At 39.9% G+C, this 144,179-nt stretch overlaps 3 protein-coding genes across 15 annotated transcripts in view; all 3 read right to left on the bottom strand.

Moving 5' to 3' along the window:
- LMO4 (LIM domain only 4) overlaps positions 1 to 110 on the bottom strand; it is a 17,950-nt gene extending 17,840 nt beyond the window's left edge. Inside the window, exon 1 of the mRNA XM_027651442.1 lies at positions 1 to 110. This exon is cut by the window's left edge and continues 156 nt beyond it. The gene's annotated coding sequence lies outside the window, so the exon portion shown is untranslated.
- Positions 111 to 5,587: 5,477 nt separating this feature from the next.
- Positions 5,588 to 87,150, bottom strand: LOC113951063. Of its 11 annotated transcripts, XR_003529014.1 has the most exons (14): positions 86,979 to 87,150; positions 82,353 to 82,461; positions 70,795 to 72,929; positions 68,939 to 69,007; positions 60,011 to 60,127; positions 45,159 to 45,371; positions 32,215 to 32,331; positions 31,881 to 31,973; positions 30,189 to 30,334; positions 29,362 to 29,717; positions 27,672 to 27,801; positions 24,180 to 24,275; positions 13,013 to 13,151; positions 5,588 to 8,049 (listed from the first exon to the last, which is right to left on the bottom strand). XR_003529014.1 is itself a non-coding variant. In XM_027651596.1 (5 exons), exons 1-5 carry the CDS (start codon positions 87,110 to 87,112, stop codon positions 72,858 to 72,860), a joined length of 576 nt encoding a protein of 191 aa, XP_027507397.1. In that variant the 5' UTR covers positions 87,113 to 87,150; the 3' UTR covers positions 70,383 to 72,857. The 11 variants fall into 11 exon arrangements, 2 of the variants coding, with proteins under 2 accessions (XP_027507397.1, XP_027507398.1); XR_003529011.1 differs by lacking the exon at positions 29,362 to 29,717; XR_003529012.1 differs by lacking the exon at positions 29,362 to 29,717 and having other exon boundaries at positions 32,215 to 32,334.
- A 10,292-nt stretch (positions 87,151 to 97,442) lies between these two features.
- Positions 97,443 to 144,179, bottom strand: part of HS2ST1 (heparan sulfate 2-O-sulfotransferase 1) — a 108,615-nt gene continuing 61,878 nt past the window's right edge. For 2 of the 3 annotated variants that reach the window (XM_027651610.1, XM_027651609.1), the window contains exons 2-7: positions 117,202 to 117,440; positions 110,838 to 110,923; positions 107,126 to 107,264; positions 104,739 to 104,836; positions 103,521 to 103,678; positions 97,443 to 102,050 (exon numbers count right to left, since the gene is read on the bottom strand). In XM_027651610.1, the coding sequence (XP_027507411.1) occupies positions 101,824 to 102,050; positions 103,521 to 103,678; positions 104,739 to 104,836; positions 107,126 to 107,264; positions 110,838 to 110,923; positions 117,202 to 117,440 (947 nt within the window). In that variant the 3' untranslated portion in view covers positions 97,443 to 101,823. The remainder of the gene's footprint in view (positions 102,051 to 103,520; positions 103,679 to 104,738; positions 104,837 to 107,125; positions 107,265 to 110,837; positions 110,924 to 117,201; positions 117,441 to 144,179) is intronic. The other variant, XR_003529023.1, reaches the window with a different exon arrangement.

Here is a 144,179-nt window from a genome sequence, read left to right on the forward strand (position 1 = left end):
AAAATATAGATATTGCTATGAGAGGCGTCTGCCCGGGTCCTTCCTCCCGCTCCCGCTTCCCGGGAGGGGAGCTGCAGAGCTCGGTCCCCGCCGCTGAGCCGCACACGCAGGGCGCCGCCGCCGCTCGCTGCTGCAATCGCCGGGCAAGTTTGGCAATGTGGCTTCACTTTGTGCCTCTTCCCCCCCGCCCCCCCACCTCCGCCCCCTCTCTGGGCTGCGGCGGCTCCCGAGCCTCCCGCGGCGCGGAGCCGGCCGGCCGCGGCCCGCCGGGGCGCCTCAGCGGAGCGGGCGGGAGCCGGCGAGTTTGAGCGGGGCTGGGCGCGGAGCTGCTGCCGGGATCCGGCGGCGGCGGCGCTGGCGGAGGGCGAGGGGCGGCCCCTCTGCCCGTCTGAGCGTGAGGGTGCGGGTGCGAGTGTGCCCGTGTGAGTGCGTGTGTGCCCGCACGGTGCGCGTGAGCCCGCTGCCCTCACACATGTGTTACTGACAGAGCAGAATCCCAACTACACTCCGGCTCGGCGCCCCCGTCAGCCCGCCGCAGCCAATCCGCCCCCGGCTTGTTCAGGCGGAATAATAAAACCTGCCAATCCCCGGGAAGACAAAGGAATGAGTGAAAGGGGAGGAAAAAAAAAAAAAAAAAAAAAAAGAGGAGAGGAAGGGAGGGGGCGAGGAGGAGGAGGAGGGGAATGGAGAGGAAGGAGGGAGTCAGGTGGGCAGCTCTGGCCGCGCCGCCCGGGCGCTGAGCGAAGGCGCGTGGCCGCGAGGGCGCCTCCTGCCCCGCCCCGCTCCGTTCCCGGCCACCAGTTGAGAAACTTGGCGGCGAGGGGCCGTCCCGGCTGCCCCCGAGGGCAGGCCCGCTCCGCCCGGGCCGTGGCGGCCCTCGGAGCCCTTCCCGGGCGCTGGGCGCTTCCCCCGCCGGGCCGGGGGGAGGCGCCGAGGGGAGGCGCGGCCGTGGCAGCCGCTTCTCGCCGCCTTCGTGGCGCCCCCCCCTGCCCGCGGCCGGCCCCGGTGCCCGCACCCCGTCCTGGAGACAGGGGAGAGGGAGGCAGGGGCCGTGCACGGCTCGTCCCGCGGGCGGAGGGGCCGTGTCGAGCCGCCGGCTGTCACACGATCCCCGCTGGAGCCGAGGGAGCTGCGCTGCGGGACCCAGGCGGGCACGGCCCGCTGGGGCCACCCCTGTGGAGGTTTCGGAGGGTTAAGCAGCCGCAATTGGCAGCACGGCTCATCAGCAGGGAAGTCAACAGCCCGGGGAGAAGCCCGGGGCTGACGTCAAATCGGAACAAGTAATGTTCAGTGGGGACGCTTAAAACTGTGAAGAAAACATCACGCATTAAACGCACGTCTGTGAGGCCTAAGAGCAGCACACAGGATAAGCACAGCGCCGAATGGCTGGAGCAGACCCCCGGAATAACAAAGTGTTCCCGAGTGCGGGTGCTGTGCCCCCGCGGCCGGCGCTGCCCGCACAGGGAACACACGCGCCCCTGTCACCCCGCGCACGCGGCCGCGCTCCGCCCGGGGCGGCGGACCCCGATCGGTTGCACATTCCCGGGATCTGTGAAAGGACAGAAAAACTTCATAACAGGAGTTTCTCGATTCCAGAGCGCTGACGTCAGCAGCAGCCAATGCAGCGCTGGCCGAACGGCAGCAGCGCCCGGGCCGCGCTCGACGTGCGGCACAGCCCGCGCTGCCCCGCGGGGACGGCTGGGCTGGGCTGGGCTGGGCTGGGCTGGGCTGGGCTGGGCCGGGCCGGGCCGGGCGGCACCGCCCGCGGGCACGTTCGCTACCGTGTCAGGCAAATCCGTGGTGACAGCAGCGGGACTGAGCTACGAGCCCCGTCCGTCCACCCGATGTCCGAGACAACAAAGTGTTTTAAACCCGCTCCTGTCGGCGGCTGATGCAGACGCGGTGCCCCGCACAGGTACGCGGAACTCTTCCCGGGAGCACTTCCTAACGAGGAAGTGTCCCGGCACAGGAATGCAGCTCGCCCGCTGACAGCCCGGGTGCGCCCGGCCCGGGAGTCGCAGCCCAGGTGTGCCTTAACCACATCGCCACCTGTGGGCCTCCCGCATCCCTGCAGCCCCGGCCTGCCCGGGCACCGAGCCGTGAGCCCAGAAACCATCTGAAACGGAAAGGAAAACTGTCTACCTCGGAAAAATGTATTTGGGAAAACGTAGGATAGTGTAGATACGTTTTGCTTCTAAATAAATAGGAAATAAAATATTGAAATCTGAATGACACCACAGGAATGATTTAAACGCTGGAGAAAAGTCTATTTCTGTCTTTCTCTGTAGATTGGGGTATGTTCAGAGTCTGCATAAAGTGGACTGGGAGCTCATGGAAAGCTTCCAGAGGGAAAGCAGGGAGAGGACCGGTGTTGTGGTTAAAAATAATGGATTTTTTTAGCATAGGCCTATGAAATATATCATCTGGATGTAATCTCCATGTACATATTACATTTAAACATACTCAGCAGTTTTAGATTTTTTATGTAGGATCTGGTACAATTTAAAATATATAAAGTAACAAGGCATAGTACAGATAATCAACAATCACTGATATTTTAGCTCTCTGACAGCTAAGAGCACAAGAATAGAGCAAATGCCAAGCTAAAATAAAATCTAAGTTGTCTAATTATCTAAGCCTTTAATGGCTGGAAGCTACCAAATTCAGACTCTGGGAGAGCCATTAGGACCTCTGCTTATTGGAAAAGATACTCTACCAAGAAACTCTGCCATAGGCACTAAAATGTTTACTAGTCTTAAAACTGATAGTGATACAAAAAATGGGAATTACCTTCTCAAGCAGCAGAGTTTTAAATGGCTTAATGATGTCTTCCAAATAGCATTACAATGTTCATATCTTTTTATGAAATCTGATCATCACTAATTTTTGTGATTAATTTTAACAGAGGAAACCTTAACTGAGAGCATTTTGCAGAGCAATATTTTTCTAATTTTTCTTTTGTGCAGCATCTGCTGTTGCTGTGCTGTCATCTTCGTTATGTTTTTCATTGTCTATGTGCCATAATGTAATTAGTTAGTTCAACATCATCTGTGCTATTAGATGAGATGTTTCTATGGTAAGTTAACATAGTTCTGTGTAATTGGTAGATTTCAGCAGTAGGCATGAATGTATCCATCAACTTTAGGTCGATTTGAGTCCACAAGATTTAAATTCACTTGGCATACGTTACCCTAGAAGACTTAATTTTGGCTGAATGGGTAAAAAACACAATGCAGAAGAAAATCTGGCTGCTTATATCGCGGTACTGTTGGAGTCAGGGAAAGGAAAGCATAAAATTGCTGGCTTAGTAGTTGCAATCTGAATGTCTGGAAAATGTTACAGCCTGTGATCCAAATCATTCTTAAACCTAGACGTGCCCCTAAGATAGCCAGAATTCATCAGGGTTATCTCTCTGTTCATGAAAGGAGTCTTGGTTCTCTCCCTAAATACTGCATTCCTTTGGGACCTCTAGGTTCTCTCCCTGCATACTTCATACCTATGGGACTCTTTTCCTTTTTTCATTAGAGAGAAATTTTAAGGCTGCTGCTTTGAGATCTTCCATGTGGTGCTTTGCTAATCCACGTGTCTTGCAAGCTACCCCTTTTGAACAAACAAACTTTTAAAACAAACTCTCTGACCCCAATCTCTCCAGAAGCAGTGATGAAAAATCAACAGCCATTTCTAACTTTAAAGTAATGCATACTTCTACTCAACATAGAATCTTCTGGTTTAGGCCTCAAACAATTTAAAAATGTGACTGGATTAAGTATTTAAGTTGGATATCTAATGATACAGCAGAATCACATCCTCTCAGAAGCTGGGAAGGATCTTGGATGGCTTAGAGCATTCTCTTCTAAGCAGTAGACAGTACTGTTTGCCCAAAAGAGTAAGATAAGTCACTTTTAGAAATCTGTGTATAGATTTGACTTACTTATAAATACATGAGTAACTTTATGTACAGTAACACAGAACCATGGGAGGTAAGCACAGTTTGCTTAGGTAAGGACTTGCAAGACCCTTTTATCATCACTGTATCCATAACTGAGGACAGGAGCCAAATAATATAAATGTCAGTAATTATATATATTTATATTAACAATAAAGTCCACTTTTGGAAAAGCTAAGCCTATATTTGTAATGACCTCATAGGGCTAAAATTACATTCACTAATTTGTCCTGTTCACATTCCTGTCGGGAGAATAAATATATGACCACAAGACATCAGTAGGTAGCAGAAAGTCTTGCAAGTGAGTTCTGCAACTAAATCGAAGATATCACAGTTTGTAATTCTATGTCATTTTTGTTTCAAATTGAGAATCTCTAGAGGCCTCTAGGAATATGCATATGTGATAATAAGTTCACTACATAAAAAAAAATTAAAATTGGAAACGCTATATCAATTTTGAAAGAGGGTTTTACATTCCACAATCTAATAAAACAAGACATTTTTAAAGCAAATAAGTTAAAATTAATTTGATACTCTTAAACATGTACTGACAATTGATTTTTGTGATGACATATCTGTATAGTGATATTTTGTCACAAATATGAATATTTTTAGGATTCATATGTATTCATCTTTAACAAGGAAAAAACCCTTTGACTTACAAATATAAACTCATATAGAACTTACCCTTTAAGGTAAAAAAATGTTTATTCACAGATATTTTTATAGAACTGTCATTAATATGTTGCCTCTATTCACTAATCACTTTAACAAATGGTCAGATTAGAGAGTGGGACAGCACAATTTGGTTGTTTGAAGGCCCAAATTGTAGATAAAAGTAGCTATGGAGCTAGTTTAAATTTACCATACAAAAAAGATCAATTGGAAAGGAATTGAAAAAATAAAAATCTGCCTCAATCAACTGACCGAAATGTGCTTACCTAATGCAGAGGTACATATTTATAACACCATCATTTATGCAATATGTTACAATGAAAAATGAAAACTTAGCTCATGCCTGTATTATTTAATTAATTAGCCAAATAACCTTAAATATGCAGAAGAAATTAGTATTATGCCTGAGTGAATAAACAGCATGCTTAATATTTTTGATGATGTTGTCCACACAAAATACATTTATAATTGCATTGAAATTATTTTCAAAGATGTGTGTCCAGTAGCAATCCTGTGTCATTAGACTATCTGTATGAGTGTATCCAGGAAATGAGTTATTTACCTGTAACTCATCGCTATGGAGGAGTATATCTGATATCCTTGGGAAGCTCCCATAACCTCTGAATGATGTAATTCACAGAAAAGTCCACGAGCAATGTTTTCCACCTATTTTATACCTATGCACTGAGAAGACCCTTGCGATACTTGGCTTGGGCTACAGTAAACCAATGGAGGAACATTTGCTCAAGCTGTTTTCTCTGTAGGCCTTGAGGGGATGTTCACAACCTAGAATTTCGTGGGGTTTTGCTCTATGATACATCACCAATGGGAAGGCACAGTTTTAGCTACTACATCTAGATGTTTGTAGTGACTCTTTCTGATGGAAATTTGACATTGGCCATTGTTTCAAAAAGCTGAGAGAAAGCAAGGTATGGACTGAGAACTGAAACATGCACATAACAGAGATCCCCTTAAGTTGTCTTTTTAATTTGAGAGCTACCAGCACAGTATAAGAAAATGAAGGGCTACAAAAATAAAGAGGAAGAGCAGCCTGGTGACTTGCATCTGGCAGAAATGCCTCTATCATATTTGATTTGAAATTTACATAGATGCCAGTAGTTATGACACAACTGTCACTATAAGTTCACTTAACTGGACATGAAACAATAATGACAAACGATCAGAATGACAGTTCTCCTTCTATTCTGCAGTGAGGTTCTTCATATCTCAATTCTGCAACATTCCTTCTGCTCTCTCCGCCAGACAAATGTTATGATGATTTCTCTGTTTGAATAGATGCAGCCTTGCTGAAAGCAAGAAGGAGAGTTTCTAAGCTTTCTATTCAGTTTTTTAACTCTACCATTTATCAAAGAGTTTCTTAGTAACAGTTTTTAACATTAACTCTTTAATAGTTACTTGAGGATGTAATCCATTATTTGAAAACATTGTATTGCGTAAGAATATTACATTATTTTTCATACAAAAATATAACTCTCTACTCTTCTTGTTTTTCAAAACTGGAGCGACTCCTGTACTCCACGACCATAACTCTTTTTATCATTCTACTATGATTCAGTAGCTTTTGCTGTCTTATAAACAGTCTTACAATTAAGAGCTAATGTTAATGGAATAGATTGTTGTCATAGTATAATGGTTTCCTGCTGCTAGATAAATGCTGTGGCAATGCTAGGACATTTATTGAAAGTAATAGTGAAGACAAAGCTAAGAGATTTATTTTTAAAGCAGGTGCCACAGATCCAGTGACACCATTCTGTTACAATTGTTTTATTTCTGTTTCACTACAAGGCTGATGAAGATGGAAGTATTTTGCCTGATGTATGCAAGTGCAGCAAAGTGACAGTGGCTTATTTCACTGTAACTGAATAAGCTGCATTGCACTTGGCTCGGGAAGAGATTTATTGTGTGGCCCCTCCAATCAGAAAATAGTTTATCCATTAACTATGGCTTTAAAATACGTTGTATTTCTATGAACAAGATGGGGCTTGATGCTTTCTTTCACAGAAACAGTTAGGCAGAGTTCACAGAAAAGGAGGAAAGTGGGGCCCTACAGTGCTTGTACCACCAGTCTCTTCCAGAAGCCCCACTTCCCTCTGTGCCACAGGGACAGTAGGCTGGGGAGAGTGAACCTGTCCATGGCATGTTCCCCTCCTCCCAAATCAGTGGTTCCTTGTCTCCCTTCTGCATTGGAGGAGGGTGTTGCCTTAGCGTTAGCAGAGCAGAAATGCAGTGTTATTCTTACCAGCAGTGCTGTGCAGAGGGTGGAAAGTTTTTGTCTCGTTTAGTGTTTCCTCTGTCTTTACATTCACAGAATCTTGACGTTTTGAAAAGTATGCCTTCTTCCTTTTCTATGACTTTTAAAATTGCTCACCCCTAAATCCTCCAACAGAGAACTGTGAAAAGCAGAGCGTAGAACTTCATAGGCTCTCTTATCTGCTCTTGTAGAATTGTAGTAAAATACCTTGATTACCCCAAATATCCAGCTCCTACAAAATTGGAATCAATTGACAGGAAGTACATGGGATCCATTCCATTCAACAAGCTTTCTCTGGACAGATATGCCCTATTTGCCTGACTTAGGCTTCAAAAGATCCTTTGTCTTTTCTTTTGAACTGTGGAGCAGCTATTCCAAGTGGCAGTGCTGTAGCTATGACAGCTTGAGGATATTCCACAAATAATAAAAACATGATCCCTTCCCACAAACTCTAATCATTCCAAAGCATCTTTAAAGTTATGTTGTAAAACAGTGTAATGACTTTATATAACTATAAAGTCTCTGCTAGGATTTCCTTAAGAAACAAACTAATTTTATTATTAAGGCCCATGGACCTTGACATCATACCAGCAATTCACTGCTCCAAGGACTTATTCTCTGTAGCCACTCACACCACAGCTCTGAATTAACTTCTAAGACCAGGGCTTGAAGGCAGTAAACAACTTTAACCTTTTCTTGACCCCAGACACATCTCTCAAACAGGAGTTCAGTAAATGCATAAATTTCACTTCAACCCATGTGCAGACATTCTGAGAACTAATTCATTCTTCATTTTCTGAGTTTTAAGAAAATTTTTATACTAATAGATGGGCAAGTGTTACAGCACTTGTTCCAAAGAGCCATCAGATAAGGTTAGTCCTCTGCTGAGTGTAGCTCCTTATGAAAGGCGAGCCCCAGAGAGAAAGAACATCATAGAGAAAAGCAGAAATGGGAGAGACCCGTAATCCCAACAGAATGAATCCTGGCAGCCGTGAGGTCTGTTGGGTCATCTGAAGAACACTCTCCAGCAAATACATATTCTTCCAACTAAATCTCCACAGCAGTAGCTGTGTATCAGACCTCAGACCTCATCTTCAAATGGTTGTGCCTTCTGGTATCAATCTCCTATCTGAAGTTTAGGATTCACAGGAACAATCTAGGAGATGGAGAATTTTTGCATCTTTAAAACACTGGAGTCTCTTACCCAAGCGTCTTTAAGGATATGACTGTAAATATTGTAAAGTCCTGTGATTTTATCAAAATATTTGGTGTATCTGTTTAAAGTCCCAATTCTGGAAATGGTCTAAATACAAATCTGCTTTAAACCTTTTTAATAGAAATTTTGAGTCTTCCTGGTTACGTAAAAACATTAATTCTTAAAGATCAACCAGAGACAAATAAAGATAATTTGTTCCCATTTAGTATTTTATTTAAAAAATGATTCTTCATTTGATCTAATAAATAGTGAGGAATCATGACTTTTGAATTTTTGGGATTGCCAGTACAGTAACCAAATATCCTATCACCACATATTGAACCTGCCCAAGGAATCCTTCTCAGTTCAAGGAATTATTAAACCTATTTTTTCAGTAGGTTTCTCCACATCACACAGGACTGCACATAATCAATATTTCACTTCCATACCACAGATTGCCCCCTCCAGAGGGCCAGAATTCCCCATGGCAGTTATCCTATCTTAAAGCAAATCCCCAGCCTCTTGCAGCTCTCTTGACTAAGGCAGCTGTGTATACCCCGCCTGGATCTGGCCCAGATGCCTTATTTCTATTGCATGAGATGATTAATTATGTGGTTTTTCTTCTGTTTGTCTGATAGACGCTGAGGTAAGAGAGTGATGGTTGCTTAGTGCACTATTATTAAAAAGCTGCTTTTGATAGCCCTGAACAGGCTTGAGTTGTGTGCTACAGCTAATCATAAAGCTGCTTGCTTGGAAATGTAATGCTTGTTAATACTATACTGTACTTTTATAAGTAAACGAATTTTTGATTGGCTAGAGTTTAACTATAATCAGTAATTAAGGGTCAGCCATCCAGTAAACTCATTAGTTTACACCAATTACATTTGGTATAGTAACTAATGATTTCAGGGATCAAGCCATTTATTTCTAAGCTTTCAAAGTATAATTATTGTGTAAATCAGATAGAGTGTAAATCTTTTCCATACGTTTTGGTTGGTAATTGAGAAATAAAATGGTTTCCAAATGTATTCTCTGTCCAGTTTTTGTTCTGCAGTAGATCTCTCTGGGGACTCTTTAAAGTATATGGAAAAGGTGATGTCAACAGAAGTGTACGCTGGGCAAACTGAGACAGGATTAATTAATAGAGATGAAAGAGAAAAGCCAACCCCTTGCAAATCATGGTCCAGGCCTCAACTTGGACATCACACCTTAAATGACAGTTTACAATCTTAAGCATGAGTCACACAGATTGACAAGTATTCAAAATAGAAGAGAATTAAAAATCCTTTCTGTTTAATGTATAAAGGCCTTTCCAATATGCAGTCTTTAAGATGGTGTAATCTCTGGAGCCTTTTGCTTTGAAGTTTAATATGTAGCTCCTCACATCCACATAACATTTTCAACACATTAAACAAATTAGTCTCTGGTTACAGAAGTTTTTAGACATTTACAAGTTGCCGTTTAACTAAATTTAATATGTGCCAGCGAAGTTGCTCATACACTTGTTCATTTAGAAAAATGCACTTTTCGAATGATTAATAAATAAACCAGCCTTTCCTATGCCTTCAACTTTGGTGTTTATTTGAAAGCAATCTACTTTAAAAAGACATTAATATCCCTAGAATTATTATTAGAATAATTGCTTTTACTCTTCTTGGAACACACATTTTTTCTCATTTCCCTTCAGCACAGACAGCTTTTGACTCAGATATAAACTTCCTATTATTATTCCCCACTCCCCACCCCAAAAATGAAGAATAGGAATTATACACTTTTCACTAAGGAATAATTAATTTGTCTCAAGTATTAGAACAGAGAATTGTAGGATGACTTTGAATGGTAGTCTCTAAGGAATAGCATTGTTTGTTCTCTTCGGTCTTTAATGAGCTTTAGTAAATGGCCAGGAAAAATTACCTTCTTTCTGTAATATGAGAGAAGGGAAGAATGAAGGAAGCTATAGAATCCCTAGGAGAAAGATGAGCAGACATACATACACAGCCCCCTGTACCACATTGCTTCCAATGGTTAGTGTTCTCCTTTGGAACTGAGCACTAGAGCTCGAGTTTTCCATTACAGTAAAACATATAACGTCCCTAACATTTTTGTAGGAGAAAAAATTCCTGGATGTCTCCCACACACTGACAGTGTCTGGCTTATGTTGGGGGACAACTGCCTATAGCTGAGCTCTGGAAGTCATTCTGGCTTCCTCTGCTTTGGCATTGACTTTGTCTTTTAAGATTTCTTAGTCTATTTTTGTTGCATTTCCACCTTGAAAAGCAATTTCCGTTATAGTGCCCCAGCCCACTGCCCTGTCTTTTAAGACTTCTTTTCCCTCCACCACATATTTGCTGCCACTGCTTTCCAGAATGATAACTGAGGCAGCAGTGGCAGGTGCTTGTTTCAGCTATGACTACAAGCCCATTGCCACGGATAACAGAATACACTTCAGGAACACCTTTTCCATCCCTTCCCTCCCACCCAGTCTCCACACATGTCCTCACTACCTAGTCCCATATCAAGTCAGTGGTGTTGAGGCAGCTGGCATTGCTGCTCTGGGGTATTGAGCGAGCTGACCCACAGCAGTAAAGAGAGACCAGCACAGTTCTAAAAGGATCTTGTCAAGCAGGGTCTCTCTCCAGTCCATCCTGTTGAAGTTGTTCCAGTTTATATGGAATAAATACTAACAGGATTGCCCTGTGTGCTTGCTCTCAAAGCATTGCTGAAAGCAACAAGCCCGGGGTTTGTTACCCTCTTTCAGAGAACATTTCCATACTTTGTATAAGTATTGACTGGGGCAGGCCCTGGCAGACGTGGTTTCCCTGTTTCAGGTGAGTGCCTCCACTACGAGGCTGACAAGTCAAGCTCAAGCTTTCCCACTTGAAGAAAGGACTCAGGTCTCCTTACAGAAGACTAGATAATGTCTTGGGTAAGGTGCTAATTCAGGGTGCAAGAGATTCAAGTTCAAATTGCCTCAGGCAGAGGCTGAATACAAGTCTCCTGTATCTTGGCTAAATTGCACCAGCCAGGAGATTGAACGGCAAAAGCTTGGGAGAGAAAGAGAGGCAGAGGAGCAAGGAGGAGAGACATGCAGAAGGTGACAGCACTGTCATTATTTCATGAGAAAAACCTGGCACACGTGTCCAATTCCTAGAAAGCGGCAGAGCAAGCGTGGTAAGTAGGTAAAGCAACACACGGTGTTACAACACCTTAGTCTGATTGTGGCTTTGGATCATGGGAGGCACTCTCATGGCAGACATCAGATTGCTGACTAGAGTTCAGGGTCACGAGGGATGTGAAGAGAGATGATGAAAGTGGGGAGAGCTGCCTGGACCCATCCCAGACATTTAGGGAAAAGATAAAAGTAAAAAGCTGCTGCCAAAGTAAAAATAATTTCTCTCTATCGCAGGCTCTCTTCAGTGCAATTGTTAGAGAGGAATAACTGGAGAAAGATGTTTGAAAGATATATAGGAGACAGTGAGAACAGGACTAGTAAGTGAGGTAGAAATGTTGGAAAGAAGACAAAGAGGAAGAAATGTCAGAAAGCAAGAGGAAAATTAGACAAAGAAAAAGGAAAAACCATAACTTATCAAGATGCTTCACCTCTCATTGCCTCAATCTTCTGGCAATAAAATAATAACAGTAGGAGAATCACAGAGCATTTCAGTGACTTTGAAGCCCATAAATATTTAGGAGACAGTTAAGTGTCCTAGTGATCAGGACTGTGTTAAGAAGAAAGCAGGAAAATTTAGGAGAATGTTCTGACACGTCTAAAGCAGTACTATCAGGGAGAAGAAAAGGAACAGGACTTATGTGCTTAATTTTGTATGTGTAACTGAGTATTAAAATCCACACCCAAGCACACTGGTGCTTAGTAGAAAAAATTGGGCCTGTTTCAAACCAGTAAGAACACATGGTTTAAGGCATGCAGCCGCTCTTTCTTCACTAACAACCCACTGTGACTCCTATAATTTATTCCTCCCAAGATTCATTTGAACATCTGCAGTATCATTATTTGAGTTTGTTATACTATTAGCTTTAAAATTTTATAAGCCATACAGTAGGATAGGTGACAAGTTGAAAAGTTAAGGAGGGTTAATTTAGAAGTTTTAAAGCGAAGCTATTTTTGAGTTATACAAGCAAAAAAAAGCATCTGAATCCAAACCTCCATGGTTACATTTAAGTAACTCAGAAACTGCTGAAAGGATTTTCTTCGAACTTCACTCAAGACAAATCCCTCTGGGCTAAGACCAAGCATGAGAATTTAACTCAAAAGGTGATTGTTGTCTGAAGGGAGTTTTCTTTTTCCTTTTTTTTTCCCCTCCCCTCCTTTTGCTTGTTTTGTTTTCAATGTTCCAAAAAAAAAAAAAAGCACTAAAAAAAAAAAAGGATGTGGAGTGTAACTGTTTCATATCCATTTTACCATTATAATAAGAAAAATGCTGCTCACAAACTACCTTTTTATTAAAACCAGACCCCCTGCTTTGTCTTTAGCCATTACTAGCAGTCTTGGTACCCACCTCTACCAGGCATTGGATAATGCTGTAACTGGTGGCTCAACAGAGAAGTATCAAGCTGTGCTCTCAGCCCTATCTGCAGCTTCTCTGCATGCCTCAGGAGCTCTGTGCAGCTCTAATACTACCCTAAATGGACAACTGAGGATTCCTCTTAAGAGGAAGTCTTAGGAGAGCAGACAATCAGCAGCTCTACAGCACTCTTTCCTTTGCTTCCCATCCCCAGTTCATGGGAGGTGAAGCATATTCTATACCTGTAGAGTGACCCAAACCATATTTTGATTTCTCACTGGTCCAGGATTTGGAAGGCAGGAAAGATAGTCATGCTTTTCTCAGCTCACTGACTGTTAACTTGGTGCATCTGGCACCATCATTCATTCTTACCCTTCCCTTGCTGCGGCCAAGGGACTCACCTCCTAGTTGTGTAGCTGAAGGAACCCCTGTAAAGGAAGAACCTGAACAGTGAAGATGGAAATTTCTATCTTCTTTCTCAACATCCTTGAAGTCAGTCCTCTTTCATATCAGCATCATGGGTCCTGGTAGCCTGATTGTCTGGATTAAGAAAAAAGAGTGTGGATTTTTTTTTTCCATCCTCTTTATTTCAACTTTCTACCACACTTTGGTTTCTACAAATTGTCCCAGGGCAGACAAGAGCCTTTCCCTCCCCCTTCTACCAGGCTTGTTTTTGATTCTCTGGCAGCACGTCCCATAGTTATTCACTCATTTGTTTGTTTGTTTTTCCATTTGCAACTTTTGCCCCCTCAAAAGAGCTGGCTCGCCCAGGGAAATTACAGTAACTTATTTAATTTCAAATGCATTCAAAAAGGCATTTTAATTGTCCCTTTTCATTTAGAGCAGCATCCAGATTTGGAATTTATGAAAAACTGAAGGAGAAGGTTTGGAATATATTTGCTGAAATAATTCACCATATTTAACCTAGGCAACTCAGATATATGCGGAAACAGCTTCCCTTGCCTATCTTCCATATACATGACCTGGATTAAAAACTGCTTTGGGCAAGGGCCAACTCATTGTTTGTGGTCCTAACACAATGTGGCTTGCAAACTGTGGCAATACTGTAATACCTAGGGATTTGTTTCAGGAGATCCTGATTTTGGAACCAAAATACATGTTTCCTGATAACTGCTAACTGAACAGTGGGAAATATAGCTGAAATGGGCATAGAGAATAGCATCAGGAATTCAAAGTCTGAAATTCAGTTCTCCCTTATTTTAATTTTGGGGAAATCTACTGTGGCAAAAGAGAGAGGCCTTAGAGGGGGTATCAGGATGTGGTAGCCTACAGAGGGAGGCAAATTTTGGGAAACATCAGAAAAAAATCAAGAAAATTTTTAAAAATTCAAATCACAATATTTAAACAATCAGAAAGCTTTTTCATTCATAAATATCCCATCTACTCTGTATCACCAAACTTCTGGGGTATCATTTTTCAGTCAGCACTTGGCAGTCAGCACTTTAAGCTGTCTGCTGCTATCTCATTCATACAGCTTTTTCATTGCAGGTCAATATTATCTGACTAGGTTCAGATTAAATCTTAATATACCGTTCATCTGAAAAAACCCAACTCCAAGCACATTGAAAAATTGCAAACATAAACAGTACAGTTTCCATGGATGAGGACATATTAAAATGTATTTTAAAGGGAAGAGCAGCAGGGGAAAGAGGAATGTGAAGTTACGATCATAGAGGAGAATGCCCTTTTTCAGCTGGGATTTTATGTAAGAAGGAGAATGAATGAGGCAAAGAGAAAAAAGCTCTGTCTCCTCACTGCTGCTTCTCTAGTAAAGAAGATTTTCACATCAGCCACAGTAAAATCAGACAGAAGAATAGCAGATCTGAATATTGTATGGGAAGGTGGGAAATGAGGAAGAGTTCAGCGCAGTTCAAGGATGGCAAGGTATAGTGAAGGCAAATGGAAAGAGCTGAAACTGGAAGAGATGAGCTGATGGAACCTAATAGGAAGACACGAGTTTAATTAATAAAGACAAGCAGAGAAAGCTGAACAAAGAAGATTAATTTAAAATGTCAAAATATACCTTTAGTTGTGGCTGCTAAGGTAAAAATAAAGGCAACATATGTAGAAAACCCATGCAAGTTGAGGAGTGCAAGACTGAGTTCAAGGATGGGAGTGCTGAGAAGACCTGAGACTGCAGAGAAGCTCCTCTAAGAGATGACAGCACTGTCTCTAGTGTTTATTGCTGCCTTCCAAATACCCAACATAATGCTCCATGAGCAAAAGAGATCACAAATCACCTCCTAATCTGTTTAAATTAAGACAGCCAGATTCATTTTACCTGGTGATGAACATGGATATGAGCTAACCAGGCTGGCTTTACTTGTAGTGCATTAGGGAATGCTTGCTTGGCCTCTTCTGATGGCAGAGATATGGGGAGGGACCAGGGGCAAGCAGCAAGCTGTGGTGTGGTTTTCAGCTAGTAAATGGTGTCTAAAGGCAGTGGGTAGGATATTTATTTGGTCTAGGAGAACACATGAACATGTAAGACTGGAACCAATACAGATGTGTGGAAGGATGCAAATTTCTTAAGTTAAATAAAACTCAAGGAAAAAGTTATCATCAGCAAATCAGCAAGAAAAGTTTATCTCTCTACATCCCATTGATATGAGTAAGGAACACTTGCATCAAGTGAATTGGTACAGTTAGGAAGCACACCTAAACCTGAGCATACCCTTAATTTACCTCTACTATCCAGAGTGGTTCTGTTCTCCAAGATAGGTAGATCATAGGAAGTTTGTTTCGCTTCAGCTATTGTTGTAACAACTCAAAGACAGAGACCAAGAATTTTGGTTGTGAAAGTGTAGAGATTTTAGAAACATTAAAATAACGTGAAACTGAAACATGGACTCTGTAGTCCACCCTGGGTTGTTCCCTGTAATTATAGATGAGAATCACAAATCAACATTTTGTTGAGAAGCCACCCCTTCTGTATTTTTAGAGATACTGAAGCTCTAAAACCTTTGCCATTATTTTTATATCTATCTTCTGTGTTATCATTTATATTGAGGCTCTTAATATTTGACTCAATAGGCCTTATGTTGTTTAGTTCTCCACCATTTATTTCCTTATTTTGTGTGCCTATCATTCATGTTTCTGTAAAGTTCAGCTGAAACCAGTAGTTCATGTTACTGGCACTTTGCATTGCAAAAATTGAGAAGTAGAATTTGCAATCCAAGTCATTCACAGAACATTCTTATACAGCACATAATTTACCAACAGCTAAATTAATCTTGCTTCACAACGTGAGGCTGTATACATGTGGTTTTTGATACAAAAGGGTCCAGTGAAATCAATGGTATAGGCATCATATTAACTCAGAACCAGCTTTTTCATGTCCATGAAGCTTAGTCATGTGTTTGCTAATTTAGAACTCAAAGGTAAGCAAGAATCTCAGCTCTTCTTTTTAAACAGTGTGAATTTTCAATCCAATTTACGTTGCGTAGATGAAAACATAAATCAGTAGCTGGTCTCCACTGCACATACTAATTTAATGAACTGGGGCTTTGACCACATGTGTATTTACACTTTGGGAACCTGAAGACCTTTCCGTACATACTGCATTAGGCTTGGATGCATGCCAAAGAACTATCTATAATCTGAAGGGAGGGGGGAAAGGCACTCTGGCCCACCAGTTAGCACCAGGGTCTAGAACAAGGGTATGAGACAGGTCAGGGGTCAAGCACCATCCATAACCTCCAACCAATGATCAGTGGAAGTAATGCAAGTGCTGCTGCAGTAGCACCACGCCCCAGACAGAAGCCCCAAAGCATGACACAGGACAATGTCTGGGGTCACCATAGCTTAGCTGGAAAGGGTTGTATCCAGTACAACATGGACGATCTGAAAAAAAGCTCCAAGAAGAGGGTGACACAAAATTTTCCTCAGACCTACATTTTAGCTCATTGCCTGTTGTACTACAAAACAAAGCACACTTGGGGGGTTTGTCTAGTAGGTTTTCAAAAAAGGTGTGTAATGAAAAGTCTGTCAGAATGCAAAATGAAGTTTATAATAAACAGATAGAGAATAAATATTCATGCACAACCATCAAGCCTGCTTTGGCACCAGTCACATTGGGTGACTTCTGTTGACTTGACAAGACTGTGACCTGAAACACAGACTCCAAAACAGCAGTGTCTCCTCAGCTCCTGTCTGCTCTTTGCCTTGTCCCAACGACCATTGACTCAGAGGGATGAAGCCTCGCACTAATCATTCTCAGACTTCAATGTGAGTCCATTCATCAACAGTTCCCTTCTGCAGAACTAGTCTAAACCAATTCTCTTCACGCACTTGTCCAGGCAACAACACATCCACTCCCCAGTTGTTTCAGATGTGCAAAATAGTGAAAACAGACTTCTCTGAGCAGATGTTCCTGAGCAGATAATCTCAAAAATGTGACTACAAACATCAGGTGTCTTTGGCTTCACAGAGAAGGCTGAGGTAAAGCTGGGAAAAAGCAGAATAAAGGCAATGGGTAGGGGTAGAGTATAGAAAAACAAAATGTTGCTGGAACATCAATTCATCATAGATTGCAAGACACATTCAGGTAGGGCTTCTACTGGTCACCTCTGGTTATGGTTAGACTCCTCCCTCTACTCTAATACCAGAATTAAAGCTGTCAGATTTTGCTTAGGTGCCAAAGGAGAAAGGAAATTATATTAACCTTCTTTGTGAATCTGAACAACAGAATTAGTAATGATCTTTACACTTGAAATTTATTTTAAAAGTGTATTTAGCTTAGTTTATCAGATCACGCTTATTAAAAAATCAAAAATTAGAAGTTCTGTGATGTGAGAACAAGTTACACCACGAATGAAAAAGTCAGCACATCCCCAGCCTATGGGATGGGAGGACCATCTGCTATCAACATTTAGGAAACATACTTTGAGTGGAAAGTTCCCCTTCCAGCCTCAGGCTTTGTTAAGAGTAATTGAATTTAGCTCTTAAGATCTTGTTCTATCCATAACTCTAGTTCAGAGCACCTCAAATCTAAGCCTTGCCAAGGACTCCAGTGCACTACTGTCAAAAGGGGGTAGTCCTGTATGCTGGGGTCTCTTGGCGAAGTCATGCTGAAAGCAAAATAACTTTGCACAGGCACAGGAATTCCTGCTGTCAGGTTCCAGGTCATAGTATAAATAAAGCTTGTCCAGAAAACAGACACACAGGTTTTCTGCCTTGATGAAAAGCCGGCAGAAACAATTTGATTATATTTCTTTCTCTCTTAGCTACACAGGTGTCATTATTTTTGCATATTTTCATTATGCAAAGTCACATTGGACCCAACAGTGTAAGTATCCCCTTCATTCTGCTGGTGTTTGGTTTCTTATTAGAAATGTTATCAGAAGGTAAACACAATGCACAGGAAGGTTTGCTGCAGAGTAACGAGGTTTTAATACCATACCACACCATGTCGACAACTCAGAAATGATTCAACAGGGTAAAACTATTTTTGGTAATTACAAAGAAGCTGAAAGGAAAAGCATCCCCTCAAGCTGACAACATACATTTTATACAGAAACAGACAAGATATGAGACCATGAAAATTGCACAGACAAAAATATTTGAGATGTAACTGAGAGGCACAAAAAATATATTAAAATGATCATTGATTGAGCAACATGGAAAGAATTCTCTCAGCAGGAAAAACCAGATTTTTGCAGGTCTCTGAGAAAGCACAACAGATATAGTTTTTGTGACAATACATAACACTTCCACCTGAAATTTTACAGCCACTTTTAGATATTGATGCCTGTCTCTTTTGATATAGCTATTATTGCTTTTTTTTTTACACATAGAGAAACCAGGTTTCCAGAATGACTAAGAGACTTTCTTAAGGTCAAACAGTAAGTCAGGGACAAAGACTAGTTCCCCCCAATCTTATCCTTAATCTACCCCATTAACAAATTGTACAGCCATGAAAAACAATCTCTTCCCTGTGAAAAGGCAGGTTTTGTGAGGAGGATAACAAGTTCCACCTGTCTCTCCAGCTGATATTAGCAATAGTGAAAATTTCATTTTGCAGAAAAACTGCCAATGCAGCACTTGTAAAAAAACTCCAAATTCATGTGCAGATCAGAAAGTGCCGGCGCGCTTTCAACAGCTGCAGCTACCACACACTTGGAGAGAGTCATTTGAACTCATCAGATCTGACTCTGGGACAGACAGCAAAGCCCAGATGGCTCGGCTGTACACAAAGCCCTCCCGCTCGCGTGGGGTGTGGCATCGCGTGGGTGGGGCCCCACAGATTTGCGTGGGCCCAGGTTAAGATGGGAGAGAGCAGTGCTGCTGCCCCACCGGCCCTCCCGCTGACAGGACACATGCACGTGCAACTGTTTAAATAGTTGTTGTTGGGAACTACAGGAAAGCCTACAATAGACATTTTGCCTTGGGATGTTTTCTCTACTCGGTTGCAAAAAAAAGCAATAAGAATACATGCTACCCTGAAGGCCTTTCCTCTGCTTAACCAGCCCCTTTATTATTACCCAGCTTCTCTCAAAACGTACCCTTTCTCCTGACAAGCCTGTACTGCTCCAAAGGGCAAACCTCATGTCTCAGGCAGGGGTTCTTGATGCACACTTTTTCACCTGCCTGACTTCTCTTCACTACAGGTCAGACCCAGATGGATTTGAGGGTGTTTGTCCGCAGGCCATATAAAGCTGGCCCCTACAGCTGGGCCAGGTAACAAACCCATACACCAGCCCCACTGCCCAACCCACATGCAAATGGTGCTGGGAGCACCCATTGCATAAGGGTTTTCAGGAGTGCTGGCTATCCACATCCCTGGCAGAAACCAGCTGGAGGAAGCTTGGAAAGCCTGGCCTTTTTATTCTCCAGGATTAAGACTTTGATTAGCTGCTGGCGCAAGACCAAAACTCCATCTGAAATGCTTTAGACAACCCATCTGCACTGGGTTTGGGAGCCTGAGGAGCACATGCTGTGGCCCGCTCCTCACCCATGCCAGGCAAAAACAATGGGGAAATCAGGGGGTGAGGATCTGAGTGGGAAGGAGCACCCTGGCTCCAGGCTCTCTGTCGGGGCGCTGGGAGCACTCTCACCTCCGCACACACACTCCTCACGCAGACCCTCCAGGCTGCCCCAGGCCTGCATGTCTGCAGCCCATGGGCCTGGCCCAGGGGTCCCTGCCCACCGTGGAGGTTGTAGGCTGTGCCCTGGCATCCCTGTGCCTGGGGGAGCCGGGGCTCTGCTCCTCCTGCACCCGCCGGGGCAGAGCCCACACCCAGCCATGGCTGGGGGCCCTTCACTCCCCTCTCCCTCCCAGACCCTTGTGGTCCTTCATGAGCACCTCATGATAAATTCCATAATTATTCAGCCCTTACTACCAACACTGAAATACATCACTCAGAGCAAGTTAGCTGAGATTCATTAGAATAAAACATCTAGTAGGCACATGTACTTTATTAGCCTCTTACACCAATAGTTTTAATTAGGTACATATTTCACAGCTCTGGAGCTGCTCGAGTGAAGGGCTGCTTTTATCTCTTTTATTTACAGTAACAAGCTATCAAACAAATACCCCCATAATTAAACTCAGATGCAAAAAAAAAAAAAAAAAAAAAGAAAAAAAAAAAAAACAAAAACCCACAAACAAAGAAAAATTTAATTTTTACCAGTGGTGACCTGCTCAAGTCTGGGTTTGGTAAGCTTTGGATTTTTAATTGATGAAGGAAATATTCTGCAGCAGGGCAGGGCGCTGGGGCGGGTGTCCCTAGCCCGGCCCTGCCTCCCTGTCACCTTCAGGTGAGGAGGAGAGCACTGCCTCGGATAGAGACCGCCGGGATGAGAAAAGTGATTAAAATCCAGAACGCTGCTAAATTATTAATGAGGAATTTAAATGATGTTATAAAAGAGGGAAATACAGGCGAAAAATGTTACACATTCATGGAATTTTTACTCATGCATAATAATAAGCTGAAAACACTTTAGTTATAATGCTTCCGAAATTAAAGGGCGGGGGGTGGGGGGCTGGCACGATGCGTTTCTCGGGCCCGCCCGCCCTCCCGCCACTCGGCGATCAAGGGCGCCACCTGGCGGGCGCTGCGGCGAACGGCGCCTGGCGCGGGGCCGCTGCCGGCGGGGCCGGGCGGGAGCCGCCACGGGCCAGGAGGGCCCGCGGGGCTCGGGGGGCTCTGCCTGGGCCCCGGGGCCTTGGGCCGCCGCCACGGGGGCAGCGGACGTGGCTGCGCCAGCCCCACTGACGGGCGTCACTCCCGCGGCCGCACCCTGCGTTATTTGCTTTCTCACCTGCAGCGCAGACAGGTTTTGGCAGATGTTGGCAGAGCCCGCTTGCTTGGCGAGAGCAGCTTAACTGCATGCGTTCAACCGCCTAGTCTGCCTCTAGGGATAGTGCTGCCTATGCTGTAAATAAAATCTATACATATAATGTTGCAGGGGACAGCCATGTGAGAAGAGTCTCTTTCTGCCACCTGCACACATGGAGCCCAGCCTGCTCCTGAGCAGTGGAGCGGCTGCCTGGGGGTCTGTGTGCTCCTGTCCAAAACCCCACCAAGCTGCCTCCTTGGGAGTAACAGCAGCACTTGGGACCCGGAGAATAAACGGTTTCCCCAGGTCAAAGCTGCAAGTGGCATGTACCCCACAGAGCCACATTTTTGTCTAAATGACTACGCAGTCTTTTCTGTAAAAACTTCCCACACTGTCTCTCCAGACTCTATACAGAAGTTCTGTTTGTCTCCTCTAAAGAGTCACACAATACTTGAGGGTCTCATCTTTAAAGACCTATTTAAGGTGTTACACAATCAGGCAGGCATCTGTATTATCTACCACAAGTTCCGCTTATCATTTTCCTCTTCCATGGCAGGGGAAGAAACCTGCAAGCCCATACAACTGGAATACAGCCTTAGCCACGAAATCTCTCAGACTTGCATATCCCTCTGGCTGAATTCCTTGGGGACATCCTGTACTTCCAGGTGCCTTTCAGTCCGACCAAGCTGGTTTTGGTAGCTCTGCAAAGCAGAGAGCCATCAGCTGATTATAGTGGCAGCAAATAAGGCAAGAACAATCCCAGGCCATTCTGGGCTGTAAAGTCTATACAAATGCTGGAAGTCCTGCTGAATGCTAACTGGCAGCTAGCACCAATTACTGAGTAATGGGCTCTCCACATGCCCCTTTACTTAATAAGTAGACACGGTCTGCACTCACTTTTGGAGCTCAGTTGTCTCTGGTTGTAACACCAACTGAATGCTTTGCAGAGGGCCAGTCTCACAGTGACTAAAGCTCAGATCGTTATAGCAAAGTCTCAACGAAAAGAAACTGCCACGCTCTTCCCAATTGGACCGGATGAAATAAAGGCTCTTGGACACAGTTCCTACCTAGGAGCCTGCCAGAGCCTAATAATTGCAACATGCTGTGATTCTAAAACAAATGTGTCATGGAGAGATACCCAGACTAATTCCAAAGGAGGTAAATTTGCCTGGGCGAAACTCTTAGCACAGTGTTATTTCTTCCACGGTTCCAACCGCTTCTGGTCCCTTTCTCTGTGTCACTGCCCAGAGTACATTCACTATTGTGAGCCATGGATGGCAGCCGTGGTCCCTCTGGGCAAAGCAGTGACATTCAGATCAGAAACAAAAATTTGTCCTTTCTTTTCTCCTTTGCTTCCTGTGAAATCTTCACTGACCATATTATCATTATTCCTTTGCCTGGACAACACTACCTAAAATTTTTGCTGAATTTTGGGCACTATGGTTCCTCCACATTTTGTGTGGCAGGAGAACTGATTCTCTGTCTTTAGCTAGATGGAGATGCAAACCAGATTTTGCTGAATGCTCAAGTGCCACATTTTCTCCCTAGATCTTCAAAGGAATATGCCGAAGAGAAGATAACAGAGAAATCCCTGTGAAATCATGGTGTAAAAAGAAGTTAACTGCTAAATAATCCCAAAGCATCTGAGATGGTATCCACAAAGTAAGCAGCATGGACTCCTAGAACACAGTTCCTATACATCCTTACTAAGAATGTCACACCATTACTTTCACAGCTAATGCCACGAAAGTCTGCTGAAATGTTCAAAGGATCTTTAGTAGGTTTATTTTTCTCTTTGGAAAATGAAAGTTATCAATAAAGGCCACATAAAAAGTAAGAAACTTTGACAACCTTGATTCTTTGCAGGCAGCAATTACATGCAAAATGTTGCCCCCAGTTTATATCCTTTATCTGTTTTACATTTTTGACACTGGGAGGAGGGCATTTGTAGTCAAGTAGTTAGCATCAGATTATTGTTTAATGAAACCAGCTGCATGAGTGCAATGCCATCACTGAGGCTTTTTTATGTGTAAGCAAGTTCGTGAATGCACAACCATGGTTTCTGCAGCAGCCATGATTTGCACCCCATGTGTTATGGACTATCTGACAGTATTATAGACAGGGAACCATCTCTCTGTGTGCCAGAAGAGAGAAACCAGTCACTGTACTGAAGGCCAACTGAAGTTTTAGGTGCCTCAAAAGACACATTAGATTCCAACTTTGTGGATTTATTACCACACATTAAACTGATGTGGCCATTTTTATCTGAAATTAGTTTCTTCTTAATTTTTTATATACTTGTACAACAAAGGGAAGTAATGATGACTGTTTCATACACCTTCCCCATCACATATTTTAGTTCTATGCTATGACTTCCTGTTAAATGTAGTTACCAGGATGGAATTTTCTTCAGTTTTAGTTCTAAAGTGCATGTGGGAGGTGGAAAGAGAACCCACTGAGTGCACTAGCTCATTGTGCGAACCAGGCAGTAAATACAGATGTGGAACTCCATATTCATGCCTCAGCATGGGTATCTCTTCAGTGTTGCACCTGCAGGTATTTATATGATCACACTGAAATAAATGCAGCGTGCGTGGGTGTGTAGAGCTGCACCTGTACATATGAGACATTCAAAGAAATACACTAAGTTTTGTTGCAATCCCACTTGACAATGTTCTTGTCCAGTTTGTCCTGCATGTTCTGTAGCCTTATTCCTGCTTCTGAATCTTTCTCTGGTCTGGGCTGGACTGCCCTATGTACCCATCTGCCTCTCTTATTGCAGGGAAAAAACCCTCCTACTTTGCCAGTTCCTCACTGCTTTCATTCAAAAGACCAAATCTTGTGAACCATTTGCCTGCCCAATTTCTGCTGAGCTTGAAGTAGTTGGAACTGAAACTGGGCACAGAAGGCAGTTTCCTCACCCTTTGGGTCTGCTTATTTGCCTGCTTCATAAAGATCATGTGGACTTTCCCTGTAAGGCAGCTATTGACTGGCAAGTCTTGCTCTGGCACAGAAGTATTACACATCCTGGGATTGGTTTTGAGAGCCCTCTTTCAGCCAGTGAAAGGACATAAACCTAAAACCTCATGGGTTTTGTGCAGTGTAGAGCCTAGTATTTAGTATATTAAAAATACTATTACATCAAAGAGCACAAGGAACACAGACATTCTTCTCCCCAATTTTCAGAGGAGGAAACTGAGCCAAGGTATCTGAGTAAATTGCCCAAGAAGCATCAATTAGGCTAAATCTGGGAACATCCCCACTTACCTGGAATCTCAAGCTGTGAAGTAATTTAAAGCTCCTTAAGACTGAACAAGTGCCTGCCAGAATGGTTTGACATTTCATCATCAGTGGTAACTTAGACTACAAGAGAAAACATGAAGAAAATGAAATTACTATTGCTATGCAAAAGTTCTGAAATGACTGGACAGTGACTTAGAAACATTTGGACTTCGTTCTACTCCACCATAAAGAAATGAAGTCTGGGTATCTGTACAGATTTTAAGAAAATGAGAATAATAAGAAATATAAGTTACTCCTTAACACTTCACAGATTCAGCATTCTGTAATGGCTAGTGTAGGAAAAAGTACTGCCTAGTCTCTAGACTGTGAATAAAGGAACAAATTCCACTCTGATTTTTTTCTCATAACTGGCTAAATCAATCAATCAATCAATCAATCAATCAATCATTCCATGCCTTAGTTAACACATTTGTATCACAGATAACATCTCAAAATATTTCCTTTTACCAAAGGAGAGGTCCCCTCTTTGCCCAGTCACGGATTCTGTTTCCTCTTCCCACGAATCCCATGGATGCTTTGGCAAAAAAGAGATTTGTTTCATGACATTTGACCTTGAGATTAGCTCAGTTGGTTAGAGCATGGTGCTAATGACACCAAGGTTGTGGGTTTGATCCCTGTATGAGCCATTCAAAGAGCAGGACTCAAAGATCCTTGTGGGCCCCTTCCAACTCAGAATATTCTGTGATCATCTGTGATTTACTGTGTTTGTTTTGCTGACATCACAGAGTCAATGAGAACAAGTATTTATACTTCTATTATGCCTTCATTGAACTGAACAAGGTGTTCAACAGGACATTTTAATTATAATCCCACTTCTAACAGCATGAGTAAAGGTGTTTAAAAAACACAATCAAGCATGAAATAGAACAGTAAACATGCCATTTCAATTACAAAATTATGTATAAGCACATCCTTGCACAGCAAAACATTTGAAGACTGCAAGAGATGCTGAAATCCTCTCTGAAACCCTGAGAGGTTTTGTGCACAGCGTTGAAGGAGCCAAAATGCTCTTTCCTCACACTCTTTTGTGCACGTATGCTGAATTTTTGACTCCAGAGAGAAACTTATGAAGTCCCAAACTGGCAATTTTTGCACAGATTTCCATGGAGAAAAAGTAGCCTTGAGCATTTTTTTTTTTCATTGCAGTGTAACATCAGATGTTTGTTCTGTTTGCGGAGCTCTTTTTCGCTTCCCAGCCTGACAGTGCTGAAATTGAAAAGCAAATCATAGAATCATAGAATATGCTGAGTTGGAACGGATCCACAAGGATCACTGTGTCCAACTTCTTTCTACACAGGACACCCCAAGAATCACATCATGTGCCTGAGAGCATTTTCCGAACACTTCTTGAACTCAGACAGGCTTGGTTCAATGTCCTGGCAGATCCTTGTATTGTTATCCAGCCCACCTACCTGTACCAGTAAAGTACTCTCCAGCAGGAATGTAACAGCGAAAATACTGTTCTATGTTTATGGACACATATAGATCCACCAGAAACACCTGGACATCTGTGGCCCCTCTGGGCACAGCAGGATAGTGGGCTGCCCTGTAAAGTGCTATAATTCCCCCAGGCTGCCAGGAGGGAGAATTTCATGTCTCACTCAATACTGCTATACTGTGGACTTGACCAAGTCCCTGGTTCAGGGAACTGATGCAATACATTGTTTTACAGTGGACATTCGGGGAACTTCCAAAGCTGCACCCTGGAAAGAGCAGGGTGCCTTCCTGTTGTGAAGACACTCACTCCAGGATCTTTGAGTAAATGATGCCTCAGTTTGGCAAAGTCCACCCTCTCTCTCTCTCCAGTGAATCAACACGCACTGCTTAGAAGAATACAGCCAGGTTGTCACATAAGCCTGACAGTTGTGACAGGCTGATGGAACTCAGGTCTTTACAGCGTTGTAAGCAAAAGGGAACATTGGTGCTTCCAATGGTTAGGGCTGGGGCCAGGACAGGGAGGCCTGTTCTGTCCATGTGGAGGCAAGTATGCAGGGAAAGGGCTGCTGAGGTGGGAAGCTGATGGTCAGGGGCAGATTTGCCAGCTTTCTGCAACTGGATGAGAATGTGGACATCCCTAGGTGGGACTTTCCCCTGTTGTTCAGGCAAACTCCTCTCTCCAAACTAGCAGCACAATGCCCTCCTGCTTCTCCAGCACTCTGGAAGCACAGATGAAGCCACAATCGCTTTGCTGCCCTAAATAGTTGCCCTCTTGGCCAACGTGTAGAGCCAGCTCTGATGGCACCTATCAGAAAGACCTGGGCACAGTGCTGTCCAAACCTGTTCTGCACAACAAAGCACTGTGCACTCCAGGAGCAGTTGGCAATGCGGTGAATATTCATACTGAAGCATGGCCAAACTACCCCAGCCTATCCTCTGCAGTTTCTCCACACAGCCTCAGTGAGAAGAAAATTGGAACAACTTGCCTTTCTGCCATGCAGATTAGTCTTGAACCAATGCTGTATGCATTAAGCTCCTAAAGACATCTGGAAATCATAATGTGAAATCTGGTGCTATCTCATGATCTGGACTATTATCTTTTCCACAAACTGTACTGTTCTGTTTAATAGACTATGTTATTGTCCATGGTATTGAGTTGCCTTCTAGAAAATCTGACCTGGAAATTACTCTGTTATTGTGATTTGAAATTATTAACTTTCTCAAAAATGTTATGGTCATGATGAACCTTAGATGAACCTGTAAATACAGTGGATAATTAGGTAAGGTATATAAGAATCAATATTTAATAATCTGCCAAATATATACGTAAAAGCATTTAATTGACAGGAAACTACAGGGGCATGTGTAGGTATTTAATAGCACAGACAGCATTAGAAGTTTGAGTGCCATCCCGTTTTTGAAATACAATTTGTTATTCTTTCACTAGCCTTTCAGAGCTGAAGGAAGAACTTGGCATATTTTTTCCGTTTCTGGAAGAACCTGTCTTTCTCAAAATGCCAGAGCGCCTCATTAGTGGAAGCCTTGGTGAGCTTGTAGATAGCTGGCAGAGGTGTTTTGTTATGCTTGTTTCCACTTCATTTTTCCCTGCTATTATATGAGTAAGTAGAAGTAAAAGCATAGTTTTCATTGCCTTTAATGAGAGCAGAATCTGCTTTTATTTCATAGCTATTTTCTGTTCTTCTCCTGGCACTCCACAGAAATGCACGTGAGGTGAGATGCAGTGGTGAGGTGACTTGGCGGTGAGGGTCCCAAAAGCCAACGCTAAATGCAGATAACATGTTTTTTACAAGTTATGCACATTTACAGGCCCTGACAGAAATTTAAGAGAAACCCTATATGGAGAAGTCATTAACAGATTTAAATTTAGGAAATACAGGAAATATGGGAAAACTTAAAATTTAAGGCTCACATTTAATGTCTCTCTACTTAAAGCAAATCAGCAAATGGGGCAAGGCTGTGAAGTTCATTAATACCATAAGAAATGAACATGAGACCTACCTGATTCCTGCAGCTTCTCCTTGAATGTACCAGTTTTGTTAGAGGAAAGTTCTGTTGCTTTTTCTGTCTTTCAGAACTGCTAGAGCCAGTTCAGGTCCTCCCAGCTTCTGGATAAATTGGGTTCCAACCTCTACATTTGAACAGATACACGGAAGGTTTTACACCACTTTCTCACCACCAGATATAATTCAGAGCATAATTATAAATTTGGGTCATAAGTTTGTCCTGAGTAGTTATGAAAGGTAACAATACATGGTAAGTAAAATATCTCATCGATGAAGAGAACATAATTTTCAGGGTCAGTTTTAGAAAGCCATATGTTTTTATCTATACACTCAACACAGAAACAAGCATAGAGCTTGGCATTTGAAAGGTCAGATTTCTAACTGAAGCCATTGTTCAAACATCTTCCTCTGCAGTGTGAAGCAGAAACAGCCTAGGTGAAGCAATCTAAGTCTTCCCCGCTCCCTGTCTGGCTCTCTTGTGCACAAGGAAGCTCGATTCTAGAGCAGTCTTAGGGCTAGTCTACCAATAGGTGTTTGTTTCTCTTCCCCAGGCACCAGTATGCCCAGGGGATGAAACCTGTGCAGGATGACTTCCTGACCACAGCAGATGGGCATGGCCTCTGCAGCCACCAGCCGGGACACGGGGTGCTGCTTCAGGGCTGGGCACCTGGAGCACCAGCCAAGCACGCAGATGGGGAGGGGTGGAGAGTGGTGACACCAGCTCATCAGCAGGCCCAAGGGTTGTCAAGACCCTGTGGGCACAAAGGCAAAGGAGAGTGGAAAGGAGTTAGCTGAGGGATGATACAACTGCTTTGCAGGGCACAGCCCCAATGGGAGCTGTAATCACAGAGGAAACAGAGTGTCTGTCTGAAACACTATTTCTACTTTTTTTGGGTAAATATAGGAACTATGACTTCATGTCTCACACTTCCAGAGACGTACTCTCAGGGTTGTTTTCTTCCTTATCAGGGCTCTAAGAAATCCAAAACGTGTCTCTTTATTTCAGTTCTGGCTGGAGGTTAATCTCTAGAAACAAGTAATGTAACATTTCCATCTATCTTTTCCACTCTTTTGGCAGTTTTAATTATACTAATATGCTACGACAATTTAAACAAGACACATCTCAGCTTCTGGCCTGCTCTGTAATGGTTCAGCTGCTACATGTGCTCCAGCATATTTTGCTCAGACAGGCTGCTGCTGGAGGCAAGGGGAAGGCAGAATAGTGCCCTTCTGTCATGAGAGGTTTCATAGCACTGATCATTGTATGTTTGACAGATTCTTTGTCAATGTCAAGTGTCTTTTGTGGTTAAGCCCAGTAAAGCTAAAACAAAAGGTCTCCTAGATATTAGATATATAGTGACATTACTGAATTCACTTGGAGGCAGTAATTTTTTGTCAGCCTATGAAAAGAAAAATGGAGCTAATGGGAAAACAAAAGGAAGATGCTGGCATGCCTTTTTAGCTATTTTTGTTTATGTCAGACATTGTGATTGACATCTGGCCCAGAACACCCCTTCAACCATTGAGCCTGGTGTCATGAAACAGAACAAAGAAAAATTGCCAGCCAAGAAAACACTACTGGCTCAGAAAGCACTGCTTTTTGTTTATTTTCTTTTAAGTGTTTCATTTTCAGTAATCAGTATTGTTACACAAAAGTAGTTCACTCACATGCACCCTCCACTTACTAATTGGACTTCTAAGTTTCCTTGTGTTTGCTTTCTTCCTGCTTGCTTGAATGGCACCAGAGTGCTGGTTTGGTTGGATGACAGTCTGTCATAACAGTGATGTTTGAGGTTAGTGAAAACTGACGTGAAAAATACAATCCACTGGCCTTTAACTGAAATAGCAGCTCTGGTTTTTGTGGAGTTGGCAGGCAGCATTTTTAAACCCCTTTCATGGTGAAGGCAGTTACAACATGTTTCTCTCTGTATCAAGCAGTTCCATCATGAAGTACATTATCTACGTCTGTTGTCATATCAGGATATTGCCTCTGAAGAGCAGTTTGCTGTTTCTTATGTGGGCACTGCTCTTTTGAAGTGTCCTGAAAGTGTTAAGGGAATTTCGTGGTCAGTCTCCAGGACCAAGCCAAATACAAAGCTTTAAAATTTACTGAAGAGTGATTTTAGGGAAATACCAGACCAGAATAGGTCCTGCAGACACCCAACACTAAGAAGTCTTTGTCACTACCATTCTGCAAGTGCTGTAAAATTTCAGAGACTTGGTCAAAATTATGTATCAGCAGGACAAAATTATTCCTTAAAATTCTAACTTCTACCTTCATCCTGAAAGTACAATGCTTAATATAATAACAAAATAAGACTTTTCAAAAGAAGAGAGTAAGAAAGACAGTCCATCAGCCACTTCCCTTCATACATTTATATGCTGAAATCATGTCAGAATGTTTGTCCTAACAAAAAAAGCCTTAATCACTTAAAAAAATCTATGAAAGTTGGCTGTTGAATGCATCACATGTGCCAGAGTTAAACATGTTTGCACTGTTTTAACAGGGTACCTTTCAGTATAGAACACTGGGGTGAATTCTCCTGTAGAAGCAGACACTTAACTCCCCTCAGCATTAATAGCAGATGTGTTCACACATAGAGTGGAGAATTTCTTTCTCTTTCTTTGCATAGTGCTCTAAAAAGAACTTTGAAGAAACTGAGAAAAACAGAGAGCGCAGTATATTAATTTTAAGGAGATGAAAGCAGTACATGTCATTCCTAAATTTCATGGAAAATGCACAGTTAGTAACAAAGATGAGTAGAAAATTTCAAAATCATTCTGAGCAGCATTAAAATCAGTCTTCCCTGATTTTCTGTTTTCCCCTTCTTTTCAAAGCACATACATTAAACTCATTTTATGCTTATAATATATATAATGATTCTAGACAACATAAGAAGGACACTGGGATTCTTCCTATTTCAACTTATAAAGTGGCAAGCCAATTTATGCAGCTTAAACCATTGCTAAAGAAGATGTATCAAAAATTGCCTGTGATCATTACAAATAACAGCCTGAAATGTTCACAAGAAGCTGTTTGCTTATCATATTTTCATTAAAACATCTTTTCACCTGCTTTGCTTTTCCCATGCCTGTAACCTGCATTGTAATCAGTCTTATTAACTGAGAACATAAATATGATTTATTATGGTCTGATAATGGAAGCTGCATGGACCAAGAGAAGGGATATATTGTCCTTTGATAAAATGGCTCTTTTCTCTCAAATAGAGCTCTATCATGAGAGCACGCAGAATGTAGTGAGTGATTATTTCCTGAGGGTGAATGATGGCAGAACCCTACAGAAAATCTTCTTGTTGGCCATGACAGCCTCTGAGTGTCCCCAAATCTCACTGAGTTTGACAACCTGCAGACACTTTTGATGAACTGTATTCTTCTGTCAGAGACAGCCTGTCTGGGAGGAGAAAAGGGAACCTTTATCGTCTGATCTGCTATTATTGTCTTGATCTTTTATAAGCAATCTCTAATGCACATGAATATAATATCCTTTCAAAGAAGTGCCAAACATAATAGAAATGTAGTTAAAGGACCCTTTTCCCAGTTATGTAAATGTCCTAATACCATAATTAGAAAAGATGGTTTGTGAATGATAGCGGTAAGGAAAGGGTAATCAAAATATTTTAACATTAGCTTTCTGTTTTAAAGACCAAAATCTGTGATAAATAGCATTTATGGTAGATATGGGGAACCAGCTTGTGCTGAAGCTTTTACCTAAAAAGAGAATAGTTTTGAGTGTAAAACTGGTGTTATATTTTCATAAAACACGTAAATGGCAGCTGGTCTTAAGCCAGAAATGATTACTGGCAGATATGACTTAAAGAAAATGAGTATTCCACTCAAAATCCCTCCATAGCTGTTACAGAAAGAACAAAGCGTTATTATTAAGTAGTGTATTTGGACAAAGGGGTGTTCAAGACCAACTAAGTTCGCCAGCAAATCTCTCTTTTATCTACGTCCAGAAGAACAAGCATAACAAAATCTTTTTCAATTAACAGCTGTACACATTAGCAAAACACCCGTCTTTCTCAGCTCAAGCAATCTGGCTTATTTATCACAAAAAATGAAATGTTTGGGGGGAAGGTTTCCAAGTTCCCCAGTAAAAGCAAGATACTTGATTTTTCATTAACCTTTTGACATCTGGAGCTGGGATGTCCCAGTATTAACTACTAATGGTCTTTTGCATTACCAGTTGGTGTTGAGAGAAGTCCCAATTGTCAGAGTCAAAAGGTTAATCAGCAATTTCACACCAGTGATGTGGTCAGAGTTCACATGTTACTGCCTAAACAGGAGGAAGAAGAAAATAAAAGTCATTAGCAGAAAACTACATCCTAACATTACTAAATCCCTCTTCGTTTTTTGTTTGTTTGTTTTCCAGAAAATATTTAATGATCTATTTACTAAATATCCTGACTTTTTAGAGGACTTTGTAAACCTTTGTTGACAAGTATAGGTCGAAATATGTGACTAACTTGTTTGGTTTATTCTACTTTTCATAGGAAAAAACGTAAAATTTTACTTACCCACCAAGTGTTCAGTCCAGGCCAGTGTGAGGGAAAAAGTCTTCTCTGTTTGTTACCCATGGAGATTTTAAAAAACTATCCAAATGCGCCTAATTCAGTGTGAGAGTTGTGTCCTGTCTGCTGGAAGTGAAGATACCTGAATGTCCCTTCATTCAGAATGAGTTTCATAGTGAAAACATACTTTATCAGAGATAAAGGATATCCAACAGCAAAAACCTGAGTGTAGACTTTTCCCTCTCACCCCTCTTTTTGTCTTGATTGTAGAAAATAAGTCAACAGCACCATTCCCTTAACAAATATGGACAGCAACCTTATTTCATGTGAAAGTACCCTCATAAACAGCCATGCCAGTACCTCAGCTGGTACCATTTGACCAAAAATAGCCATAGCATACTTTAACTTGGGGCCCAAGAGATCTCCTATCCATAGCAAAAACAGATTTATTTTCTAAAACAAAGTATAAAATATTGCTGACAACATTACAGTTTGGCATTTGCTAACAGTAACAATGTTCACACAAAATCACTTCCCTGGTAATATCTGAAATGGTTAACCATTGTTTGTCTTTTGTTTAGCCCTGATCAAAAACCTTCTGATGTTACCATATTGATCAGGCCAGTTCTATGCTTTTGAGACATTCTATCTTTTTCCTATTTCCAAGACAAACAAGTAGTGAATCTTGCCCAAAACAACAACCTTCATCCTGGATATTTTCTGCATCAGATAGTTCCTCTCATCTCTTTCTCCAGTTTCAGCAAAATCTATGGCTAAAATCTTTCCTATCTTGATTGCCTCAGTTTAAATGGGGACAGGATTTTACCCTGAAATGTTCTGAAAAAAATACCAATCTTTCCAAGTGCCCTATTACTTAGTCCACCAATTAGCTGACTATAGAGCCTGAGTGTCCTTGTACATCATCCCAGTCCCCATCTGTATACTTGGCTGCATATGTTTATGCAATTAGAAATGGTGAAAATCTAATAAAATTAGGACAAACCTGAGTGAGCTGTAATTCTGTTTAATCTCTCAAACTCAATTGTTGAAAGCTTGCTGAATTCCCCAAACCTCTCTCAGGTGCCAATGAGTGAGTCAATATCATACCAAAGATCTCACAGCATAGCAGACATAAATTGTACTTCCAGAATCCCATACACACCCTCAAATAATGAATCTAATGTCTCCAAAGTACTGTCAGCGAAAAAAAGTTTCCTGCAGTTACGAGCATCGTACTTGGTGGCCCAGAGTGTAAAAAAAGAACACAGGGCAGATTTGCACAGGGAAGGAGTGGTCACTTTAAAGGCCCCTGCCTTCCTATGCTGTATATGTATATATGCACTGGAGCAATCCAAGTCTCCTGCCTTCAAGGGAGGACCACTGACATTAGCACACTTGGCTTTGCTAGATCCTCTTGGCAAGCCTTGAGAAACTCAATACAAAAGGAGAATGAAGTTTTCTTTCACCTCAATGTGATGCCTTTCCTGACTTTGCTTTTAGAAGCCTGGTTTGCACTTATTTTTGTAGTGCAATGGTAACTGGTGGTTTGCGTAGAAATAATTACCAGTCTGAAATAGTCCCAGACCACTTCATACCTGTGTCCTCTCATCACACATCATTCAAGAGAAGTTAGGCAAGGAAATGAAGAATGATTTTGGCTGAAATTAGGAGGAATTGTCCTTGAAATGGAGAACAGAATTATTTAGAGTTGAAGCACAGTGGATCAATTAATAACTCTGTTCTTGGAAGAAAGAGCCTGGGATCTTTTATCTCAAGTTGTGAGGGCTTTGGGTTTGTATCTAAGCCAAACCATGTATTTGTTGCAGGATGGGGCTCTCCAGAATGAGGAAGATAATGTAAGGGTTTTGGCATTGGGTCCATAGGTCAGAAGAAAATGTTGTCTGCAGATCAACCAGTTCCTTTTCTTTTTTTCCCCCTTTGTATTCATTTTCCTCGTAGACTTCATCTCCAAATACGTGCCTTGTTTACTCTTTGAGATCTTAGAGAATTTCAGCAAGGAGGTGACCAGGCCAGAAATAGGTTTCCCATAAACACACAACTGAGGTTCTGCTCCCACTCATACACTTTGAGATGCTGAGTTCATAGAAAATAGAGCTGGAGGGGATCATCCAATACCTGACAGCATTCCCCTGATTTTTGATTTCTCTGTCATAGAATTACTTCAGTGATAGCTACTTTATCACCACTCAGTCAATTATCCCAACAGATAATTGTCCTTTTCTAAGTGACAAATACAGTCTAGCCATGAGAGAGACCGATTGCTTTCTTAGACATTATATGTTTTGCTCAAATACAACTTAAATGTATTTATGCTTTTCATCTTGTTTCTTCTCTGTTTATTTCTGTCTCTGTTATGAGTCATTCACTATTTTTTTTTTACTTCACCTTTCTCCTACAACCTTACCTACCTACCTTCTACATTAAGTCACTCCCTTTCTTTTTTGTATTCTGAACCATGTGCTCATTGGTACCCTTGTATTTCTTTTCTTCTGTGTGTCTTTCCAAACATGTGAAAAATAAACTTTCATGTGCCATCAGCCTCACTACAGGGACTTACCTCTTATCATTTCCCGGGGGGAGCTAAAATGCCACATTTTCATTCATTGCATCAGAACTACTTTTCGTAAACAATGAGAAATTAAACAGACGCATTCAAATTCAGGTCTAAAGGTGATGTTCTTGAGGTGTGACTGAAGAGCACAGCTAGCTATGGGAAGCACACGATATGCTCTGAACATGCATATGCAGGGGTAGGCTTTATGTAGCCTCTAAAAAGGGAAAGCAGAACTCCTGGCAGTCATGGAAAACAGATGCCTGCTTCCTGCTGACTGTCAGGGTGTTTCATGTACAAAGTGAGTTAGAACACAGGTCTGGACCTGCAGGTTCCAGAACACCAGATTAAGTGACTTTGTCTCAAATTTATGCCAGGGAGAGTACCATCCAAAAGAGTTAAGGTGGAGCATCACCACAGGCAGAAAATTGTTTTACTTTTGTCCCCTCAAGCCAGGCCACTGCAATATTGTAATGTACGTGTACATAAGTACAGTACTGACCCTGGGGCACTGAAGGCTGCTTGGTCTAACAGGTGCTTGGGGATCTCAAGATAATCTCCAAACTTCAGTGCAGCTCAAGCTGCAGTCTTTCTTAAAAAACAATTGTTTCAACTTATTCTTATAATTTTTAACAGAAAATTATCAGAGGTGACTACCCCTGCTATGGCAGGAAGCAGTATGATAAATATAGAGGAGGACTAAGGAAAGCTTATTCCACACTTAACAGCAGAAAACAAGTTTGTTTTCCAGCACATCTGTTTCATAGCGCATCGTTGCTGCAATATAATTTTTTTGAGCTGCAATATTTTCCTATCTGTGTTGACCACGGTCTATGCCTGAAAGTGCTGAGTGCTGTGGTTGGAGCAAGACTATTGTGGTCATCTGATACAGGAGCAGTTTGTGTTAGCACTGAGGATCCACAGCAAAGAGGAGCTCAGACTGTGCCTCCCCATGGAAAGTCCGAACATAAAGCAGGGAAACTGAATTTGGTCTTGGGAGACAGAGGTTCTTTGTCCCCTGCATGATCTCAGACAACATATTTCCTCTCTCCAAGCCTCATTTTTTCCTCAAAATGGGGACCGATAGCTTCCTGTCTTCTCTCTCTGAGCTTGTCACTCTTTTGGATAGTGGCTGTTCCTGATTATGGGTGGGTCTGATGGCTGTGAGTCTGACCTCCAGAAGCCCTCTGGACACTTCTATATTATATTTGATAATGAAGTGTCCTGTCTTAAACAATCAAGACAAAAAAAGTAAGTCAGACCAGAGGAAACTGGCTCAGGACAAAATGGCAGCCTCAATGCAGTGAAGTCAGAGCCATTAGCTATTGACTACTATAGCAATACTGAAACTGCATCAGTGATTTCTTTTTTTAATTGCTATTTAGGGATTTAAATGAGATTTTTAAAAAAAGAAAGACAGAATGTTTAGTCTACAATCACTCTTTGCTGCCAATACAGGCTATCATATAAATTACTTAGACACTTTTAAAAATACATTATTTACTCAATAACCCATAATGGGTCCAGAGCTCCTTTTACACGCTATTATAGAAGCTGAATTTTCAAATGGATATTTCTTCTAGGCAATAGTCTGTAATGGCTCCTTCAAAGCTCTTAGGCTTTTATCATATGAAGGCCTAAGTAGAAAATGTTTAGTTCACCGATCATTGACCTAATGGAAAGCAACAGCTTTTCTGGAACAACTATTGTCTGTTAGGGCACATGATGTATGAATGACATTTAAAAAAATTCTTGGAAGTATGTGCTAGTGAAGAATTACTGTTCATGTGCAAAGCAAATACTGTTGATGAGATCCTCAGAGTTCTTTTGTTTGGTTCTGCTTGGTTTAGTTTTTTAGCTTCTGTGCAAGCCCAAGAGCAAAAGAAAACAGTTGGGTTTGTGTATGAAATGCGAACTCAGTCTAGGACTCATTCGGATCAATGAGAGACTTTTCAATTTTCTCAGAGGTCATTCAGCTCAATTAAAAGTTGTCTCAAATGAAAACACAATGTAAGAAGTTGAATTCTGAAATCAGAGAAGTAAGGGAATGCTGAAATGGGACAAATCACGTTTCTTATAGTCAGAATACAGAAAAACCTGCAGGCCTATCCTGAACTTGATCTAGAAAGGAAATAGGCAACTTGACACTTTTTCAGCCCTATTGCTATGAATCTCACAATTACTGAACTGCTGTTCTCTACTTATATTTGGCTTTGAAGTCTGCTGTTTCCATTTCAGACACAAAGAAAGGTTCAGGTTCCTAAAAGCTTGGTGTAAGAAAACACATTTTCTGTCCCTACACTCTTTGGGCAGTAAAGTCTTTGGCAGTACTGCCAAATAAATATCAACTAGGTCTAAGTGCAGGACTAGTGAGGCTGAATGTGAGCTGGGGGCAGTCAGGCAGAGACCCTCAGAGAGGCTGAAGGACACCTCCAGCTCTGAGCCTGATGGACCAAGGGAGAGGTCCTTGCTGTGTGGCACAACTCCCTCACAGACTTGGGACCAACAGGACATGCAGCTCAGCAAAGGAGACTACTGAATAGCCAGGTCAGGAGCTGGGTGTGATCTTAACACTGTGTGCCATTAAACCAGAATAAGTATCCCAGCACAGTGCTGTTTTGTGTGTGATCTGACAGCAGAAGCTCTCCCATGCCTTTTATTTCTCCAGCCTCATAAGGCTGCCTGGGACTCCCAGTATTCTGGTATGATTAACACAAAAAAAATACAGTTGCTGGCAATTCCTTCTGTTTGATGCATCTGATCGAAGAGAAACTGAAATCACAGACCAATATGCACCCAGGCTGCACCAGTTAGCCTCATCATGCAAATGAGACACACTTGCAGGTGAACTTATTAGAGATCAAATAGGTTTAGGCACCGCAGATAATGAAGGCAGAGCGCTTATGTTGCAACAGTCAGAGGTAGAATTTAATCATGTTGTTGATACCTACAGCAGCAGTGAACAAACATAGAAACAGCCACAAAAATAAAATTGTTAGAATGAAAGGAATATATAAACCAGACAAATAATAAGAATAAAAAAAGACCCAAACCAAGGAGCATAGCAGTTTCAAGAAGGAAAAATTTGCACATTAGATCTGGAAAGACTTGGAGCCCTGCTTCTTTCCGCTGAGCACTGGATAAGTGGGGTTGCAAGGAGAAGCTGATGGGGTGTCACTGTCTGTTCCAGGAGAGAAATGGCTCCTACGTACCTGTGGAGATGGTCCTGCAAGGGGAGAGGGGAATGCCAAGCAGCACGATGCTTGAAATCAACGATGTGTAAAACATAGTCCATACTGGAAAGCGACATCTAATAGGAAAGAATTAAGAAAGAAACAGAAACAGCTTCCTGGGGTGGAATTTATAACAGAAGTTACACAACTGACAGGCTAGATTAGCAATTTGGTAGACATTAAGAGTAAATAAATTCTGCAGAGGCATTAGCCCCTTCTATCTCAAAAACCTCTCACATGTTCTCACCATCCTTTATGCAAACATCTGGCAAGACTTTGAGCAGGACCACTAAGGTTTGCCTGTTTTAAGGAGCAAAGAAGAGAATCAGCAGGTGAAACCTGCAAAAGGGAAACATTTGGATTCTTTTTGGCAGACAGAAATGCATAAAAAGGCCGCTTGGGGTTTCCTCTAATACCAGTTGGTAGTAGAAGAGCTCCAAAGATGTCAACAGGAAGCCCTAGAGGTTAGAGGGAATGATGTAACCATGTGTGACATAATGCTTGTTGTAGAGATTTCCTGGAACTGATTAGTGCCATTCATGATAACAGCAGCCAGCGAGAGTGTGAGGACTGGGTGAAGGCCCAGGCAGCATTCAGACGGTAGATATTTTTCTTTCTCTTTTAACACCATGTCTGGTCTCATTGTTTCAGATGCATAATAGAATAACAGTGTGGTATTCCCATGCAGCTTCATCTGGGAAGACTTGGAAGCAGCACACTCACCAGCAATGCGCAGCTACTCCCACGCAAAGAGTCACAGAGAGAGAACTGCAGAGGTGGAAGGACAAAATACTGCAGGCTCCTCCTTCCTCCAGAATATCCTCCCCTCCATTCCTGTCTTATTCCTAGAGGTATAAGGTGCAGTTAGGTCATCCTCATCAGGATATTGTTTTATGCCTAGTCTATACACAAACACTAAGAATTGCCATCTATATTTAACGGGAGGCCTCTGATCTGTGTGAGTGGGTGGAAACTGATAGTGAGTGACATGGACACTGACAATGGCACACAAACTCCACAACACTCTTAAAACTTTTAATTGCATTTTAAAGTAATGTAACGAGGCAATGTTTAATGAGTACTTTGTTTAAGAAATTCTGACTTTATAAGCTAATTAAAGAGAAGGGAGGGTTACTGCACTAGGGCAAGAAACCCAGGCTGCTGAATGTCTTTACTGCAGCAACATGTAGTTCAAATTCAGTTGGCAGCCTTGCAAATCTCCAGCCAGCCAGCATGAACGATTACTTTTTTTTTGACGGGCAAATAAATTATTATTATCATCATGATTATGTTAAAGAAAAAGTAAAGGATAGGCAAGTACTTTTTTTGTCAGGGCTGGTAAATTTTCATGACACTTTTTGCAAAGCTGTCATATGGCTGGGTTAGATGAAACTGGAAGACTTTATGTGCGTAACATTTAACTTTAAACATTCTTTGTGGAAACTTACATGGCACATAATTTACATATTCAATACCAGTGACAATTTACTTCTCCCATCTGAGCAGGGCTTTCAACTATGCCACTTGAACTAAATTAATAAACAGTAATTAGAGAATGTTGTGCGAGCGAGCTGTTGATGTTGAGAAGATTCTAATCAACACCTTCTTTTAAGGGCCAATTAAAGCTGAATGTATGCAATATAAACATCTTCTTGTATTTAGACATGAACTGGCGAACAAGGTAAAAAATAAAAATCAGAACAATTACAGCAGGTTAGATATGATCCAATGGAAGGATGAATCTTCATTAATTGTGAAAGCAGCAGTAATTTCTAAAAACCACTGGCCACCATTCCATGGTGAAGCACTGACAACTTAAGCAAGTTAATTCTGACCAGGATAAACCTTAATGCTTTCATTGTCAGGCTTTTCTCTGAAAGCAGCTCTGTAGCTGCCTCCAATTTCCACTGCAGTATTCACCTGTCTGTAAGACAACCTGGCATCCAAAGTGAGTCCAGAGCCACAGCAGAAAGAAGGCTTTTTTGGGGGGAGGCAGTAAAGGTGACTGTAGCCATCCCATTACTGCTGCCTCATAGCAGAGAGAGAGGCTCCCTGGCAGGTGGTCTGGGGAAGGATTTGCACAGTGCAGTCCCCACCAGCACTGCTAGTGGGAATACAAACACAAGGATGAGCCTGAGTGAGAGGTAAAGCTGCCCTAAATTGTCTGCAATCTATTACTGAGGAACAGGAGCAGTTATGCCAGAAGAGCTAACAAACTTGTATGTGAGAAGCCCTTCACACCACCAGAAAGATAAGGTGGTTTATTCCTGAAAGGTGAATTTAAGACAATCCTTGTTTCCAAAATTTGGAAAGATAGAGGAAAGGCCATCTTTGATTTAAACAGAGAGGATCCTTAGTGTACCAAAGGGAGCCTGCCAGTAGCAAGCCAGACTTGTGTATCACCATTATGAATTGTCAGAAAGTTAAAAATAAGCATAACTTCATCCAACCCACAGCTCACTGCTTCCTAAAGCACATCTTAAAAAAAAAAAAATCATCTAAGCTGATGCAATGAAGCACATGCAAAATTTGTCTTCCAAGTTAGAAGATACAACAGGCTAATAAAGGTAAGGGAAACATCTGTTCCAATACTGCACCAGTATCATTTGGAGAAAATGACTGCATCACTTATGGCTGTTTGGTATCCAGAAATACTACCACAGTAATAGGATGTTGTCACCTCAGGCTCTACTGAAATCTACAGGAATTTTACTTGTTTAAGAATATAGGATTAGGCACATGATCAGTGTTTCTTCCCTTTGAAAATAAACATTTCCACTTATCATTTCTATAGCGGTGTGAGATCATTATCTTGTGACAGTATTTTGTTCCACTGGCATTATCTCCTAATTAGCTATTTAAAAATATATGTAAGGGGGTGGAGGTGGCGAGTGGACTTGTAAACCTGACAGGTCTGATATGTTCTTACAAGCTCTGCTAATCCCAGCCATTGAAAATATATTAGTAAAACCAAATTAGCACTTTAAAGAACAACACAGCAAAAGCCTTGTGTCTTGAACACCAGGAGTTCAGCGTGCAGCAGAAGGGCTCTTGCACCCAGAGCAAAGCCCTTGGGCAGGAGAGAGGAGCAGGAGCAGGGAGAAGTGGGGAGCAGCATGCCAAATGGGAAAATCAGCCCTGGGAAGAGAGCACCATTGAAAGGCTGACAACCTCTACAGTGTGGTCAGCCCTACATTACAGTAGTATCATCACCTAAGGTGTTTGATGGAGGACTTGGGGGACTTCTGAAAAGCCAGGTACAGAGAAGTTTACCAGGGATGAAAAGACACAAGTAATACAGAGAGAAAACATCTAACAAACTGTGTTCAATATCCTCTGTGCTGTCTCCATATCCTGAGAGATTATTGCATTTATAGAACAAAATCATAGAAGCTTTCTCCAAGATGCTCCATAATGTATGAGGAGGTCTGGGATCTCAGTTGTGGAATGGTAAGAACTAGGAAGATGGGCATTCTAGTATGCTGGCCTCATTTCTTATCTCAAAGGTAGGCTAAATTCCTAAAAAACACTCTTTGTAAAAAAAGGAAACCAGGACACATATACACATGACAGGTCATTTTGGAGGTACTCGGACACATGCAGAAAGCACTCCCTTGGCAATAGTATTCTTCTAGCCAGCAGAGCTAAGAACTATGATTTGTTTCGAGTTGCTTTTAAACCTCAATTCAGTAAGTGTGTTTGTGATTTTCAGGGTGTGGAAGGCAGCAAAGTAAATGTCTAAAGAATACTGATAGTGTGAGACAGCTCTCATCCACCATTTACTCCAATATCTGCAGTTTGATTCAATATGCAGCATGCAATATGACTTTTATTCTGATCAGATGGAATTTCTGGGCCTGAATCTGCTTGCAATAGCCATGATCCATCAACAACTTCACAGTAAGCAGGGAGGTACGAGGGAAAAACTGATGTAAGCAGGAAGGGAATAAACCCACATTAAAGTCCTCTGTAGATTTTTGGTTTCCATTGAAAGTTTTCTCTTGCCTAACATCACTTCATGGAATCATAGAATGATTTGGATTGGAAGGGACCTTAAACATCATCTAATTCCAACCCGCCCGCAATAGGCAGGGGCATCTTTCACGAGACCAGGTTGCTCAAAGCCCCATCCAGCCTGGCTAACTTTGGTCCTTTTTTCACACCTCTTCAAGTCCACTTGGTGAATAAATTAAATTAAATTCCTCACTTGCTCTTGATAATTTTTAAATGCAAGCCAAGCCTCTTGGCTTATCATACCTGGATATCTACTTTTTTAAAAATGCTGTTGGATAATTTCTCTCTCTTTCATAGGCTGGTGCTTTGGCCCATATGCACCCTGTGCACTCCCTAAGGCTCATGCATAACTGCAATGGACGATTAGTCCAACTAAGTCTCCAGCAATTTCAATGGCATATGCTAGAGTAGATGGGGTACAATATGTAATTTCAGCTTTTTTTGTAAAGGTTTTCAATCGTTCCATGAACTAAATCATTTTATCAGTTTCTCTCTCTATTTCTTTTTTTTTTTTTAAATTTGTCCCATTAAACTACAGAACTGGAACATATTCATGAATAGTTTCTTTCTGCTTTAACTCAAGGAGTTCCTGACATAACAAAAACTGGTAATTAACTGGCTCGAAGACTTTTACAATAGCCTCTTTAAATAAGTCCTAGTATGCGGCACTCGCAGCACTGGCTCCACGTTGCTGATACCACTGCAATGCACCCTCTGTTAAACAAGGTTTGCTGCTCTACCTCAGCAACAACTCTTGGCTCCTTTCTTCACTGCTCTCCTACTTGGAAACACCGAAGTCCTCCCATATTTGCTTGCATGGAAAAGGCTACTAAGGTCGTCCACGATGGCTCCCTGCTCTCAATCCACTTGGCTCTGTGGCACTTCCTTAAACACTCCATTACCAGAGGGCCACTTGCTACCAGCAAAGGACCGAGTGGCGGGTCTCCAGAAGCTGGACACAGCTTGGCCTCCCCTCCTACCTAGTGTCACAGCTGTTCTGTGCTGTTGGCACAGATTGGCAGTACCCACAACCTGTTCCTGCCCCACACCTACTCAGAGCAGGAAGGGTTCTTCCTGGTAGAAGAAACAGGCTTTGATTTTTCAGGTTTCACTCAGCAGTGTGTGATTTGTAGCTGCTGCTGCTTGTTGGCTCTAAGCGTAGTCCATTTTGCCTACTCATGCTTATCTCCCCTAGTTACAGTACATTCTGTTTCTGATGAAAATATTACACTGATGAGTGTTTGGCTCCACCATACTTTTATACTTCCTGCTAACTAGCTCAAGCCTTATTGTTGCAGTTCCTAATATTTTGCATCTTTTGTAGAGCTTGCAATTTAGTTTGTAAATAGCACGAAAGAAAGTTTTAATATATGTTTTCCCCCAGTGCTCCAGACAGATTGGTTGACTGTGGAACAATTACATACATATGTGCTAGCCTATATTTCTTGTAAAATCAAATCTTGTAAGGATGCCTCAGCCAGAACAAGCCATAAAGCCAGACAGGGAATGGAAAAAAACCATCTCCAAATATGTACGGCTTAAGTTACAAAACTATTAAAAAAAAAAGTAAAATTGAAAAGGGCGAAGGAGACAAAATGTAAACACAAGTCTTTATACATTCTGTGTAATATAAAGTGAGTGTCATTTTGACATGCTGGTATCATGAGCTGCCAATGTAGTTCAGAAAAGAAAGATATCTCCAGAATTATGGCAATGTTGCTCTCTTACATTGAAGCTAGTTACAAGATCTATGTCTGCTGTTGCCCAGCCTAACCGCCTACTTGGAAACTAAGCAAGGAGAAATAATTTCCTAAATAATTGTATTTAAAGAGTCCAGAAAGATCATAAGTCTTCAGAACCACCTTTGGAAATGCAGCCCTTTTAGTGGGAGCTCACAACCACACCCCTCAGTGCAATGAGTGCCTCACAGCAGCTGAAAGCCCTCCCACACCTGCTGCACTCAGTCCTTCTGTAGGACGTCAATGAAGCAATTGTAGCACATCACTAAGTTGATTTTATGCCTTTGAAAAATCTCCTCCTTAACACAAATACTCCATCACTGTCAGCTGAACACATTTAACTTTTGAATTAATGTTATTTTCCAGAGGTCAGACATGTGACAGCAACAACAGTCTTTAGCCAAGCCATGTATTTCAGGTCTGCATCTGAATTTCCCCAGAGCCCAGTACCGTTTAAATACGAGTAACTGACTTTGGCTCATCGCTAATGCAAAACGTCTGTTCTCCAGACTGCTTCAGGGCTCTGTTCGTGGCTTCCTTTCCCACATAGGCATGGGGAGACACATCCCCTCAGTGCCCTCTCCCACAGTACACACTGCTTAGCAGGTCAGACAGATCTAACAGCCAGCATCTAGGAATAACGGCAGCCATTTTCCTTCCCATTATGTCCCCATCCCAAAGATTGCCAGGTGTTTCGGCAGAGCTTTAGATGGTAGCCACATGGGTTGTGAAAACTCATGCCTCCACCAAGGGCCACAGCTGCCAGGCTGCCCTGGCACCACTAGCGTGGCTGCTGGTCTGCCTTACACTCACGGGAGGTGGTGGAGTGGAGCAAAAGTTTTTGGAAGAGGGATAGCAGCTACTCACTCACATGGGCAGACAGAGGAAGACAAAGTCACTCTCCACTCTGAGGATGGTCTGTTTTATATTACATAGCAATTGTACAAAATATCAAACCAGCACTCTGTACGATGTTTTTTGGTGCTTATACAGATCTAGAGTGCCCAGAGGTAATTCAGGAAGCACTATTTCTGGAGGCACATGAAGCTCGAAGGTCCCTGGGCTCCATCTTTGGTGGAAACAGTAACGTCTGCCCCACCATCCCAATCCTTGCAACTCCAGCAGCCATTGGTTAGTTACAGTGTGCTTTGGGACAGGACTGGTCTGTACATGGTGCCACAGTCCAGTCCCCGTGATAAGCAAAGTCACAGATTTCTGCAGTACCGTTTCACAGCAAGGCTGCTCTCACCAAATTAACTATTAACAATACCAACTAATATTGCATAAACATTGACATTCATTTTCCCCATGCAATAATGTAATAAATCTCGCTCCACTGCTGTGAACTGCTGAGAGGGTTTGGGGGACATAGACCCCCTTCTCCAGACCTACCTCCAGATGTACACGGCCAGCTCCTGTGACTTCTTTTCTATCTGTCTCTCAGCACAGGTCGGGTCCAGATCTTCCGACAGTTACATTTTATTTTCCAGCCTGCTTTGTAATTCAGATAGTGTTTTGGTTCACTTGGCCGGCACCGAGTATTTTCACCACACCCGTGTCTCTTCAGACAAACAACCTCTTTTCTAACCTCTGGCAGAGCTAAACCTAGTGAGTAAGAAGAAACAGTAGTTAAGGCATAATAAATAAAGCCACCCTGAAGAAATACCTACACAAAGCAAGATGAATGGGCATCATCTACCTGGACAGTGTTACTGCTAAACATGGGAGGAATAAATCAGACATGTCAGGAGCACTAGGATACCTGACAAACAGGGAATGACGTTTCTTGAAACTGTAGTTGTATCTCTGCTTGTTTGGATCAAACACTTGTAATAGTTGTGGATTAATTTCCTTCCCATAGTCAAAACAATAAAATTCAGGCACCATTTTAATAATTTCCAAACCAGCACCAGATAAGCAGAATTGCATTAAAAAAAATAAACACCCTGCCATAGAATTGGAGGATATGCAAGCATTTTGGGTTTTTTTCCTGTGTCTATAAAAGGGGGAGGGTTTTAGCAGCATGAATAGATTTCATTTTGTAAGTTGTGCTACAAAGCACTGATAAGGCTGCGGGAAAGCAGCAGAGATTGAGGCAGAGCAGGAAGAAATACCACCCATATTAGGAGACAGCCACTTACTTAGTTGCTCCCATTTAAATAAAGATGCCATTGTTCAGCCAGAAGAATGCACATATTCACAGGCCCTGCACAGAATAGCTCAGTGTATCTAGAACTCCAGAAGTGTCCAAATTACAGCCCCAGGGCCAAAACTGCCCTTAAGTCTTTCTGAAGAATGACCCTCTGCTTAATTAATCAGTGCTTTAACTGTGAGTGATCCCAGGACACCCTTTTCTCAGGCCTTTTTCTTAGCCCTCCTTGTTCAGAACAAACCTTTAAATGTTCTCTGAGTGATTTTTGACCATTTTTTTCCCCTTTCAAGGTTATTATTTCCTGTTTTACAGTGAAAGCTCATTAGAAACGAAGACCAGAATCTAGATGATCTCAGTTCAGTTTACTTGGATAGGAAATGACTGACTCGGGATAGAGAGACATTGGCTTCCTTTCAAGGCCTACCAAAAAAGATTAAGTCCATGGACTCCTAGAATACTGCTACTGCAATTTTCTTTCCATATACTATGTAAGAATTATAGCAGGGCTGTTGAGTTTGCACATGCTATTCTGTTAGTCATATTCGATCCCATCACCATAACTCCAGCTGTTGTGCATGGGATCTTACCAAAGTCTCTTTCCCATTCACTCTGCACAAGACAAGTTCGAATTTTCAGCACTGAGAACTCCTTCTTGCTGTCACAGGCTAGGTCGTCTGGATTCTCAAAAAGTTGGGTTTTTTTGTTTTCTGTCTGGAGTAGAACTGAGATTCGATGGCAACTAGAAATGCATGAAGCCAACAAAAGATGTGCAAAATTTCTCTCCAGATTAGACTCTGCTTTGTCTATCTAGCTTTGATTATAAAATTCACTCTATTGTAACTGAAGGTAAAAGGGAAAGTCAAAAGATTTTGCTTGAAATTAAATCGGCAGCATCTTTTTTTTTTTTTTAACAGTGATCTTTACAGTGAAGACCAAATTAATTTTGACTATCTTTATAAAGTTGTAACAAAATATACAAACTAAAAAATGTCAAGGCTTTAAAAAAGTTACCATGAATGTTTTGAAAAGGTATAATGATAATATAATCTGCAGCTGGGGAAGCTGGAGCCATACTGTTTGATAGGCCCTATCTTATGATATCCAATATTAAGCTAAGTAAAATGATATGACCGGATGGCCTAACTAAATTTAGTAGTCTGGTGAATTGCCACTCTACTAAATTTAGGCAGCCCATAATGGGCATTAGATATCTACAGCCCAAATGATAAAATCTGTCTTGCTTTTTTAGGCTCTCGGCGAATGCACAATACACCATCTTGCACTTTTAAGAAAGAAGCAAATCTGCAAGGAAAACCATGGGAAGGGGGGAACCAGGACCTTAAGGAACACAGAAGGGATCAGCATGTGTAAATCCACACCCTCATGCTCAACATTACCCTGGCAGCAGGAGAAAGAGCAAGGGTGCTCCCCAGATATGTGACCTTGAAGGGAGAAGAGCTCTCTAGGTGCCCTAATCCTCCCCACTGTAAAGCTGCCACTCCAAATGTAACTTTGTGGGAAGAACAGTGGTTACAGGTGGGAGCTGGGCTCTCTGGGCCTTGCTGCTTCTACAGAACATATGCTGGCTGTGTTTTCTTACCATTCTTCTATATTTTCCATTCTGGCCTTTCTAATCCTGGTGGTAGACAGGGAAGTATATTTCTCCATAGATTTCTATGCATCTGTGAGCCAGCTTTACAGCTATGAAAACTGCTAAGTCACTTTTCTCAAAACCATATTTGAGGTGTTACTTATACAGTTCCTGCTGTTTAAGGGGATTTCTTTTCAGTCCATGTGTGCTGTGACCTCTCTACTGGTGTGAAACCATGTAGGACACATTTTTTTATTAAATGTGAAATATAATAAGGCTAGAAGCTTTTAAAAATTCTGCCATTAACAAGTAGAGAATAGAAATTGGACATGAAAAGTAATCACTGTAACATTATTCTGGTGTCCTTAAAAAAAGTTGCATCCTTCTGTCCTCATATAAGAAGCTACTGAATGTCCCATGTTACTCAGTGATACTTCTTAGTTACAGACAAGAAATAGTGTCCTTGTCCTCACTTCAATCCCCAGTACAGCAATAGAGACACAGACATGATATTCAGCAGATTCTACAGATCTAGTTTTGTGCTGAAGGTTTAATATCAATAAAAAGTGAGTTTTGATCCCATTCCTACAACAGGCAAATTTAACCTGTCTGAAGTTCTGTATGCATCATTCTCTGCAAGAAGCAATTTTATTGATCATAGCTGGCTGTACATGTTCAACAGTCAGAGAGAGACTGGCTTTAAAGAATAATATATTTCAAAATAATCAGTATAGAAATTCCTCATTTCCTTAACCATTTACACTAAAATGGAACAAATAGATCCTTGGAAAAATGCTTTGTCCTTTTGTGGGCGAGCTTCTAAAATAGTAGCTAAGAAGTAGGTATGAAAATAAGATCATTACAGCTATTATCTGTATGTACTCGATCCATGTAGATACAGTGTTTTGGAAACAAGAGAAAGGAGATGAACAGGATCTCAAAATTCAGAGCATTTCTTTAATTTGTGAAATTCCAGTTTTCAGTCAGAATTTGCCCTCTCGCAAGATTTTTAAATCTAAGTTCCAAATAAATGGTTGTGGCAAATGTGATCACTCTCCCTGAGTTCCCTCCTTAGAACTTTTGGAAAGGTTGGCCTTTTGACCCAGTTGCATTTGGAGGTTGTGTAGGGCTCAAACACCCAGGATTATCACAGATATCACAAAGGTGCCAGCCCACCAGAGGGGCTGTCACAGAGGAAACCTATTAGACACCAGAGAATCCAACCACAGCAACTAAACACATTGGGAACCAGGGTGCCCTAGTTCTGCTGTTCACACAGTAACTTGTTTTTCTTTTTATAATTATGTCTTAATCATTCTTTATGCTGAAATAATCATAACATATTTACAGCCAGAATCTATTTTAATTTCTGTCTTCAGATCACTTTCTGTGTGGCCTCATACTGCCATTCTCAGCCCAAATGACACCCTTCCTATCAAAGACAATTTGGATTTCTTTTCTCAGACACAAGTTTCCAAGGTATTTCTGCCAAATGATTTACTCAAGTTCAGATGTTGCAAATGGATCTGCTGGTGTAAAGAGGCAGAGCAGCAACTCTGGATCTGACCCAGCTTGTATTGGGTTTCTCATCACTGTATTTTGTAACTCTATAACGAAACCTCATTAGTGTAGCATGGCTTCATAACCCAACAGATGTGATGCTTGGCTTCATAACCCAACAGACGGGATGCTTTCCTGCTCACTCCAGTTGTGCTTCTTGCTTTTAGTACAGATGAATACTTACTGGCAGGTAACCATTAGCATCATTTTTCTTAACATCATTGGCTTTTTTGTGGCTGTTGCTTTTGCTTTTCTGATATGACTTTCCCCTTATCTGCCATGGGTAAATATTTGGAAAAATGCATTAGTTTCTCATAGCTCTTTAGAAGAGTTTCGTCTAGATTTGTTCATTTACATGTATTCATGTTTTACAAGTTTTCTCCCCCTCATTTTTTAATCAAACCCCTGTTTTCACAAGGCCTCCACTTCTTCCTAATTGTCAGATCTTATTATTTTTGTTAAAGACTGATTTTTTTCTTTAAAAAAAAAAGCAGCTCCACTGCTCATCCATTTTAAAATCATAATTAACTTCATCTCCTTCCTCATTTGCTAATGGGTCTATTTTCTCTCCAGTATTTCCTTTTCCCCTGGTACACTTATAAAGTCTCTCTTGTTTCTCTTATCCCCTTTGGCTAACTTTAACTCATTCTGCCTTAAGCTGGGAAAAGGGAGACCTTCACAACGCAGTGCTCAGAACTTCCAGACCATTTTATACTTTCAAAGTCTTTTGCAGACATCAACTCATTAACTTTCATAACATGCCAGTGAGACAGAGAAGCATTTATAGCTTTATTTTGATGCAGAAAAGGAAGGGGAGGTCCTGAATAATCGATGCTGACTGCAGAGGGGGCTGCTTCAAGGACCAAAACCCCTGTCCACATGCCCAGGCAATAGTAGACAACTAAACCTGCTGGTGGGCACAACACCATCAGCAGCAAAGCTATAAAGTTGAGCTCAGGGAAGAGAGTGAAAATTTTGCTTTCAGTTGCCTTTATTTCAGTTTATTTTTTAGGTGAAGACTCCACAGACGTTATCCACCTAAGTTTCTGTTCAGTTCTGCTGGTCTGATGCTCCTATACGATATTAATACATCTGGCCAAAAACGCTGTGGGAGAAAGCAGTGCAATTGTTTGACCAGAGGATATTTTTAAAAACCTGACAAACATCTTTACTCTTTGATAGCCATTACTCTTAGAAAAACAATTTCAAAACCATATGCTCAAGGTGCTTGAACTAAGGTTTAACTAGCACTGTTCACACAGGGGCATATCAAGGGTTAGGTTTATTTTCTCATGCAAATATGACAGCCTGGGCTTGCTGTAATTTTCTTTAGTTTCATTATACCCACACAGCATTATATAGGATTCTCACAGCGCTTCTTAGCTTATGGTCCATGGATCACTGGTGGTCTACAAGAAATCAGGAAGTGGTGGATGCAACAACTGCACAATTTCTGAGAAAGACCAAAAGCCTAAGCCATGCAAGCACGTTCCAGTGAGCAAACAAAGTGAAGGGGGTGGAATCAAATTAACAAATGAACAATCAAAGCCTATCTGAATTTTTTGTTGGTTTGCAAATGAAAAGCATTGTGGTTAGACCCACAACACAGCCTGGGGATATTTTTTTCATGATCTTAAACAGTGGTTAAATACTGCTTTGCGTGTCTGGAAATCTAAAAAGTTAAATGATTTTCATGAGATTCTTTTCTTCTAAACTGGTGTCAGCAATGTCTTCATCACCCTTGCTTGAACTGTGGTACATCACAACACTGCTCCCTAGAGCTTATTGCAATCCTGTCCCTTACGCTGGCTGACCAAGGGGGTCCTTACTGAGCCCTCCGAGGAGTCCTCTCCCTTCCCATTCTGCCCACGCTGCCCTCCATGCCCACCATGCCTCTCTCCCACAGGCAGAGCCCCTTCCCAGGGGCTTCCAGAGGGCCACCAAAAGCTGGTGCCATGCTGCAATTTATAGGGCTGGCAACCAGAAGAGGTACAGAGCTGTGATTTTCCTCTCTCCTGGTGGACTTCCCAGGGTGGAAAGTGAGATGTGATGGTCTAGTTCCTTCACCTTCAGTGCCTTTTCTAGAAAGAGGTCCAGTTGGGCCCTGGATCTCCATTTGTGTGTGGTGGGTGTATAGGGCAAGAGGAAAGCAGGGGAAGTAACCAATCCCTAAAAATGACTTGGTTAAGTTCCGCTGAGCAGGAGAGGCTCAGCAAACAGCCTGCTTAGCAGTCCCAAATTACGCTGGCTAAGTACACAGTTCAGATGTTTATGGAGCTTTCTTTCTGATGCTTGAAAACTTGCATCTGTGCTTCCAGTTCAAGTTCTCTCAAAAATTTGAACAAAAAGCTTGTGAAGTTCAGCATCCTCCAAATTGCCCCATACAAGTCACTACTGAAACCATATCCAAATGGCTCCCCCCTGCCATACCTTCCACAGAAATGACCTAAACTTTGTCAGGTTCACATGTCCCTAGAGATGATCTCATTTCACTGCTTCAAAAGAGCTTTGGTCTGCACAGCCTGTAGCAGCAAATTTACACTTCAAAAAGCAGACAGCTTTTTCCACATCTTATTCACTTAATGGGTGAGAATGTAAAATTAGTTCCGTTGCTGATGAGGACCTTGAGCCAAATGAAAAGTGTTCATTTGTCAGCACAGACTTACAGCCTGAAACATGATTATATAGCTAATCCAATAATGGGTTTTGATGCTGAGCATTTATTTATATACAGTATGTCTTGTTATCTGTTGATAATCAGGCTCTACAATTTACTCTCTTTTGTGTCTTTAGTCATAGCAACATCTTCCAGACATATTACATTTGTGTGTCAACATACAAACACACACAAAACCTTCCTGACCAAAATGCTCTCTTTGCCTCTTTTCCTTGAAAAAGCATTTGAATTTGAGCTTTTGTAGTTTAAAATATTAGTAGGAAATTAATCATGTTAGACTGAGAACCCCTCTGCATTTTAGAAGTCTTAATAGATTAAAATTTGAAACATAAATTTTGTTTCCTTATCTATAATATCATATGCACTGATTTATTCTTTTTTTGCCTGATGTGAATACCAGTACTTAATTAGCTCAGGTATAAATCTGTATACATTAAATGGCCCCTGTCCTAAAGTATTCCATGTCCTAACATCAGATGGTATAATAGACTTTGCTAACTATGCAAACACCACTATTTAATGGCTGAACAGATCCATCTTTTATAGAACAGAAAGTAAGTATAACATGTTAATGTTAATATCAGGCATAGTTCCTACATCAGGTACATTAAAATTAATCAAAAAACCAGAAAGCCATTTGTTTGCCTATTCTTTTTCAACTTTCTAACTAATTTCTGTCACTACCTGATACTTTTGCAGTTGTGTGGATGACCATAACTATGTAACACTGAAGTACTGGGACAGTTTACCACTCATTTATATAGAACACATGAAATTCAAATATTTAAAATGGGGAGGCATCTTAATAGCTATGCTATAGTAACATTCACAGATATTAAAAAGAAAAAAAAGGCTATGGGAAAGTAAAATCACTCCAGTATTAAGCTGGGAGTTAATTGCAAATGTGGGGCACACCTGCACACTCTGTGAACAATCCTGCAACACCACATAAGGCAATTTCTGTGCTAAAGGATAGCTCTGCCTGTGGAAACACCCAGGAACACCTCTGGAGGTTGGATGAAGTCTTTTCTAAATTTGGCAGTCAGAAACCTTTTAGAAGTAAAGTCATTAAGTTAAATTTACCTCAAAGGATACTGCAAATCAAGGGTGCAGATGAGATGATGTATAAGCCAAACTCAAGCTTTGCCACTGCCTCTCCTACAAGCAGGATCAGGCCTCCCTGTGCGCTTTTGTTTAGCTGAAATTTACTCTACAATAAATACTTTTATATTGCTGCAACATGATGTTTTATTGGGCTGCACTAGTTTACTAAAAACAGAAGGCTGGTAATAGCAGTGCTTGTGGTTCTGCCTGTAATTCATTTGTGCATGGTAATGCACAGGGAGAGATATGATACAAGATAATAAGGCAAATTAAAAAAACTACTAAAGTCAGTACCTGCAATATACAGTATATTAGGACCATGTTCAGACAGGCTGATTCTTTGGATATTTTTATATTTTGTTTTACCTTGGCAAACTAATTCATTAGGTATTCGCTTGGGTAAAGAATAAATGAATACAGCATACATTACATCTTCACTTCAGTTGCAGAAACAAATCTTTCCTGTACCCGCCAATGTAATCTTCAGAGTTTTCGTTATATAAAACACCTCAAGAAAAATGCACCTTGGTAAGATTTACACTTTATTACTCTAATGATTCTACAAACACTGCCACAATGTGATGAAAGGCAAAGCAGTCCTGATCTGATTGAGAGCTAATAAAAATCAGTACTGAAAACTGAAAATAGCACCCTTATCATCTTTCTTTCATTTAGACCTGATTACTAGGGGATTATAATGCAATCACAGCTATGTGTGAGAGGTAGCTATGGGAACCAGTTTTAACTGTTTATCTAGCCAAAGATCTTAATTTAAGTTTGAACACTCTGATTCATTTATATGTAAGACACCAAGGAGACAAAATGCAGAAGAAACAGATGCTCACTTGTTCTTTCCATTTAACTTCATAAGCTACCAGCCAATTTGTCTTTCAGGGACAAAATTAATTTCTGATGACAATGTGAGCAAGTAATAAACTGGGAGTTCCTGTCCTGGGAAACTTGTTAAGGCCATGTAATGTTCTGGAGTTATTTAGAAAAAAACAATTTGCTCATAGGCTTGCAGGGACATCTGTAACAGAGTTTTCTTTGTCCCTGTGCTGTTACTCATTTCTGGGGGCTTTATGACACCTTTTCCAGAGGTTGATTTGAAAAAGTTCAAAAGGAAATATATTACCCATTATTTCTTTCCTGTGGGGTATTTTCTTTTTCTTAGTCTGTTCCTTCCCCCCCCACACTTCATATTCACAAATCATGCAAACCTCAACCCACTTGCTTTGCTACTTCCACACAACCAGAGAAAGTAACCACCAGCCAGGAGGCCTACAAAATTAATCAAAAATTATCTGAGGAAAAGAGTTTGTTGGAAATTTCAAGCTAAGTACACACCTGAAAATATCTGACAGAGCACTGTGAAAATGTCTGTGGCACATTTAGGTGGAAGGAGCTTTGTCCATTAATGCTGTAAACTCTGTTCAAAGTTACCGTCATGAGCAGGGGAAAAAATGCCAAAATGAGGCAGGGAGAGAGAAAAAGAGAGAGAGAGAGATCTCTTCCTAAGAGCTTGCATTGTCAGTATGGGCTGCAGGTACATGCTCCTGCATCACTTAACCAAAATGTTCTCCATTTTTCAGTATCTTTGCTGGCGCTATTTCCTCATTTTGGTATTTATTTCACATGTACAGCTCTTTACTCTAGTAACACTTTTCTATTATTTGGCTCATTTATTGGGGTTTTATCCCCACCTGTCTGTCCCTCCGCATCTCAGGTTTTCTCTTAGGTAAATTCCTGCAGTCTAATATCTGTCCATTAGCACATTTAAAATCACCTCGTCTGCTGTGCTTAACATTCATTTACCGCTTATGTGCTTCACATGAATGTTCCTTTTCCAGCAGTTCTTTTGAAGAAAGTTTAAAGTAAGTTGCAAAATGTTTCTTTTTCATCTAAACAGGGAAATGAATTTAAGAAAGGAAGAGAAGAGCCTGAAGGTCTAGCTCTTTCAAAATTTAAACAGAATTCAAAACACTGTTGGAACACATCTGTCAGAGAAAGCATGAGAGCACCTGCATTTTAAGAATGAATCTCATCCCTAACTCCTTCCTTGATAATAGCTTGCATGAACAGCACCTTTAAACCACATCAATCCCAGATGCTTTCCATCCATCCAGTTATTATTTCCCTTGGCACTGAAGAGCAACTACCTCTAGACTGAAGCTTCTCAGTGATGTGCAGCCTAGTGTGCAGCACCACGTCTCACAACAAGAAGTGATTTAAACTATTCAGCTGAAATTATAAAACAAGGGGAATTTTAAACAAGTAGTTCAAACCCCAGCTCGTCCTGGATACTGCACAGAACAATATTAACTCTTGATTTAAAGACTAGATGGTTTCAAATACAAATTATAAGAATGAACTTTGGATATAAAAAACCCTAAGATTTGAATGCAAATTGAAAACTTTACCATGGTTCTGTTTGCATTTACATAGCAGGACCTCACCAGCCCACTGCCTGAGCACAAGGTAATGGCCTGGCTCTGTATCTGTGGTTCAGCTGTTTTCTACTACTTTCCTTTACCTTCAGTTAGTTTGCAGTGATCAAGATAGAGCTTCTAGACATAGCCATTCAAGTGTGGTGGCTTGGCCATTAGCTCAGTACCAAAAAGGTGTCACCAGCAAGGACTGCTGCAAACTTCTTACCAGTGGGACTCACAGAAAATTTAAGTTCATTTCTTAAACACCTATTTGCTTTCATACCATCCTTGCCACATAGCTTTGAAGGCTTTTATGCAAAGGCAGGATACATACTGAGGCTATACAGTTGAAAACAGAGCATTGACTCATGTTTCAAGAACACAGAGTAAGGAAAGTTCACACACTTCAGAAAAAAACCCACAACATTTTGCAAATTAAATTAGTGCTTGGGAGAGATGAGATTAGTCAGTGCTCTGGCATCCTCTTTCACAGGGACCTGCAGCAGGGACATGACAGTAGAGCAGTGTTCCTCTGGGGGGGGACTGATGAAATTTCCCACCAAGACACTCCACAGGTTTGGGACATATTGATTACTGAGGCAAATTTAATAAAAAAGGATGTAAGGATATAAAAGAAAGACTCTGTCAGGAAAGTTTGGGTGGGGAAGGTTTGACTGGTTATTTGTGGAGCTCTGTGACAATTCTGAAAATTTCTGTTGGCCTACTGGGAAGCATAACAGTCACAACAAGTAAAAAACCAAGCAGTTTTCTGGGCTGCAGGTACAGGAGAGAGATGGCTGAGGGAGGACTATGGTTTATATAATATTAATCCTCCACAAAGCACAGTGTTAATTAACATGCAATTAAAGTAGAAAGTATCCTTACTTAGATTTTAAAAATCCTAAACCAATAATGTGGCTTAGTCATAAAGTACGAATACTGGGAAAATTGAGCATTTCAGTCCACTTCACCAGTTACTCATAGTATCTGGCAAACTGACTCAGTAAGAGCAGTTTAAGGTAGGGAAGTGCATAAAGGAGAGGGGGTGAAGAGCTGGGCTGGGGCAATTTTGGGAAACCTGTTCCACAGAATCACATCTGCCACTTTATTTCCTGTGAAAGTCTGAGACCTGACTCAATACCACAGTGCAAAATTTCTTAGATATATCTTTTAAAACCCTGCAGACCAGGAAGACATTAGCAGAACAATGAAAAAACTTGGCATCTAAATAACTCTGTATAGTATTTCCAAAACCAAACAGATATTTTCCACTCTTCCACAAAACTCAATATAATATAATATATTACACATTTTTATGCAGAAAGTCTTACATAACCTGTCTCCATTTCAATGAAGCTGTAAATTTGTGGGTTGGATATCTGACATGCAATTTTGATTAAGTAAAGAAGTGGGAATAGCACAGCTGGGCTGGAGTCAGGTGAGTCTGAGAAAAGAGGGAGTCTACAGGCCTCTCTAAAAAGCTCTCATCACAAAGTGAACTTATAACATTGCCTTTATTGTACTGAGCCTACAAGCCTAGAGGATGACAAGCTTGTTTAGGGTGGGAGATGTTGAAGCAGGATGCCTGTGCCTCGGCCTGGCTTAGTGTTTTACAGATTGTAACCACTGTATTCCCACAACAACAGAATCAACATGAGCTCCCTCAGCAGTACATTAGGGTCCAAATTACCAACACAAAAAGGAAATGTTTCTTTTAGCTGAAAAAATTAGTGCAAAAAGCATATGTGACCTGTATGAGAGCTGTGTCACTAATATGCAGTCTTCAGCGAGATGATCCCAGATTGGTTCACCTCTGATCTTGGAGGGCTCAGATTTTGGAAGACCAACAAATCAGCAGATGCTCATCCTTTCTGCAATGCCCCAGTAGAAACCAGATCTTTGTTTCATGGTGCATAAAGGCTGTGAAACCTACGAAGCTCAGAAATCTCAAGGACTACAAAATAAAACCACTCCTGTGCAGTCCTAATACAGGAAATTCCAGTGTGAGGGAATGTAGCCTCTGTCCAACATACCACAACCACCAGAAGAATGTGGCTTCAGAGGAAAAAGCTTTCAACTGGTTCCTAGTGGGCTTACGCATAAGTTGACTTTGTGTTATCGTAATAAGCCCACTGGTCCATTCAGTCATGGCTGTATTTCTGCTGGCCTTGCTGTGAGAGCAGCAGAGCCATGGTGGACAGCCCCATGTGGGCCTGTGAGACCAGGCACATGGGAGACATGAAAAGGGTGATTTTCTTTTCCTGATGAGCTCAGGGGAGGCAGACAGTGCTGTGAAAGTCTCCCCCTCCGAGTGAAATTCATTAAAACTACCCTGAGGCTACTTGCTTCTCTCCCTCCTCATGAAGTCAGTAAAAACCATCAACACCAAATATTAATTTAAGTAAGTAAAAAATATAAATTGAAGCCTAATGGGTATCACTGAGAAATGGTCTTCAGCGTCTCTGGCACCTGGCAAGACTATCAGTTATTACACATGATACTGTCCGTACCTGTCTAATACTAACCTGACAACTGAGACCTAAGATCCCAACCATGGAGACCACATGTGGCTTTCAGAGATAACTCTTCTGGAAATGTTGGGGAAAAAAGGGAAAAGACAAGAATTGACCCCTGAACCTGGCATAGCTCCAATAATGACATCTTAGAGCCTACAACTCTTGTCTTTCCTCTGATAAAAAAGTGGCAACAGAATGCAAAAGATGCAAATTTTGGGTCTGAGATTCCCCGTGACGTGGTCCAAGCACAGTGGCACTGTGCCCGGGGGCATTGCAAGGGTGGTGGCAGAGTGTGCATTAGGGTGTGGGTCACAGTGTCTCCCCTTCCCTTCCCTTCCAGTTTATACCTGCCTCTGAGGCACAGAGCAGGGACAGCATGGACACACCTTGTGCTTTGAATTTTTTACTCACAATAGTCCCTTACAGTTCTGTGCCAACTCAGCTGTAGTAAATCTAGTCTTTTAGGTTTAATCATATGATAAATTTTAGCCAGCTATCACAAAAGCAGAATCTCCCCTACACACTTCTTACATCATGCAGGTGAAAGCTAACAACCCGAGAGCAACTGTTACCAACACATGAAAGCTTGGTTGTTCCAGCTAGATGGAAGGAACCAAACCTGAGACAACTATTTTGTCAACCCTCATTGGGAATCTTGTAAAGCCATCTCCCATCCTGTAACTGCTCTGTGGTTAAATAGTAGCTTCAGTTCTCTGATGTTGCAATCCAGAACCTTTCACAGGCATTAAATTCCCTCTAAATTAATTCTAAGGAAAAAAACCCACCTTTCTGCGCAGAGGTATTTCCATTGCCCAGTTATTTTATATGGATCTGATAACTAGTTTCCTGCTACAGAGATTACATCTTGAATACCTAATGCCAATTTGGAAATTTTTTAGGCAAAACAAAAATAGATCTAAAATACAACACACACAGTTTAGCTAAGTGTGGAACATTAATGCAAGGCATGATTGGAAAAACATCAAATAAATTGGAGGAGGGGAGCAGATTCAACGGGTATCTCTCATGGTTAGTACATACTGTAGCTGGTCATTCAGACATTTCTGGTTCTGAAAGTACATTTCTCTTAGCATAAAAATGTCAGAGTTCAACGATTTAGAAAAACAAGTTAGAGAGAAGGATAGAGTGCAGCCAAAGGATAGCCTTTAACAACCATTTCAAAATGAAATCTAAATATGCTTACATATTAGATAAATGTTGGCTCCCAGGGAAGCTTTACAACACTTTAATTCCATCCTGGACTGGGATATATGGAAATGTTTTGAATTTCCTAAGTCCAGAGCTCTCTGCTAAGCACACCAGCTGATATTTCTATTCATATAATAGAAGCTATTTTTCCCATGAAGTAACTCACTGGGCTCTCTTTGGCAACTTTCTTTTTTTTTTCTTTTGAGCTGCAGTACAATTTTATTAATAGGAATATACAATAATTACTCTTTTCATATTCTCATCAGCTACTGATAACTCAACTGCCCTATTTTTTGCTACATGGATTCAAGGATATACTTTATTTTTAAATGTCAGAGGCTTTTTCCCCCCTCTCATTACTTGAAACTCAGCAAACATAAGGGGTTGCATACAGGTCACACACGTTCAGTTTCATGCCCCACCTCCATAGCAAGTTCTTTGGAAGTTTTTCTTATCCTTCATAGCCAAACCAGCAGTGGCCAGTCCATGGTCTACGGCCCATCACACACACCTCGTGGACACAACACCTGTAAAATAGACAAATTAAGGCCAGCCTCAGCTTTCCCTAGGCTAAGATATTGTAAGATCAGACCCAGTGAGTTGTCTGAATGGTGCAATGACCCAGGGAAAGTGTGGGCAATCATACTGCCTACAACAGATGAGGAAAATGCAACCCTGAAGTCATAGAATCACAGAATATGCCAAGTGGGAAGGGACCCAAAAGGATCATTGAGTCCAACCCTTAGCCCTGAATGGGACCATCCACAAGAGTCGCACCATGTGCCTGAGAGTATCGAAGTCGAAATGGTCAGATCTGGCTGTGATTTGCACACACGTGAGAAAAGCAGACAGGTGCCTGATTCTGAGATATGCTACGCATCTCTCCTAGTATTTTGTCTTTATTCATATACAGGTGAAACGAGTAAAAAAATCCTGTAAATGGCTACATCAGTCAATGGTTCTTAACAAGAAACAATATATCAAGAAATGCCTCTTGACACTGTACCTTCAGACTTGTGCAGGCAGCCCGTTTCTCACTGCTGGCCCCTCTCACGCTGTGGCAGGCTCCAGCTCTCACACAGCAGCTGGCAGTGCCCTGGTTGTCCCAGAGCTCCTTGGAGACCTGGAAACAAAGAAGCACCGGTTCTTTCCCAGGCAGGACTGCTCAGCTGCTGCTTCCATGGATGCCAGCAGCTTAACACACAAATTCATCTTGAGGAAAGTAGAGATGTGGAGTCCTCAGGCTGGTAGGTGCAGCCTGCAGTGACCATGGGCACTGGTGATGACAACCTTTTTACACACACAGACTTAGAGTATTAATTTGCAAGCAACAGGGAGAAACAGGGCTGCCAGTTAACCAGTAATATGTTGAAGAGCTGATGCCATTTGTCATATATCAAAGGTCTTATCAAGGGTGTGCCAGCAAAGCCAATTTCACCTCTCATGGTCTTTAAGGCAGCTATCTGAAGAGTTGCATAAGAGGTTGTTTAATTATTTTACTATAACTTTTCCTTTATATTGCCTTCTTTTTCAGTCTCCATGTTTAAAGTTGAAGGAAATTACATGAAAAAGCAAAAGATAATTAAAGTAGGATTATAGCAAAGAAAGCGGGCACGTTGATTTTAAATGTACTTAAAATTAGGGAGGAACTTGAAGGCTAAAAAAATGTGCCATGGTGCTAAACAATTTTCACAACTTGTCATTGAGTATGATGCCTCTAAGCAACTCCATCACCGAAGGCTGTCCTCTGTCACTGAACCCAATACACTGTACAATGTTTTTGTCTGGTCTAGCTTTCCATGGCTGATGTATTTCAAGACAGGAGGGAGATCTTATTAAAACAGGAGAGATTAGGAACAGCAAGCACACCTGCTCAGCAAACAGATATGAATCTGGAGAGACACCCTCTCCTGACAAAAGCACATCCTACATATATGTGTTAAAATGGGTGAGATGACTATTTTAAAAAGTTGAAAAACCATTTGGCTTCTGCAGACCAAAAACTGATTCCGTGCTGTAACTGCTCATTGGGCAGGGGCACATGCAAACCTTTTAGTACAGCTGCACAAGCACTAGCCCAGGAAGAGTAGCTTTCACAATTTGGCAAGTGGATGTGGAGATAATCATGTGGATGCGGGCCTTGACCTCTCTGCTAAACTAGATAATAGAGCAAAAAAAGAGGAAGATGGCAAAGAGATACTTGATCTCTTTGGGTAATTGTGACTTGCAGTTTGTTATCACACTCAAGTTGAACATCAACAGGTTTTGGGTTTTTTTGTGAATTTTTAAGGAAAATTGATAACATCAGCAGTCAGCTATCTCCTGTTGCCACGCTCTTGGTTCCTAACACAACTAATAATTCAGCCCTGATATACTCCCTATGATCACTTTGGGCCAAGGTCTGGGCTAACAGAAAATGATTGCAAAAGAAGGCAACTGAGAAGAGGTTGTCCTGGGCCATAGCACTAACTTTTTGTACAGCTGAAAACACACACTATCGATATGGTGTTGCCCTCTGTATTCCCCCTGCTGCCAAGGACTGTGACTACACACTGCCAAGGACAGTGACTACTCTGGCCAGGTGGCTTGTTCCCTGGATGCAGGTACCTGCTCACATCAGCCCTTGCATTCTCTCCAGTGTCAGGGAGAGGTTCCTGCACCTTTGAAAGACTGAAGTGGATACCTCATTAGGCCTTGATTATCCTCAAGCAATTGCTTAGATTTCTGCCCTATTACCAATCTGCCTTTTTTAGCAGAGGTCATGGAATGGGCAGTGGCTGTCTTGTCTTCGTTATAATGCATCATTTGAAACTTTTCAATTAAGCTTCAGATCAGGCCACAGTACTGAGACCACTTTAACGAGGGTGAGTAATGACCTTGTGCTGCACGTGATTTCTGGCACACCATCAGTTTTAATTCTTCTTGATCTTACTGTAACCCTTTGATACTTTGGATCAAGGGTTCTCTTGAAATGCTTTAAGCACATTGTAGGACTTTCAGGGACTGTTCTGACATGGTTTCTATCCTACTTGTCTCAATGTAACCAGACTGTCACCTGTAAATTTTCCATATAAATTCAAATTGCCAAAGATTAAAAGGGAGCTGAAAATCTGGCCTGTGTGCAGAACCGGAGAAATCTGGTGTGGGTCCCCAGAGTGAACAAATCTAAGGAGGATTCTGCTACGAGAGCAAGGTAACCCCTTTGATGTGCCATGCCCAAGTACAGCAATGCTATGATTAGAACAGAAAGCTACATTATGCTGGAGTAGTGAATTTAATAAGAGCTACTGAGAGAGAGACTTCCAGAAATTTAGGCTTCCCAGTTAATACCCATCTTTACATTACATATAGGTCAAAATAAAGCTCTGTGGTTTAAAACACAGCATAGACCCTCATCCAGTTAAGCCAGTAATAGAAATAACATTGATATCAGCAGGATAAAGGTCTCACCTTTGAATTAAGGGCTATTTGAACCCAGATCCAAACCCAAGCCTCATAGCTGGAATCAATTTCTAAATAGGCTGTGTGTGGACAAAGAAGATTAGCCTTGGTATTTTCAAGGTGCTTTCCCAAGTCTTGGAGTCTAATGAACCTGGCTTCCTTCTCTTGGGAGAAGGAACAGCATCTAACTACAAAATTAATCTCAGAAAGAATTTTCCAGAAGCCCCTTGACTTCTCCAAGGTTTGTAGGCTCCCAATGGCTGACACAAAACCTCCATGTGCATGAGTCAATGAAACAGATACAGGTTTGTTAATAAAAACCCATATAATGCTTCTCATACAAACTCATGTAAAACTCATATAATGCTTTTAGGTAGGAATGTTTCACAATGTCTGGATGAAAAAATCCTCAAAACACAGAGTCCTTTTCAATAGGAGCAGTTGGTTCCTACTACTGGCATGAGACCAAGCACCAGATGTCCTGAGGGGCCAGACTCAGCATCCACAAGGGATAGAAGCAGCTACAAGCCTCAATCCCAAACCATGTAGTACCACCAACTTACCTATTGAGGAGACAGTGAGAATGGGGCTGCAGCCTATGCCTCGCAGGCAGGTATGTGGGAGCCTGCGCTGTTTGGCCCATGGCCCTGGTCTGTCATAGGGACTGTGCTTGCTGAGCTTGCCAGAGGGGTGTGAATTTTTAGGTAGCTGTTGTCATCTGAAGTCTTCCCTTCAGACATCCCAAAAGCTCCTCTTCTGGCTTACAAGGCACATCCTGGCCTGTTACCCTGGGGCAGGCTGATTTAAGTCTGAGAAAGTCTCACAGGCTGCCTACAAACAGAGCAAAGCAACGAGATGTTTAACAGTTCCCCTCCTACCACAGTTTAGACATTGTCACCCTTAAAAGCAATGGACTGAGCTGCTTAAAAGCAATAACTCCCTGTCCTTTTTTTTTTTTAATTCTTGAAGCTCCTCTTACATGCAGCATGAGGGGTGTTTATCTGCAAGGGTAACAGAGAAATTCATGAGTTTTATTGCAGTTGGATGGTACTACCAGGGAAGTGAAAAAGCTTTCAAACTTGCTATCTATCACTTGATATATGCAGGAGTTGATTTTTATTGATATGCCTCTAGTCACCAGCTGAAATGGTTTGTCTTTCATTATACCCTTTATAGGAGGCCTTTTTCACTGCATTTGCCTGGTGGCTTCTGCAGAGCTGGTAACATTGAACAAAACTCAATTCCCAAACCAAGCTTATTGGATAGAATATACATTTTTTTTTCTCGGTTGTAGCAAGCAGAAAATGCTCTCATCTGACACTTTCTTGGCTGCCAGGAGAGCAGATCAGTGGTACCATCGGTGTCCTACAATAGCATGCACAGAAAAGAGGTGAGGGAACCCAATGGATTTCACTCTAGACAAAATTATCATCACGATGTCAGGACTGACTTCTTTGTTAGCCTAACAGGGTCACACCTATTAGCATGAAAAAAGGCAGGGGTCATTTAGCACAACCCTATTTACTGTGCACTGGAAACACACCTTCCAGCTCCTGCAAGTCTTAACAAAGCTGCAAAGAGCAAATCACAGCAGTGTGCTGTATGCCCGTTTCAGGTCCTCAAGGCAGCAATTATAGAAAACGGTTGTGTTATTGCCACATTTCAAAGTCAGAGTATGGCCACACTAATGTGTGGCTCTAAACCCAGCAGAGTTTGATCTATTAAATGCATAAAGCAGTCTGTGTGTCAGAGGAGTCTGGCCTAAATCAGGGGACAGAAACCACAAACTTCCAAATTCAAAACGCAGATTTCTTTAGCTATTTGACCAACACTTCAGAGCACATCTATACATTTTAAATTTCACAGTCTAATAGGAATACATAGCAATGCTCCTTTCAGAGGTGTTGCACTGATTAATAAGCTTGTCACCGAGGATGGAAATTGCTACATAAGTGTTAAGCACTGTTAACTAACAAAAGAGAATTCCATACATTCTGGTGGAATCAAGAGAACTTCAGCAAAAATTATTAGTTTCATTTGCGTTTGTACTCTGTCTGATGACAGTGATCAAGCTGGAGAAAGTTATTTCAAATGCTAGTTATGCTCCATGCCTGCAGAAAAAATTAAAGCGAAAATTCTGGCTCACAGGATAGAATTGTGCCTGCTGAAAAATCTTTAATTTCTGAAATGTATAGACAGCACAAACAAATATTTCTCTCATCAAATTTGCACACACTTCAGTAATATTTAGCTTAATAATTGTTCAAAGAAGGAGTAGTATTGATGAATTTAAAGTACAGAACAACATTCTGCAGGGAAACTGCTAACGCTTTCCATTTCAGCTGCATGTCCTCATTAAGGACTCAGGCTTCTTGGCAAACTAGTGTACATCTGTTTTAGGCACTTCTAGCTCAGTTTTTCTATGATTCACCTTCAATGCCACATCACCAATGTGAAATACTATGGACCACCTTAGACTTTCCTGGCACAGGAAATGGCACTGATTTTAGATTCTCAGAAGTCAAACTACAGTTTTCCTCAAATAAACCAATCTGATGAATCTCTGTATTTCTAGATTGTATCATCCTTTCTGTGAATAATTCTTGTGACAGAGTTTGGGATTAGAAACTACATCCTCAAACTCACCTATGCCTTTGCCATAAACCCATGGTTTCTCTTGATGAGATTTGTACATAAATACACAAAAACAGTTGAGCAAGACTGGAGTCTTCTGCCTCCAGGACTTCCAGAGAAGAGGCCTGCTGAGTCTGTGAGCTAGCAGACGGGAGGCTGCAAGAGTCCCAAGAACATAGGATAGTTCTCTGATGCTGGCCTGCTCTGTGATGAATCAAATCATTTTACCTCCAGATCTTTTCCTTTTTGTTTCTTCTGGGCGCCAAGGCTGTCTCTGAATTTATGTTGGTGCTGTGCTTCCCAGCACAATGGGGTTTGAATGGCTCTATGTGCTGTTAGAGTATGGCTTTCTCTCTGTTTCCTTTGTTCTAACCAACCATTTAGAGATGGAGAGAGATTTATCTCTCCTTTCATTACATTTCTATGGAAAGAAAAAAGAAAAAAAACCCCTAACAGCATAACTAACTACTTGACTTATTTGTACACGCCCATTATGTTGAGGGATGTGCTGTGCATGTACTGTGCATTGCTGAAAATGCAAGGTAGCTGTGAAACATGATGTTCTTGTGCTTACCAGCCCTTTGCCTTTAAAAGAAGATCTGGAGCCAAAACAGGCAGCTTTAAGAACTCTCCTGACTCAGTTGTAATCAAGATACCATCTACTTAAATAAGCATTTGTACTCCAAGTGATTTTAGGAGATGAATTACTGATCTTATTACCATAGTAAATACCCTTGAGGCAATGCACAGGCCAACAGAATATTGCTTTCTGCTGGTACAGTACCCATTTCCAGGAGAACTCTAGGAGTATTTCTAACCATGTGGTAATAATAAAAGATTTGCTTAGACTATATTTGCCAGAAAGGCCTATTTGCAGAGGGGGCTTTTAAATCTTTGACATTGTTCATGGGAAACAGCTTGTCAGATATGAAAATATTCCTACCAGCTCCTGTATATCAGCCTTACTACCAGGGAAAAGACATTTTCAGGTGGCATAGCTCAGTGCCAAGCAGAGATAGTTTTCAGTTGATGTGATGAGTGGCAGAGCAACATTACCTGGATAGGCAAAAGCAGTTCTTGCCTGCCAGCAGAGGTGCAGCATGCAGTATCCTTTGAGGACAGTCCCCTTTACATGCACAGCTCTGTGTCCAGGCAGGCAGCAGGAGCCAGAGGACAGGGAGTGACAGCGTGTGGGAGGCCTCCAGCTCAAGCACACTCCATTTATTTATCACTAAACCATCATCCTGGTCAACAGGAAGAGTTGATAAAACTGTTGCCTCCAGGGCTCTGTTCTCCTTGGGAATAATGAAAAGGTGAAGCTGGTTAAGGTCAGTGCACAGGAGGCCCTATTGAAGGTGGGAGCAGGTTGGCCATGAATTACTGAGCATCATCTGGTATCACAGATAAGCAGAACGGGTAAAAGACTAGGCAGGCTCTACAATAAGGGATGGATTTAATTAACAATTGCACAGAGGGAGCAGACCGTAGCATTCTGGCACGAGGACATTCTACATCTGACAGTTGCTTAAAGAGACAGGGAGCACCCTATTATAAAAAATATATTACTCCTCGATGTATTTTAAAAATTACACAAGAAACAATAACATATTGTATTACTCCTTCTCTCCAGAGCTGCCTGGTTACACCAGCACTGAGCACTGCAGGCTCTCTGTAGATATTCTGCACTGGGGCCTATTTAAAAACATCAGTCCAAACTTGGTTGCAAAAGTACAACACTGCTGAAGTCAGGGGGTTGTGCAGATGTAACTAAAGGCAGATGTTGATCCATATTAACTAAACTATTAAATACATCAATCTTACCCAACCATCTGACGCCTTGTCCCACTTCCCAATATTTTGTTTCCCAAAAGTTTATTTAAATTCAGCCAGCTGAGAATTCGCAAGCTTCTGGTAACCCCTTTTTTATAATTTCTTGCTTCCCCCTTCCCCCTTTTAAAGTTATTACTTTAATGTTAAGTGAATCTTCTCATTATTTTGAAAGTTCGAGATGATCATCATTGCACAGTTCTAGCTGTTCCACTCTTCAGTTGGTAAAAAACAACAACAACAAAACACCCAAGGAAAGAAGCTGAAACAAACCACAGTTCAATTTTTATTTCTTTTCACATATGTGTTAGCAAAACAATTAATTAATGCACGAGCTCCTTAAGTTGTGTCTGTGTTCAAAGAAATGCAGACAACTGACTTTCATGATCCCAGCCTCAGTCCCAGCAGGTGTTTAACCACATCCCACAGATCAGTGCAGCTCAGCTTCAGTGGATGGACTCTCTACTCAGGGAGCCAAGCATGGGACACACCATTGCTAAAATGAACATACACAGAAAACAGAAAAGTACATTCCTGAACACACCTGCCTGAGTAAATAACCTCTGTCCTTCATTTACCTGAATAAAGCATTGCCCAGTCATTGGAAACAATAAATGAGAGAGGGGAATTATTTACTAATCTATCTACAGGAAAAAGGACTCACAGAGTTCAGAGCTTCCCTGGTAATGCAGGTAATGGTGGTAATGCAACTGATTTCCTATGTTTATTACACCAGCTTTGAGACCATACAATATGACTTATTCTGGACCTTTTCACCAATAACAAGCAAGACCCACCACTGTATCCTTGTCCTTTTCTAAATACTTTTGTTTACTAGAGCCCGTCCTAGGGCTTTAGAAGTAGATGCTTTTTCTGAATCATATTTAAAAATCAGGGCTCTAAACTGTACTCAAAAAAAAAAAAAAAGGCCATAGAAAAGGTGTGACTTGAATGCATAAGAATTTTTTGAATGAATAGAGCCCTTAATATTTAGTTTTGCCTAATGAAGTAAGTCATGAATGTAAAAGGATTACTATTCCCGTAACATTCAATTCACAGACACAAAGTGTAATTCATGGAACATGGCTTTAATTTTTTTTTCATATAAATAATTAATGCTGCATTTAAAGCATGTTCAAATGTCTTATTTCTTAATCAGCTAATTTGACTGAGAAACAAAGATGCCTTTATTTTCATTTTCCTTGACTAGAGTTACTGTAGTAAAAGGTCCCCTCTAGCTTTGGCCTTCACTCTCAAGTTTGCGGCTGCCAATTAGTTTTCTAAAGTTACTATTTTACAAAATGTTTCTCACTTTTTAAAAAATGTAATTGAATGTCTGTACATCACAGACTTTCTTGTGTGCAGACACAGGGTGTTAAACATTCTTTGGGTTGACTTGGGTCAGCTTTAAAAAAATCTCAGACACTGAAACTTGAGAAGCAGTCGTGTGCTAGTGTTTTCTCCACATCCTGTTAAGTATTAAGTGGTTATTTAAAATAGAGTTGTTATACTCAGCAACTGACTTAAAGTGCTTGATATAGTTTACAAGACGATTAATTAAATGAGAGCATAGCATGTGATGCACATGTATTTCCATAATTATTCACATTGGCCTATAGTTGCCCTTTAATTTTCATACTAATTAAAGTAACACATTGAACTGCAAATTGTAAATGGCTGCATTTCTCAGTAGATGTTAACACTGATGTAAGCTGAATGGCGAATAAAAAACCCCAAGAATTAAGCAGAGTGTTTTTGGACTCTGATCCATTCAAGTTTCCCTACTCATTCCATTACTGGACCATGTCCACATTTTAACAAGACTGCATTTTTTCTGTGTTTTCAGCCCCATATTTTTCTGGGTGTGTATTTTTTTGTGTTGTGGTGTCCGGTTAGTTGGTTTTCATCTGATACAATAGAGCAGTTATCCAGGGTTCACAGTTACAGATTAGGTTTTTTAAGTGATGGTGGGACTGAGGTTTGTAATCTGATGGGCAGAAAGAAAGAAAAATTATTTCACCAGTAGTTTTACCTCTTAATTACATCTGACCTATTATCCTCCTTGATTCTTGTTCAAATCTTGACACGGCTGACTTGGAACCTGAAATGCAAACCAGAGGGCTGCATTTTAAGGTTGCATCAAGGAAGGGGGAAGTTACTCCCTAGAACATTTACTGGGATTCGGAAGAGAGAAGAAACAGATAGGAACAATTATCCCATGGCTCACATGGCTGCTGGCATTTCAACTTGACACGTGCCCTGATGGGGACCACTGCATCCACCTCAAGCAGTCTCTAGCATGTAATGGACATATGGTAATTGCTATTGAATGAGAAGTAACCTTGGACTATAGGCATATGAAAGACACCTTTAAAAAAAAATCCCTGACAAAAAAACCCTCTGTCAGGGCCAACAGCTCAAAAATTAACAACTAATCACTCCTTTCAATATGTCCTCCATCTAATTGCTTCCATGATGAGGTTGGGGTTTTTTTTTCCTTTCAGAAATGAGCATTATAAAAGATTTCTTTTTAATTTAAAATGAAAAATTCCTCCACTCCCAGGTGACCTATCCAAGAGAAATAATAATAAGCACTCGATTGCTCAGAGAACATCAGTTCTCACACATATTACAAGGCTGAGTGTTCATGCTCCCTTACACCCCCCACCCTGCTCCCTTTCTGTGGCGTGTCCTATCTCCAGATCCTAACTTGGCTTGGCCCAAGATCTTATTTGTTAAAATTAACTTTCAGTTCAGGCTGGAGTCAATGCACTTGGCAAGGAGGAGAGGAACCAAAACTGCAAGGAAGGGAACAGCTTCGAGAGGCAAAGAGGAAAGCTGTAGCCCAAGCAGAGGTTTTTGTGGAGTGAAATGGGCCACAGCAGCACTGCAGCAGGACACAGCAGCAGAGCCAGGTTTGCTCCCAGTTTTGTCACAGCTGTCTTGAGCACTGTGCTGTCCCCAAGTCCCTTGTTGTGGGCCATACAAAGACTTCCCCTACAACTGCCCCCAGCCTGCCTGGGCTGCAGCCCGTCAGAGCTGAGCTCCTGCTCCTGCCTTGGTGGGGGCACCACAATGTGACTGTTCCCACAATATGCTTTATTTCAGCAAAAGTCTTCTGAAGTTCAGCCGTGGCAATGCTGAACAGCCATATATTGCAAAATGAATGGAGTCACGCTGAGGGAAGACTGATAGACTATGGTAATAATGCAAGACCTTTTTTTCCCCTCATAAACCAAATTTCCCATACTTTTCTGGAAGATTAATTTAGATTTAGGGAGGTTTCAACTGAGGTACTGGAAAAAAGATTCTGAATGCAAGGTTGGTTTCTATCTGACCTTAACTACTAACTACCACTGCTCCAGTACATTTATATATAAAATCTACAGGCACTTCAGCTTAATTACCTAAGGATTCTATAAAAAAAATGCCTTTAAAATATTTTAATTGCAAATCTAGGCTTTCTGAGAGCTACACAACAGTGGTATCATCCATTGACTAATTAACTGTGTATTTGAGGAAAAAAATAAAATAACTCTCAGCTACATGGACATAGTTCTGCTTGTCTTAAGTAGATGATGCATGTAAATGTGCATATCCAGAATTAAGTAGTAATTTGAGTTTGTTGGATTTTGTTTTCCCTTTGAGACTGGTTGCTGAAAATGCAACACTAGATCTATTTTCAAGTTTACTCTCAAACTCTATTGTAAGAAAGAAGGGATTATAAAGGGGAAAAAAAAATCCTAGAAGAAGAAGCTCTTGAAGCTTTCTGATTCCTATGACACAAAAGGACTGCTATGTTTCCAGGTGGGAGGTTCAGTTGACTCTTCCATTTGCACACAAATCCCCCCCCCCCCCCTCAATCCCCTAACTTTCATTTGCACTCACCTCCTAAATACAGAGTGGACTCTCTCTTCCTCTGTTTCATCCTGCAGATTGCCTCAGATGGGACATGGCTGGAGAGGCACAGTCGGGTGATGTCAGTTGCTGGCAGGGCAGTTTGCTTTGCAGAGTGCTCAGCTAACACCACAGCCCCAGTGGGACCACAGAGCAAGGATGAATAAAAGCAGAGCTGCTTCAGCTGACCAGGGTGCTGGCCATCCAGGAAGGGTGCTTACATGAAAGCCAAGGACCTGAGAAGTCTTTCATCTTTCCAAAATCAAACCCTTTTTACATAGAGTCATGACAGCTGGTTATGATGAGCAAATTAAAACTAATTTAAAAGTTACTCTTGGGCACAATTGTCAGGCTTTCATTCAGGAAACTCTCTAAACAAGCACTTAAATTTAAGCAGGTGCCTAAATCCCACTGAACACAGTAGGATTTATACACCTGCTTTAGTGCTTTCCTGGGCAGTGATGGCCCTCAGCAAGTGGTATGTCACATCCCAGGAGTTACAAAGTCCAGGTGTCTTATTTTCATCCAGGCTTAATTGCCAGTGCCCAGCCAGCACTGGAATCACACCACCCCTAACCAGATTTTTATTTTAGTGCATATCCTGTTGTACTGCAAACCTGACGCAGCCCCGCAGGCAGCTCTCCTGCTAACGAGCTGCAGCACAGAAAACTGAGCATGAGAACCATCTAAGAAGGTTCACACTCACAAACTGCCACTATGGATAGCAATGCTGTTCTCTCAAGCCATGAATAGCACATTGAGCCATTCCTTGAAGTTGCAGCTGGGGCTTTTTTCCCCTTATTCTTCTGAAGACCGTCACTGTGGTCCTGGCACAGCAGGGACAGCACCGGGAGCCCCAGTGCCAGAAGTCCTCTCCTACCGCAGAAGCAGAGTGTGGTAATCTCCCTTTTACAAGATACAGATGAGCCTGCTCAGTGGCAAAATTAGCATGCTGGGAGCAGCTCTTCTCACCCTAGAGTGGTAAACTGCAGAGCTGGTAGGAGGAGAAGGGAAAGGAAAACAGGAGGTTGGCAATATGACGAGTAGGGTGAACCTAGGCAAGACACAAAATTGAAAAGTAGCAAGCATTTTCAATGAAAACCCTCCATGTTTCATAAACTTTGAGTCATTCTTGTTACTTAATTGAAAAGCAAACTCAGAATTTTCATTTCTCTTTCTTCACTGGCAACAGGAGGATGGGAAAGGAAACAGAAAAAGAAAGAGTCACCACTAAGCTTTCTAAGGTCTTTCCTTTTGATACTGTGACTTGTTTCAGTTATTTTTTCATTACTTATTTTCACTAAAATAGAAGGTCTCCAGGAAAGCATTTGCTTTGGTTAAAACAAAATTAAATCTGACCTATCACTGAGGGGAAAAAAACAACTGGCTCTAAGGAAGACAAACTGTATAAGTATGCTTACGTACTAAAGAGGGCATGTGCGAGTCAAAAATGCACTGACAGACGAGCATAGGTCAGATTTGTAGGAAAAAAAAAAAAGGATTTTTAACAATCTTTCAGCCCTCTCTTTATTAGACCTTAATTAAATCAATGGGTCAAAGCAACAGAGGGAAAAAATGGTTCAGCTAGGGGACACTAATCAACCCTTTCGTGGACTGAAAGATATCATAAGTGAGAATTAAGCTTTTAACCAACATCTGCCTCATATAACACATAAACATAGACATTATTGCTTAAGAAAAAAGTATTTTTAGGACCTTATCTTGAAAATAAAAATCATTTATAAAAAAAGATATTGCTAATAATCACTATCAGTGAGCATGCTTGAATGAGAATAACCAGGGAAGTCCTTTGGGTTTTGGTTGAACAGCATCCTTACACACGTTGTTAATTTTAGAGAACCTAGAGCTGAACCAAGCACCAGCTTTTAAGTCGGTTGGTGCTGTTGGATTCAGATGATGATATGGCTGTGTTGACCATTAGACCTGTGAGTAGCAACTGAACTGTTTAGCAAGATTAACTGAAAGTCTGGACTTGCCTCTTTTTTGTCCCCCAAAATTTTGGCTGGAAAGCTGAACACTTGTGCAGATTGGGGTCATCGTGAATACATTTCTCCTATTCTTATCATAAATGCAGACTCAGAATCCAGGAAGGTCCTGTTATGGCTCTACAAAAAACAAGATAGATTTTACCTTCTTGATCTATACTGAGATAGGAGATAATCTTACATCCTAAAGATGAAGTAGTAGTTTTTAATTAATCAGCAATGAACAAAGTCTGATTCCCATTATTTATCTATTAAGTAACATATAATACCTCAAATTAGCTTAAAATTGCAAACCTGCTGGTTCATGCTGTTGGTCATGGCGGACTCTGTAATATAACTGAGGGAATTACTTTTTCTCTTACTGGAAAAGCATTTGGAGCCACATTCCACCTGCCATTTAGCCAAGGAGAGTGGTGATCTCTCCAAACACGATTGGCTCTGTGCAGTTTTCATGACAGGCTGCACCCAAGAAATACCACCAAGTTTACATATAATATCTTGCCTTATTATAATCATAATTATTCATCTCTACTGCTTAAACCACTGTTGCATGAGAAAGTAATACTTCCAAGGCACTGGGTGGAATACCTTTACTGGAAAACATGCTCTCAACAGGAAACTCAAGCACAGTGCTAGAGAGTTATCTTAAGCAGATTTAAATAATTAAATCCAAAATTCTCAAACCACTTGCTGTTTCAAATTTATTTCTTTAATAACAAGCTTGTTTCAGCAACACAGTGGATTAGGGCTTCATTTATTCAAAATTTAAGGTCTGTCCCACTCTGAGTGTTATTTTAAGTATTTAGGGGAATTTTTGTGCTTGTGAAAATGAAGAGATTGTTGCATTATAAATTCATTTCCTCTGTTATTGCACAGGCCATGCACAGTGCAGCTGTGAAAGCGCCGTAAGAGCCTCAGCAGTGTCCTCAAGCTCAGCCTAGTCCGCCGAGTCTTTGTTTTTGCTCAAAGAGGAGCTGGCCCTTTCCTACATCATCAGCTACAAGTACTTCCTAAACAGCAAAGTCGACACTGCATGGCCATACCAAACAAAGAGAAGGTGTTTAATGATGGCGATGACTGTCCACAGGGAAGGTGGGCCAGGAGCCAACAGCTGTTTTCTTGCAGGACTTGAAAGAGGGGTTGAGCCCAGTGCCCGCAGCCTCGCACTGAGCAGCTTCTGTAGCAGGTGTCACCTCCTAAGGAAGGGCTCAGTGGCAGTTGCCATCTACACCAGCAATTTTACAAACAAGCAAGTTTCTTATGTGTTCTTCATCACCTCCAGGCATTCATATTCTTTTTAAGTACAGGAACATTAATTAGATTTTGACCACAGACCCTGGATTTGACTTACCCTGACAGGGTTTCCATTAGTGTAATCTGCAGGGGAATTCGCTGTTTTAACATCTGTGTGCCTAAGGCCTATCTCACATTTACTGCCGCTGCCTGAAAAGCCTCCCTTGTACGGCTGTGTGTTTCTTCATGCTCCCAATTTCACAGAAGTCATTTCAGCACCAAACGGTAATTAGCAAAGGGATGGGCCTCGGCTGACATGAATGCAATTTATTGTTTTCCACAAGGCCCTGAACCGAGCAAACAAAGAACACAGTCTTGCTGTCTGGCATTTTATTAACTTGTATTGTGTGACATACCTTACTGAAGGGAGATCTCCCGGTAAATGTAGCAGCAAGTAACCAGTAACATCCGTGCTTTTGAAGAATATTAATTTTGGTTCAATTAGACAGGTTTTGCGGGACCTCAGCCTCTAAAATAGGACAGCCACTTTTATAATTATCTTCTGTAATAACTTTATCACCACCCGACTTTTTACATAAATGCAACCTTTCATCTTTAAAATGCCAACACTTCTTCAATTTTGGCAACCGTACAGCATTGCTAATTATTTGCTCATTATGTGTGGTTAACTGATGAATCATTAATAAATGAATGAATGGCTAATATATTTTTATGGTAATTGGAGATATAACTGATTGCAGACTTCCTTTGCTTTTCAAAACTGCCCTGAATGAGCAGTAGCTGCTTAATTGTTTACAGATGATATTTATGCCACTGACAAGCTCTTCCCATTGCCATGGTTTATCAGAGGTGAGCCCTGCCTGTGCCCCACGGTGGGGCAATGCTCTCCCTTCCCCATGGTTGCAGCAGACAGGCAGGCACACACATTTCAGACAGGTTTCCCATCAGCTCCCCACAATGGCTGGGAGCAGGACTACTGACACCACCACATTGACTGTCGGCATTTCCAAGGAATACCATACTGTGACATGGAAATGATACCTTTCTGCAGTGTTCCTCTGCAGTCTGGGCGTCTGCACTGAACACCAGAGATAGGGCAGGGAAATCAGGCTCTGCTGACATTTTGTTTTAACTCCATACCACACATTACAGTAAATGGCTTATACAACCTCTCTCCGCCAGTGCACAGTTAATGAATTCAGAGATAATTGCAGGGTGGATTTCTTTCTTTCTTTCCTTCTTTCTTTCCTTCTTTCTTTCCTTCTTTCTAATAATCTATCTTTCTATAAATCATTCTTAGGGTACACAGTTCCAAAACACAGCATTTAAATCTTCTTGACAATTTAAATCAAAAAGAAAAGATAGTAAGATGACCAAACAAGGCTCTTTTAGCTATGCACACACATTCTGAAGATCAAGTTAAAAATGCAAAGGAGATTACCAATTCTTAATTATAATTATTTAACCAGGTGGGTAGTTTCTCTAATGAACATTTCTATGAAAACAGAATAACTAATGACGGTCTTAAAGAAGTCTTTGTCTTCCCATGTACTAATGATCACATTTATAAATATGCAGGAAGGCCCCCCTGTACATTGCTAATGATAAGTAATTAAGCACCAGGCGTCAAAAGCTATAGAAAAGGGTCAGGGTAATGCAAGAGAAAATTAAAAATGCAATAAAATAAGTTGTGGAGCAAAATTGAATTTCTGGCTTCTGCAGACCTGGCTATAAAGAAATCTTTTCCCCCTTCTGTATAAACCACGGCTGCTGTGGGGTATCCAAACAAAATCTTCTAAGTACTTTCATTAGATTTTACTTGCCTCTGTGCTTGTACTCATATTAAAAACAAGTGAACCACCAGCCATTTAAAACAGACGCTATATTCAGTAAAGCTGCAGTTTCTCTCAACGTTTATGGGAAATCACTGTGGCTGAGGTTATGGCTATCACCAACCTCCTCAGAAGCATTTCAAAACTTCTGATGAAAGAAAACAGGGACGTGTTAAAAATGAAACCTGTTTTTGTGATTATTTTTTTAGTCCAGAGGTCAACACTCGAAGGGCCTGGAGTTGATCCCTGGAAGGGCTGCCACCAAAGAGACTCAGACCCAAGAAGCACAGAGGGCTGGCTCAAGCCCACACCTTTAGTTCAGCTGCTGAACCCGCACCACAGACCATTGCAAAGCATTAGAGGCAGTTTCCAAATGAAATTAAATGGATTGTCTTTGGTAGCAAAGACATGTTTGTTTCTCTAAATGAAAAGCCATTAAATTAGGTAATGCTGACACTCTTTCTTGGAGGCTCAGCACAGGGCTGCAGGAGCACAGAAGTCCCTGTGCTCCTGTTGGCTGCTGCAGTGCTCCTTGCTGGCTTTCCTCTGGCACCCGACATCCACGGACCCTCTCCATGGCTAACCCCCTGTGCCAAAACTCCATTTGCTGCTGCTGTAGTTCAGGGTTCAATAAGACGACAGTGCAGGTCTGAGGGAAATAATGCACTATTATTTTTTTTCACTGAAAGCAGGATTAAACTTGTTTGTAAAATTCATGGTGATGAAATTCATGGTGAGTAAAGAGTAGAGGGAGGGAGTGACAGAGTAAGTGGGACACAGATAAGCACTATCCCTCTACCGAGCACCTCACAAAATGGTGTTTTATTAGCTGCTGCAGCTTTTTGGAAATTTCAGGACTTCTTTTTGAAAATGATCTTAATATTTGACTTCCAAACTGACCTTTCATTGCCTCACACTGGGTATTTCCATCACTGCCTTTAGCCCAGCCACAACTCTGGCTCTCACACGAAGCATCCAGAGCACGTGAGCCCCAGCCGGGCCAGGCGACGTGCACTGACAAGCCAGCACGGTTTCCACTTTTATGGGCCGTGCAGCCAGCCTGCCTGTTTGAGCTGTTTCATTTTGTCTGCAGCCGAAAATCAAATAACCTGAAATAAAGCCGTGATGGTGAGCCACTGCCGTGCAAGCGAGTGCGCTTGGCCCTGAGAGCGGGGTGTGTGCTGCTGAGTCGCAGAGGGCGGTCAAGCCCCGCCTGGGGCTGAGGCCCAAATCCACCCTCCAGAGGTAACAGCTCCTGCAAAATAGCTGGGGGGACACCTCTGAAGGAGACAGTCTCCGTGAATTCACGACTGTTCCCTCGGATTTGTGAGCCCAGAGCCGTGCTCACTCTCTGGGTGCAGTGTGGCCCTACATGGCTCCCCGTGTCCCCGCGAGGGACAGCCCACACCACCACAGTGCTGCTGCCATGGCTGGGGTCTGAGGGAGAGGAGATGAGTGTCTGTGTTGCTGCTTGCAACTGCTAAAATACAAGAGGGATAGGAAAAGCAGGTATTGAGTTACAGTTATCTTCAATTAAAAAAACCTTTATCTTTGAAAATGCGTATCTGTTACTGACAAGCTCTGAAAACCACCGCTCCAAGCCTGTCAGTAAAACCAAATGTTAAATGGAAAATATTTGCCAGGATTTAAAATTAGACCTACACATTACTTACAGATGTTTCAATGAAAAACACTTGAAACTCAACCACATAGAGTAATAAACCTCACAATGGTGTATTTTTTTTATCCTCCAAGTTAATTTTTATTATATAAGTAGCCATACGAAGAAGCCATTGCATACTGCTTAAATTAAATGTGGAGGAATGAAATCAGCAGTATCCCTTTACAGCATATGGTCCAGCAAATCAAATTATAAAGCTTTCCACATCTCATTAACTGCAATGAGTACAGTGAGATTTCTAATAAGTCACTTCTTTTTCATGTGAGAGGTGAGCAGTGACTTATTGTAACTATTCTCACAGGATGACCCTTGTGCTGAAATTAAGAACTAATCTAAAATGGGAAAGGTCATTTGGTCAAGTCTGATCATAACATTTCCTCGTTATTGTTTTAGTTGGCATTGAAGCACATGCTTTCCCAGTGCACCAGCTGAAAAATGCCTTTGATAATTTCACTGACAGCGAGTAACCCACACACTGCCATTTAATGAGTTTGGGCTGGATTAGCTGACAATAAAGAATACAGTATAAATGCTTTTATAGAATGAATTTTTCAGCGGGAAAATTTCATACAGGCGTACTTAACTAATTTATTTGCATTTACCACTGAGATATCTGGCAAAAACTTCTAGTCCCCATTTAGACAGCAGGCTAACCAATCTCAGCCTCCCCTTGGAAGGAACCTGCTCCAGGCTCCCCACTCATGGCCCACCTGTAGCCGTGGCTTCGGTTGCAGGGGGCAGGGGCCAAGGAGAGAACCGCATTCAAACCCTCACTTCCTCCTCCGCACAGAAAATCAAATCATCATACAATTGCTCATCATGTGGCTTTGCTTTATGTGGATTCCTGATTTAGTGGCAGATCTGATTCAGGAACTGAAGCATTCCTGGCTCCCCGTCCCGGGCTCAAATCTCTAACCTGAATCCAATCTCTCTTCCGCCATCAGCCTGAAATTGTTTGCTAGAGGATATGTCGACCATAAAAATACAGCACAGTGCACAATGAGAGAAACATCTCAAGACAGTGGAAAAGAGAAAGCTCAGCCAGGCCAGCTGAAACACTTGGGAGGAAAATCAACAGGCTGTTTTTAGCAATTACAAAGTTGTTGGCTGATTTGATGTAGCTGGGCAGGAAATTCCATAGTTTTTGGAAACCATTGACAAAAATGTTCTGGCACTCCCATTCTCCATTTTGTACTTCAAGAAGAGTTAATGCACAGTGCCCAAGAAGTTCAGCATGCAAAGCAAAACGGGAGAAAGCTTTTCAAATAAATATGGAGATGCATCGTCTTCCACAGTACAAGAAAAACACTGTGACTTACTTGAAACGTCTTGACATACCACTCTAATGACTGGGCTGTAGTGGGAATGTGATCATTCCTGCCAGGACGTTTCACTTGGTTATTAACCTCACGGAAAATTCTGGAGGACTGTAAACCAATCCTCAAAGGATGGATTTCTTATTTGGTCTAAAAACACTACCTTACTTTTGCGCAGCCACTACTGAGAAGTCTGAAACCTAGCTACTGTTTAGATTAATTTAATTCCCCCTTAATGTTCATTAAATACTAAGTTGTTGTTTTAGGGCATCTCAAGATGAGTTGTTAGAGCTAATTTTTGGAAAGAGTAGTATGTGAGTGTAAAACCCAGTGTGAAGGGGATGTTTATGTCATTTCCTTAGAGCTATTTTAAGCATCTAGCATTGAGTCAGTTCAGAAGCCCTGAGGTCCTCAGGCCCATGAGTGGGGACCAGCAGGCACCTGCACCTACCTCAGGCCTCAGGAAGAGGAGGACAAGGGCTCCAAGCACCTCCATCAGATGGCAGTCAGCCTTGGGCTTGCCGTGAGCACAGGCGAAGCCTGGGATCAGTGGCAGTGAGGAGGAGGAGAGGGAGGATGGGCACCATGAGGCTGTCCAGTCCCACTGCCCCACAGCCACACTGTGGGGCACGAGCTCCACTGTCAGCCTGTGCTTCCCACATCCCCTCTGCAATAGTCACGCCTGCTCTCACCCTGCTTTCCAAAACTTTTGGTGCGTTAGGTGGTGGTTCTTTCAATTGCATATGAAAATTCAGGGAGTTAAAAACACAAGTTGGAATGGTGACACTCAGACTGCAGAATGCTTAAAATAACAATTTTTTTTGGCAAACATGGACAACTCTCACATCTCACTAGAATTAACTTTTGACCTCTGGACCTCAGAGAGTCAGAGTTTCAAAAAATGCAGCTTTGCACAATGTGCACTGAATTACTGCAGTTCTCATGTGCATACAATTGGGTAATTATGTATGCAAAAGTTTAAATTAAGGCCAGAACAGACAATATACTTTAAAACAATCTGAGTTTTTTTGCTGCAGTGAGTTAAGCTAAATGCAACAAAGGATTTACCAAATAAAAGCTCTGCCTCTTCCTTTGTGCAATGACTACATTGTCCAAAGTACAGTCCTTCGGCACCCCAGTTATACACCACTGCCTTTAGCATCTGCTGAAGATCCACTGCAGAAGGAGGACAGTGCATGATGGCACAGTTGCAGGGCCTTCAGCGAAAAAGGATCTCATTTAAGAAACCATTTGCAACTCTACACTGAATTCACCTGATGCTCTTGACCGTGCTTAGTTACTACATTTATCTAACCACATATTGACATATGGGAAAAAACTGGGAAAAGACAAAGTGATGATACACTTCAGCACAGCACCCAGCAGCTGTTCCAGAGGGACTAATTTCCAAAACATGGGGTGAGCCCTTAGTAAACTTGTAATTCCTACTTTGAGAGCCGGTCTGCATGAAGGTTCAGGGTATATGGCGCAGACATGAGGTCACCCTGCCAGGCTCATTAGAGCCACAATTAAGCAAAGCTATCACATTCCAAACACCAAATGTGGGCAATTGCTATCAGCATTTCCATGCATGTTTTACTTTAAATAGTTGCTAGTTGCTCATCCTTCCCATAGCTGAAAATTACCTACATACCTAAATGCATACACTTGTTATGTGCCTGCATATATTTATTTTAAAATATTTTATGCATATAGAACACAGAGACACAAAAGTTCTCCAATGCTTGCTCCTGGAGGGGTAATAACACAGAAATATTTAAGATGATTCAACAGTGGACGGCTCAGCAGATGTCTCCAGCATGGTGCAAGACATTAACGTCTGCTGACTCATCATCCGAGTTAATTCGTGCCTGGCTCATGTTCCCGTCATCTCAGCAGCAATTTAGTACTTGGTGAATTTTCTCTCATCAGGAGTAAATGTTATCACAGACTTGTGATTATGTGCTATTTGAAACTGGTAGAGCTAAAGCCATGTGTGATAATAAAAGGTAATTGTTTACCTTTGAAGTTGATATCTGTGGCCTTCGCTGCACTCCGCAGGAAATTGGGCCAGTCCATGACTGCTTGGGCAGGAAGGCTGTGTCTGACACCCCTCTCCAGGGCGTGAAAACAAGGAGGGTGCACGTGCAAAAGTTGAAACAAGCTAGTGGCACTTTTATAGACTTATTTTCCCCTACTGAGCAAAGCTGAACACAATAAAGAATTCAGTAAAGGAGAGGTTCCTCTTCTATTTAATGTAATGACGTTGCTGGCTGAAGTGGAGTAAGCGAATTTTTTGCCAGTGGAAGAATGAGCAATGCAACACCATCTGCATACCCACAAGCACACCTAGGCACAGATATAAGTGTCACAGACACAAGGGAAGGCAGGGGACTGTGTCAGCATGGGGGTGCCCAGTGGCTTGAGCTCAGCCCTCAGCCTGCAGCACTGCCCTCCTCGCAGGGCCCAGCCACACTTGATCTGCGAGCAACACCTGAACACCCAAGGCTGTGGTTTCCTATGTGTACAGCCACCATGTCTTGGGACACAGCACAGCCATCATCACCTCCTTGTCTGGGGCTGGAGGCACGTCAGCCAAGGGATATCTCACAGGAGACAGTATTTTGGGTGCTTCAAGGCGAATTTTTCCTTCAGTAGGCAGAAGCTGTGGTGCAATTTCATGTCATCCTTAGGAAGAAGCACCATTAGTGCCCAAACTTGGCTCTCCAGTGACTGGCCTGACTGCAGGCAGACACAAACTGCATCTACCATGAATTCCCTGATCTAAGGAACAGAGAAAAGTGTAAATCAGAAATACCAGTTGAAGGGATTTAGTGTTTGTAACATACGCTATTAACATGCTGTTAGCTTTCACAACTCATTTTCAGGAGATTATAACTATTCCTAGCCGAAATGGCCAGGGAGATGAAGAGGTCTCAATATCTTTGCCTGCTTTTCCTTATTTCGTCTTATCCTCCCAAACAATCCACATTGGAATTCATAAACAAAGACATATGTACATTTGGAGCATGTTCAGATCAATTATCCCACATAATTTTTTTTGGAACTGGGAAGAAGGTATATTGCCTAAACGCTAATGCCTATGGATCTTTAATATTAATGTGATGCTCAAGAGATAATTACTTCTCATGAACCGGAATAAGTCTGGCCAAAAAGGTTGAACACATCCAAAATTCAGCTGATTTCAGTGCAGCTAATTCTAGTTGAGTTTTTTTTCTCCCCTGCTGGACACGCTGCCAGATGTAATAGAAATAAACCCCACTGAAACTGGCTGAGGATACGTATCATATTCTGATTGGTAACAGATTTGCAGATTATTGGACAGGGGAGGAGAATTTACTAAAAAACAAAAGTCAATTAAAATACCATCATGGTTCAAGCATAACGCCTCCATGAAGTAAGAGTCTTTCTCAAGAGGAATCCTCGGATGGAAACATACCTTCTGCCCTGGCACAGGATCCCAGAAGGAAGCAAGAGGAAACCATTTACTGTAACCCTGCCTGTGGCTGAACACAAGAAAACTCTGGCGCCTCCTTTTTCCAGGACTTCTGGAAAAAGAAGAAAAGATCAGGTTTGGATTGAACTAAAACCTAGGAGCGTCAGACCTGTGGTGGTATGCTTAGTGGGTAACCTATAGGGAAGAGCAAGGTTCAAAGCCAGAGTGGATAAAAGCTGCCTCCATCACTTTACAGAGGGAAAAGCACCTTGGTCTCTTGTGTCAAGGCTTGGGAAGGGGACAGCCCTCATGTACCTGTCCTGCAAAGCAACACTGAGCCCAGCTGCCACAAGCATAGCCAGTTAATTCTGAAGCCTAGTGAACTGCTCCTCGCCATGGGACTGCCTTCCAGAAAGCTGCCCAAAACAGGGCTGGTGAGGGTGGAAAGCAGTTTCTGGGCAGTCCAGCTCTGCTCTGGCTCCTCCGTCCTGCTGCAGATGAGTCATATAGAGAGCCGGAAAGGAAATAAATGCAAACACATGGCAGTCAAAATGGCTTTCACAGAAAAGAAAACATTGGGCTGGAGCTGCTGTGCATGTGCAGCACGGAGCTGGTCCTTGTGGGATGGGCACCTCTCAGCGTGCAGCTTTGGGAAGCCGTTTGCCATGGCACAGGCAGCTACCAACGTTTCCTGACTTGCTAAAGCTGTTTGCCAAGGTCAGGCTAAATATATAATTTCTTCATAGCTGGGTTTTAAATGCTTAATTTCCATGGTTCTGTTTGACATAAAAAAAGCTAGAAGAGGGGAAAAAGGGGTGGTAGAGCAAAGGAAAAAACCAGCAATCCTGGATACAGCAGGTAACCAATCCCCACGATGGTAGCTAGTGCCCCACCATCTCACTACTTCTAGTATTAAATGCAAATATACACTTAAACATACAGGTTACACATTTAAATCTGGAAATATCATATATTTATCCCATGCCACTTTTATTTCACTTCCTCATAAAAGGACTGTTTAATGGTTTTTAATTGCACTATCATGTTCTCACCTTTCCATAGCACGTCCCTGCAAAGGAAGGCAGTAGGTGGCAGCTAAACTGTGGTGTAGCAGATCCCTGCCACAGGACCCCTTTCCTTTGCTTTGGAAGAAGGCTTTCAGCTGGGCCTGGTCTTGCTTTTCCTCAAGAAGTACACCTGTTGCTGTTCTTGCTGAGCTTTCTGCTCTGACAGGATCATAAAAGCACCTATGGAACATCCCCATTAATTTTTATTTTGGTGGTCTGACAACATGTTTCCAATAAATCAAGGGGAAAAGACAACTACATTTTCAAGAAAATTTCTCAAAATTTGATGAGATAATGGAAAAAAAAAAGTACTCTCCTGGCAAACTTCCTCTACTCCTCCACCCAGAATGATGTGACTTTTTAGAAACCATGTGCCAGTACTTCAGCTTCCTAAAAAGTTTATCTCTAAGCAAGATCAACATAATGATTTTTACCAGACACCCCTACCAACACATCTGAACCTTGCCACATGTTCTTGGGCATTGTTCCTTTTACCATCTAGGAAGACCTTTTTACAAACAAAGAAGATGCCCTGTTTTAATAACACAATGTGTCTCCAAAGTCAAAGAAAACATTCATGATTAAAGATGCTCACATAGCAGGGCCATGACTTTTTAAATGCCTAAGTGACAAAATAATTCAACCCACTAATATTAATACTTCAAAATTGAGAGGAATTCAGTACTTATTGTCAGAAATACTTTTCATATGTATATCATGGATATCAGCTTATTTTATTATCTTATTTTATGATGAATACACACATACATGTCAGGTGTAAAGGCATGAAGAGAACAGCCAGCCACAGTATGTTTTGTTAGCATGAGGCAAGATGCTCCGCTCAGCTTTTGCATAACTATCTAGCCATGAGTTTAAGTATTCAATTCTACTTGTATGACTTCTTAAAATTCCCTGCAATATAATTATACTGATGGGAATGCAGAAAGATAATTGCTTTTAGAGAAAAGTTTCTCTTTTGTTTCACATTCATCTGGCTTCCATAAATAGAACAGGAGACCTTGAACAGCAGCAATGTGCATCCATGTGTCTCTAGCTATTTATTTACAAAGCTAGACCTTGACAAATGTAATTTGTTCAATAAAATTAAAAAGTATGCACAATGTTCATTTAGACAAAGAGGCTCGAAAAGGAACATCACTGGGAGTGTGTGTCATCACTGGAAGTGATCAGCTGATTCCTGAAGAATTGGCAGGTGCTCTTTTTGGAAACCAGCAGTGAGGTAGTCCTTAGGAGAGGGAAAAAGTGAGCTAGGAATCAGAGCAGTTCTTTATTCAGACAATAATTATACAAATTAGATCCATGAAAGCCAGAGAATGACTGTGCCTTGAACCCTGTCTGTGTGCATAGAACAATGGAGAAATTAATAATTAAATCTATTACATATGCTCATAACTCAGCACAAAAGATACTTCACTAGCTCAAACAATTCTGCATTTTCATTTGAATAAAGCTTTCACACATTTTTTCTCATTATATATGTATTATATTTTAAATTTAACAGCTTATTTTGTTGCCTTTATGTCTTGAATTAATAAGGCCACACTTTAATGCATTAATGTTGAATAGCATTAGAATGCTTTACAGTCATTACTTGGGGGGGAAAAAATCCCTAGTTTCCCAGTGGTGAAATCAATTTGCCCATAACTTCCTGTCTCTCATAACCTCTGCTAGCATAGCTTGAAACTTTGTGCTGCTTTTCGTACCAAAAGACTTGTTTATATGTTCTGGCTGCGGCTGGGGCAGGATCTGAAGGTAACACTATTCTGTTAAGTTTGCACAAACAGTTCAGGAACAGACTGAAATCTTTTCAGCCAGTTAAAGCAATTAGCAGCCAGATACACCAACTTAATGCTATTTCCTTTGTAAGAAATAATTTAGCCTCAGAAACACAGATGGCTCAGTGAGTTCTGACCCAGAATTATTTTCCTTTGGCCGGGTGGGGGACGCAGACACCCGGGGGGCTGGTGGGGGCGCAGAGGAGGGCGGGGGCTGGAGCACCAGCCGACTTCGCCCCTTCCCAGCTGGGAAGACCGGCTGCAGCATCTGAATGCCGAGGGTGGAGGGAAGAGGAGATGGGGGAGAGAAACCACTGAGAGACTTCAGATGTAAAAATTACTGAGAGTTCCTCCAAAGTCCTCTTCCTAGATGGAGGCCAACTCTGGGCCCTCACTGCCTGCAGCCCACGCAGGCCCTCCGACGGCTGCCAAGTCAAATAACGCTAATTGCATTACAGATTGCAAGCAGAATTCGCTGTTCTTTTCAACTAAACCCAAGACTTTCTATTTTGTTTGGGGAATTTAAGAGGCGTGCATATTCCTACCGCCAGCCGAGATATGGGGTTAGGAAAGGGGTGGCAATCGCTCACTAAGAGACCAGAAGCAGATCTGTAAACGTGAGAAACCAGAGAGGATAACTGAAGGAGCAGGCCAGAGACTGACAGCTGTGGATACAGCCGCCTGGGAGGGGCTGGCTGCCCCTCATACATGCTGGGCAGTGCAGCCCCATGGAGATGGCTCAACCCTGGTCCAGCATCGGGACTGGAGATGCTGCTGTGGCTCACCACAGGTGCCTGCAAACCTTCTGCTCCCCAGCATGGGGCACCCACACCCATGCTCCCTGTCCCACTATGGGAGGCACCAAGGGGGGGCTCATCCTGTGGCAGACACTGAGCCACAACACCTCCCAGCACACAGGGGAGTGATTTTGAGCATCACACACAACATTTCCCCCCATTCCCCCATACCTTTTGGAGTAAATCTAAAAATGTTTAAAACTTCTGTAGGAAAACCAGATGCCAACTTTACATCATCCTATTATTTCCCCCTATAATACAAAAACACACATATGTGTCCTGTCTCTTTTTGCTTAGTTGCACATGTCACATTCAAAATCTCTAACACTACCCAGTCTTGAAGTATTTTGCAATTATTAGGATGGCTCCCGTTGTCTGGCAGCCCCAAGGAGAAATGAACTCCAATTTTTGGAGCGAATAGAAATTCTGACAAACCCTCCCATCAGTCATTTAATATGGGAAGACTCTAGTCCTCTTGAAAACCTCTGCAGGATTGCTCACCCCACTCCATCAGCTGCAATGCAATACACATTTCGCACTGCAGCATCCCTTTCAGTGGCATTTCAGCTGAACAGAGATGTTAGACTGTCACGCTTACTTAAGCAGAAGGGTTATCACTGTTCCTTCATACAACACTATATAGCTCAAAGGTGCAATAAGAAGCCCAGAAATATGCCAAAAAGGTTTGCGAAAATAAACAACGTCAATTTTCTCCTTTAAGTATCATCATGACAAATTCACCAGGAGGCTGGAGAGATAAAATGCAGCACTTTAAATACCTAAACTAATCAATAGAGAGAGTCGAGCATGCAATCCATTTTCTGAGAAGGACAACCTTTTAAGGTTAATTTTTCATTCATATAAATACAATGCCAGGGTCATTATTTAACTTAAAGCAGCCCCTTCATTAAACTATAATAATTAGGCTCAATTTAGCACTAAAATTAGCCACCAAAAAAGCCACCTTACTGCAAATGAGGGCCAAGCCTGGGAAGGCAAAATGAGGGCCGTCCTGGGGGCGGCAGGAGCTGCCGCCGGTGCCCGCCGGGGCTGAGGGGCGGGAGCGGGGCTGAGGGGCGGCCTGGCCGCTCCTCGTGCGCCATCTCGTGGCGGCTCGGCCGCTCCGCAGGCGGTGCCGCCCCGGCCCCCGGGCCCTCACGGCCCCGCCCGCCCCGCCGCGATCTGCGCTCTGTGCAGGGCTAAAGCCGCAGAAGGAAAAGAAACGACCAACACTGGGGCTGTTCGTTTCCTTAACGCTTCGGTCTGCCCTCAGGAGCGAAGTGTAGAGGGAAGGGTAGAAGGTAGCAGGGCAGGGCACGAGCGCGGGGCAGGAGCAGGGAGGGTGTCCCTGCCGGGTCCCCCAGCCCCGCGGCTGCCTCCCACCAGTGGTCCGTACAATAGCAGAATCATCAAAGTTGGAAAAGACCTCTAAGATCATCCAACCAGTAGCCTAACACTGCCAGAGCCACCACTCAACCATATCCTCAAGTGCCACATCAACACGTGCCACGTAATGTTTCCAGGGATGGCGATTCCATCACTTCAGAGCCTGACCAAGGCTGAACTCTCCAGCTAATGGTTTATCTGTCCCCAGATCCAGCTCGGAACACCATCTGATTGAAGACCAGGCCCTTTGGTGACAGAGTGATAAAAAGCACAAATGACCTTTCTGATTACCAGCCATGTCACTGCAACTGTACAACTGCCACCTCCTAACAAGGGCAAGGGGACAGTGAGCAGCCCCCACGCAGCCCCAGTGATGGCAGCACCTGGTGTCCACAGCCTCCGCTCCCCATGCCCGCCGAGATCCCACACCAGCTTGGCATGGGCAGAGGTCCTGCCACTGCCCTGGCCTTGGGCAGCCAGCTCTAATTCCCTGTTTGCAGAGTGGGGTTTGAGCAGGTAAGGCCAGGGCCTTGTCTCACTCAAGACACCGTACTACAGGGCCCTCTGGCAGCAGAGGACTTCAGTCATTTGTTGGCCAGATCATTTCATATGTTAGTGCCAAGAAAAAAACTTTCGGTCTGACTTTGGGGAAGCCACTGGATCTTGCCATGCCTCAGTTTTCTCCTTTATAAACCAGACCTGAGTACTTTTTTTAACTGTAAAATAGCACTGTAAAAATTCAGTGCTGTTTCCATTCTCTAATCTCTGAATATCCCTCCTTTTGTAACGCATTATCTAATTTCTGTCCCCTAACGGACTCAACTGCTACTCCATCACCCTTCTGTGGTGGTGCATGACACCTTCAAATATTGCTTAGAGAAGAAAACAAAGTGTCTGTGACTAAAGAAAGAAGCTTTTTGCAAACCTTTCCCTCAAACATTGTCCGCTCTAAGTGACACTGAGGAGCACCACCTTCACCCTCTGCTGAGGTAGAGCACCCAAATCGGTACAGATACAACCATCCCCCCAGTCCTGGAACAGACATTGCTCTGGCAGCCACTGGCCCGCCACACTGTCAGTGTTCATGCACAGTCAACTTCACAAGAAGGAAAAGGATTAGCAGCACTTCTGGTCAAAGCAAAGGAGATAGCACGAGTTCAAAATTACTTTCCCGCGGCCACACAGGAAATCTGCAGGGAGATGGAGGGTATGACCGGAGACTTGTGACCATGGCTCATGCTGGGCACAGCAAGGGGCCACCACATCAGCAGTGGTGGAAGGGCGCACGCACACACTTCTGAGCTATGGAGTGAGCTTAATGCCTTTCCTTGGCATAACCCATCAGCAACATGGTTGGCACTGGCCTAAAACGTGAATTAAAAGTGAACTCTCTCTCAGCGCTTGCATTGGATTTCTTTGCTTTGGGCTTTGTTTCTCATAAGCAGAGCATTAATTAAGTCTAGAAAATAAATTCTTATGTCTATTTATTTAAAAAACCTCCACCTTTTGAGGGTCTTTTGCCTTCCATAAGAGTCATCTGCAACATGCAGCCACAGAGGGTCTGTTACCTGTGTGTGCTGAGAGTTGGTGGCAGCCAGGAGCAGTTCCAGGCAGGAACTGACTTCACTGGTTTCCTGAAGGTAAGTGTATTGGCACAGATCCCTGCCTGAGAAGATGGAGAAGTCAGGGCAAACACAGTAGACACATGACACCTACAACAAGGAGGCCAAAGGAGGTAGCAGAGCTGTGGGACTCTGCTGGGTTGGCAGGGATGGGATTGCTCGGAAGCGGGTGCAATGGCAGCGTGCTCCTGGTGAGCACCACAGATGTCACATGCCCTGGACATAAAGATTCTTCTATCCCCATAAAAAGGGAAAAACTTATTTTGAAGGAGAGGGGGAGGGGGGCAAAGAGATGTAGAAACAAACAGGTTCAAATAAAGTTTTATGAGGAGAGCTGGAGTGCACTCAGCCTGTAAAACAGCCCATGGTACTGTCAGGTCACCACTGGGCAAAGGTACCTCACGATGGTGTATAATCAGGTTTTATGAGAGGGATATCACTGTCAACAAGTGATTGAATAGCTTTTTGCATGATGGACCTTGCCAGGCATCAGCAAAGGGAAAGACAGAGATGGCCATTTACCTTGACATGCTTCTTCCACACAAGCCAAACTAATTGCACACGTCAAAAGGAAAAGGCAATGCATGGCTTTCATCCGTTCCTGATAACGATCAGATAGGGCTCTTCCTGTCTTCTCCAGCAGCCTTTCCTCCAGCATAGCATGCAGAGGAGGAAGAAAATACAGCTTTGAAGGTCAGGTAATGGCCTAATTAAAGCAGAATTCCAACTCGAATGCTGTGGCCCTGCCCTTTTAAAGCACAGCACTGGGTCAGGCTGTCAGTTGTGGTTTAGTGCACTGGTGCTGTTAGCACACCCCTAGCAATATGCTCTTTGGCTTAACGTGGGTCATTTGACAAGGGGGTTTCTAAATAATTGCAGCAAGTGCAAAGAGATGTGTTAATTTTAAAGCAGTTATTGCCCTGTGAAGGTTGCCTGCCCCCAGCGCTGCTGGAGACAGGGACGGTGTTCAGAGGTCGTGAGAGGAGGTCTCCCCTACAAAACCCAAAGCACAGAGTGGGTGGTCAGGGATGGGGAGAACAGTACAATGGCCTTTGCAGCAATGTTCAGTCAAAGTTTAAATCTGTTACTTACCCAGAGTCCCAAAAAAGCATGCAGTGGTCTTGTGGGTATGGAAAGCCCTGGGAGCATCCCTCTCTGAAGCAGATGTGATGTTACAGCCCTCAGCCTGCACAGGCATGTATTTATGGCCCAATAGTATTTGTTTGGAGAGTAGGGGAAGGGAATACTCCTTCAGACATCATTACTGCATGGCAAGGGCACAGGTTCTCTTAGTTTTTAGTTATACACAGGCCTGAATGTATTGCAAAAAAATGAAGTTTTTTGGCATAATCTCAGTCCAATATCCTCATGCTTTCATTTTGGATGACTAGTCCTTGTTAGGGCAGAGGAAGATGCTTGCTTTATTTTTCAAAATGAAGTAAAATAACCTTTTTATACTCTGTTAAATATAATAGAGTTTGGGCAAGAGGGATGTTGGTTTGGGAACACAAGTGCACAAGTTCTAACATAATGCTTTCTGTGTCTCCTCAGTTCTTCCTACCAGCTGCATACGTCACCACAAGGCTATCTGAAGCATTCACTAGACAGGACTCTCAAACACCACTATTCCCAATAGTTACAGATGTCCAAAAGGATCAGATCACTTTCTCTGATCTTTTTCTCCTTGTTTTTTAAAGTGTTTCATATAGTGGACAAACAAAGAAGGTAATTGTGGCATTTCTCTTCTCCAGTCACACAAAACCTCAGAAGCAAGACTCAGACTTTGGGGGAGAAAAGCAGGTACAATTGCTGCACTGTAATCCCCTAACACTGCCAGCACGGACAGCTGTTCCTGTTCCAACTCTTTTCCAAATGAGTCAAATGAGTTAGTTCTAACTTTTAAAAGTTGTTGTATGTTGCTTTATTTTCCACTTCAGGGGCTAGGATTCATTCTAGAGTCCCAGATAACATCATCTTGTTCCTTGATATGGGCAAAACCAGAAAGTTTGAGGGACTCATAACTCATGACCAGTGCTGCAAATACAGAGCTCCCCTCATACTAACACCTGTTCTTTGATCCCTTACAGTGCCTGAAACATGTACAAAAATTAAATTCTGTATTAAGTCATAAATTATTATTTTATTATACTAAAATGGTAGAATGTAGTACACATTAGTGGGGAACATTAGTCATGCCAAGGTAGAAAGTCACATGGGAAGCATATTAGCAAAGAGACATAGGAGGAGCCTGTGCAGGGCTCAGGAGGTCTCAGCTGAATTCCTGGCTCCTCCACAATATTCTTGCATAGCTGTAGGCAATTCACCTATACCAATACCCCTGCTATATTTGTAGGCACCATAGTCTTGGCTTAGGAATGTAATGAAAAGCCCAATCTTGCTGTTATCTCAGCATGGATCAGTATCAAAACATCTCAGCAGGCAGACCCCACCAGGTCAAGGCCTTGTTTCTCAAAACCGTTCCTGTTTGCAATAGCTGACAGCTGGCAGCAGCATTCTCGCTGGCAGAAATGGGAATCCAGTGAGCCACTCCCTCCTGGGCACAGGGTAACCCTGCCAAAGCACCAGCCAGCCCACACTGTAGCTGGGCGAGGCGTGGGCCCGCACACAGGCAGCAGAAGGGATCAGAAGATGCAGTTTCTCAGGACAGATAAATCCCACCAGTGTCTCAGAGCCTTACTTTTGACACAGGACAACAGTACCAGATTTTCTAACAAAAACATCATAAAGGATAAGGGAACTTTATTCAATACTATCCAGTAACAGGAATTATGGCAGCCACATGCCAATACTGCTTACCAACACAGGCTTCCTTTTGATCTGCAGCACTATTGGTTTACGTGCCAATAAAAATATTTATGTGTAATAATACTAACATAGCTCTTTCTCTAATTGATCTACAAAGAACAAGCTTTTATACTCCTCCCAAAGAGGAAAAGAAAGCTCTTACCTGACGGAGAGACTTTTCTCTACTGGATAGATGATGACGACAACAGGTGCCCAGAGATGAGTAGAAAGGTGAGATGAGCAAGATGCAGCAATTCTCCTCTGGCATTTACGTTTGTCTACTTGCTTTGCACGTGCAGGGTGAAACACCTGTCTCTGATGAATAACTGTGGGGGAGTTACTTAAACTTCTCAGTTATACTCTGTGTCATCTGAGAGACTGGAAAATCATCATTCCTAAAACCAGACATCAATATTCCACAACTAACCTTTCTCCTGCCTTTCAATAGGCAAGTCTTCGCCCAGCAGCCAGTTCTGCCCATTAACTGGATATTCTTCACAGAAATTCGAGACATGAACAAATACTGCTAATAAATCTCATTATTTGATGCATTTATAGAGAGCTGATGCATCAGCAGTTGAAGCCTAGAAAAGAATCTGCAGCAGCCTAAGAAACACTCCTATCTGAAGGGACGTTCAGAGAGCAGAATCCTATCAATTTTGAAGTGATGTGGGTGAGGATGATTTGCTTCAGCTTTAGGCAGGGGGGAAATTTGGTTTTGTTTTAAATTTATATTGCTTAAACCTTGTTTCTCAAAAATCTGTTGCTGGCCTGTTTTTTGTGGCAGTAACATCACATGAAAACCAAATATTTGTTTCTTGAGGGTTCCCTCTGCCCCCACCTGATTTGGGAAGAACAGCAGTATGGGGTTTTTTTGATTTATATGGAAAGAGGAAACCACCCTGGGCTAAAAACTCTACAGTCAGCAGAAGCAGCACTTTGTCTTCAAAGACTTAGACACAAGGCTCCCAAATGATTAATGTTCCTAACTCACATTTTTTCTTGCAGATGTGATTACAGAAGAGAATATGAAAAGGATTTTTAAAAAAGTTGTTAGAAATGTATATACATATTTTCATAAGAAGGAATGAAACAACAGAAAACAATTTTCTGGGTGGTTTTAAAAGAATAAAGTCAATAATTATAAACTCAGATGCCAAAATGTTGACTGATGTAATACCTTGGCACCAAAACTAAACATTCTGCTTTCCTAGAAAGTTATTGATATTTGCTCAACCTGAAAAAAACCCCAACCCATGAACAATTTATTATGCAATTACATATTAACAAAAACATCTAAATTCAGGCTCCATATTTGACAAATTGACAAATACTGTCAAATAAATATCACAACAATTAGTTTGCATTGCTTTTAGCTATGGAATATCACATACTCTAAGAAACTTCAGAATATCCTGTATGGCTGTGATACTCAGGTCCCCATTTCCTAGTTTTCTGCAGTATCTTTGGAACTAGACAGTAAGATTTCCAGTTATCAATCATTATTTGAATTTGGATAAACAAACTGAGACTGGCATGGGGGACAGTCTACCAATGCAGCTACAGAGCTGCATTCTTTTGGATTTTGAACACATCTTTTTTATGCATATGAGAAAGGACACCACATATAAGCTGAACTTAAAATAATAAAACGAATTTGAACAACCATCTATGAACATCTATCATAAACCAGGAACATCTTTGATAAACCATGAACATCTTTGATAAACCATGAACATCTTTGATAAACCATGAAGATACCAGGGTTTCTCCCTCCACTCTCAGTCACAAAGTACAAGACTGACTTGGGAAACACTTGTCAAAAGAGCAATAAGCTTTAGTATTAGGATCTTTCATTGCAGAAAGCTCTATTAAATTTGTTTCCAAGGTACCTGAACCAAGTACAGCCCCAGTTGGACTGCTCAACAGATGCTGAGAGTCTGCTTCAGATACACAAAGAAGCTGGGTTTTGAAAGTGCATTCACACATCTGCCTGGGCATGCTTTACTCCCTCTGACTATGGACAGGGTTTTCAAACTTGTCTTCCAAAGCTGCCTTTGAATCTTTTTTGCCTTGTTTTCTCAGTATGATCAAGTGATGAGAACTATGACTCCATATGAGTAGACATGCACACACACACACATATATGTAAGAGGATATTCCTGGATGGGTGAGTTGGGGAGGAGGGGTATGGGACCAAAGATACACATGAGCTGACTGCAAAGCTTTAGTTAATAAAACTTGTTGATTGCAGCCTGATTCTTTTCCTGCACAAAGAGTTAAAAAAAATAATTCCCCACCCCAGCCAAGTTAAATATCCTTAAATATCCCTTACATGGGGTAAATGTATCCAAACTGTTGTATGCACTGTCACTGGCAAGCATAAGCTAATTCAGCACAATACATGAATGCTGCCTCCGACACACAGGACAGGGACCTCCGTTGCCACCAGGCTCTCAAAGGTGATCCTGAGTAAACACCAAGTTTGATAAACTCCATACTGGAGTGTGAGCTCATGTCCTACAACAATACCTGCAAGATAAGACTTGTCCTTTGGAAGGCTTGTGAAGGAACGAAAACTAGTACGCTATCTCACTGAGCCAGCTGAGAAAAAGGAGAGACTGAACACAGATGTCATACACTCAAACACATTTTTCCATACACTTGGAGGAAAAAAAATAAAAGGGCATGGACAAAGAATGTTTGCTAGGGTGGGGAGGGCACTGACGTGTTCCTGGTTTGCTCTTTTTAAAGGGAAAATTCACTTTTTGTCTCAAGAAAAAAACCAACCCAAAACCTGGTTGAAAAGTTTTGTGGAAAATCAAAGTTTACAGCAATTTTTGCTAAAAGTAAAACTCAGATTTCCAATCATCTCTCCGAAGTAGCCTTTAGTATTAACAGATGTCTGGTTGGAATCTGCCTGAGCCAGTGAACTCATTCTGAATGGACACCAAAAAGTGTACAATTTTTGTTCCACATAATCTGAGTGTAAGATGCTTTCTCTCAGACTTTGTGGACTTGACTTCTATCGTGCAACTATTATTTTATCTTCAAGAAGCAAAGACCTCAAATGCAGAGCAGACAAGCCTCCCAGTCAATGTAATTTGCTTTTCCAAATCTATAGCTTAGCTATAAGTAGTACAGGAGCAAAGTGCTGGAAGTAGGTACTTGGTCTGGGGTTATAAATAGGAGACATTTCATTTGTCGGTGAACAGGCCTTGCTTACAATAGCAGCACTCTTGGTGGCTGCAACTTTTAGTTCATTAATTCAGTCCAGAGAAGACACTGAATATCCAAAGCAGATAATTAGGCCAGAGACAGCCATCATAGCTGTTAATTTAAGCAATTACTGCAATCTATAGTGGTTTATATTTCTGCCTGCACTTTCCTCTGTGCTCTTTACATACAGTCTTCACAGATATAAATACACTCTTTCCTACCACATCGACTGCTTTACATGTTTGCCCATACATCCACTCACTGTTACACACTGCTGTGAGGCAGTTGTGACAAAGCCAGCCTGTAACTGCACAAGTCTCTAGCAGTTAAGCATTCCTTTTCCTCTTGCCAATTCTCCAAGTCACGCAACATTTTAAAAGTTATTAAATTCTAAATAAAGGAGATTAAGGATGCCAAATTCTATTCTGTGCTAAAAACGGCAATCAATATTTGTCAAGACAATAATAATGTTTTAGGGCCAGAAGACTGCTAGACTAGCTTTTTTCTTTTTTTGGTAAAGAGACAGTTCATAATATTTTCCAGTAACTGCTGCATCAAACTCAGAGTTCTGGTTGAGTTAGAGCATTTAAATTATAATACCAAATTAGGTATGTTTCTCTTTCAAAATAGTACAGTGTTTTTCTTTATTAATACTAAAATTATGTTTGAAAAAACACATGCATATATACAGCAAGGCAGCAAACCGTTTCTTAAAGCATCAGAGGAATGCAATACCTATATACTTGAACTATAACCACAATGCCCATAAATCACCATTTTAACCTATTTTGTTCTGAGATTTTTTTTTAACAGGAAGATTATTCTCTGTGCAATTATTTTGACAGTCATATTAATTATAAGTTAATATCTGTGTGCAGCAAATCTGAGAGTGGATTCGGGATCAGCCTTGTAAACATGCAGAGAATGTTTATCACAGTATTTTCCATTTTTATGAGGATGCAGTTGGTTATTATGACAAGGTGAAAGGTCTCAAAGCCTTCATTTTTAGGCCACAGGTGTTCTTTGTAGAGGTTTTTTTTAATAAAGAGTATTATTAGTCCTTTAAATTAGCTCTTATTGAAAGTTACCACATCTGTGTTATGTGGTAATGAAGCCAGGGAGGAGGTCATAGCAGGGGACTTGTGCTTGAAGAAAACATCTGGACATTGCTTTGACATTCACTAGCAACTTCTTTTATTTTATTAAGAAGTAAGGAAATTATACTGAAATCAATTGCAAGATGCAAACAATAAATAAAATGAAAATACAGGATCTGAAAAAAAATAATAATCTAAGTTGGAACTAAAACCTCCTTTCCCTTCTCTCACTCCCCTCCCATGCATTCCAACCAACAAGGTTAATTACCTGTGCAAATGGCAGCATCAGTTACAAAATGGTTCAAGTATTTAACACATACACTACAGTCACTCTGTCTTTCAGGGGAGGAGCTACTGTCATTTTGAATAAAGTTTTTTCTTGTATGGCAACCTCTTTTTGCCTGTCATTTTATTTACTACATCATTTCAGAGACAGGTACAGTGACCTTAGGAAGTCCTGTACCTTTATATAGGCATTTTTTTCCTTCACTTCCCCCTGGCTGATATAAGCAGAGAGACTTTGTTTCCTGTGCACAATTACATCTATCACTTCCACTCATGGTAGTAAGGAAAAGTCTATTTTCAGCGAAAGGGGGATTGAAAAGCCAACAAAAACATCAAATGGAAGTTGCCAAGTAACTGCATGATGGTTCTTAATCATCAAGGCTGATAACTAAATATTTAGGAACTACTACATTAAGAAACTTGGCTAGGTCAGATGACAGTTCAGCTCTGTGGCACCACGGCTATGGATGTTTATAGGGCAGTGGTTACAGTAGGCCTCAGAAATCCTAAACAGCAGTGTACCCATGCTCACTGTATTTTCTTGTTTTAAGTGCTTGCTTACAAATGCAAACGACATTTCTAGTCCATTCAAGTTCTTACACCACTCTCAGCACAGCAGTAACTGAGGGTCTTCCCATACCAAGGCAATCAGTCAGGACATTTGTTCCCTCAGGCAGGGAAGCATGTACCAATTCACTGTTTTAATGCCAGTTTCCTGTTTTTACAAATCTTGGCTTTAATATTAGGAACTTTCCATTGACAGTTTCAGCACAGTGTATACTCTCTGCAAACTTATTACATATCTGCCTAGAAAGCCTAATGCAAATTCTAAAGGCATATAAATATATTTGGTTATAGCTGTATGAAATTACTACAGACAAGCTACACTTCAGCTCACCCCTCCCCTCCAAAATCACAATAGCTGCCAACAAAGTTCACAATACTGCATAACAACATCTTCCAGAAAAAAAGCATTCAATGTGAATGTGACATGCAAATATTAAGACAGGACACCAGACTTCTTTTCTTTCCCCTTCCCACTGGGTGTTTTATTTTATAGCATTTGCATTAGGTAATCAACTGAAACACTTCAACAACAGAAAGCTGGCAGCATAGTGAGGAAATACGGAGATTATTTCTCAAACAGCCGTGACAAAATGGTTTCAAGTTGGAATAGTATTGCACGAACAAATCCGTTTACGGAGGGTGAGTGGGAGCAAGCATCTTCAACATGGATTGTGAGGAAAAAAGGCACTATTTAGCTGTGTACGTGTTTAAAAAGAAAAAAAAATCAAGGTGCACAATCCATGTTTTGCAAAATTACATTCAGTACTGTGTTAGAAATGCTCACAAACCTGTCTCTTTTACAGAAGCTATGGAAAGCTGCTGATGTAAGTATCAGACAGTATAAGTGTACGAACATTTATAATTATGCTCCAGAAAAGTCTCAGGAAGAGGGCTCTTTCTATAAATACTGCTGCAAAGGTTACACAGTTGCATAGGCTTACAGTAAAGGAAGCACCCATCCAACTAAGCAGCCTCACACTTTTCTTAAGTTTAATCTCTAGTAGTCATAAAACATGCTCTAATTTTGAAGAGTTAAATTGGCAGTGCACTTGAATCAGGCTTTTGCACTGACTGCTTAAGCAGCACAGTTCAGACAGCATCATCCACACACCTTTCTGTCACATACACCTTCAGCAGGTAAGCTTAATGGAAAATTTTAACAGAAGTATAACAGAAAATAACTGAATCTTCTCCAATTTAAAATAGAACTGCTTTGAGACCATCGATAAGCAAAAGTTTGTTCCTGTAATGTAAAAATAGCTAGGTATCTTCAGAAAAACTAAATACCCAGAAAAGGCATTTCAAATGACCAGGATGGGTTGGTTCTTTGTCTCCTGTATTCTGTAACTATAAATTTTCATGTCTGTTTGAAAATTAAGCCATGATCAGCATAATAATAGAGAGCGTGCTTGAAAATCCACCCAGAGCAAACAGGAATGTGCACAGAGGACAACTTGCACCCTAGCCTTGAGTCTGCTTATAGAGTCAGTAACTAAAAAAGAGTGAAATTCTTGTTGCATGGCTGCAGAATTATTATGGGAAGGAGCTAAAAACACTTGCTCTCCTGTCAACATTGTCCAGTGTATCACAAGTGCTCCAGACATGCTGTTGGGTATGTAGTCACCAGCACAGCTGGACCTTGTGCCACTGGGCTGACAGCAACAATTTCAACAGTTTTGCACAAAATCTGGGCAGTAATTTTGTACAGAAAGTACAGAACAGTGTAACAAAATCTACTCTCAACTACATATATATATATATATGAGCATTTCAGCACCTTTCAAACGAACTTAGCCCTGCAAAAAGCCAATCTTGCTCCTCTGCGGAGTACAGCGACTTCCATTAAAGATTCATGTTCAGGAGGCTGCACAGTAGTTTGCTGATCATACAACCTGCAAAACCAAAAATTCATCTATTGCTGCTTTCCACTATGAGTCATTAAGGGAAAATATATAAGATAAATTATACTTACATACTTTAAAATATTTTTAATGGCAACAACTTGGATTCTTTTTATTTCCAAACAGAAGATGAATAGAGCAGATTATTAAAAATCTGTAAAGCTCTTTTTCCTAAACTGCCTTTTAGGAAATCCAAGTTTGATAGTTCTGAATTCAAAGGATTCTAAAAAGTTCACAGTTGACTTTAATGGTTGCACTAGATAAAAAAGTAGAGACCTGGTTTCTTCTGTGTTCTACACATGACCACATTTTCAGAGTACATCTAGAATGAATATCTCTCCAACTTGCTAGCATTTTTAAAAAACACTCCTTGTTTGTCTCAACCTTGTCAGTTCACAGCAAAGAACAAGAAGTGATATCTGATTAAAAAAAATGTGGTCTCTTACATGAACTATGAAAAATACATTGTCTTTTTAAAAGTAAAAAAAAAAATTGCATTGTTCTATTATTTTTGTTATTGAAGACTCATAATTAAGAAATTCTAAATCCTGGAAAGAAAAAAAGAAACACAACTTTTAAAATTGCTTACAGAATAGAAGAGGTTTCTGTAGACCCTACTGAAATCAGTAGAAGTTTTACCTATTGATTTCTTGTCAACACACAAGCATTTATCTACATACCTATTTCATTACTTGGATGAATATTTTTTATTTTCACTTAGTAAACTCTTCTACTCACTTAGAAGTCTCTTCTGAAAATTCTGAAGGAGACGCAAGAAGGTAAACTGATCCAAATTATTCTGAGGGAAAACAAGATAGTCAAAATAAAATCTAACACAGAACTATCACCAAGTGGAAATCTTTCCTGGGATTATAAATATTCATTCTACTACAACAAAAATTACTTCTTTTAAATGAAAACCTTTAGATCTCCATTAACTACTTTTTGTGTATGATTCCTCAGTTCCTTTCTTTAGTTAGGAAACATGTCTTCATGTGTGACCCTACACATCCTATATCCAAACACATTGGCATTATTATTGATGTCAACAGACAAGAACTAGAACAGGAAGTCTTATGCATGGTTCATGCTATATAAATTGTAAGCTATGAGAAGGAACTTCCCTGATTATTTAGAAAGAACAAAGAGAGATCTATTTTTAAAATTAGAAGGGAAAAATCTAAGAAAACAAAGAAACTGCAAGATGTACTTGATAGTCTCTCGTTATCCTCTCTGTAATTGGGTTGTTGCTTTTGGCTGCAGACATCCAGTTCACAGACCATTTTCCATTTCCTTTGTTTTCCTTACAAGAACAAGCTGGTTAAAGAAACTCCACTCTGTAATTTTAAACTAAGCCTTCAGCACCATCCCTTAGGAATTTAAATCTTTACCACCATTCCTTACTTTGTCTCCTCAGTGCCTTCCCCTATCAAACCCTGTGAAAAGCACTTTAAGAAAAGGCAGGTGTAAGATGTGTAAATACTCAGATCTTTAAGAAAATTCAATAGGAAACAAATTCTTGCAGTTCTCCACTGCCATTTGCTATAATGCAGTGGCCCCAAACATCTGTTCTCAAATTTCAATTTACTTCATCTACCAGGTGTTTCACACTGTTAATAATGGCAACTCACAAATTTACAACAGTCACTAAGGCAGTTACATAAATACAATTATGTCAATCAAGTTCACTGCATCTTTCTCAACCAGACTACACATGACATTTTTCTTCTTGTTCTCTTACCCTAATAAAAGGATGAAGACTACATTTCTGCAAAGAGAATCCCTGGACAACATTCTAGTATTGAAGTCAGAGAGGTCACTGAAGTGTGTTTCAGCAATATCCAGCAGTTAACTCAACCAGGAAATAGATGTGATGTTTTTCACTTCACACATAACAGAACTGGTGCAAAATCCCACTTTAAACTAGATACTTTAAACCTTTTGGTCCAAATACATAAAATAAGCAGTATTTACAGCATTTTACTCCTTTTGTAAATGCAATGCTTTAAAACACGTTATAAAGCACCTCAGTAAAAATATTCTACAGATAAAAGTATTGAAATAGTAGGAAAACCCTAGCCATACCACAGCTCACTAATAGAGTCATAATATGGATTCACCAATACCTCAGTTTACAATTATTACAAAGAATCCATGGAGAAACTGACTGAATTTATGATTTTTATACCACTGTGTAAGGATCAACTAGAACTGCAGACAATACCAAATTTCTTTGTAGTTTTCCCAACCTCAGTCAGTGGTGGTGGACATAAAACAAACAAACAAAAAAAATCACTGCTCTGATTCTTGAACTTTTTACAATATTAATGTGGAAATGACATTTTAACACTAATGAGTAGTTGTAATTTTTTAATAAAACCACATATATAAATATGGGCAATTCCAGCAGCAGCAGCATTTCTCAGCAGAAGATGATTAACCATCCCAATTAATATCATGTGACATGATTCACAAAAACAAAGCACAGATGTCAACCAGTTATTAAGACTACTCATACTGTATACAACCAAAATTTCCATGTTGAAAGCTGGGGAAAATGATTTCCTCTTCACAGAAGTATAAATGAAAATAAATTGCTCTGAAAATTAAAAAGAGCATCAACAGAAGCGTTTTGTGTTTATATTTTCAAATAGAACTGCTGTGTATTAATTGCTCCGAATTACAGTGTAGATTTCTTCAGGTTAAGGATATTGACTCCCACTGAAAGTATTAGTTAGATAAAAGAAATTAAGCTTTTGCTTCTGGATTACCAACACCGCCATATCCAAAGCCCTGGAGGTGATCCACAGCCCACTTTTCTCATATAAAGAAATGTCTTGGAGGTCTACAAGCAATCTAGTTTCCATGGCTGAGGACTAAGATGATGATGTGATCAAAGATTTAGGTCCATAAATCTAACAGTATAGCGTTCTTAGTTTGATTTAGGGTAAATCTTTTCATAGAAAAAGTTTTGAGCCAGAATATACAATTCTCCATCTTTTTCTCGAACTGCATGTGCTCTGACAAACTGAAATTGCTCAAGTGCAAATTCATAGAACTCATTCTCCATTTTCCAGATTTCAGACTGTTGTAGCTTGGCAATAGTTTCTTTAGTGGGAAGTTTTTTCTCAGTTGTTTTCCTAAGATGAGACTTCTTTCCTAAATGCAAAATGAAAGCAATAACTTCACTTTAAAGTTCATATGCTTAAAAAAATGTTTACAGTCCTTTTATTTACAAAGTTTTATACTCTCAGTGTGTTGATAAACTGCATCAGAAGTGACAGGTTTTAATCCAGAATGTATCAACATAACATGCAGGGTTGGAAAACTGCAGTCCCTCCACTAAACGTTAATGAATTTTACATCCGTTCTTTCAATTCTTCCTCCTTACTCTAATAAACCCAAGGAATAAACATTCATTTAAGGAACAAGATCACTTCACATAATATACCTGGAGCAAGATTGGTCTTTCAAAATTAATTATTTAGATGTTAATCTGGTATCAAATGTTAAGAATTTTAGGAACTGCAGAACAACAACTTCTTTCATAGAATCACAGAAATATTTAGGTTGGAAAAGAAGTTTAAGGTCATAGAGTTCAGCCACAAACCTAACACTGCCAAGTCCCACTAAACCATGTCCCTGAGTGCCACATCTACATATCTTCTGAACACCTCCAGGCATGTTTATATTCAATTCAGACTACAACAAAAAAAAAAAAAAAAAAAGAAACAAAACAACCACTGCACTGGTGTAAGCCCTCTTTAGCTTTCCACGAAGGAGAAAAAAAATCCTGTTTTCATGTGATTTCAGCTGTCTATTTCTAATCAAAATATGCAACCCCTACTAATGGCATTTAAAGCATTATTCTCCCATCTAAATAGGATACTACAGTCTTATCATAAATGATACATAAGCCACATCCCTGTTGCACAGAGTTCCTGAGACAAAGATGACTAATGATGACAAGATTTTCCCTAAGAAAGTGCTAACTATTGCTTTGTAATAAATTTGTTAATACTACACATCTAGGCTCTATACATCAGACCCTTTTCCCCTCTATTTGTAGACAGAAGCTCTACTAAGAGGGACCTTTTCTTCATCAGAAGTTGCATGGCCAGCTCCTAGAAACTCAGCTACTGGCTATGTCAGCTACTCAGCTATGTCTTATTAGGAGCCCTGGAAAATAAACATGTACTTGGGTCTGCATCCCTCAGGCCTTATTGCTCAGCCAGCCAGGCTGCACTGAGCACAGTTAATTTCAGCAGGGCTTCTGAGGAAATGGAAATCTGCCACATCAGCCACTTTACAAAACTGAAGCCACTGCAAGACCTTAAAAATGTTCTGTTAAATTTTTTTACATGCAGTGTACCTACACAACTGTCTTTACCTCAAACTTAAATATTTACAATTTGTGTAAGGCAGGAAGATACTGGGGCTACCCGAAAAACAAATTACTGAGAATCTTTTAAAAGGAGCTTATGTCATTTGTAGGAGCATCAGCCAGCTGAGAGACAAAAGACTGGCACAGACTCAAAACTATTCATCGAACTCTACAGAATTCACATTAAAAAGGCAATAAGAGGATGAAAAATCCATGGAATCCATGGATATCAACTATGTAAATACCTGTTCGGTACAGTTCTGTGGCACCCCTGAAGAACCGGGGCAAAGCTGCCTCCAATAACATGATAAAGTCTTCAAGCTCTTCAGTAACTCCCACTAGGAAGTATTCATTAATCAGATTGTATTTGGCTTGTTCCAAAGCCCATCTGCTTCCCACATTCCTAAAATGACAGAGAACAATTACAGCAAGTTCTGATGGCAGCCAACAATCCTAGGTCCCTAGATAGAGATTACTTCACAACAGGACATTTGTATAGGAAAGGCAAGACTCATTCCAAGTTATAACCATTCCTAACTTCATTTCCCTTTCCAGTTTCTCTCGCCTGTGTTTTTATCTAAAAATGTGACTCTTCTTAGAGAGGAGTCTCCACAAAAATACCCAATGTATGTATATGGTTAATGTCACCACTAATGCAATTTTTGGAGGATTTACATTTTCTCAATGTTAATACTTGGACTCCACTTTCACATTAGAAATAAGAAATATGATAAGAACACACTTTCCCTTTTGCTTCTTCCTTTCTCTCCTTCTCTACCTGGCCACAGTGTAGATAGGTCTGACCAACAGGCACTGAAAGAGGAGCTCCCAAGTGGCCATTTACTTTGCTTATGTTTGAAAGAACAGTACCTTTGATGAATAACTGCCCTTGATATCACTCAGAATAGTTCCATTAATCTATGTTCTTTTTTTTTTGGTTGCTAAAGAGTTTTTTTAAGTATGTGCCATTGTTATAAAACACGCTGCATTGACAGATGGACACTATTTGCTTTTGTTTCAGTTTCTACTAAGTAGCATTGACTGCTGGATGCCTGATAAACGTTTAAGAAGATAAATTTATCCTGATCTCAATTATTTTATTCTCCCCAGAAACTTCAGGAGCTTGGACTAAAATATCTCCATTTGGAAAGAAAGATACTGTAGTCCGATATTAAAAAAAAATGTCAAGACTCCAAATCTGCAAAAATAATTTTTAAAATTGAAAACATATGTTTTCCCTCATAGCACTGCTGATACTGTATTCCAACATATTGCTTGTTTAAAAAACTGCAATAATGTTTCAGTAATTGCATCTTCAAAAGAAAACGCAATACTAAAGTACCCGCTGTTTCACTCTGTCCAGTCCCTCACACTTTCCCCAACTGTGTTACATATTCAAATTCATTAAAGTTTATATTTCAGCAATGATGTACTTGACTAACAAGCTACATCTATCTCCCTACCAGCATTCAGAGCTGTGGCCACAGAAGAATGGAATTTGAAGCCAAAGTTTCTCTGGAGCACAGTCGGAACCTCCAGCTGCCACACATTCATCAAAGGTCTGGAACAAAGACAAAATTGAGCTGAGCTTTAAAATCTCATATACATATCAAACATCTTGAACTGGCTAGTTGCTAAACGTAGTGGGGACAGAAGAACACAAGATATGATGTGAAAGACAAAAAAAAAGTAGCCTTGCTTTCACAGTATTATTAGGATGACCTGTTTGTCTAAATTAAAATAGTATTTGGACAGTCTTTTATGGTTACAACTAATGAACAGTTGATCTTACCTGATACACATTGATACACCTTGATACACCTTTGATATAACGTTAGCAAAGGCTATTTGACAAAACTAGCACAGATAGTCAGTAAGTGTTGGGTATAATTGTTTTCCCTTATAAAAGAAGTCTCTAAAGATACAGCATGAAATGGTATCAGGAATTGTGTGATACTGGAACAGCTGGATCTTTACAACATAGAACACTGTGCATTTTGTGTTTTAAAGACTGTTCTATTATATTTTAAATATTATGACAAATAACTATCATCTCAGAGGCTAATTTGGTTTTGGCTATGAGAAGAACTAAAAGGAAGGTGTTCACTGCATAACAGAATATTCCATACAATATTGCTCTCTACATGGATACACAGCTGTAGCAATACAGAGTTTCAACTGCAGTAGCACAGTTACAATAAGAACTCTATCTGCATTGGAAACAATTTGTAAATTGTTATTGTGTCACCATAAAGTAAGTACTTATGATATTTCTAATCAAGATATAAGGCTTGTATCAAGGATAGATTAAAAAAATATTTAATAATAAGAGATCACATAGACAACTTTTTAGACTGTTTCTTCTGTATAATTACAAGTTTCTGTCCAAAACAATCATGTAGAAATATGTTTGCATAATTATTTGAGGTTAAGAAAAAAGACAACATCATTTGCTTCTATTTTGTGGTGAAGTTTCTGAGATGATCTGATAAATTTACTGATACTATGTCAAAGCAGAGAATAAATTGTGGTGCCTGGGTTCACAATGAACTTTGAGTTTAGAATACCTTGTACATGTCACACATCACAGATAAAAATGGAGCTTAACTAGGAAAATAAGACACTGGTATGCTTTTCCTACCATAATTCTCTAGAGAAATTCTGCACTGATCCATCATGAGTACTGGGTAACTCCAACGTTACCTTAGAACTACGCTGTTAAATGCACCTCCAAATTAATGAAATGCAGTAGCTGAAGATGGCGCTAAACCCTAAATTAACACAGGAGCAGTTGGTTACCAACTGAAAAGGAAAGAGGAAAGCTCTGCTCCCAATATTTAAAAAGCACTATTTGGATGGGGGGCAGCACACAAATTGATCGGTCACATTTATTAGTTGTTATGGTGTTTATAGACTAAGCTCTATTTAGTATGATTTTTGCTTATTTTTCAATGTCTCTTGGTATTCACACAGTGCAACACTAAATTGTCAACATTACAGAAAAATTGCATCAGCTTAAGAAAATATCATCACTGAAATTGTAAAAAGTATTTGGCCCCATAAAGTACAAAATCTCACTACATTTTACAAAGGATTCCACACTGTTCTAACTATAGGTTTATAAACTATACTCATATAATTAATACCCTACTTTTCTTCCTGATTTAAAAACCCAAAGCAGCATGCCCCAACAAATGTCTTACTGAAAACCATGACAGTGGATGTATAGATTCTTTCTGAAGTAAATATATTTTGGAGCCTACATGATGTTGCCATTCTAAAACTGTATTAGTAGTCAATGTTTGAATGTGCTAACCTGATCCTACAGCCACTTAAGGCAGACGGAGGAAGTATAGAAAGGTATGTATCATACTCCATAGTTTTCAGAAAGACTCCTTATAGAATTCCATTGCAAGGTTTATGTTTTTAAAAAATAGAATAAATTGGGTTGCTAATTCTAAGAAAATAAACAATAAAGCCAAAGCATCAGCAGTTCTACAGCTTTTGTTGAAAAAATGTGTCTCAGTCTTCAACAAGAGGGGATGTAGCCTTCTTACATAGGAGGATAAGCTTAACTTGATACTTACAACTCTGGATACCTTAAACATTTTTAAATTTTATTTAATTTTTTTAACAAATTGCAAGATTAAGTAAATTTATAAGGGTACAAAGAACATACTCAATGTCACGCTCTGCTCCATTATAGACGTGAAGTGGAGAACATAACTTCCAAATCCACCATTATCACCAAGGCTGATACAAGAACGATTCAGCTTTTATCAGAACATATTTTAAATTGTTTTCACACTAACTTTAGTAAGTACAACATGTATAATAAAGTATACTTTACCTTTTTATCCCCCTGTTTTCGCCTCCGTAGCCCTGGTCTGTAATCATCTCCAAAGCGCAGAAAATAATAATAAGAAACTAGTCGTTCTATAGGATCTCTTATGACATTTATGTAAATTGGTTTCTTTTTAACACCAAATCTAAAGTAAAAGAGGAAAAAAAAAATCTTTCAAAGGACAAATCAAAGCTTCTCATCTAATACTTAAAAGCCTGCCTCTTTTGACACAACTGAAATCTCTACACAAAACAAATGATACTGAGAGGAAGTTTAGTGATCACTTCTTTTCATCCTCATATCCAGTGCATTACGTGGATGTGAAAGTCAGTTCAATTTCAGTTTGCCTAAGATTTTAGAAGTTTTTTCTTATTAAAGAAACAAACAAAACTTACATATTTCCACACAAATAGATACTAAAAATGTTTACACAACCATCCTGACTCTAGAAATGCCTTAATTAGTTTAGCAGCCCCATATGTGTTTATAACAAGTACGAGGAAGTTTGATACTGAGTTCCTGCCCTTCTGAACTGGGTTTTGCAATGATGCAAGTGGTTTTCCTGGGAGGTCTCCAGTTGTCAGAAACATTAACAGCAGGAAGACAGAGCTCAGAGCCCATCAACCTGGGTTGAAGGTATATGGCTATGCTTATTAAATATAAGCATACAGACAGTATCTGTAACCATATTAATTTCTCTATCTAAAAATATTAAATTTTTCCTTAGACATTTACCCTAAGCAAGTTTTTATCTACTGTAGTACAAACAGGAAGCCTGATGAAATCAGGTGGTAAGCTCATAGGACACATGACAAAGATTTAAAACACCAAAACTGTTTTGTGCAAATGCTACCTTTCAATGATCTACACTCAGGTCAGCTTTTACAATATATTTCTCAGTTTTACTTTTTCTTCCATTTGAGACATCATTATGGCAAATAATTATGGCATCCAAATATTAAAGATGTTATATCACAATGGAAATTGCAGGTGTGTCAAGTACCCTGAAGTAAAGCTAGAAGTTGGAAAAAAAGTTCTGTTCCCATGCAAACTGGGAAAGTGTTCTGCATTGATAAGAGGGCCATTCAAGCCTCCTAGCTTAGTTAAAACAGAGAGCACTCATAGTTTCAAGATGCAGTACCACTACTGTTAGAGGGGTACTCTGTAAACTTTACTGCCAGATACTGCACATATGAGGAATCTTAAGTTTAAAAGCTGAAGAACAGAAACATAGAATAAGCAGCAGAAAGGAGGAAGTTAGAAAAAAAAAACAAGTAACAGGCATTACTTTGGCAAAAGACCAGCACTAGAGACAGAGAAATTGTTAAAGGCTACAGAAAGAGCAATTGATTCTCCAATGTTGCCAGCAGAGTACCAATGAGTCAGACTGGAGCTTTCAAAGGCGGCACTGCTGACATCTGTCTGCATGCCAGCTCCTACTTCCCAAAGTCTGCAAAATAGAGTGTGTGAACATTTCAACCATTTTGATGCAAAGTCCAGACTTTGAACTGCACCCTCTTTGAGGTCCACTGAAGTGCGCGAGAATGCCCGTGTGTCTCCTTCCACAGACTCGACTGCAAATGCTGAGAAAGCTGTAACAGACCATTTGATGGAGCAGCAGCCTCAACAATAAATAATATGTATCTGTGGGTTAAATAAAGATGTTGAAGTCCTTAGAAATGCTTGTGCTGGACTGGACATTCATATGGATTTGCAGATGAGCTTGCAGAACTAGCTACAGTTACAGTAACATAAGCCACTTACTACTGCAACTTTATTAATAATGATAATGAATTGGCAATTGCATTTTCAAAGAACCTTTTTTCCAACTATTTACCAGAGAAAATAGGAATAGGAGTGGATGAGAAATTAAAAATAAAAGGGGGGGGAATTTAAACTTTTGTTACTGTAATTTCTACGTGGATGGGTTATGATAACCTGTCCTCAACACTGCAAGTCATCCATGGAACCCAGTACTTTAAGATTCAGCATAATTTAAGAGGTACTTCTGATATTTGACAGAGGACCTAAGTCTGATGTTCATGTATAAGGAGACATTGACTTTTCCAAAATATTTTACACTTCTTAACTACAAGAATGTTCATTACAAGAACATACCTCACAGCCTTAAAGGTGTGGGCCTTGCCAAGCACAACCAGCGTATTCAAGATATTATTTTAATAATGAAAACCCAAAGTATGAGAAAGCAAGCTGTTGTGGGAAAAAAATAAATCACTTAGGTGAAAGGATAACAAACAACAAAGACAAGGATAACACAGTCCTGAAGGGAAGATGCAGATGAAAGAAATCTGTGAAATTGCTTAGATGCTTTCTAGATGTAAAATAATTATTTTAGTTTTAGAAATTCCAGTATCTGAACATGTTTTCAGCTTTATGAAGTAAGTAATGAATAAAATAACATTCAGTTTTGCTGCTCCAGAAAGCTCAGTTCAAGCATTTATTAATGTTGAAGCATTTTAACTTTAAAAAGGTAGAAAGGAAACTAATGAAATTCGATATATTTTATTTGATTGATTGATTTGCAAGTAAGACTTTTTACCTGTTACTTTTTGTAAACTCCAAGCTTTTACTTGGTGCCATTGGTCATTTTCAGCTACTACTGTAGCTTTTAGCATTTTCTATTCTATAATACACTGTATAGGGAATCTATGAAGGTCTCACTTCCCCATCTCATTCTTTGTAATAAAAAGCTCAAATTAAAAATCAGTGTCCATGACAGAATGAATAATTAAAACGAATGACTAAACAAAAGGAATTACTACATACAAAAAAAGAATTTCATTAAATAATTAATATGCACAGAAACATAACACTGAGGACTGACCGTCGGCAAGAGGTAAAAGTAGTGGGTTACTATCGTTTGTGCAGTTGAATATAATGAGATCTGAAAATTCCACTTTCAATTTTAAACCATTTTCCACATGCTCCAAATTCAAGACGAAGCACTGCCTAGTAAGCATCTTAAGCAAAACTGACTTGTCAGTTCAAGGGGAGGTTTCATAAGACTGAGCTACGAAGGATCACTGCTTTAGATCCAGAAGCAAAAATAAGACAAGAAAAGAAACATATGAAAGTGGGAATACAGATACGATCCTGAACCTTTGAAGTCAGTGGGAGGATTTTTACCTCATTTTATTTTAAATTAATTTTAGAAGTAGCAGGATTTAACTCCACAAGAATTATTTCAGTGCTTTTTTACAGGAAATCAATTATTATAAGCCAGAAAACTACTTTAAAGTACAACTTTTCAGATTCCGATAAAGTGTAAAGGGATACTATGGTAGAGAAGAACTACATAACTTAAGAGGTAGGTGGTATTACCCTTTATTTACCCATAATTACCTATTATGAAACATTTCTGAGGATATGTTAAACTTCCCCAAAAGGGAAGACAATCCCAAGACAGAACTGCCAGCGTTTCAGAGAAAAGCCATGATTTTCAGCAAAACAAGCTTGCAATACAGATAAGGAATACTAATCCCAGTATATAAATATTTCTTAAATGAGACTCGGCTACATTTTGTCATGCAAGAAGACAAGAGCAAACGGCGAAAATCAACCCCGACTATCGCCCATCATGGGAATGTCAGTGTGTGGATTTTTACCAAACTGCAGTTCCCAGGCTTTCACCACTAGAGGGCACTGAGAGCCCGGTCGGAGCCTACTCTGCTCCACGGAAACCTCCAAGGGAACGTACTTGGCAAAGTCCAGGTAAGATATATGGCCATGGTAAAATCCTGGCTTCATTTCCTTCCAGGAAGTCACATTCTTCACAAATCGGACCTGTAAAAGTAGACAGCAGAAAGTGTTTCTGCACTGCTGGAACACATTATGCTTTCCCATACATGGTGTTTCCTGGTTTGTAAGTAAAATCTTATAATGCATTAGAAAAAAAAAAAGACTATTTTGAATATTACAAAAAAAAAAAAAAAAGTGCCAGCTGAAATAGACTTTTCTGCAGCATACAGATGACTGATTTTAGATCATCACAATTTAATGATCAGAAACTAAACAAATGCAGAATAGAGCAATCAGAAGGGCAATTGAAGGAAAAGTATCACAAAAACATCAGCAAGACAAACATTTATATTTTTGTCAGTACATTTTATTTGTAATTCCTTCAGTAGAAATGCACATACACCTTTGATAGAATTGTCTGATCTGTATTTAATCCTTCAAATAAAAGTGTACCAGATCTACAAGCATGTCTTTAGACCTATTTCACTGGGACATAAGAAAAATCTGATGGTTCATTTGCTCCCCAACCCCACAATGCAACGCACAAGCAATCCAGACATTTTACAAATGCATGCAGTGTAAATAAGGTCTATAGTTTACTATTTTGAATAGACACCTTAAACCTAACATTCCAGTGAAACTTTCATGTTAAATCATGAAGTAGCCCTTGCACAAGGGCTGATAAAGCAGTTTTTAGCAAACTTCACAAAAATAGGAATAGCTTTACATTTCAAAGTCAGATACAAGCCCCAAAACAGAGAGTGTGATCAAATTAAGTGGGACATGCAAATCCTGATGGAGCTTGGCTTTATTAGATGAACAGAATATTTTAACATCAAAGCATTTAACTGAAAGTTGTTTCAAAACTAGTGAATTGGATAATAAAGAAAGGATGATAAATTTGTACTGCCTGAGCTGTCTGACAATGATATGCCATTTCTGAGGCTAAGAATTAGAAGATAGTGTTCCCTGCACATCTACAATATCTTTTCTGTTATACAGTGAAATAGATAACCATGGAGATACTGAGGTGAGACAAGAGAGTCAAAAAAGGAAAGGCTGAGAGCTCGAGAGAACACACTAACATTCTGTAAGGTCAAATGGATTGAGAATGACCTGAAGCATGATATTTATTATTTATTATAACCTACCAATTGAGGATTTTAAGAGGCGAGACTAGCCTGCTGCTGTTTCTTCAAAGGTGCAAAACTCACAGTATAGGATTTAAGAGGTCAATAACCTGTACTTATTTCCTCAAACACTGGCTCTTAGACTCTCAGGTAAAAGAAATGTGTGTTACTTTTTAATAACAGGCAACATTAACCTTTCCAGTGTTCAAATTTCACAGTCTGCAGCATTGCAAAATTTAAACCATGTATTGCACATGAAAATTGTGGCAAATCTAGCTAAAAAGTACTGCACAATGTAATACAGTGGTGTTTCATAAACTGCACTGGCTTTCTGTCTGGTTATGTGCACAGCACAAACTGATAATATGGGACTTTGAATCCAGTTGAACCACCTTTACTGCTACTGAAACAAACCACACTTTCACTGACTGTACCTTTCAAAGATTAATGACAAGATAGTTTCAGTGGAGAGCCTCAGATATGAATATCTGTTTACCTGGGAAAGAAGTTTCCTAAATGTGTCATCCTCCCTTCCTTCACCCACAAAGCCCAAAATGTCATGGTTGGTTGATACAACTCCACAAGTAAACCTACGGTGTCCAGTGCAGTGTGCATGTTAAAGCACACTTTTCAGTTTCTGAAATTTAACACCATCCAGATTTCAGTTTCTGATGGACTACATCTAGACACAAAGAAATGCTAAGTACAAAATTCCAAGGTTTTTGTCTTAGATCCCCATGCCATCATCTGGCATCTGTTCCAGAAACAGTTAAAAAATCCTTTATTGTCTTTGTCTTACAATGTTGTTGTCTGCTAAGGAAATAATTTTTATGAACACAGAATGAATGGTCTAGCCTCTAACACCAGCTAAGAGAAGGTTAGGAAGGTTTTATATGACAGCTGTGACATTTACATCTGCCTTAAGATGGACCAGCAACACACTGAGCCTCTGAGAACTACAGCTTTTAACACCTATAACTAGCCTGCAGGCAAGAGATTTTTCTCCTCCCACAGTTTGCAGCATTCCAAAAATCAGAATTGTTCCAGGTCACAGAGAGCCTAATGAGCCTGGATTCACACATTTTAGGTCAGAGACGAATACTGCTCACTGCTTCATACTGTTAAATATGATCAATTTTACCTTTTCAGGGCTTAGCAGATACCGGAGCTTTCAAGTGACAGAGCAAGCTTCTCCATCTGAACCCAACTGAATAAAATTTGAGGTGACTTTAAAAGTTCAGATAGACGTGAATGGAATTGCTGTGAAGTTGTTTCATGGTGCTTTTATATAATCAGCTATAAAGTTGCTTCACAGCCTTTACTAAGGGGGAAATCAGCTGAGCTTCACTGAATTAAAAAGCCAGATCAAATGCACTCTGTGGGCATAAGATGTCCAGAAAGGTAAGTTAAAGACATTCAGTTTCTAGAACGGTAAGAATTTAAAACAAGTCCCAGAGAGCCAAAGGATAAAAAAAACCAACCAGCACACTTGGTCTGAGAAAAATCTGTGCGAGCGAACTAAAGTGACATTATAAGCTCTTACCTCCGTCCACTAACTGTAGCTATGATTCCCTCTTCTATACAGTCTGACCACACACACACACCCCTTTTACCATGCCCAAAAGGTGGTCTGTCATTTCCCTGTGGCCTGGTATCATATGGGCTTTTTGGATACCAAAAAAGCCCCAGCTTTTCACATTATATCCTAGTTTTCTTTGTCAATTGCTGAATAACTGACTTAAAATTACAAAGGACTGGGGGGATGAATATCATAAGCCCAGACTCATGCGAAGACACATGAGGATTTTCCATTTGAACTACAAGAAAAAGGGCTCTCAAGTAAGACTGGAAACAAATAGAGTGTTCCCATTAAAGGAAATCTCAGATTCAGATTTCAAGATCAAGCATTATGGGATGACTGAATGAGAATCCCTCTGCAGCAAGGCACTGATATCTTAGTTATCCCCAGTTGTCACATCAACTAATAATTTAGAGTTAGCTCTAAACCAGAGGGTCAGGAATGCTGGAAACAGGCTAGCAGCATACCTTTGGCTGCATGCCATGAGCAACCACAAGCAAGCTCAAGTCAAGAGCAGTTGAGAATCAGTTTTGTGAGATGGTGTAAAGATTCAGTTCACCAGTTCAGCCACAGTACAGCCAGGATACCCACCTGGCACGTACAGCTCTTTCTCAGAAGGAAAAATACAACTGGCACATGTGCAGCACTTGTACTCACTAGACTACTCAACTCCCAAGAGAAAAATTCTTAAATGCTCAGGAGCACATGACAGTACTTCCACCTAACAGAGTTGCTGCAATCTTCTACTTGTTCCACTTCTGACAGCCATTGAAACCTTCATTAACAGAGGAAATAAGTACCCCTAAAGTCAGTATGAGTGCAATGTCCTCTTAGAAGCCACTGTTTTAGAATACACTTGGAAGTAAGATGATATATTTTCAGGTTGCTCTTCTGAGAAAAATGGAGAGAGAAACTGTGGTAGAAAAAAAGAACGAGACAGAAAACAGCAAGCTGAGGGAGTGAAACACTGGGTAATTATACCATTCACAACAGCACAGAGAATGTTCTTATACCCACTTTTCTAATAATATATCAATAATACATGCTGCAATGCAGAACAGTTATTTCATTTTAAATGTTTTGGGTGGGAATTTCACCATGTAACAAAAATGATAACATTTGTGTGGCTGGTATGCCATCCTGATAGCCATAACACAGGCATACTTCTATGGACAGAAAGTATCAGTGCTGAAACACGCAAGCAACAAGTAAAACCCAACCAAACAACTACTCTGATTTAATGAAGAAAGCAAGTGCTTCTATTATAGACCACACAGGTCAGAAATGAAACACGGGCAACATGGCACTCAGCTTGCTGCAGAGAAAAGGCCCAGCCTGGGGAAAGAGAGGTAGTTCCCAGGATCCTGCTGCCAGAGACGCTGCAAAAGAAAGGAGGGCTGCTGGGGCAAGTTCCATCTGAAACTAAAATGGGTGTTAGGACTATTACCAGATTATCTTAAATCAGATACAGATTATATTTGGAGTGGATTCTCTGGCAGAGACCTTAAAATCTGTTACAGAATTACAGTAGTTTGGGAAAACTACAGCAGAAGTACTGCATAAAGGAAGGCTCACTATTTTACAAATTTCTGCCAGTCCCAAGGCAATCTTCACCTTGCTTACGGATATTTGCTTTAACAAATAGTATCGCTAATAGAACAATTTTGTCTCTGTGATGTGTTCATGTATTTTACTACTGGTGCATATAGACCTAATGCACTCAAACAAGCTATACTGATGAAGGCAGCATGTGAATATGTCATGCAAATCCAAGCCTACACAGAGTAAACCTCATCAGCTAACACTCAGCATGCCTGCCATCTCCAGAATTATGCACTATGACTTACAATGGCAAGTTGCTATCTCAATATATTAAGGATGAATAATTATTTCTTCGTCTTTGAACAACTATGCAATATATGAAGTTTTTCATTGTCAGCATCTCCCAGTTAATGGTCATTGAAGAAGAGTAGAATCAACTGTATAATTAAACTACTTAATTTACTACCTTGGACAACAGCATAGTGTGAAATGAAGGTAGGACTGACAGTATTATATACATGCCCAGCACTGGTGGATTGTCATTTTTCAACTGATAATTATTAGAGGGAAGATGAAGAGGAGAGTTTCTCTTAGACAAAACTAAGCCTGAAAAACAAATTTTATTTGGATTAAGTCCAAACAGAAGTAGAAAATTAAGGTAAGGTAGCCTATGTTTAACTTACACCATCAACGACTGGCTCTCCTATCCTTCAGGACAGACAACTACACTTCAAAGAGACACCCTGATAGAAGCAGAATTTGTGGTGGGAAGTACAGCACTATGACTGACCTGAGCACGACTTTTTTAAAAAAAACAGATATAGGTTTATTAAATCTTTTGAAAAAATCACTCTACCCTTAGTACAGAGGTCTTTTGTACTTGTTCTATGCAGTGGACAGGACTACAGGGATGGTTACCAGATTTACTTTTGGTAATCTCAGTAGTCATGTATAACAATATCACCTTCACATTTAAGAAACGATTTCACAACCGCAAATACTTAACAATAACACACCCCCTTTATCACAAAACAGATTCCAGTCCCACCCAAGTACACTATGTCCTTTGCACTGATATTCCTACCCCAATCTTTCTCCTACATACAGAACTGGAAGTGGAGGGCTGTTAGCATCTGCTTCCCCTTGCCCCAGTCCAGGAGCTGTGCTGAGCTGCTTCTGCCTGTAGACATCCACCTAAAGGAGCTGGAAGGCTCAGTGCTGACATGCTGCAATGCAGAACAGCTCCTGCCTCTGCTGCATATCAGTTTAAGATAATCAGCATACAACTGGCAGTACAGACCCGAGAGTTTGGAAACATTTGTTTTACAGACAGGGATGATGACACAGTGACGTTTCAGATCTCTGACCTGGGTTCCCTGCAAGCACACTCATGACAACAAAAAAATACTAAAAAAAATAAATCAAAAAACCTACTTCCTCACCCCACCCCAAGAAAAACAGGGCATTGATCCTTCATCTTTTTTTAATATTCATCATCTGATGCAATAGTAGCCATGATCCTTTCTAGCCTAGGACTATAGCGATTTTAGTGAAAGCTTTAAGTGGATGCAAAGTGACCCATCCCTTAGAGTGCAAGCTACTTACAACCACTTTTTTCTACCTGTTTTTTAACACCTGGGAGACCTGACCAGATCCAGTACTAAAGACACAAGTATAGCCCTGACAGCATGGCACAATGCCTGCACTACTCAGAGAGGAAATCACCTATGACTGCATTCACTGCAGATGGAGATGATAGGCAAGTACTATTACACAGCCAAAACAGTTATAACAACAAAGATCATTTCTACCCCAGCTGTGTCCCTTTTTAGTTTTGTTTTTATCCAATAAACAGATACATACCACCTCCAGTAGCCCTGAGAAAACCTAAACCTACTATTATGAAATAATATTAATTCTTTACAAAGAAAACACGAACACATTAGAATTCATTTATATGGGAAAACATGACATAAAAGCCAATTACAACACATCATCTAAGTCTGCAATAGCAAAGGTTTTTTTGTGCTTTCCCATTGTTTCATAAAGACATCTCAAATACAGCAGCTTACCTGATCTTGCAGAGACATAACAGGATTATTTTTGGTTGTATTAATATGTAGAACATGATATTTGTTCTTTGCACAAAGATCATAGGCAATATTTGTGAAGGATGTGCTGGCAGTCTTGGGTACTCTGTTGTAAATAATCACCACATCATCTTCTTCATCCAGTGCCACATCCTGTCGGGGACCATCTACCGTATGACGTTGTTCTATTTCTCTGACTTCATGCCTTGCAATAGCTCTTTCTGTTAAGGATGAAAAATACAAAATTTCAATGTAAATATCACCAATTCTGAAGTTCAAACCTTAGAACAAAAATAGTCTGGTGAAAAGCAGTAACTCCTCAGCGGTGAAGGCAACACTTGCTGTCATGTATTTCTGACACATCTGAAGCAAAACTTAATCTATAAAAATCTATGAAAGACAAAAGGGGAGTTAGTCCAACACAGAACACAAAGACTAGAAAGCAATCTGCTTAGGGAACATATACCATATTCTATGACTCACACTGACATTACAGAAAGCCATCATCTCTAAAGAAAAACATCTATAATGCACTATCAAAATGGCAACATCTCCAAAATATCCCAAATCATTTCTATAATAAACCTATTTAAAAATTATAATAGAAGGAATAACTCAAGTAATTTGAAGAACATGAATTTTCTGGAAACAGTAGAAATACTAACACCAGAGATTTAGTCCTTAACTGCATAGACGCACTGTCTTTCAGATGAAACTTTTGTTTTGTTATTTCAATTGATACTCTTTACAAGAGTAAAGCATTACAATAAATGGGGTTGACTAAAATAAAAGCAAGAAGCGCTTATAAAACAGTTAACATTAAGGTGAAGAGTGATCTCTGAGTACTGAAATACTTAAACGCATCAAAAAGAAAGAAACATGGAAAAGTAAGCTACTAACAAGACATTTTGGCAAGATGAGAACTTTGTAAATAAACCATCTTTCCTTTTATACAAAGGGCAATACTCTGAGTAATTGAACACTGCTTCAAGTGCTAAAAGTTTATCTGGAAAATAAAATTCACAGTATTACAACATTTTTTTTTTTATGCTGCTGAATATCAAATATCCTGTGCTGAATCAGACAGAGCTTTGTTCTGTTCTAGCTAAGTATATACTTCAATACGATTTGCAATACAGATGTCAAAGCATCTTTTCTCATTCATTTATGGTGATATTGCCTTTAATAATGTATTCAAAGAAATCTGCATTTTTCAACAGTACAAGCTGAAGTCGATAACACAAGAGTAACCTGTATTTTGTTCTAACGCAGGGTATAGCTCTTTCTGGATGACACACTTTTAACATCAGCAGCTCTTGGCCTTTACTTCCCTTGCTTCTATAACCCAGCTCCTTCTATTCTTTTTCACCACATCTCTTTAATTATAACATAAAATCACTTTTAAAGCAGAATCATTAAGCTGTGAACACCACTAGCCTGTAATTCCACATAAATTGTCTTCAACCAGAAACTTCCATCTGTCTGAAATGTTTCAAAGCTTAAACTCACTCAGTCTCTCATATGCTCATATCTCACACCCCATAACTAAGTTACATCAGTATAAAAATGTTTGTAGAAAACGCTTATTGAGTATATCTCAATTTTCCACATGACATCTGTTGCTCCCCACTACATCAGTCACAGTTTTTGCGCGTTCCTTTCTCATTTACTACCTCTCCCATCACTGCTTGCAAATGTCCTATTTTGGAAAGAGATGAGGCAACAGACTCAGGTTTCACGTATCTGAAGATGGCTACAACAAAATGGGGCTGGCAACTTTCTGCCAGTAACAGATTAGAGGAAGCATTTGGTAGGGGACATAACCATGTGGCTGCCCAAGGCTACATAGATATTGAATACCATCTAGAGAGGCTGAAATGAAACAAATTTAATTGGTATTTTCCACACCAGAGTAGTAGATCTAAGTTAGATTTGAATCATAGCTGCACAGAACCCCAGCGCTGATGAGGCTGGCTGGCACAGAGGGAAGCTTCCCCTTCTACATGGAAGAAGGAAACATTCACAAGAAACAGACATGATTTGTAAGAGGATTGATGAGAAGCCTTCCTCTAATGAGGTATTTTAAACCATGATGATTCAAGAATTAGTGTGATAAGTGCACTTTAAAGACCATGCATAAGATATAAAAGCTGTATGATTGGATGCAATTAGCAGAAAGGCTATTGCATCCTACCTCCTTCAACTTCCCATGGCGAGGGGGGAAAGCAAGAATTCATGCAAGGAACACAACCTTCACAAGCATGAAGTACACAGACAGTCCTATGATAAAAGAATAAGGAGCCTTTAAATTTCAAACTAAAATGAAAACTAATCTTTATGATGAAGCACTGAAATTACCTTTCTGAAATAACTGCAATAGTTAAAGAACAAAAGCTGAGATGAAGTGAATGGCATAAACTGCTGAAGTGCAAGGGAAGCTAAAGTTACTTGAGAAAGGGATGAAGTACCTGGAAGTATCTAACCTGGTCAGCCACCCTGAAGGCCTATTTCATTCTAGTCTATTAATAACAAAATAAAGAAAATTGCAAGTTCTGTACAAATTTTTTCCCAGTCACAAATAGTTTGCAGTTTTTCCTGTGAAGTCAGGAAGTTTTTTTGATACTTTCTGAGAAGTCAGTTTAACTCTTAAAATGACAAGTGATTTGATGCATATGGATTTTACTTATTTATTTGCTTATTTATTTATTTATTTGGGGAGGGGGAAGAGGTCCAATCACGGTAACATGCATCTGAGAATAGTCTTTGGGATAATTAGTTAATTAGGAGTTAGAGAACTTTAGGATTTGATAGGCATTTGTTTAACTACTTCATTTCTATAAAATTTAAATAATCTTGGAGGTGAAAGTCTTGTAATGGTTGAAAAATGAATATTGCTTATGTGTCTTTAGAAGTACGATAGAAATTAAATGTATGCTTTAATAATGCAGAAGACAGGAAGAAAGAAGACACTAAGTATTTTTTAAGTATATTTTTTTTACCAAACATCTTCTTAGATGATGCCCTGCAAACTTAACTTTGATTACAGAACCTGTCTACATAAGGTTGGACTGGTTTCACTGAAATCAATTAAAAAAATAAATCAGGATAAGTGATTTCTTTCCTATTAGAGATCCTGTGGACAAATGCCCTATAATCTCACTGCTTTCAATGCATTCTATCATTTTGTAAGAAAAACATCTCTGCAAAATTATTACGAGCTAAAAGCTTAAACAGGGTTAAGACCCTCCACAATTAATTTGACACTATATAACTACATCCATTTAAACAGATAAGCAGCATTTAAGCAAGTGATATTTTGAGTACGAGACAGATTTTCATACAGGATAATTTTAAGGCATAAAATATTGTCTCACACTTTTTTATTACTGTTGGTTTGAGTTCACTGTAATAAACAATATAATTACTATACAGTTGGGAAAAACTCTGTTCTGTCATCTGCAGTTGTCCTACAAGCAAACATTCATCAACTGCAAGGACAGTTTGCACACAGGCAGTACCACATATGATCAGTGTAATAACAGTTGCTACACTGATTATTTACCAGCAGATGAATTACTTGCAGAGAGTCTCTAGCTGGTTGAAGTAGCTGCTTTGTAAACAGCAGAACAAGTTTGTTTTCCCACCTATTTGTCTATATGACCTGCTAAATCTTCCTTTATCCCATCTGTAACTTAGCATCTTCCTATGACTTACTTTTCTTGGGCCATCCTCTTGTAGCAATAAACCAGAAAATGTCATGGCTAGCAATAAAGTGGTTTGCCAGTCAGATACTACCGGAAAATAACATATAATGGGCAAGTTATGTCTTTTCCTTCAACAGAAGCACTAATAGCAACATTCAATCTGTATACCACCACTTCGAGATTGCTGCCCTTTCAAGTCAAAGCAGTTTCTCAACAAGCTCAAAAGTTACTAAAAATACCTGGAAAGAAATGGACAGGCCAAGTTGGACCACTTAGTCCTATTTTGTTAGGATCTCAACTAGTAAAATCACCTGTGAAAATACATTGACCCAAACATACCTACAAAAATATTTGAAAACCTAACTGAATAATGTTTACATAATTACAGAAACAAATCACCCAACTGAACAATATTTAAATAATTATAGAAACAAATGACTGTGATCATAAGCAGTTATTAGTCTACATTCCTTGCACATTCAAACAGATGAATGTCTCAGGTAAAACAAGCTTATTAGCATTTACTTCAAATCCAAGTGTTAACTGCATACAAAGTATATTCTTCCCAAAGAAAATAGTGTGACACGGATTTTAACAGCTTAAAGATTAACAAAACCAAACATTTCAAATTCCTCACATTTTTCACATAAGCATAAAAATCTCCAGGGATTTCTTAACAAAGAAATCTATCAAAATCAGAAACTCTTCTTTACCCTGTAACTTAGCACTTACCACTCTTGATGAAAGATACATTTTGAGCCTCACTGGCTGTCAAAGTCAAGTTCACTGAGTAACTGCAAGAATACTTCAGAGCATACTGCTCTACTTCCCCAAACTATGCTCTTTGTCCTCTAGATCTATTTTCCTTCTGTATGTATCTACAGATATTATTTAGGCTCTCTTCAATATGTCTTATGTGCCTGCCATAATTCCTTGTGAAACCTCCCACTCGGATGAGGAAAGACTCAGTTTTTAAATAAGTTTTAGCTCAGCAGCCTTCAAATATTGTCCAACAAAAGAAGATGTGGACTCAAACTTCACTCACACTGACTTGATGTGAAGGAACTGGACAGCTCGTGTTGACAGCACCATCCCTGACCAAATAGTTGCTGTCCATCTACGACACCGGATGCCACTTTAACCCGATAAGCAGGTTTCTTCCAGTTGGGAACAACACTGAAGCCAGCTGACTTGGTGTCTCAGCTTTCTTTCCACTGTGCTCCCAGGCCAATTAGGCAAGCAGCTGGTAGCCTGAGGCAGTGAGCAGCTCTCAAGCTGTTTCCTTGCCCAAAAGCTGCATTAAACACGATTGGCCTAAATACTGAACCCAGGCAGGACTGAAAACCTAGTCACTACTGACTCCATTCTCCTCTGATGAAGAATGAAAACTGAACAGCAGCTTAAAACTGAACCGTAATTATGCAGCAAAGTTAATGTTCTGAATAATTTTCAAATGATATACACCCACCATATACACACAGCCTTCATCCGTCACTGAAATGTGGCCTCCTCTGGGAGCTGTTTAGCAGCACAAGACTTACAAACCAGAGTGCTCCTGTATGTGGATATCAATACTTCAGGGATGGAGAGGAAAAGAGAAAGAATCAATGGTGCTATGACAATTTACAGCCATGGAGGATTTGTGTCACTATACTCCATTAAAACTGAAGGAAAAATATAGATTGAATTAATAAAAAGTTTAATTTGTGCAAGGTATCAGTATTACTCTTAACATTCTAACTCTGATTTTAAAGACCTTTACATATAATAACTCCATACTGCTCTAGTTTGAAGTCTTACAAACAGCAGAACTACCACTAGTTCTTTAGCAACTTCACTTAAAGACCAACACATATTTTTGGGCAAATATAAGAAAAGGATTTGTAAGAAACGAACCTGCAATTTCAGTTAATTTTTTTCACGCATCAGTGAAACCTGATGGTAGCAAGAACACTTGGACAGAGGGTAGATGGTCCTATAGCATTCCCAACCCCTCCCCCAAACTACTCCAAATCACTTCACAGCTTCAGAAATTTTGGTTAAAAGATACTCATTCAGGGAACCACACTTCTGGAAATCACTGCTAATGCCATATGCAATAGCCATAATTTATTCTGGTTAAAAGAATAACTTGGACATTTTGCTTTCTTCTTTTCTTAGATATTTATCTTTGTAGCTCAGAACAACTTACCTAAATAAAAATGTCTTAACACTTAAGGGATTTTAGCTATTTGCATTTCTGACAAAAAAGACTGCTGGTCTCATTTGCACATCTAGCTGTCTTTAATCAGCTATGATTAAATATCTGTTAAATGAAATATCTGCTAAAACCTTTAATTTAACATTGTCTTTAAAAAGTCCTCAAATTCCAGGACAGCCTTAGCACATACTTGCTCTGAGCCCAGTTCTGACCCAGAGCAAGTGAAGATCCTGTACAAAACCCATAAAAGGATGAAAATGAAGTAAAAAACTTAAAATAATATCAGAAAAGTAATTTTAAGGTTTTCCAGTCAGGTCAAAAAACCCCATGTTTTTCTTCCCCTTCTAAGAATTCAGTTGTCTTAGTTGCAGAAAATTCTAATGACTAATTTTAGAAATTTTATTCCAGCTTGGTTTTTTTCCAGTAATGCATGAAAAGATACAGGTATAAAAGATCTTCTGTAATAAAACCCAGTAGTTTTGTGACTAATTAGAAGTCACTAACATTGCCATATCATTTTCTTTAATAGTGGTTAATGTACTTTCAGGACAGAAGAAAACTGTTTTCAAACTCCAAACTTTAAACTTCGACAAATGCTCACTGGAACTAGTTAAAAGGAAAAACAAGCCCGGCCTTCCCCCCCCCCCCCCTCGACAATACAGACCACCAAGGAAGCACTGAGACCATTAACTGAAAACTAATGCAGCAGCTGTCTGAAAATTAGAATTAGCGACACTAAAAAACCTGCTACAGTTCCACTAGCATTTGATATTTGTCACTTTATTTCAAGGTAGCATTTTTGCCAGGGCTTTATTTTGAACATGTAAGTAGAAACATACTGATTAGTGAGTAATATCGTTAAGGGTTTGATTATAAACTAAGACAAAAAGGGTTTACTGAACAGTGAAATCACAATCTCACATAGACCTTCAACCTGTTTTTAAAATCAGAGCCTGCATTTCTCTTATTTCTACAAATTTTTTAGTTGATCAACTGCATTTATGAAGAGAGTATTTAATGATTAGGCTCTGATTAAGTATTTTCTTTTTTAATCTGTTTTCTTTCTTTTTTTCTTTTTAGACTACAGTTAACATACAGCCTTACATATTTTTCTCCCAGCATACCATGCGTGTACTATAAAGTCAATCTGTCTTTCAGTTACATAATATATAAGACAGATAAGGGTCTACATCTCAAGTTGTCCCATGAAGGGTAAAACTAAACAAAACCCCATGGAAAGTCACAGATCATATGACTTGCATATACAGATCAAAGCTTAGTTACCCCAATAAGCATGATTACTCCCAGAAATAATATGGTTTATAGCAGAAATTTTGGTATAACAATATCTAATAAAAGAGAGGGGAAAAAAAAGGTTTTAATTCCACCGAATATGAAATTTCTAAAAACTTGTAAATGCTTGAAAATAAAAGGTGCATACTTAAATCTTCAGCTCCAACTACAGTATCACGACTATGTCTCCTGAATACTGCACGTAATACTAATTGTAAAGTTACATAAAAATTTACAAAAGCACTTTAAGCAACATGGTGTGGTAGTACATTTAAAAATAAGCATATGTTGAACAGCTCCATAAACTCTCCAACTTTGAACTTATCTGTTTTGCTTGACCCAAGTGTTGACGTCAAGTTGATGATTTAGCATGAGGGCAAACACAACAGTCACCATTCATCTTTTTTTCCTCCCAGTCACTTGCAAATTCATGTTTCTTTAGGACAAGTAAACTGGAATAACAGACAGCTGTAAAGAGAAGGACGTAATCACACAAGGAAAAGGTTTGTGGCTTTTCAGAACCCCAAAACTGCCAGTAAACTGTTAAGAAGCACTGTGACTATGATAAACAATGAAAAACACTTGCAAATCAGGGATTTGTTCTCTAAATAATAAACCTCAGCTAAGTATACAACAGTACGGTTTGCCCTTATTTATAGTACCTTACTATTATAATGCAGGTCTTCAGTGTTCACAAGAAAAGTTAATGGAACTGTTTTACACACATATATACAGTTGTCACAAGCATTCCACTACACAAATGTGCATGTCAGTCCTTCAAGCAAAATCCAATTCAAACAGTGAAAGAAAACAAGATCAATATACAATGTCTGACTCCATTTAGCAAGGCAGTCTGGAAACTGGTTTGTTATTTATATATATGTTATTTATAGTATTATATAAGCTCTCTCCAGCCATACAATCACTTACATTTTTTAAAAGGGTACTGGCTAGCAAAACAGCAAAAAGTACCACTAAACTATCTGTTAAAATCATTGAAAGATCTCTGTGTATGGCCAATGCTATATTACAGTAAGTCCCCATCATGTTTAATAAAACTAATTGCTAAAATATACTGTTATTTGCAACATATTACACTTATACCCCCGCTTGTCTTCACACTTCTTGGCTAAACTAATCTAATCTGGAAAACAAGCTATTGCCATCTGGTCTAGTAGCCAAAAAAAGGAAGACAGCAAACAGCACTGCCTCCTTATCAGAACAGCAACCGACGTGGTTAAGGTAGAAGAGCTAAACATTTTACTAGGAATCTTAGGAAGTTAGAGTACCAAGAATAACCTTATGAGAACTCTGTGTAGTACCAACAGATGCAGAGTGGTATTTGCTTAATTAACATTGGCTATGTACAGATTAAGCATTTACAGTGGTAAATATGATTTCTAACCCTCATGTAGCTACAGGAGTTTGTGTAAAGTCCTTTGAAAAAAATCAAAACAAGCCTGCATGCTAAATGAATCCCACTGTTGTTAAGTCATAACAGAATTAGTTTTAATCACATTTTTTAAATACTGACTAGATAAGCTCTTGATTATATTTTTTGTTTTCTTTAAGAAAATTATTTATCTTGCTCTTAGCTTCATTTAAGAAGCATACCCTGGTTGCTTTAGGTATAAATCAAAGTATGTTTTATTCTTACCTCAAATATGAGAATTGTTAATCAAGATATTTGCTAGTTCATGTAGCTTAACTATCAACATACATAAAAAAAAGCCATTTTATCTTTTATTCCAATCTAAGGCTTGCAGCCTAAAGATCTCATCTGAGACGGAGATGAAAAAGATAGGCATGAATAATCTCTAAAAACATACAGACTATTTAAAAATTACATTTCAGGAACATCAAAGCCATTTTAAGTAAATGAAAGTACAACTCGCTCCTCTTTCTTAACTAAATGCTACAACAAGCACTAAATTAAATAGGTTTGTAAACTACCTCTGGAAAACTCTTCCTGGTATACCCTACACCTCTTCACACCTTGAGTCCAAGCTATTCTTAGGTAGAACTAGGAAAACAAATACAGGCATTATCAACCTGGTTCCTTTCTGAATAAAAGAATTACCTGCTTTAAAGGGACCTCTTCCCCTCTGACTTTCAGAGAATTCAAAGGAGCAGTGGTCCAGTGGACTAAAGGAGTCCACAGAGGGGATATTACAATGGAAAGCCTGCAAGTCCTCTCAACACATACCTTCCTCCCACGCTCTACCCTGCAAGTTCAGTTGAGCTTTCATGAGAGAAGCCCAGATGAAATCCTCAAGATGAGTTTGAAATCATGCATCATTGTGACACAACTAGCAGCTAATACAAACCTCCTATCTTCTCCATGCTAAGGGACAATGGCAATCATACTCTCTTCAAATACTTGCATACCAACAACACTACTATAAATCTCTTTGCAGCAGACATTGATTAGCAAAATCAAAATTATACAAGCAAAAGCTTGATCTAGTTTCATGTCAGTGTGATATGGAGCTCCTTGTGCTTGTTAAAACAAACAGTCCAGGGCTGGTGAGGTGTGTACTGAGGTGGTTTGGCACAAAAAGATTCCCACTGGTAGGAGAGCCAGCTGCTCACTGAAAGCATCTTGGTGTTAATCCTGATTTACACTGGATTAATCTTTTTAATTAAAAAGAATTCCTTTCTTACATGCACAAGAAGTATTTTGGTCTTTCCGCAAACCAGCACTTTTTTCGATAAGGACTATTTGATGAAAATTTGATGAGAATAAACAGGCAAACATTTCCCTCACTGCATCTTAGGTAGCTGTTGTAAAAAGGTAAAAACAATTCCAGCCCCTTGCTCAGAACTTTGTTCCCACAGTAGTAAGGGATACAACAGATCTGTATTCATCCATCTCTAACAATGCTTCCTGACTAAAAGACACCATAATTATTCATTATCAGAAGGTGTATCATCACTGAACTTTCTAAAAGTCAAAATTGTAGAATGTTATGCTGGGTAATGCAATGCCACTGAAATAAAAGTCAAAAAGAATTCCTACAGATTCCCCCCAGTAAGCCCAGAGAAAGAAAGGAATCAAGATTCTCTTTTAGTATTTCAAAATCATTAAAAATTATAAGAAAGTTAATTTTGTTTTACGTACTGTTTTATTAACAGTTGGTGTAGAACTGCACAGTATATAAAGAGTTGACTGGTTTTGAAAAAAAAAAAAAAAAGCAAACCACCCCAAATCAAACATTAGGAACACTCACATATTTGGTCAGATTATCTTTTGCAGACATTAAGACTTTAAATTGTCAGATTTTATTTTATACAAGCCAAGTAATCTGCTTCCAACAATAGTCAATAGCCTAAAATCTAGCATTAACCCATTTCTAATAAGGCTGAAACCAGCAGAGCTCTGTAAAGGAATAATCCTTTTGCTGCCATTCAGAGAAGTGTTTTCAACTGTCAGTACTGAGCCAGTGATGATATTTTAACTTGATTTTAAACAGTATATTACATGGTCAGCACAGACATGAGTAGCCATGCTAAAACTATGTTTTGACGATTTGTGGAAACCTCATAGCCAACGTTTCCAAAGAAAGAAGGCCTGTGATACTGAGAACTCTGTGCCCTCACCAGAGGTGCAGGTATTGGTCTGAACTCAGCTTTCTCCAGAGAAGCTGTACAGCTGTAACACTTCCTTTCTATGACAATATTAAAACTACTGAATTAATCTAAAACAAATTTTTACTCTCTGTTCGTCACATTTCCATACGTGAACCCAAATTCTCTTGAGCTGCCTTTGGTTTAAATCTCCAGTGACCACAGATGGTTTCCATATATACAATTTAAATTTCCCTTGCTGTTGCATTAAATCTCCATCCTCAAACTCCATTAGTCTCAATTACTATTTTTGTGTATATGAATAGTAAGGTTCAAAAGTTCATTTTTATGTTAACAAGCTGTAACCATGTAAGGTTATCTATATTTTAATATCTGTTGGTAATTCAAATAAAGTGTGCATGAAAAAACACATAAGTCTTTCTTTTTGCTATATGAAATGGAAGTTACTACTTTAGAATGTTAAGTCTGAAAGATATTTTAATCCAAGTCATTAATGGGGGGAGGGGCTACAACAACAACTCTATTATAAACTTCTGTGGGAGGACATAACGACTGATACAGTTTTTTATAAGAAATAGCTTATTTATCCTGGATACTTCAAAGCAAAAGATACCACTGGTGAATTCTGTTTCCAGGGAGATGACACATTACCTTCCAGAAACATGTCACACACTGAAATTCCTCTTCAGAGTGAGTGAGCAGAGGAAACCATGAAAAGGACTTCTTTGTCATGAAACAGACTCTCTGGCAACATTGTTTCATAAGGAATAAAATAAAGTAAAATAAAATAAACTTCGACTCATGATATTCAGCAAATTTATTTGCAGTGATTAGAGAGGGAACTACCCATGTACCAGCATGGGTAGACTTGGAAGACAGCATATTTGGCAGGAAAAATTCCGATAAAGTTTGGGAACAAAGGAGGGAGGAAAGCCAAGAGGCAATACTCCTTTATAGTATCACGTGGTGCAAAGGAAGCTCCATGACAAGTAAACACTGAGAATGTGCATACTCTCACCCTTCATCTCCTCAGTCACTGCTCTAGATCCACTCCGTCAATTTTTTTTTTCTTTTTGAAGTCACGGTTTATCCTTCAAAAGACAGAAACACTTTGGCTTCAACTTTGGTAAGTTGTAAACACATATCTCCCTTGCTCATATTAAAATAACATCTGAAGTCTTATTACTTTTATATTCCCAGATAAAAGTAACTTCTCTTAGTTTCTGAACAGCTACCTCAAAATATTTTCACACCTCTTTCGACACCTAGTTCATAACATGCTATCTTCTCAGGAAGGCAAGGATATCATAGGCTGACATCAATTTGCAGGATTAAAATTGACTAGGGTAAAAATTCTCACTATGTTTCAAACATCACACTATCAATGAGAAAATGGGTCACTTTTCATCAAAAGAAAATTCTGTATCGAAATCGTTGTAGATTAGGACTTCACATCTCTGAACACTGCTCGCCTATGGCCAACTGAGAAGATAAAGAGAACCCTCAAGCAAGATACAGAGCTGTACTTCAGTAGATACATATTGCTATTTTTTCAGGAAAATTGTGTTAGATTTAAAAAAGGTTATTCTGTTCAAGTGGCCTACCCACTGTCTTACCAAATGTGGACAAATTATCCTCATGATAATTTGGTTAAAATAATAGCCAGTTCTTCCAGAGGCTACAGAAGAGGCCCCCCTTTGTAGTCAATGTTGGAAGCCTGTAAACTCATCAGGTAGTACAAATTTCACTTGATTTTACATGTGGTGTTTAAGAAGTATATGGAACTTCAATAATTTTGTATCCCTCATAAACTATTTTAACCTGTTCTTCAGCTGAGGTACAATTTCTGTAATATATTAACTTTTAAAACTGTATTTACAATTGTATATAGTATGGTTTATTTCAAAATATAACATTTCCCGCTGAACAAAAAAGTGCTGAGTTGCCACAGCTCTATTCTGCTTTCGTGCCTTCCAACTGCTCAGAGAGCGGAAAAGGGCTGGTTTAGGTATTGTGGGGTTTTGTTTTCAAATCATGACTTTCAACATCTTTGAAGCAAAGGAGTTTCAGGCTGCTTGTCTCCGAGGAGGAAAAGATGACTGTGCATCAGAGCACAGCAGACGTCTCTCCTGCCATCAGAGGGAAGCTGTCATGGGCGCTGTGATGTGACTGGCAATGGGGTAATTGACACAAGTTTAATGGCGCTGTCTGGCCCAGCAGAGCCGTGGGAGTCAGACTAGCTGTCTCTGCACATCTGTTGTGGATATAAGCATTTGAGAACAATCCCTGCTTTCAGCCCAGATACTAACTCATCCAGTATATTCATTAAAAAAGCATCTGAATCCAACAGCTTTCATTTTCCAAAACGATAGATCCACGCTCCCTCATGACTACATACATGACTAGTTCCAACTTCTGAACTTCAGATGGACTACGGCCACCTCCTCTGCGAAGGGTCACCTGTGCAAAGCACACAGCCAAGGGGTACAAACCATGGCAAATTAGCTTATCTATAGAGAGTATTTTGGAATTGATAACAACTGAGCTGCAAACCCCACAGAAGTTCACACTCATGACACTAAAACGTCTGTAACAAACTGTCTTGGTGAAAGGAAATTCAATATGGATGTGAAATACATTTCGTTTTAGGAAGTGAGAGCTCTTGATAATAATTATTTAGGCTATTATAAAGCTAAATCTCACTGGGGAGCACAGTTCTCCCTCTCAGAGGCACTTTCAGCCCAATTTGGAAGTCACAAGCAGCATCCTGGCTCATTTGACACACAATATAGTTGTCCTTAAACTAGTTCTAAACTGATAAATACTAAAATTATTGTCATGTTAATTTTATTATTCAGATTATCATTATATGTGAAAGCAGGAAACTCTCAGGTAGTACGGATATTTAAAGGCAACTTGATTGCAAAGCTTATATAGAAAAGCAATATTAATTTACCATTTATCATAGAATCATAAAACACTTTGGTTTGGAAGGGGCCTTAAAGGTCATATAGTCCAACTCCCCTGCAATGACTTACAGTCAGTTGTGCAAAAATCAAGACTGACACGTGATGAAGAGCATGAATAACAGAGGTAAGGTTTTTTTATTTGGTCTCTTGTTTTCCCACCATACAGATACACCTGGTTCCCATTACCAAGTCTTTTTTCCCAGCTGGGAAAGATAGAAACCTTCATTGTAAAACATATGCTGACATACATCTTTCAAAAAGCTAATGTTTTAACAGTTTTACCAATTACTCTAAATACTTCAGGAAATTGTCTGAGTTGTTAAAATTAAAATTATATCTGTTACCACAAATGCTCTTTAATTTAGTCCTCGCTAGCTGGGAACCACACTGGAGAGATCACAGAAGTTCGCTACTAAGAAACATTTCAGCAACAGTTTTCTGTTTTCCTGAATCTAAGGGTGAATTTTATTTTCTTATTTTACCATGGTAGTAAACTATTCAAAACTTTCTTTTAAAAAATACTGGCAGTAGAAAAATGAAGCACTATCTTAGTTAATTAATGGGAATTTTTGCATCGAGGAAGCTGTCTTGAAAATGAGTTACATGTCTTCAAAATTAAATGAAGTACTCATTTAAAAAATAATTAGTATGTACAACAATCACTTGAAAGCCTATCTCCTGCTATAGGACATTTCTATTGGGCAGCAATCTGGACTGCATTATAAGACACTATTATACATGAACAGATGGAAATCATAAAATGATATTTAGCTACAGATTTCCTGTCAGAAACTTATATAAAAAGAAAAGGAGGAAATATGCTTAACATTTTCCATTAGCCAACATCAAATCACTGAAAAAAACAGAGGCATCCATGTAATGCCTATGACACAGCAATCTATTTTTAATTCATAATTTTTTCAAGTCCCTTACATATAAGATAGGCATAAATAAGACTATGTTTTCACCTTTAAGCACACAATGCTGGATCAAAACCAATAAACTACCCAGGAAAGAATACACGTCTTTCAGTTACAGTTAAAAATCAAGACTTCCTAGGTTTGAATTCTTATTTTTGGCTGAATATCAGTGGAAGGCATTGAAGCTCTACCAAGCTTCACAGATTTGTAAGAAGAACTGATTATAGTATCATGGGCCAAAAATGTATTAAGCTTTCCCATTATAAGCTGCAATGAACTGTCTTGGCTAGAATAGCAAACACATTGCTTATTCCATTCAGATATGAAAGTTACTCGACTTGCAAAGGTCAAGGTGCATAACATCAGAATAGTATGAAAATAAACTGCTCCCTTAGTTTAAGGGCAAAGTAGTATCAGCTGTTGCAACCAATACAATTAGTTTGAAACACACAGTATTGTCTTGGATTATACTTAATCAGAGCCTTTTGCTTCATTGCTAGGACTTAAAAAGTGAATACTAATGCTATTAAAGCACAATACAGAGATCATTATAGAAAGTTATAGGAAAAATCCAGTGTCAGATTACAGCTGCTGAACATACCATCCAAAAGGAATGGGGGGTAAGGGAGGTAAGGTACAGATGCCATCTGAGTCATAATACTGAAGGGCCTTACTGTTAATTACTCCAAGCTACAACAGGTAGGGCTTCAAGTACAATCAAGACAACATTCTTAATTCCCCAGTTTATGTCGTGAATTCAGGAGGTCAAAGTACATTAAACATGGGGAGGAAGGAAAGGAATTGGAAAGAAGAAGTAATGTACAAGTTGGCTATCAATTAGAGTATGTTGTATTATTCCACACTCTACTAAAGAGCCAACATCGAATCCAGAATTCCTTATTCTACATACAGACACATATAGTTGCAAAAAAAGGTCAAAAAGTCTATGTTATTTTGGTGAGAGCTGGGAATAGTCTACATAAAGTAAACCTGGCAGCTCACAGCTATCTTGAACTTACCCTTGAGAAGGGCATTAGAATTCTGCAATATATGTCTGGACACAGTAAATAAGGCTAATCATTAAGAACTAACAACGTTCTACCTGTATTTTACATTATGCAGTTGAATAAGAACTTGCCTGTTAACCCAAACCAGAGAGAAGGAGTCTCAGGCTTTACTGAAAAGCACTATTAAAACACAACCATAATTCTAGCAAGTGAAGTTAAAATAAAAACAGCCAAAAAACCATTAAAAAAAAGGTGGCAAACCATCTTAGGAACTGGAAAAATATACCCCTGTACAGCACAATGAAAGAACACCAGGTACTCTTGATGGTTAACCAGGTGCACCGGAGGTAAAGAAGTAGTGCTAGTTCCACACACAAAAAAACCCAACAGCAGTTTCAGAAGCTTTTCAAGGTTTTTTAGGTAGCTTTTAATAGACTTGAATGAGAACACTCTGAGGCCAGAAAGCAGTGAGAGGCCTGAGGAACTCATCTTCCAACCATTAAGGCTTATGCAATCAACTCCCTCAGCTATTTTTTCTGTGGTTGCTTTATCAAAGAACAAATGCAAATGCTTATTTATAAAGCCTCGGGAATCTGAGGGGGAATGGACATTTGACTTTCTCTATGCAGAAGAACGACAGTCTTCATCTATCTTTTTATATGTAAGGCAGTTGAGATAACATTAGGTCTTGTCTTAATGGATTTTGTTTTAGTATCTTCCAACTCAGGGGTAATATAAGGTGACATACAAAAGGCTCGTGAACAGGCTGCAAACACCAGGGACATCACTTAAGCTTCCCTTAAACTCCCTCCAACCACAAACTTCTGCTCTACAGAACATACCTATTTCTATAAAAATAATCAAGATATTTCTTTGCCCATTTATTAGAGACTGAAAAAGGAACAAACCATACAGAGCCACTGATCTATTCAGAGAAAGTATACTAGCATGCAGTAATATATCCAAGCGAGGAACCAGAGGATCTTCAATACACTTGGTATTTGTGCTGCGGGATACAAATAACAGTAAATAAGTTTTTTGATTGCAGACCTGTAAACTAAAGGGGAGGAATATATCATCCAATGTCTTTCTTTTCAAAGCTCTGCCACTGGGAATTTAGTTTAATTTGAGGGGCATTTACTTCTTTGAGGGGAAAAAAGATCTAGTACTCTATTATAGTACAACCTAAACCAAATCCCCCCAAAAAAATAACTCCGTGCCACCAACATCAAAAACTGCTTATCAGTATACAATTATGCCAAGTATTACAATTATGTAATAAAGTCCATAATTGTGAATTTTCTGCTACAATGCCCCTACCTGTGTTCTGTTCACAGTTATCAGTGTCTTCTCAAACACGCAAACTCTCACTGGTGTCACTTTAAGCACCAAGACTTCAGTTGTTCAGCTTCCAGTGTCAATTCTCCCCAGTATTCCCTAAATCCTATGAAGCTCCTCTGTCTTAAACTCACCTAAATGTTAAGACAACATACGAGTTGCTGTTGCCTAGTTTCCATTTACAACTAAAAATAAAACAACAGGAATAAAGAAACTAAACACATATGGATAGAAACACTATTATTCTGAACTAAGAAAATCCACACAATCTATTGATGCAGAAGCAGTCCCCAGATGAGGGCAGCTGCAAGACAGCTCCCCCAGGTCAAACATACCTACAGAAAATAAACAAAAATTATAGTGGGGTTTTTTTTTCAGTTAAAAGAAGAGTTTTGTTCTACTTTGCATTTCACAAATTCTATCAACCTTAGCCAACATTTGCTACCTCAATTTTAATTTAATAATGTTTCACTAGATATTTATCTTTGGCAATATATGGATGCTTCCTGAAAAGATTTCACCTTTATTCTGAAGAAGCTATGAACAATAGACAAACAAAAATCACTTGGAAATGTTTGTTCTTAAACTCTCTTATATACATCAAGATCTGGATAATTACTACACTGTGACAAATGAAACTGTCTTTTTTCAGTTGTATTTGTTTTCTGCTCCATGCTATATTTTTAGAGCTTTATCTCCCAATCCAAGTTAGCTATATGCATTTTTATGCCTACATTTTGCTAAAAAAAAAACAAAACCAAAAAAAACCAACAAAAATTGTTACACAGAATTGATACAGCAAGCATGCTGATGACTAATATACAGACTAGATGCTTGAAACTGCTTCTACTTCAACTGTCGTTTCCCTGTTCAACTATCATGTAAAATGAAACCAACCCTTGATTGACAAAAAATACAAAAATGTCAAATTAAAAAAATTTTTCAAGTTCCAGACATGTAATATTCTGCTACTCATATTGGTGGTCTATAATTATGCAACACAGATATAGCATACTTATGCAAATGAAACTCATGCTAAGGGATCCATTTCTCCATCCTTGAAGTGCAGAGACCCAGTGGAATATCTAATGGTACAAAATCAGAACTTCCTGAGTGGAAAAAATTTGGCCGGTAAAAAAAATTAAGTATTGCTCATGTATGTTTGAAAGAATGAGTTATAGACACTAGAATTCTGATTTCGAAGTGAAAATACTCAATCGCTCTTCTGTCTCTCAAAAGAAGAGCCCATTGTCAATATCTATTTTGGAAGCAGCTATTACACATCAGCTTGCAATGCTCTTCCCAGCACTGAATGAATGCAAAGGTTCACAATAACGAACTGTTAATTCATATCCTTTTGGAAGGAATCTGGACAACTAAAATATTGCAGTTCCTCCTCAAATCAAAATCTTCACATTACAGACCATTATATTCTCATTATACAACTTCAGCTACTACGTGCCTTCACAGGCCAGTCAAACTCTCTGTAAAATCAAAGGCACTAATTATCTTTACTAGGTTGGTCATTAAACTTGTGCTTTACTACCAGAGTGTCTTTTTCTATCAAAGTATTGTAGTGGAGGTGATAATGTCTCATGTTTTTGTTTAGTTTTCCTAAAATTCCAGATGCCGGTGCAATATTTGTCAGCTCCTTTGACCTCTCAATTATTGTTCAGAAGAGCTTTCCAGCAAAGGCCGGGAAGTACCATTCCATAACAGGAATGAGGAATGGGCTATGTGTCTGCTCTCCTCAGCCCTACCTCCCATCTTAGCCTCTTACACAAACCTATCTCCATCAGTACCTTAAGCCAGTATGGCAACCTACAAACAAGTGACATAACTTTCAATGAAGACATAGCGAAGAGCTGAAGGAAACCCAGGACATTTTCAACAGCTGTATCAAAAGATAACAAAATTCACCTACCAGGGCCAAAGAATGATTCTGAGTTTGATCCTCTTATGATTTTTGCTTCATCTGGGAAGCAAAGATAGGGGTGAAGAGAAGGTTCTGGGAGAAAGGCATTTTGTCAAAACTGCCTGGTGCTGTGGAAAGGTCGTAGTCACTCAAACTAAGAAAAAAAAGGTTGGGATGGTAAAGCCAGACCACTATTCATTTTGCATAGAGGCAATCAAAAGAAAAAATGGTATTTTTCTCAGTAAATTCATGGTCTCTAATAAAACAATTCTCAGGAATAAAGTCACCATATACAAATCAATATTATAAAGAAAAAGCAAGTCATTGTTGTTTTGCTGTTACCAGTATTAGTTCCTCTTTTTTCCTGCTGTTTCTTACAGCTGTACACATAGGTATGCTATTTTTCCAAAAGAAAACAAGTTGTGCAAATTTACCTCAGAGCAAAAGGGGCAGTCTGATGGTTTATGGTTTAACATTAATAATGGATGGCTTATCTCAGTGAGAAGCTGATAAAAACTAGTGTTTTCTACCTGTATGAACCATGATCAGGGACAGAATTGCTTCATACAGTCTGCATATGATTTTTGTGACAATTAAACAATGGGAGAAGGCTAAGACTACTGCATTAGCTGATACCTCATTCTAGTTACACAGGAATGGCACTGAAATTTCAAAGCAGGCTCAGAAGTACCATTATGAGCACAGTTAGTGCTAAGGGATGAAAGATGCTGTCACAGAATCACTAACACTAGCCCTCATAATCTGATTCTTATGCCAGAAAGTATACAAGTTCCCTGTAGTCTTGCTCTGTCGGCCACTGAAAAAAGAGAAAATCACATTTTAGCAGTTTGTGAAGCATGTGTTTGTGGAGGTGCACAGTACGCTTCACTCCTTCTCAAGCAAACAACAGTGCTGAAGAAAGTAAAGGAGCAAAGCAGCAAAGTGTTCCTTTCTTTTTTTTTTTTTTCAGTCTCACTTCTTTTTCCTATATTCTCACCCTTTACATTTTCCACCTTCCATTCTACTTCCCCGCCACATCATCTTCTGGCCAAAAGACTCCATTCTCACAATGGGACCCAATACACATTTCTCTTACCTCCCCCTGACTGTGGATAGGTGAACATGAACTTCTGAGTAGCCAATGACTAAAACAAGGAAATACATGATGCTTTTGGAATATGAATAAAAACCCAAACAAATCAACCAACCAACCCACCAACCAAAACAAATCAAAACAAATAAACAAACAAAAAGCCCCCACAAAAAATCCAACCCACCACAAAAAAATTACATAGCCAAAACAGGTTGTTTGTGACTGCCATTTTTTTTTCAATTAGTGTCACAAATTATTTTCTTATGCTTCCTTTCATCATTATTTTTAATAAAAAATACCATTACAAAGAATAGAAGCAGCAAATAAATGAGATAAGGCATATCTTGTCTAAAATAACCTCTCTATATATTTCTCTGTTTCTCTCAACTTTCAGTTGATTAGATTTCCACTTTAACATTGCAGAAAGGAAGTAAAAAAAAAAAGAAAAAGAAAAAAAGGCTACTTCCTTTACATTGCAAGACAAAGTCTTTAAAGATCTTTATAAGCACTTTTTACTTTCTTGTTCCAAAGAAGTGGTACCAAACAAGCAGAAAAGAATTATCTGTCCATGAATAGCTAAAAATGGAAAGTGATCATCTAAATTAAAAAGGTTGAGAAAGATAAGGGAAAAGTTCAGATAAGATTTATGTTTAGAGAGCTAGCAATAGGAATGAATTATAAAATAACAATCTATAAAACATCTTAAAAGAACATTTAATATAGCTTGTAGTAGGGATAGTTAATATCAGTTTTCACTATGACAGCAACTTGTAGTTTAAACTAGTTGCTAGATTTGTCAGAAACACAGAACACACTAAAAACTAAAGTCCTGCCCTTTTCCCAATGTTAAGAACAAGTGCTTGATTAACATTATGTAAATGTATTCCTATTTTGATCATGACCAAGCAGAAAATGTTCATTAAGATGCAAACACAATATGCTGAGGAAGTGTCAGTCCACCTCTTTTGCAAATTATTCATTAGGAGTCAGGTACTACATTAACACAATTTTCTATGACAATAAATACACATAGATCTGAAGCTTAATGTGGGATGAAATGATGGGAGCACTCACATTTTGAGACCAACTTTAATATACTGCTACATAAAGTTTCATGACTAGTGATGGCCTGATCTACATTTTGTGAAACAGTATATTAGATAGATAGAATTTTTGGCTGTTCCCTAGGAACACCATTAATTTAGCCAAAAGTTTGTAAAACATTTTGATAAAACCTCCTGTATAACTACATTTTTATACAATAAACAATAAAACTACTACTGCTACAGTTAGACAGAGTTTAGTCTGATGTTTACTCTGCATTGGAAATCAGAAATCAAAATTAGTAAATATGCTTCTAAAGATTAAAGACAATGTGCTTTTTTCATAGCTTTAAAGGAACATTAAAAGAAGAGAATACCAGTTGCAGAACAGGTATTTCAAAGTATCAGAAAAATAAGTCCAGGTTCCAGTTTGAAGTTTGTTGTTGGAAAAATCTCCATAGATGTGATCACAGAAGCCATTTACCACATCAAAGGAATCTACAAATATGCTTTTTAAAGCGGCTCCACAAGGATGGCACTAAGTTTTCATGTTTAACCAACAAAGTGGTGATTCCTTCCCTGCTCCTTCCTCCAGCTACCCATCCAGATTCCAGAACTGGGAGGAATGTACCAGAGGGAATGTATCTGGCTAGAACCTTACTCCTTGCAAAACAAATTCCCATTTGAGTTTCTGATGGCTCACAGTGCTTGATTAGGCCTTTGACCATCTTCACAGCCCTGCTTTGCACACTTTGTAAAAACATCTTTCTTCTATTGAGGCACCCAACTGTGTTACTAAAAATATCTCTCCAAATCTAGTGATTTTTTTCCCCCCTTTTGGAGCACCATAAAAGGCTGGAATGCCACAAGAGAGCTGTTCTTTCCTCCCTAGAATCTGGTCTTATTGCTTCTCTTTCACTTCTGTGGACTACACCACAGTGTAATTACCAAATGTAGAAATTAGTGTAACTACTTACTAAATGAATATTGGCCTCAAAGCTTGAATTCCTAGCAAGCAGAGTGTTTTTAATGTTGAACAGGGATTGTTTCATAGAAGTAGCGAGAAAGAGTAACATTGCTGATATCAAGAAAGTCTCACTCATTTACCTGTAGCTATTGGATTCCAAGTTGGTACACTCCTAAAATGAAGTATTTTCTGCATGAAAAATTTTTAAAAGTAGAGAAAAAAATTTCTAAAAAGTACCTAACTGGTATACCGTGGTCCTCAATCTGACAACTGTAATGTTACCATCTTGGGCGTTTTAGCCCCCAGTGGTGCTTTCTCATGTCTCTGGAGTTTCTGGAATTACCACAATGGCCACATCTGCCATGAAACCTGCATGCCTCCACGATTCACAGATTTAATATATTTTTCCATTTTATAAACAAGGAAGCATAGCACAAAGAAGCCATTTGTGCATGCATGCACACATAGCCCCCAGCCCAGAACTTAAAGCTACACTGCGTAAGTCCTGGGCTCAGACCTAATTGTAGTATCAGTTTGACTTGTCATAGTTCTCTGTAGCCCTGACTGATCCAAAAGAGCAGCTGATATTTCAAGAAGGGTATCCTGAAATCTTATTCAAGTTTGTTTCTCAGAAGAAAGACTTCAGCTGCACACCAGAACACACATTTTATTTTCTACTTCTTCACCAGAATGTTCTGTCAAATAGCTAGATAGGATTTATTTTGCTGCAGTATCACCTTATGCCCTACTTTGCAACTAATGCAGTTGTCTAATATGCATTAAATTACCTGTTTGGGTACTTGACACTGAAGTAGATGGATTAAAAGGTTTGAATCTTGCATATTGCAGAGAGTCAAGATAGCAAGAAAGCTGATACTCAGTGTAAATAATTCAATTATATTATTGCATGAAGTGCAATACCTTATCAAAATCTGTTAAGTCATAGGTGTCCTTTGAGGATGACAATAGACACACATCTATCAGGGGAAAAAAAATCAGCCATGAAAAGTTTATCTTTCCTTCCTCATTTCTCTGCTGCATTTCAAAATACACAAAACTATATACTTAGGGGAAAAAAACAGGTGAGCAAGTGTTCAGTCCCTGAAGTATCAGGTCTGACAAGAAAAGACACTTTCCAAACTAATTACAGTTTTAGAGAATTGTGCTTAGTTAAACTTAACTGTAGTAATTAGGTCCTTTGAGAAAAAAAGGATAGCTGAATTTCAAGGAGTGTATTAGCATGGGACCAAGTTGCTAGTACCTGGATAAAGACACAGAAAGATTGTTGCATACCTGTTTGTGAAGGGTACTCTATCAAGTACCAAGTTTATTCAATTAAATTTAAAATTGTAATTATCAGATTTATCTCACCTAGACATCTTGTAGTTTGCCCTGAGAATAAGGCCCAAGACATCAGTGATACAGTACTACACTGCAATTAGGTGTTTATCCATCAATTATGCAAAAATTTGTCCTCATATTTTAATTCCACCAACATAGTTTCCATGTGGACAAATGGAGGATCAGAATACATCAAATACACAGTTGGGACTATACACACACCCAATTCATGTACTTTGATGTATTTTTCTGAGTGTTCCCTGAGACTTGCAAGCTCAGCAAGGTCTGGTACCATGTGATGTTTCTTGCTTCATCAGTAATGATTTAGTAGAGAGGGTGAAAGAAATTCTGGCAGATTCATTCAAGATATGCACTACCTCTTTCTCCAATACAAGTACTAATTATATAATGATTTTTATAAGGTATTTTAATTAGGGAGTATATGACTATCAGAGATGAATAGTCTTGGTTTTGATAGTAAATTTATTTAGCTTGTTAAAAGGAGGAGCTTTATTTCCCTGAAAGAAGTACTTCTTAAATGAAAGTCATGCCAAAATTGCAAAGGCAAATGTCAGCAGTGTTAGCCTCAAAAACAGATGCAGTGCTACACAAGAACCTGGCTATATTCCTCAGGTTGCTTCGTGGATGGCAGCTAGTTTTGCAGAGGTAGGTTTGCTGGCCTTTGTAAGCATCCATTTTGTTACACCAAGCTCAATAATGAGTTTTGTTTTTCCACTTTGATATTCAATGTTGAAATTGATCTTAAAAATACTGCAATCACTTCTTTGTGCTTTTGGAGATGAAAACAATTCTCTGCATCTTGCAGTTTCCATGACTGATAATATAATCTGTCCTTTCTATCACATATATATTGCGATTTTTCTTTTCAGTCACCCTTCACAGAATTAAAAACTGAATTTAGAGCTTTAATAAAAATTTTAAAATGTCTAATACTGACCACAGTTTACCATCAATCAGTAGGTTTTGCTTGTTGGTTAGAGTAAGAAACCAACAATCCATAATCTAATCTACCTAATGAATTATATAACATTAACTAATCAGAGTTTTAAAAAATGAAATCACAGAAGTTTAAGGTTCTGGAAATACATGCTCTCCCTCAAACTACGTATTTTATTATTCAAGATGTCTAGTGATAGGAAGATAGCCCACTCCTGTTCCCAGCTTCCATGTTCACTGTAATGCCTTAGGAGCTGTATAACCCTTACAGCTCGCTCAAACAATTACTTGATAATCTAAATCACTGTTTTGAAACTACATGCCCTAAAAGTGGATTTTTCTCCTAATATCATAATATTTAGAGGAATATAGAAGTTTATGACAGGTTTCCCCATTTTCAGGTTTTTCTGCAATCCTGATAGGAAATATTTACAGACAGAAATCAACAGTCCCACAGCAGACCCAATCAGTGCGATCAAGAACTATAATTTATCTACCTGAGACTCACCTTCCATACCTGGTAGTCTGCACATAATTACTCATTTGTTGTTTAAAACAAGCACAACCTTACTGGAATGAATGCCATCAATCAGCAGGCAGCCTCTGCCTATGCAAATCAGCCCCACTTGACTTCTAAGTATTATAGACAAATTTTTTACATTGATTTTTTTATTAAGGATTTAATGGTATTTATAATGCACAATACCAACAAATCAACACAACTAATATGGTTGGAAATATCTCTATAAACTGTACTGAATTTCTCTGGCAGCAAAAAGAAGCTGGGCTGATAATGTCAATGTAAAAACCAGGTCTTAATTCACGGCTATTCTCATGAGAAAATATTGTTATGGCTAGTCTTCTGTACATTTTAAAGTAACAGAAAATACTCCACGGAAAACAGCAAACATTTCAGTGCAGCCCTATTGATGCACTAAAAAGCCTGTCAATGTATTTTGGAATTTCATTAAAGTTTATAGTAAAACAAAAGGTCTCATCTCATTTTCCACAAAAAAGATAGCCACCTAATTTAACCTTATAATCCAAAACTCTACTAAGAATTTTAGTATTGCTCCACAGAAAATAGGATCTGAATGTCCCTATTCATCTCTTCTTCCCTCACGTCAATGGAAACAAGCGTATTTCCATTTATATTCTATAATACATTTTTAAAACTTTTTTCCCCTACTTTTTCTGGGGAGATCAATTGTGAGTATGGCAGCAGGAAAAGCTGACGTTCCAGTCACAGAAACCAATGAGAGAAAGTTGCAATAGCAGTCAAGAGTAACAGGCCACTCATCTGTTGGCAGCAAACATGCAGAGTACCTCTTTGACAGATATGTTCAAACCCAATCACTTGGCACTGACCAAGCAGTTCCTTACCAGGGACTTCCTGTTCACCATTGCAATAAAACAGTATTTATAGCCATAAATTGGAGTTGCTTCTGTCTTCCTTATTTTCCATTATGTTCTGGGGTTTTTTCCCAGAAATAACTTCAGTGATTTCTTTCAAGAGTTGCTCTGTTTCCCTTATGTCATGTTGTTCCTTACCAAGAGATACATCAGAGATATTTCTATCACAAGATCGGATGGGAGACTTTTTTCAAAATACTTTCTCTGGAGAGACTGAGGCAATCAGTTTGTATGATTTTAAAATCAACAGTCAGTAATGTGATATCTAAAGGAAATGCAGGGAAATAATGTTAAAAATGTAGCAAGCTTCCTCCAAGGGAAGGTGAAGTATCCTGAGGTCAAGGACATTCCCATTACCAGTATATTAAGAAGATTAAACCAAAAGCATTGTCCTGCAAATGCAGACACTATATGTATCAGGCTATTTCCAGAATTTTTGTATCTTCATTCTTGTAACCAAATGTTGAGGCCATTCTTTGCTATCGTTACTCTAAATCAGATGACAACCAAGCAACATTTGATTGAAAGCATAGAGCAAAACCTGACTTTACTTAAAGTATCCATTAAAACATCTTCAGGATCACTAGTGCCAGTAATGAATAACAAAGTACATTTACAATCCAGATGAACATACAGCACTCAGCAGCACACTTTTACAGGCCAATGGGTTTTCTATAGAGCCAGCGCAGAGAAATATTTCTAAAGTACCTTCTCAAATACACTTGTCTAAATCTAAATGTTCAACTGCAAAAGCAAGCTGTCAGGCCATAAATAAAGCAGACTATTTGGCAAGCTATTTATTTATTTCCTCAGACACTGTTTATACTGTTGCATTTCCTTTTAAACTGCTATAGCTGCATAGGTATTTCAGGTTATGTATATAAGTATCAACAGTTAAATTGGCTGTTTTCTGCTAATGGCAGTCATGGTATTCATAGACCTTACAAAGTTTGAAAGCCTGAAAAAAGACTGACACTTGGTTTGAGGGTCTTGGGGGGCATGCATGTGGTGGTGAAAGCAAGTGTGCACAAAGAATCCATGAATATCATTTTAAGCAGATGCAATGAGAAGTAGATTCAATCCCTATACTCTTCTATTTTTACTGCTGTAAAAATGAAGACTTATTTATTAATAACTTCAGAACTTCAAATATTTTCAGAGTCTTAAAAATAGTACAATTCTAATCCTAAGTAACTGCAAAAGACAATACCA

This window comes from Corapipo altera, unplaced genomic scaffold, assembly GCF_003945725.1.
Source record: "Corapipo altera isolate COAL_440 unplaced genomic scaffold, ASM394572v1 57, whole genome shotgun sequence".
NCBI lineage: Eukaryota > Metazoa > Chordata > Aves > Passeriformes > Pipridae > Corapipo > Corapipo altera.

Excerpts from the sequence above, each read along its gene's own strand:
- LOC113951063 (XM_027651596.1), bottom strand. The coding sequence starts at position 87,112 with ATGGCGCACGAGGAGCGGCCAGGCCGCCCCTCAGCCCCGCTCCCGCCC. Across the intron at positions 82,462-83,401 it reads CAGGGACGTGCTATGGAAAG|AAGTCCTGGAAAAAGGAGGC; the intron begins GTGAGAACATGA and ends TTCTTTTTCCAG. Across the intron at positions 81,677-82,352 it reads ATCCTGTGCCAGGGCAGAAG|ATCAGGGAATTCATGGTAGA; the intron begins GTATGTTTCCAT and ends TCTGTTCCTTAG.